The sequence below is a fragment of the Arachis hypogaea genome, chromosome 16 (assembly GCF_003086295.3).
Source record: "Arachis hypogaea cultivar Tifrunner chromosome 16, arahy.Tifrunner.gnm2.J5K5, whole genome shotgun sequence".
NCBI lineage: Eukaryota > Viridiplantae > Streptophyta > Magnoliopsida > Fabales > Fabaceae > Arachis > Arachis hypogaea.
The window spans coordinates 22,207,784-22,351,962 of NC_092051.1; the positions used below are offsets into that span (position 1 = coordinate 22,207,784).

Consider the following 144,179-nt stretch of genomic DNA (forward strand, 5'->3'; position numbering starts at 1 on the left):
ACTAGAATGAGATCCGCGCATTGCGCGGAATGGTAAATTAATTAATGATAGTATATAATAAATATTAAAAATTATTATATTTTGTAGAAATAAATTAAATATGTGTAAATTAAAGTTAAATTTAAAAGGTATTTTATTTAAAATAATTTATAGTACAAAAGATTTGAATGTTAGGAGTTGTACAAAGTGACATTTTTATTTGGTGGTTTGATTTTTACATTTATTTTAGTTGATGGACTTAGTCTTCTTATGTAGTGCTCATCTTCCTTTTTCTTTATTGGTTATTGTTAGAGTTGTTACTTTCTTCTTTCTGTCGTAGATTCTTGTGAAGGCATGTTCTTTATGAATTGTTGAGTTGGATGCACTTTTCTATTGTGTTGTTTGTTCCATCTTTGCATATATGTTCTTCTTCCGAAGATATGTCTTGAATTTGTATGGTTTTCTTTCTTCTTAATCTCTTGATGGAGTGGTACTTCAATGTCATTACTTTTCTAGAGTGTCATTAGATTCGAAGCAATTGTGTCCAATAATTTTTTTGCTTCGCCATCAAATAGTACAAAAGTTATTGTAGCACTTTAATCTGAAACATTTAATTGAATTCTGAATCTAAAATAAGTATTGGATTAGTAACTAATAATTTGATAGATAGAATTACGAGAAGTATATAGAGTTACTTTATTGTTGGATATTGTCAGGGACGGTTCCAAGTATATTGGTGTGGGGGTAAGCGCCCCCACTAAAATTTGGAATTCTTTTGAGTAGTATATGATAATAATATTTATTTGCCCCCATTAGATTATAAATTTGACACCACAATAATTTTTTACTCAACTTTTGGTACTTAATCGTCAATTTAAAAATTTTATATTAGATATTCGTTAGAATGATCAATTCTCAGATTTAAACGAAATTAGTGTTCTTTTTTAAAAATCAACTCAAAAGAATATTATTTATCTTCTTTTCAAATTAGCTTTAATTTTTGCGTAGCAATTATATTAATTGAAAGAACTTTTTTAATTATGAATATCAATAAGAATCGGCTTCTAATTGTGTTGGAAAGTGAATTTTTAAATAATTATTTATTAATATATATGGAAAGAGAGAAAATTTGATAGTAGTGTTAAGAAAAAAATTACTTAATTTTTTAAAAATATAAAACCTAAAATAATAGAACTTTAAATTATATATTATTATTTAAATTACTATTTTAGTGTTTTAATTTGTATATTAGATATTTTGAAGATTAATCATATTTTACAATAACAAAATATAATCATAACAATAATCATGCTATATGTACATAAAAAATAATTATCTATATATAATAAATATTAAAATATAAAATACACATTGAAAATAAGTTAAACAATATATGTATTTATACATAGATATATAGTTGTTAATAGATAATTTAATATTTAATTTTTTATATACACATATTATTTTAATTATAGAAATTATTTTCATGTTATATCAATTTTGCCCCACTATCAAAATTTTCTGGATCCGTCATTGGATATTGTGGTGTTTGATTACATGTGCCACAAATGTAGTTTTTTATATGCTGTTTTCGGACACTTTTCACATTCAACATAGTTTTATACAAATTTGTCATCAATTTCGTTTATAGTTGTTAAAATTGTGAAGATCTTTTCCTATTCCAATATTCAATTTATGTATTCATTAGGTATACGGTATTTGAGTAAGTATGAATGTATGATGCATGTTGTGAGTTTTTTTTTTCATACCTGATCATCATATTCTCGTTGCATGGCTATTAGATCTTGGATAGTTATTCGATTTTTAATCATTTTGCCTTGAAAGAATGATGCTCCATTGAATAAGTTTGAGATGTCTAATTCAGAAATAAATTTTTTGCGTTAAATTTGATGTTATTTGAAAGAATAGTGGTATGATACTTATATAAGTAGTTCAAATAGTATAGAATTTGAATACTTGTAACGTAAAATTTATTATAATTAATAATATTATTATGATATTTGTAATATGGATATTTATTACCTTTAGTAACTTATTTATAAAAATTAATAAATTAATTGTTGAGATTATAATTGTTTATAACGGTAAGATATAATAAATATAGGAATATGGATTTAATGTATTGGTACGTTACAAATTTATTGTATTGTATTTTTTAGTTTTCTTTTTTGTATATTTTATTTTTTGTTGATTTGGAAATAATAGTTGATTTGACAAGATTTGAGTGGTTGATTCTAACATTTTGTCAAGTAAGCAATATTGCTGACATGGCGTTAGTAAAAGAAGAAAAATAACTTCAAAGGAATGTTGGTAAACCTTATGTACCTACTTTTATATATTAAGAATAGATATCTTGAAACCACAACCTATACTTTGACCCACTACTTTAATTTGATATATCTCAAAGGAATACCTTCTGTGTAATAATGTATAGTAGTTACTACCTATGAAAATTACTTTTTAACCATCCGATCTACATGTATTATATACAATTTCTTCAGCTTTCTTATATTTGTCCATTAAGTCTATTTTAGCTAATAGCTTTAACAATTAATATAGTGGCTTCATTTTGCACTTTCTTATTTACCTTTCAACCTAACTATATATTAAATATAGGGTATAATTGACTCTTGCACATGTGCCTATTTTTTATACTTCTATCAACGTGAAAATACAAACTGATGCCACCTACTGAGAACACCACCACATTGGATTCAAAGTGGACACATATAAAAAGTTTAATTCTCATAATCATATATATAATATGTTGAAACCATAGTTTATATTTTCACCCACTAATTTATTTTGATATATCTCAATAGAATACCTTTTGTGTAATAACTCATAGTCATTACTATACCCAATAAAAATATTTTTTTTTATCATATGATCTACGCATATTATATACTATTGCTTTAGCTATCTAATACTTCTCTTTTAAGTATATTCAGATTAATCTTTATACATATTTTCACAACTGCTTGCATAATTATGATTTGACGTTATTGCACCAAAACATGTCTAATTACTGTTAAAGGGGTATTTAATTTCTATTCAACTAATAATACTACATAAAAGACCACTGTGAAACTAATAATTAAAGTCTTTATCTAGACTTCCTTAGCTTGGTTAACATCAAATCACTGTACACCTATGCCTGGTTGCTAAGATCGCCAAATATTGACCTAGGAAATAACTACTCATTAAAAAAGATATTTTTAACCAAAGTCTACCTGATGTGACTTTATGTCATATGGACCTTATCCTATAATCAGCTATGTTTGAACTTAATATTCAATAGAATAAACCAAAATTATTTGCTCTAAATCCCCCAATAGTTCTAGCATATGTCTAATTATTGTCCTTGTATGTTATATATATTAGTGCAAATACCTACTAATATATAGGTTAATTTTGCTAATATCTATAAAGATATTAGTATCTCCTTGCTTACAAATTGTGATATAAAGAAAAAAGGCACCACTGATCCTGCGTCGTATCCCAGCTCAATTGCTTTATTATTAGATTTTTTCCATGCTAGTTGTATTGGAAGATCTTTTCATTCTCCAGTTACGGGATCCTGTTGTTGGTGATGAAATTTAGTGATCAATCTACTGATAAAGAAGTTCCCTTAAGACTAAAACATGAACCACTATAGAAACGTCTAATAAATTCATAAATCGAAAAGAGGCTTCGTTTTGCACTTCTTTGTTTATCTTTCATCCTCCTTATATACTAAATAAGGTAGAAATGACTCTTAGACATGTGTCTATTATGTATATTTGTCTCAAGTATAAATATAAATTGATGCCACCTACTCAGAGCACTACATTAGATTGAAATTGGATACAACTAAAAAGATTAATCCCCATAATTATATGTAATATCTTAAAATCACAGTCTATACTTTGACCCACTATTTTAATTTGATATACCTCAATGGAAAACCTTCTGTATAATAATATATAGTAGTTACGATCCATGAAAATTACTTTTTCCCGTCCGATCTACGCATATCATTGACTATTTCTTCAGCTTTTTTATACTTGTCCATTATGTCTGTTCTGGCTAATAGCCTAAAGTGAAATAGAGTAGTTGCTTCATTTTGCACTTTCTTATTTATCACTCAATCTACTTATATATTAAATAAGATATAATTAATTGTTGCACAGGTGCTTATTTTGTATACTTGTTTCAAAAATACATAAAAACGGATGTGATATTAGCAAAATAATTATTTGAATCACTCCCCATTGGAAACTATTATTTTTGGTATTAGCCAAATAAATTTTTTATATAGCCATAAACTTCACTATACATAATAGATAATGTATGGAATCCTCCCATGATGCCCCTTTTTTTATGATAGGTTAATTTTAAAATAGGCAACAACAAATTACATTTTTTGATATGGCATTAGTTTTAGTTGGTACTCTTTCGAATAGTAACCTATCTTGCCATAACTTAATATCTATGTGATAAGCATGTTATAAGAGTTGGAAAACCTTGAATTTTGTTGAGTAGTAAGTCAACTTGTCTGATATTACTTGTCCTCTTGGTCACAACACATTTCTAGGAAACCTCATGAGATTTAGAATTAACTAATTCATGGAATGTATCTGATGGGCATACCTTTGAAGGAGATCTCCAATTCATTTTTATGTCAATAGGTCAACCTGTATCGTATCTTTTTATTGTATACTGGTCATACGAATATCAATAAATGATATTGACAACTAACCATTTAGTATAAAGAAACTTTTGAATTTACACTCATATGAATTGGTTTTTATTATTTTGTGCTATAAGTCAAAATAGCCCGCATATATTGATTGTTGATTGTGAACAATATCCATATCTCACATCAGTCCTTGTAAGTTATACAAATTAGTGTAAGCACCTACTGTTGTATAGGTTGTTATTGTATATGCTTTTTTAAGTTATAAACACCTGCTTGGTGACAAATAGTGTATCAATGAAAAATTGCAACCGTTGTCCATGCATGGCTGTTTCAACTCTTCTTTCATAGGATTTCTACCTTCCATGTTTCTTAGGAAAAATCTTTCAAACCCACAATTAAGGGATCCTGTTGTTGTTGATGTAAATTAGTCATCAATTATAGTAAGACATGAGTATCATCGATATAAAATCAATACTCATTATACTCCTCCTTGAATAACTATACCGCCAAATAATAACACTCACTCTATTAGTCAAATCAATAAAAATATAAAATTTTAGTTTTGGATATCAATCAACTAAACTTTAGAGATAGACAATATTTTTAACATACTTAATTTATAATTATGAATGGATTCCTTCTATGTTAAGTCTCGCTCTTATTTGTGATTGACTAAGCTATTTTTTAACATATATAATCTATATTAAAGAATGGATTTCTCCTATGATGATTCTCTTATTTGTGATTATTTATTTTTTTGATATTCACTTAACAGTTGGCATTTTATTAAATATATGATATATGAGGTGTATTATGTTTATATAATTTGTCCAGGTACTGCATCCACTACATTATACACCTACATGCAAGATATCGTCATTTAATTGCTCGGATAATTTCACAATGTTCTTGATACTCTATCATACTTATCAAGTCCATATATGACTTTGGGTTATTGTGAATCACATTATTTGTTAAATACAAACCTTTAAATGTATAGTGACAACAAATTTAAGAGGTGTGACTCCATGGTATTTATATAAATATTAAGTTCAGTAGTTATGCTTTATGTATTATTATGATTATACACAATTCAACTACATGTGTCAAACATCAATTACTCTGCTTCTTTTGAAAAGTCCAATATTGGTGTGTGCTAAAGCATGTGGATAGTTTGGATGTTGAATGTAAAGTACTTTCAACTTAATTTAGATTTTACTACCACCGGATAGAAATAGGCTACTATTAAAAAGTATTGCATTAATCCATCAATAAAGATTTTTTTCTATCAAACGTCTAATAGTTAGGTATATGCTGCCATCCTCCTAATATTAGCCCATTAAATTCATAACTAAATTATTCATCAAACTAAGACAAACCAAACAACTACTCATATCCAAAATATATAATCCTCAATACATTATCATGTTATCTCCGGACATGATTCACAATTCCTTTGATAAAAATAAAACAACTACCCAAATCTAAAACATATTAGCACAATTGCATTAGGGTCAATTTTCAGTCTCACTAATTTGATTCTTCTACCTCTTTCCATTCTTTCGAGTGAACTTGTTTGTTAAAAACCCCATTTCATCTTCATTATCATGGTTTATAGGCAGAGCTTGCTTTGTCCCGATAGAAGCTCTTTTTGCCGGGATTTTGCATTTTAAGCTTGTGACACTTTCTTCCACACCATCCTGTTCATATATATCGAAATTTTTTTGAATTAAACAATGTATCCAGTCAAGACAAATTTTTAAGGATAGTTACTTAAGTCTAAACTCACCAAAGAAAGCATAGAATTAGTATCATTCTTGCGGTTGACCACAACTGTCGACATGTCAATTGAATCACTATACCCAGTCTCCTACAAAGAGGCACATGTAAATCCTACTTAGAATTTACACGCCACCCAATAACATAACAATTACGTAGTTTCTTTGCACTAAATATAACCTAAACACATACAGTTATAGTAGCAGATGTGGCATTGTGCATTTCCTTAGAGTGATTCATCTCTACGATCTCTTCATCATCGCAGATTTTTATGACTGTATAAACCTGGTTATATTGCTTGATGTTGGCAGTTTTGATATTAACCTTGAAAAGTAGCTTCCTATCCATCATGCCATCTAGGGTTGGGGGGTAACTTTCCGATTCTTTAGCCTTAGCAAATCCCAGTTAAAAATCAATATCTTTTTTTATGTATATAGATAAACAGTTGTTAAACTAAAAATTAAAACACATTGGAACTTACTACTTCATTTTTGATCTGGTTAGCTTGCTTCCCACATAGTTGAACGTTTTCCTTATCCCACTTTAGCAAAGTTATACTTCCTGTTCCATCGTATGCCATTACCTCAACTTTATACCTGAAATACTTGGTAGGAAATCAATACAATTTAAACAAACTTACTCTAAAATATTTAGTATTTAAGAACACACCTAAGTGATGCACTTGCATGAGTGTGGCCACAATTTCCGCACTCATATCTATTACCAATTGGAGTTTCTAATTTTTTCGGATATTTTTTACATGATTTATAAAACCAATCATCATTGCCAGAGTTAATTGAGACAATAGTACCAGCAATTCATATAGGTCCTTCCTGATCATATGAGTTGAGTAGCATTGAGTTATTGTTTATGAGACAATTGTATCAAAACATAAATATATGATTCTGGTAATTGTTTAAATTGTTTCTTGAATATATTATACTTGCCTGAGTTGACTTCAATGCGTCTTCTACTATTTTGACCACCACGTCACCCTTTTTAAGCTCATCGATACCGGAACTCGGACCATGTGAGAAAACCTGAATAATTCTAGCTGAGCCAGATGGTTTTCCAGAAAGCCGCCTGCACATTAGCATGGTTTTTAGGTTAGACAGTGTCATCAAAATATTGTTGTAATTGCAAAATCGTACATGGTGAAAGTCACACCAACCTATTATGGAAGTCTTTAACCTCTTTAATTCAGGATTAATAAGTAGTCTTGATACATCAAAGTGACTCTGCACTGATGTTTTTTCTAGAATAAGCATAAAAATATTGTGAATCATATGTACTTTACCAAGTTAGGAACATAAAACTGCTCATATTTTAAAACCTTACCATTCTACCTTCTGGGTCTAAAGAACTGCGCAATTATTATCAGTGGTTCGACCCTTTCTTCTTCGAGATGTGGGAGAATCTGGTCTACCATTTCTTCAAACAACACACACCCAATACTGTTGTTTCTGAAAAACACGTAGCAAGATCAGTTTGTATCATAATGAGATAACAACAAAGCAAGACTGACATTTGATTACACATTTTTATGAACTTACTCAAGGTCTTCTATTAAAATAGTCAAACGCTTAGTTTCCTTTCCTTTGCTAGTTATCATTTTCCTTGAATCTTCCTTTCCAACCACTTCACCTATGACATCTACACCACATCAAGAGATAAAAAGAAGTATAAACGTTAAGCTAAACCCTTTTTTGGCTATTTTTTATTGAGAAATTTTCAGAAATTGAAGCCTAACCTATTAAGATTGAGTCATCAAGCTTGTCAGCAGCCAGAAACTCCGAAATAGGCTGAAAACAAAATGCTTCAAGTGGATAGCTTGGATGAACTATTGGAAAAACTCTGGTTCTATTTGAAAAGTTTATAGTCCATCTATTAGTTGTTGTATTGACTTTCTCCATTTTATCCACCACAATGAAGTTGCTCATGACATACATGTTGAATTGCACAATTTTTTCTCTCTAGTTCTTAACCAGATGTTTGGGGATTGAAGATTGGATCCTCCCACCCTAAACAATGAGAAAACATCATGCTTAGAAAGCTAAGTTTAAAACAACCATAAACTAAATAAAAAAAATTAACTACAACAAACTTGCCTTAATATATTGCAAAATCATATCTATGCCATTCATCTCATTTTCTTTAAACTTGTTTGGGAGTTCCCATAAATGGACAACATAAACCTCAAATGTCCATCCAAGTTTCCTTGGATTAATATCCATTAACATATCATAAACCTCAGCCATCTTTATGCAGGTATGGAAAGCTAAACAATCAGTTGAGAGGACTCCACTAACTTTTGTAAGGTAACCTTTCTCTTCTCAACACTTTCTGGTGTAACAAAAACTGATATGACAAAGGTTTGGGTACCTTTATATAGAGAAGTTTGAAATTAAAAGTTCCGGGGAGAATACTTTGTCACGCTACTTCAACGTTGTTTATTCACAAAATAGGCAGTAGTAATTTAGTGCCATGTGTCACTTGATGAAATGTACCACTTGTCGAATGTATACAGTTGTACGTGTCAAGCAACTAACCCATTACTACTCTCCTATTATATATTAATAGATTAGATAAAAAAATTTTTAGGTATATCTAATAATAATACTTAGAATAATAATGAAAACTAGAATTATATTTTACATGTTTTTTAATTTTATTAGTTATTGTTAGAAACTAAATTATATTTAGTGTTATTGGAGATTAATATTTAGCATTTTAAAATTATGTTATTATTAGTGGATATGAGACTTAGGATTTTCGGGCGCGGTTGTGGATTTTTTTCTAATACAGATTTAGCATTTTTGAGTAATTAATTATTGTAATAATATAGGGTAAAATACACTAATAAATTATTTCACCTTTAAAATTATGTAAATGTCCTATTTTAATTTTTGTTATAAGTATGTCCTTAATGATTTTATGTAAATCGGATAAATTAGATTTGATTTACATTTTTTCAATGTAAATCAAATTAATTAAACTCGATTTAGCATGTATATGTTGTATAAGTAGTAAATTAAATCTAATTGATTCGATTTACTAGTTGTACATATTATTGACATTTACTTCATTTAAGTTAATTATATTAACTTTAAATATAAATGTCAATATGAAAATACCTCCATTTGGATTCAAATAAAATATCAAAAAAATAAAACGACTAAGAATAGAAATCTAACTTTTATATTTTAGTTCAAATTCTAGAAAATCTACATTTTTATAAACTTATAAATTTAAGATGGAATAATAAACGATTTCTAAAAGTTCATTAAAAATCATCTTTTGACTCATTAGTATCTAAAAAATCATTACCGAGACTTTTGACATTAAAAAAGTATTCCGTTAATTATTTAACTTTGACCTCATAGTGGAACTACATTAAAGCTAAATAAAACTTTTATGCATTCAAATAGAACACTATAAACCTTAAGAACCAAAACATTATTACGCCAAAACGTAGGGAATCAATGTAGTACTTTACCCTAACTTTTTTAACATCAAAAGTCTTGATAATGATTCTTTAGATGCTAATGAGTCAAAGGATGATTTTTAATGAAATTTTAAAAATTATTTATTGTTCCATTTTAAATTCATAAAATTTATAAAAATGTAGATTTTATGAAATTTGAACTAAAATACAAAAGTTGGATTTCTATTTTTTTTTATTTTTTTATATTTTATTTGAATCCAAATGAGAATATTTTTTATTAATATTTATGTTTTAAAGTTAATTATCAATTAATTTAAAAGTAATAAATGTCAATAATCTGTACAAGTAGTAAATCGAATCAAGCTGGTTTAATTTACTATATATGTGTTGTTCAGTAATAAATCAAATCTAATATCGAATCAATTAATTGGATTTATATATATACTATATTAATAGTAAATTGAATCTAATTGATTTAATTTATTACTGGTACAACATATATATAATAAATTGAATCAATTATCCAATTAAAATTTATTCAATTTATATAGATATGCAAACAAGACATATATGTAAAAGTTATTTTGATTTAATTAGGATATTGATATAATATTAGAGACCATTTAATTTGTTTATGTCATTTACCCACAATATTAGTTATATGTGTTAACAAGAGTTAGATATTTATATTTTTATAATTTATTAATTATATTAATTTGTATGTGAATAAAAATTAGAATTCTTTTAGGGTAAAGCTATTAATTCTATCTGTTAGTATGTGATTGGAATTAAAATTTTATGTTTCGGTTAATGGTAATGAAGAAAAATTAGTATGTTAATGAAAAATATAATTATATTGTTTTAATTTTTTAAATGTTATTAGTTATTGTTAGAAATTAGAACTAATTATTTTGATAATTTTAATAATTAAAATTAGTATAAATTATAATTATTTAGGGTTTATGAATAATTTATTAATTGTTTTACTTTGTATGTGAATGTGAATGTGAATTAAAATTGTTTTGGGGTAAAATTATTAATTCTATTTGTTAGTATGTGATAGGAATTAGAATTTTATTTTTGGATAATGTTAATGATAATATTAATATGTTAATAAAAATTATAATTATATTTTTGGTATTTTTTAATGTTATTAGTTATTGTTAGAAATTATAGTTAATTATTTTATTACTTTGTATGTATGTATGTATGTATGTATGTATGTATGTATGTATTTCTTGGATAAAATTGTTTTTTAATTAATTATATTTGTTAGTATGTATCGTTAGAAATTTGTAACAATCCACCTTCTAGCACGTCATGACCAATGCTAGTCGTCAGACATTATTTCATGGCTTTTTAAGAGACTCTAGACTTTATATTAAATATATAGCGTTCAGTATAATTTTGGTCCCTAACGTAGAGGTCGAAAATTTATTTCGTCCCCAGCCTTTTTTTTGCTACAAAATGGTTCCGAAGGTTTCAATTTGTTTTAAAATGTCCTTTTGACCAAATTTTTTATTTTTATTACCAAATTACCCCTAACTAAAAAAATTATAAAATAAAATAAAATAAAATAAAAAGAAAAAAAAGGGACGGGGGAGAAAGAGAATCGGGGGGGGGGTTCCAAGGAAGAGGGGGAAGGGAAAAAGTCGCTGCTCTATGCCGCTGCCGCTGCTCCTTTCTTCCTAAGTACATACACTAACGACAAGAGAGGAGAGAGCAGAGGGAGAGAGAAAGTGAAGAGAGGAATAAAACCTTCCACAGTGCCGCCGACTACCACGGCGCCCTCCTCGTGGCGATTTGTAGCCCGCCAACACCGCAATGTCGTTCACCGCCGCAGCCCCTCCTCCCCTACCACCGTCGCAACCCTTCCCCTCCGTTTCAATTTTTTATTCCTTTTTTCTTTAATTTTTCGGATTTAAAGGATTCTATTGTTGTTGTTGTTGATGCTTCTGGTTGCTTCTGTTTATTCCTTTTATTCCGTTGTTGTTGTTGATGCTTTGGTTACTTCTGCTTCTGCCTGCTCTTGTTTTTGCTTCTGCTTCTGGTTGTATTTTTGTTGTCACTCTGATTTCATTATCTATTGTTATTGTTGTTGTTGTTCTGCTAATTGTTGTTGTTTGATTGTTGTTATTTTGCTTCTGGTTTCTGCTTTTGCCTGCTTTTGTTCCTGCGTTTGCGCTTCTGCTTTTGCTTCTGGTTATTGTTGAGGAAGAAGAGAGGAGGGAGGGGTATTTTCGTCCGAAGGACGATTTTAAAACTAAGTTAAACCTTTGGGACTATTTTGTAGCGAAAAAAGGTCAGGGACGAAATAAATTTTTGAACTCTACGTTAGGGACCAAAATTGTACTTAATCCAAATATATACATATGAGCCTGTAGTACTAGCCGATATTACATATTAGATATATAGATATAATGGAGTAGATAATAGTTAAACAAATAATATCTACATGAAGCATAGAAAACATAAAAAACATAACAATATCATACATATATGCCCGAAGGCTCATTTAATACATCATAGTTTACACCGGGTTACGTCGTTGCTTATTCATGTAAATATTTACAGATATCATATTTATACTAACAGGCCCCAACTCACAAGAGACACCCTAGTTTGGGACCTGTTCTAACTTATTTATATAGATATTTATAAAAGCACATAACCCTCTAAAGTCTATATAGAGCGAGGACGAAGACTACTACTACTACTATTGCTACTATTACTGCAACTGCTCATTGATATCTTAGTAGCTGAGAAAAAAATATTGTGCTCAAGCAAGGAGAAAGTCATCAGACACACTCATGATGTTGCTGCTCACCTATCCAAATGCGACGAACTCAAAGAAAATCACGTTGGTTCACATCTACGGAACGAGGGGAAGTAAGGGGGTGAGAACTTAAGGTTTCCAGTAGGGTACTACACGAAAAACCTAAGGGGTTCTGCAACCTAAGTCTAAGAGTTCACGCAGTTGTGTCGGTAAGTCATGCAAACAAATACAAGCATAAGTATATAACAGAATAGTAAGCAAGCACATAATACAGGAAACATAAATAAATCACAATCACAAAAAAATGCAGCTGATAAACCACTATTTTATGGTTTATCTTGTGCTAATTTGAGTGGTTTTTATCAAGTCTTTGCACACTTATTCATACAAATTGCATGATTTTACAATTCCTTCCCAATTTTGTTCTATGGTTGAAAACTTGCTTCCTAAGCCTTTAAATTGTGTATTTTAATCCCTCTTTATACCATTCAATGCCGTGATCTGTGTGCTAGGTGTTTTCAGGCTATATAGGGCAGGAATGGCTTAGAGGATGGAGAGGAAGCTTGCAAAAATGGAAGGAGCACAAGAAATAAAGGAGAAAACCAGCGAGATTTGGAGATTTTCACAGCGACGCGTGCGCGTACCTGACGCGTACGCGTGACACGCGAAGAAGACCATCGACGCGTATGCGTGACTGACATGTATGCGTGATGTGCGCCCCGTGCAGAAAACACAGAAGGCACTGGGGCGATTTTGGGCTGAGTTTGGACCCAGTTTTCGGCCCAGAAACACAGACTAGAGCCAGGAAACAAGCAGAGCCTCAAGACACATCCACTTTTACATAGTTTTCGTTTTAGTTTTTGAATCTAAGAGAGAAATACTACTTCCTCTAGGGTTCTTCACATTCATAGTTTTAGAATTTTATGCTTTTGATTTGGATATTGAGAAGAGTTACTACCTCCGTTGAAGTTTCCATCATTCTAGTTTGTCTCCGTATTCCCTTACTCTTTTAATCACCCATTAACCATGTTCAGATGTTACATATGGATATCTATGGTTTTGGAATTTATTAATGCAAAGAACTATTTTTACCTTTAATTAATTTTCAGTTATTATTTTATTTAATTTATCATCTCTTCTTTCTATTCCCTTTATATGCCTGTGAAAGTGGTATTCATGTCAATGGAGTAGACTCCCAACTTGACTTGGGAGTTGATTAAAAGGAGACCCTTGAGTTGGAATACTCAAGTGTAATTGGAAATTGGAAGTTGTTGGCTGACTCTCTAGTCACTAACGCTAATCCTTCCATAGGAGAGGATTAGGACTTGTGAATTAGAGTTGGCTCAATTACTTGACTTTTCTTTATTCGGTAAAGGTTAACTAAGTGAAAACAACAACCTCTTGCTATTACACTTGGGAAAATTCAACAAGGATAGAACTTCCAATTAATCCTCTCCTAGTCAAGGCTTTTTAATTCAAATATATAAAACCTCTTGTTAATTTTCATTGCTTTAATTAATAATTATTTTAATTTCCCGTTCTCCAACTCTAAAAATTCTTAGAAAATTCCTGACCAATAAATTGCACCCTTTTGTCAATTCGTTGGGAGACGACCTGGGAATTCTACTCCCAGTATTTTATTCTCAATTTGTGACAATTCTTTCTAAATTGATAAGCGAAATTTTCGTCGGTTAAGAACTGTACTTGCAACGCTATTTCCTCTATAAATTCTTAATCGGCAATTTTCCGCCCGTCAGCAGCAACCAAGTATGATGCATAACTAGTCTTATGCAGGTTATGAACTCATGCGTCAGTTGATGACTCGCAACCTGACGTTACTCAGGACTAAGCCCGAATATGGTTTTTCCAACTGCGTACGTGCTGCATACACGCCTAATGGACAAAGCCACGTCCATTCTGGCAACTGGCAATCGTCGCAGAGCTTGACGCCATAGTATGACAGTTGGAGAAACATGTTTCAACATAAAGTGGGCATCCCCACATCTTATGGTTTTGGTTCCATCGGAGCAGAAACTCTACCTCCCCAGATAATCTCTTAGCATGGTTATGGTTCCATTGGAGCAGACACTCTTCCTCTCCAGATAATCTCTTAGCACCTTAGGATTTATAGTTTTCTTTTTCTACGGCACTTTTCAAATAAACTTTATCTCTAAGGGACTTCTCTACCTTTTTCTTTTATAAAAACTTGTACCCGGTCTCTATCTTCTAAATCTTTTAGCCTTTTGTCATATTTACTATTTTGCCCTTGGTACTTTTATATTTTTAATTTTGCCCTTTTGCCATAACCTCTCTTTTTATCGCTTCCTTTAGGCTTTTAGTGACGCGTTTACCACTAATGTTATTACTTTACTATTTTATCCTCATATTTTTATTAAAATACCTTCCTATCCTTCATTAAGTTAACTAACCATTTTTACATTTACTTTATGTCCAAAATTACTATTTTATCCCTAAATGTTCTAATTTTTCCGTTTAACCTTATTTAGCGTTAAAATTTTACTGGATTGATCTTAATATTTTTATTAAATATCAACTTACCCCTAGGAAAATAAAATACCATTTTACCCTTTATTAATTTTATTTACCTATTTTAGTTATCACTTTTTACTGTTTTACTTCTAATTTTTACTAAAATTTTTATTTAAGTCTAAAACTTATTTTAAATTTAATTTTGATCCAAATAATTTATATAATTATTATTTTACACCTGATGATACTAATTCCATAATTTTACTGTTCTTTTAATTAAATCATATTTTTAACCATCTTTTTATCGAAAAATGACCATAATACCGCTTTATTCTTACCTACTTGTTCCATAGGATTAAAAATATTTTTCTAACTTTTTTAACTCTTTTTCACCCTAATTTTCGTGCTCTTAGTGGCTAAATTTTTTAAAGGTGCAATTTTTATATTTTTTCCTCCACTTTTAGTGACGTTTAATGCTTGAAACTTAAACCCCAAGTACTTCCATATTTTCGGTTGTTACCACACAAAATCCATATAGGCAAGTATACTTCATATTATACATATTTAGCAAGTAAAAACAGAGATAACTCACGGAATTTTCAGACTTACAAAACAAGCACAAATTCACCATAAAGTGGCTCATACGGACACCGAAAACAAGCACAAACATATTCTAACTAATCCTAACCCTTACCTCTTATTTAATTCAGTTCTTAGACCTTTCACACACTAGAAAAAGTGTATACAAAGGTAGAGGCATGGCTGGTGGTGGTGCAATTTCGTTTTTGGCTTAAAAGTATCATAAAAACGTCAAAATTCAACCACTTTAAACTCGAATTTATTTAGCTCCTTAGGTGTGATCCATATAGACTTTAAGAGAAATTTTTTATACACAGAGGAGAGCAAGAACTTATCATGAATACTATTGGAAAAAATAGAAAAGGAAGGAGAAGGAATAAGAGCTTACCTTGTCAAAATTTCGGTATAAACATAAGAATTAGCAAAAACAGGCAAAGGTTTGTGTTTGTATGGCTTAATTCCTTGAAAAATACTTGAAGAATAATGTAAGAATAGTAGAAATGAGGGCTGGGACGTAGAGAAGAGGTACATAATTTTATTTTTTTTTCTCTCTCTAAAACACGGTCAAAAATTCACAAAATGCATAAAGTGTTTTTGTAAATTTTATGATCAATATTTTCTTAAATAAAAATCTGAGTCTTGGCTGAATTAATTATAGTAAAAGAGGCTGAGAATTTTGTAGTCAAGGGATAGGTATTAATGAAGAAGGAGCTTGAAAGCGAGGAAGCTTGGTCAGCGCTTGCGTGCCAAGCTTATCTACAATTAACCGCAGTTAGTTATTCGGGGTTAAAAACACAGCAGAGAGGGGATGAGATAATCTCGGACCAAAGGTTGAGAGGGAGAGGAGAGTTACTTGGATGGCAAGTAAGAGAATTCAGGGTCTCTAGGAGCCGTTTGCGGAATATTAGTAAAAAATTCGGTTTGGGGTAACTTTTACAGTGTGGTAAAATAATTAATGGCTAAGGTTTATTCTTAAAGAAATAAATCATAAATGGATGGCTAATATTAAACTTGGATACAATTACCAAGATAGAAATTATTTTTACCACTGATTTTGAGTTTTTTTGTTACTAATTTTTTTTCTGGCGCACGCAAAACCGTCAATAAAAGTGAATTTCCGCCCCAAAAAGTCTCTAGTGAGAAAAATAAACCAATAGCAAGTAAGTGTTTATTTTTTACTAGTCAAATTTGACTTGGAGGAATTAATTTTCCACATAAATCAAGTTTGACCTATTAATTATTATTTTCTAATTTTTTTTATCATTGGGCTTGCCTCACTAATAGTTTTTGGGTCATAGTTCTAAATTTTGTGGAATAAATTACAAAATAAATAAAAAAAATTTATCAAAAATCAAATTCTTACAAAATTAGAATTAGATTTTTTGGGTATTCTTAATAATAAAATTAATTATTATGGTAAATAAGTTAAGATTATTTTATTGAGTGATTTTATTAATTATAGTAGTTAGTATGATGTTAAAGGAAATTATTTTTTGTGTAAATTTAATATTAATATTAGTATGTTAATGAAAATTATAATTATAATTTTTTTCAATTTATTATTCATTATTTTACTGTGATTACTTGTGTTAATATTTGTATACGTTGTAACACCTTACCACACTAAGCTTTACGCTTAAGTCATAAAACAAAGGTAGTGTGGTATTACGAGCTCTACAATATAATATATACATATAATAGCAGAAAGATTATAATATACTAGGAGCCTTGAAGAATGGTTGAAATAAAAATCGCGAAATAAAAATGCGACGTTCAAAAAACGAGTTAACTTGCGTGCTAAGAAAGCTGTATCTATCAAACATAAGATAATAAAAGTAGGAATAGCGTGCCAAAGATACAAAATGACAAGCTCCTAACTCAGGAGTCCAAACGCCTAACGAGATGCCTCTCGACCTGCATCTAAAAAACAACAACATAGTATGGGGTGAGAACCAGAGGTTCTCAGTATGGTAAATGTGCCATACACATAATATATAAGGTCTTGGGAATGTCAGAGGCAATCCTAGAACACCGACACTCAGATTATAAAGCTTAAAGTATTAGACAGAAGCCATAAAAGGTGGTTTTCTAAGAGTATCTAAGCCTAACTTAACTTAGTCTTAAATCTAAGTCTCATACTGTCATTTCTCCATACCTCCATCTCCGTCAGTATTCACAGATAAATAAACAAATAAAAGCAAACACAAGAAAGTTACAAGTATTGCAGGTAGCAAATATACACTTAACATAGTAAATGCACTTAGGCAAACCCAGTTAGAACACAAACAAGTAATTCAAGTAATATTCACATGATGCATACTTGTCCTATGGCTAATGAGCTCATCTATCGGTTATACAGCCAACTCGACAAGCTCGGTTTGCCAAACCATTGGACTGTCCCCTGATGTGCATCCCCATGAGTCTATGCATAGCTTTTTCTCATATATATATATATATATATATATATATATATATATATATATCAAATCGCTCAATGGGGGTACCATTCCCGGGAATTTATAAGTGTCCGGTCACCCTTACGTCGTAGGGTCAACAGAGTATCGAGTTTTCAACCTGGTACACGTGGTGGCAAGCCACGGTACTTTACCCAGGGAATCTTGTATCTCAGATTATTTAATCATTCAATCCAAGTATCATACATGATTATTCATTTGATTATCAAGCCAAATATCATACATGATCATCCATAACATTTCATAATCAATTCATCACTTTTCAGCTTTACTTCATCTCCAAGTTATCCCCACTTCCTAACTTCATCTGACTATCAGGTTTAATACTATTATTAATGACTAAAGAAATGAAAATAGAGGTTTAGAAGATTGAAATAGGGTTTAAAACTCAAAATCATATTTGCTGGAACTGGGGCCACGCGTACGCGTGGCTCACGCATGCGCGTGGGAGTGTGAAACTGCAGCTCGCGTGCGCGTCACTTTGTCATGCGTACGCGTGGACATGCGTACTAACCCCTTACGCATGCGCATGGGACCAATTGCGTACGCATCACCAAAATTCCATGCCATGCGTACGCGTGGGTATACGTTTTAAAAAAAAACAGATTCAGTACAAAGCTGCAGAATTGTATAAAAAAAACCAGTTTTGAGATCAAATCTTCCAACGCCCATAACTTCTTTGATTTGAAACATTTTTCACCCGTTCTTCGAATGGCATAAACATCACGAACCCAATTTTCATTTCAAAACAAGTTAGAATCAAATTGAGGGTCCAAAAGCCAAGTTATGCCTCGCCAAAGTTTGGCCAAAAATCAACTTTTGTAAACTCACAAAACCTCTTCCTCATTCAAAACAATTCCCATTTTCCAACACAATAACCTACATATGCTAGCACCAAGAAGTCCTTCTTCCTCAACACCATAACAACCATGAAAATCACACTTCACACTAATTACAAGTACATATACACATACCAAATCCAACAACAACAACTACATGTACACATGCCAAATTCCACAACCAAACCATAGTTCATAAATTACATACTTGTGCTCTCAAATCAATGATTAACAATTTATCAATCCTTCAACTAATCAGCACCACATCAATCCATATTTAATAACAAGACACTAAACCACAATATACACATTCGTTCCAACTTATCCTACGGTCATCTAGCCTAAGTTTTCACAGAACATTATATATTAAATGCAAGAAACCTAAACTATACCTTAGCCGATTTCTTTGTAATGATCAAGGCAATTTAATTAAAATTAAGACAGCCCCTCAAAAGCTCAATAAACTCTAGGCTCAGCTTCCTCTAAGTTTCATTATTCACAATTTCAAGCTCTAATTATTTATTCACAACCTAATACACATTCATAACACATATATACCCAATTTAATTCCCAAAACACAAATTCAGAATATTTAGATAGAATTATTATATTCTCACCTTACCTAAGCTTTACATAAGCAAGAGTGAACGTTTTCCTCAAGTTAATTGGATCCTAAAACATCAAAAAGTAAAGAAATTCAATACCCGTACAATACTTTCAAAAATTGGGAGAAAGAAGTGGCTGAGAGTAATTAATGGCTTACCTATGAAATTGTTCTGATAGAAATGTAGAGCTCGACGTGGTGGTCACGTGGCCGCAAACGGTGCGGCGATCGGAGCTCAGACGGAGGAGTTACGTGAGTTGGAATTCACCGTAGGGGTTATTGAAATATTTTCTTTCCTTTCCTCCCCTGTATGCTTCAACGTTGTTGCAGCTAAAATGGGGAAGAAAAGGAATGTGGGTTCATTTAAAGACTGACCCAGTTTGGAATCGGTTCGGCATTGGACTGAATCTTCGTAATTAGTGTCAAAATTCTTGTTTCGATAAGCTTTATCCTAATTTAATATAATATTCGCATTTCTAATCTTCGTTATTAAAAAATAATTTATTAACTAATTATTTACTAATTTAACGGAATTTACATATGTTTTGTAGGATTTATGATTGTTGTCGATGAATGACACTATGATCAAGTTTGATAATAAATTAAAAACATCTCTTGCATGTTTGCTTCATCGAAGATATATTTCGTTTAAAATTGAATAAAACCACCAAACACTGATGCCTATACAAAATATACGACACCCTCCTCAGTATTTGATGATCTATTTTTTTCGCAAATTATACCCTTTGGTTTGATATTATAAAAAAAAAAAAGAAAACAAGATTCGACAAATTTTTACGTACAAATCTCATCCCTCAAGCATTTATAATAAAATTTGATCATTATAGTATATTATTGGCGTAATTCTATTATCTATTTTTTTCACTTAATGTCAACTTTTTTTTTTTTATATATCAGAGAAAATAAGAAAGAAGAGAGATGAAGAAGATGAAGTAGGAGAATACTCAAATGAGTAAGGACCTTGTCAAAGAATTCAAGATCATGTAAATTGGATCCATTGATTTGCTTTCTAGAATTTTAATATTTCAATGCTAAATCAAATTTACTGTTTTTTTTTTTTTTAAATATAGTAGATGTTTTTCATGGATGAAAATAGACGATCCAGATTGGATTACAAACAAGGTAAAAAAAGTAAATTTCATTACAAATATGTAATGCTTTAATCAATGTGAGAATAAGAAGAAGAATAAAGTGACCATTAAGACCTGAGAATGTCGACTCTAGACAAATTAATCCTTAAAGAATAAAAATAACTAAATAAGTCCTCAAAAATTGTAAATATTGGACATATTACATCCTTACCTCAAGTAACATTGTGAAATGGAACTACTATGCTTAGTTGTTCCATTATATAGACTGACTTGTCCTGTTTTTGCAAGCTTAAAATTAGAATGAAAATTATTGGAGCTTTTTTTATATTGTGTGTTTTTTCATAACTCATCACATATCTCTTTTATCTACAAGCCCCGCTGCCTGAATTTAAAGACGGTGATACTAATGAGGAGGAAATCCTGGGAAGAAAAATAAGAAAGAAGGATCGAAAAAGAAAAGGTGTTGTTTAAAAAAAAATGTATAAATTACAAGGAGTAATGTTATTGGTAATAGCAACAAAGGTGAAAGGAGTACTGGAGTCAAAAATATTAGGACAAGGCCTAAGGTGCACCCAACACAACATGGCAACTCACCTCTTGGTGAGAAAGATAATGAGGCACAAATAAAGTTTGAGGGTGACCCTTTTGTTGGAGTATTTCATGAAGAAATTCCTGCTTACAACGAGTCTAATGAGAAAATTTTATTTAATTATGAATCTGAGTACCTTCACATTCCTATTATGCTACGATAAACTTTAACGGAAATGTTTGGTAACCAAAGAAAATTAGTTAAAAACAGTCATAATTTGCCTTATTTAACATTTATTAATTGTTATGATAATTAATTAATGCTAAATAAGACAAATTCTGACCTTTTTTTTTTTGTCTAAATGGCACTGACTTTGAAGATGCTCAAGTAGGAAATTTGGACAATTATGATTTGTGTATTTTTATAACTCAATCAAGTTAGAGGATTAAATTGTCTCCAACATTTAAAATAATTCCAATGTGGCATAGATAGACACGTCAATTAGAGTTAGGTTTAGTTTGATAAAGTTTTTATTTTTCAAAAGTTATAGTATCTATATTTGGTAAATTAAATTAAGAGATAAATACTAAATCGAAGATTCTAATGCTGACAAAATAGTACATGACTTTTATTATTTATAGTTCCTAAAAAATTTTAAAATTTGACAAGCGTGCCTCGGAACTCGCCGGAGAACATCTCCAACAAACACGATGCCGACATGACCACCATGTTTTGATGACCTGGCAAAAACTCTCCCCAACCCTAATCCCTCCCCTCCCTAACGCACTCTCCCCATTCCACCTCCCAAATGCACTCTCCACCTTCCGCACTCCCCCTTCCTAACACACTCTCCCCCATCCCCAACATAGCATCCATTCCTATCCGCGCAACTCAACTCTCTTCCCAGAGATCGTAGAATCTCTCTCTCTCTCTCTCTCTCTCTCTCTCTCTCTCTCTCTCTCTCTCTCTCTCTCTCTCTCTCTCTCTCTCTCTCTCTCTCTCTCTCTCTCTCTCTCTGAACTTCCATTTATAGACTCTCACAGTAGCACCAAGTTTCCTTCTCACTTTTATTTTGGGATTTTGTTGAAGCAATAATATTTAGAGCTTTGGATTTTTGAAACTACTCTTGATATTTTCCTTCCTCTCTCACTCCAACATGGTTCCTGAAGACAGTGGTGAAGGTCGCACTGGTGGTGGATGAATAGAGAAGACCACACCGAGGGACTGAGGGCAGCGGTTGAGCGGCTGGCAGTGAGAGCAGGGCGAGGGATTAAGGCAGCGTAGATAGCAGAGGCACGGTGTGGGCGATTGAGGTGTTGAAGGGATGACGCAGTTGAGAAGCTCAGAGAAGAAGAATAGTCATGAGCACTCCAATGAGCACTCCAACGGCGCCGATTGCTTCTCTGGATAACTAACCTTCCATCTTCGTCAGAGAACCGACCCGCCATCTTTGTTACTGTTGCTGGAAAAAGCAAGAGAATAAGAGTGTGATGGCAAGAGAGTCCATTGAGGAAGGGGCGGGGGGACTGCGTTGGGGAGGGAAGGGATTAGGGTTGGAGGTTTTGCCAGGTCATCAAAACACGGTGGCCACGTTAGCATCATGCTCGCCAGAGATGTGTTCCGACGAGCTCGAGGGCACGCTTGTCAAAATTTAAAATCTTTCAAGGACCATTTTGTCAATAACAAAAGTCAGGTACCACTTTATCAACGCCAGATCTTTCGGGTACCGATATGGTATTTACCTCTTAAATTAAAGATGGTTTCAACAAGCATAAGCAACAAGGTTTGGTTTGGTAAAGCTTTTCAAAAAGGTTTTGTATTTGATAAATTAAAAAACTCATGTAGTTGTGCTTGCAGCATTTAAAAGTTAACGTGCTTTTAAAAGCACTTAAGAAAAAAAATTTTAAAGTTAGCTTGTACTTATCAAAGTTAAAAAGTTTAATATAACATCATCCATTAATTAATATCGAAATTAAATTTTTACATTTTTGTGTATTTTTAAAATTTGAAAGCTATTTTACTAAACACACCTAAATTTTCAAAATAAGTCCTCGAAAGATTTAAAAATACGATAAAAAGAATTAGATATTAAATATTTATTCTATTATATAAAAATCGGATTACTACACTTAATGATGGAGCTGACGTGGCATGCTTCTAAGAGTGTTTTCCGATTTATTTCTTTTAATTCTGTAAAGCAAATCAATTATAACTAATTAATGATATTAATTAATTAATTTGATTAAACATTCAAATTTCACAATTAATTATACTAATTAATTAATTTATTTAATTGTGTTAATTATTTGATTTGATTTGATTGGAGTAAATAACAAATTATTTTAGTAAATGATAAATATGATAACGAAATACATGAATTAATTTAATTAGTTTATTTTTTCAATGTCATCTATTTATACGAAATCATAATGTGTTTTTTATTCATTCCTTCTCTTTTCTATCTTTCTTTCTCTCTTTCTTTCTCTCTCTCTTGTGTTTAGAGTATAATTTTTGTAATTTATTTAATTTTTATTTCTTTTATCACTACTTATACATTTTATTTTTTTATATTTTTTAAAGATTTTTGTCTATTTTAGTTGTTCATTATTAGGCACACATTTTTTTCCTTCTAACTTTTGATTAACAAAAGATATGTGTCTTTTTTACAGTATTTTTAAATAATCTTACTATAATTTTGTTTTGTAATATTCTCTTTTATCATGTGTACTTTATGTGTTTAAAGAGCTGACTTAAAGTTATAATATGATATATAAAATTATAGTATAATTTACAGTATGCTAAAATATTAGGACATTATCGTATAGATATTTTTGAATTTATCCATTAAATTCAATCATATAGGATCTTGAAAATTATGTAATTATTTAATTATTTATTTTTTCATATAATTATTGTATTAAATCATCTTAGTCATTTAAGTTTAATTCTATTGAATTACTTATTCGAAGTGTCATCGTTATTTCTATTTTTAAAGATTTTTTTTAATATTATTTAACAATTATAATAACATGATAATAGTTAAAAAAGGACAGAACAAAAATTTTTTTAATATAAAAATAGGGCAAAAAGAATACATTTATTTAATAACTTTAATTTTTTAGAATATATATATTTCTTCTTTATAGATAATTATTGTAAGACATCAAAAACTCTAACAATTATTAAGAATAAATGATTGTTATAAAAACAATGCCAATTTAAATGATATACAAATAAACCATGCCAAACATAACCTACAACTTAAAAGGGTTACTTATGAAAGAATATAGTTTATAACATTTATTTCTTTTTTACTATTTATTTCAAAAAAAAATCTTAATTACTTAACGATATTTATTTTTTAAATTCAATATATATATATATATATATGCAATTTTACTCTTTTTTTAATGATAAAATTCTACTTGTGATGTTAATTCTTCTAATGATGTAAATACGGATAATTATATTTTTACTTTTTGATATAATCGATATATTATTAATAATGAATAGTAATTAACCCCTCATATTTTTAATCAAAGCATTTTGACGATAGTTTTTATTTATTGATGTTAATGGTTGATTGTTTCTTTAAAATAAAATGCATTATAATTTTAGGTTATTTCATAATTAACAATAATGCTTGATTAATTTTTTAAAAATAAATTACATTATGATTTTAGGTTATTTTTTTTTTGGTGACTTGATTTTAGGTTATTTTACGATACATAATTAATGTTCATAATATTAAATTACTCTAAATTGTCTATTTTTTATGGTTAGTAGTTAATTCTAAATTGAAAAGATTTTGTTGAATTGTTGAATAGTCCAAGTATAATTGAGGTAGTTAATTTAGTTTATTTGTTTATTAATATATTTGATCGAAAGCATGAATAATAAATAAGACAAAAAAATAATTAAAAAAATAAAATGTTAGTAATTACTTAAAATAAATAAAAAAATAATTTATAGTATATTATTTTATTTAAATTATTAATAATTAGAAGAATAAAAGGTCAGTAATTATTTTAAATAGATATTGAATTTATTTTTATGGTACTAATTTATTTGAATTGTTAATAAATTTTATAATTTTTAGATTTATATCTATTCTATTTATGTATTTTATTTTATTTTACTTTAACAAAAAATTAAAACGTGCCCTTTTAATTATTTTTTTAGAAAGTATAGTAAAATGAGTTATATCAATTATAATTAATTATCTATAATTAAACTAATTGATTGTGTTAATTTGTAAGATGAATAACACATAATAAATGATGTGAAATCAATTATAATAAGTTAATAATTAATAAATAAAAAAATAAAAAAGACTCTTTTATTGTCTTTTGATAACTATACATTTTTATTCGTTCACTTTTTCTTTATCTCTTCCTTTCACATTTATTTCTCTTAATTTATTGAACCAAATCAAGTATACTAATTATTTGTATTAGCTAATTAAGTATTTTTTTATAGGCTCTGCTAACTGTGCCCTTAGAGCATAGGCTAAAAATATTATAAAAAAATATTTTATAAAAATTATTGAAAAATAAATATTTTTAAAATGTGTCCTTAAGAGACAACTTAGCTAAATTATTTTTTAATTTAATGTGTTTGATTCATTCAACTGTATTAATTATAACTAATTAATTATATTTAATTTGATTTTATAAAATAAAAAATATTTCATCATTTAATATTTTATTTGCTTCATTAAATTACATCAATCATAACTAATCAAATATTTAATTTAATTAGAATAGATATTAAATTATTTAAAATTTTGTTTGATTCATTAAACCACATAAATATTAAATGATTTAATAAAGAATATATAAGGCGATGAAATAAATGAATTTATTGTTTTTAGTAATTATTTTTAGATATCATTTCAATTTCTTTAATTTAATAATTCAATAATATATTTTAATTATATATAATTAGAATGTGCTTTCTATCCCTTTTTTCCTTTTTATTTTATGCTTCGAGTGTAATGTTTGTAGTTTTTTTTTCTATCTTAATTTTGCTAAATATTTTTATAATTTTGTTTTATATCAATTTTTTTATGTATTTTGATTAATAGAATTATTTTTTAAAGACGTTTTAAATTTGTTATAATATTTTTATAAAAGTTGATTAATAGGTTTTTCTTCAAAAATTTTTTCTTAAAATTTATTTAATGAGATCGTATTTTAATTTTTCTCCTTTATCTGTTATATTCATTGATTATATTAATCTTCTATTACAATACATTTTTTATTTATTTCACACATTATTTATTTTACCTTCTCTTACTTCTTTTAATTGTTTTCTTTATTTTATTTTTATTTTTTATTTTACTTTTAGTCCTCGTATATAAATTTATTATAATTCATTACATGCATGTTCTTTTTGAATTTAAGTAACTTTTTTAGGTTATATTTTACCATTGATGCTCTATATTATTTCGTGTGTTTTTTTAATATTTTAGTTATATGTAAATATATTTATAAAAATATGATTTTATTTTGTCCAGTATTTACTACCGTGTTTAGTAAATAAATAACAAAATTTTCATTTATTGTTACATTGATTGAGTTTGAAGATTTTATTTTTACTTTTATACATTTGCTTATATTGTATGATTTGTATTTGTGTTAGTGACATCACGACGGTTCATACATTTTAATATTTGTATAATAGATCTTATAAATTATTTTTACAAGTTATAATTTATTTTTATTTTATTTGAATATTCAATTTTTAATAATAATTTTTATTTATTTATAAATATATTATTTTCTATTTTTATTTAAAAAAATTATAAAATAGTAAATATAAATTTTTTAATTTTATCCTTAATATTTAGTTTTAGTTTTATTCTTGATATTTTAATATGTTTCAGTTATACTACTAAATAAATAACATTAAGAATAAATAATTAATTATACTAATTATTTGATTTGACCAAAATAAATATTAAATTGTTTAATAAATAATGAATAAGAAAATGAAATAAATGAATTTAATTTAAACTTTTTACCTATTATATATATATATATATAATTAGAATGTATTTTATACTTTTTTTTCTCTTTTTTTTTTTGTACTTCTGTTATAATTTTTTGATTTTGCCAAAATTTTCTATGATTTTATTTTATATATTTTTATGTATTTTGATTAATAGTTTTTAAGGGGTGTTACTATTTTATGAGAATGATATAGCTTGAACTTTGGTTATTTAGGAATTTACTAACTGGCTAGAGTAGTTTCACGCCAAAACAAACCAACAAATGTTAGCAATTGGAATGATAGAAAAACACTAGCCAATCGGGTACTAAATGGGGATCGATAAAATTTTTACAGGTAAAGACCTGTTCACGTGAAATTGACTGGGATAGGGTCACATAAGTACCCTCTTCAAGGGACCCATTGATGACAAGTCATCTTAGCCTAGTTTCACTAGTCTTTTCTTTTGTTTTCAATTGTTTTTATACACTTTCTTGAGCCATAAGTAAGTGGGTAGAATTTCATATTTCCTTTGATTCAATCAACCATGGATGAATTAATGCAATTTCATGAGATTTTGTGGTATAATTGTCATATATTATGAAAGAATAACAAACTCATGATTTTGAGCATAGCTTTGATGTGTTTGATTGATTGATGATAGGTGAAAAGAGCTTTGAAGAAGGTTGAAGAAAGAAGAAAGGGCAAGGAGCAAGAGAGAACAAAAAGCTTGAGCAAAAGCTTGCCTCAAACTTTAGCTCAAGCTTTTGGAAAAGTTGAAATCACCCAGGATGGAGCAAAAGCTTGCGCCAACGTTTGCCTCAAGCTTTTTGGCAAACGTTGGCGCCACACATGCATACACTGGAGGAGAAAAGCTTGCGCCAACGTTTGCCTCAAACTTTTTGGCAAACGTTGGCGCCACACATGCACACAAGGGGATCCACGTTTGGCTTAAAGTTTGACCTCAAACTTTAGCTCAAACGTGGATATCAGCAAAAGGGGGTGGCTGATATAAAAAGCTTGAGTAAAAGTTTGCCTCAAACTTTGACTCAAGCTTTTGTGCTTTATGTCCCGGTTCACAATGGGTTTCTCTCCAACTCCAAGTGCAATCAACAGAGGCTTTTGTCAACTCAATTCCATCAAGAGCAAAGGCCCAATTCAAGGCTTGAAGACCATTTGAAGAAAGTGCATAAATAGCTTAGGATTTAAGTTTTCGGGGAGCTTTTCCTTTAGAATTCTTAGAACACTTACAGAGAGCTCACCTTTACATTTTTGATTTGTTGCTTTAGAATTCTAGAGAATTAGGAAGGAGAATTGATCTCTCTTCTTCCTTGTTCTTGCTCGGCACTCTTTACTTTTCTTGCTTTGGATCTTGGGTGGAGAATTGAAGAACTTCTGTTTCAATCTCACCTTGAGATCTTGTTTAAATTTTCTGCATAATTGAATTTCCATTTCTGTTAATTGCTTCTTCCTCTACTCTTTCTACAATTTACATTTCTTTGAAATTGTCTTGCTGGATCTAGGAAGGCAGTGAGATCTAGACTCATCTATCTAGTCTCTTGAGTCTTGAGATCTACAGTTTTAAATTTCAATTTCCTTATTTCATTGCTACACCAAGCTCTTTCTCATTTCCGTTTTAGATCCGTTTTAATTCAAGTCATCTTCTACTTTTCTGTTTATTGCATCTTACTTTTCCTTGTTTAATTTCTGCAAATCCAATTCCCAATTCCCTTTACAATTCAAGCCATTTACATTTCTTGCACTTTAAGATTCTGCAATTTACATTTCTTGCAATCTAAGTTTCTGCAATTTATATTACTTGCACTTTAAGATTCAGCCTCTTTAATTTCTTCTGCACTTTAAATTCTTGCCAATTGTCCCTCTCCCTTTTAATTTCATGCAATTTAGCTTCTGTCGAATACAAACCACTCAAATCAACTCTTGATTCGCTAGACTAAGTCATCCACTAAACTAAAATTGCTCAATCCTTCAATCCCTGTGGGATCGACCTCACTCCCGTGAGTTTTATTACTTGATGCGACCCGGTGCACTTGCCGGTTAGTTTCGTGTTGGATCGTTTTCCACACATCAAGTTTTTGGCGCCGTTGCCGGGGATTGATTAGATTGACGATGATTAAGTGAAGTGGAAATCTAGATCAAGCATTTTTTCTTTTCTGTTTCTTTAATTTTTGACTAACCCACTAACTGTTTGAATTTTCGCTTAAGCTAACTCAAACTTCATTCTAGCAATGGATTGAAGTGTCACTGGTTTTTGTGTGTTTCTTGTGTTTTGCTTGTATGTCAGATACAAGAAGAGAGATCCCTACCTTTCATGAAACTGATGAAAGAATCCTCCGAAGGCTAAGAAGAGAAGCAAGAGAAAAAAATGTTGCTGGAGAGGAAGAATCAGATGAAGAATATCATGAATTAGAGGAACACTCAACAAATCCACCAGTGAGAATGGCCAACAACAATGGTCAACCCCAGAGGAGAGTCCTAGCTTCATATACACTTGCTAATCCAAGGCATTGTGGGAGTAGCATCCTTACCCCAAATGTCGATGCAAATAACTTTGAATTGAAGCCCCAACTCATCACCTTGGTGCAGAACAACTGTTCCTATGGAGGAGGCCCCTTGGAAGATCCAAACCAGCACCTATCCACCTTCCTGAGGATATGTAACACAGTGAAGACCAATGGTGTGCATCCTGACAGTTATAAATTGCTGCTATTTCCATTTTCCCTCAAAGACAAAGCCACTCAATGGTTGGAATCCTTCCCAAGAGACGGCATCAACAACTGGGATGATCTAGTAACCAAGTTCCTTGTCAAGTTTTACCCACCTCAAAGAGTTATTAGATTGAAGACTGAAGTACAAACATTCACACAAATGGATGCTGAACCCTTGTATGAGGCATGGGAACGATACAAAGCTCTAATCAGAAAGTGCCCTCCTGAGATGTTTAATGAATGGGATAAACTCCAAAATTTCTATGAAGGACTGACAATGAAAGCTCAAGAGGCACTTGACTATTCAGCAGGAGGCTCAATGCAACTCATGAAGACAGCTGAAGAGGCCCAAAACCTCATTGATATGGTGGCAAACAATCAATATTTCTTTGCTCATCAGAGACAACGCCAGCCATCACAAAGGAAAGGAGTGATGGAGTTGGAAGGAGTGGACTCAATTCTGGCTCAAAACAAAATGATGCAGCAGCAAATTCAACAACAATTTGATCAAATGGCCAAGAGGATTGATAGTCTGCAAGTTGCAGCAATCAACACAAGCCAATCATCAACCAAATGGGGGCAAAATGAAGAAAACCAAGAAGATCAGCAGCAGGAACAACCTCAATATGTGCACAACCAAAGCTGCGGCCAAAATAAAGTTTATGGTGACACCTACAATCCATCCTGGAAGAATCATCCAAATCTCAGATGGGGAGATAACCACACTCAAAACCAACAACCATGGCAAAGAAATTCAAACCAAAACAACTCAAGAAACAACCAGAACAACAACCAGCAAAACATAACCCACAATCCATATAGAAAACCCCAAAATAACCATCATCCACCTTCCACATCCACATTCCACCCACAAAATAATCCCACAAATAGTTCAAACAACTTCCAGCAACAACCATCTCATTTTACACAACCACAACCAAATCCAGACTCCCAAAGAATCTCTAGTCTAGAGATAATGATGGAGAAACTCATGAAAAATCAAGAGATGGCAAGACAAGATCAAGAAGCTTCAATCAGAAATCTTGAGAGGCATATAGAGCAAATGGCTAAACAAATTGTAGAGATGGGTGAGAAGCAATCAAATGCATCCCCTAGTGCCACTCAAGACCACCCAAGGGACAAAGGAAAAGCTACAAAGTGGGAGGAGTGCAAGGCAATCACAGTGGGAAGTGAGAAGACTGGAGGGAAAGAAGTCATCAATCAGGAAGAACACAACAAAGAAGTTCCACAAGAAGAGACAGAAGAGAGAAGAGAAAAGGATAGAAAGACCAAGAATGCAAAAAGCTCAAAGAGAGACAAGAACATCCTTAAGCCACAGCTACAAGAGAAGAAGGAAAGGGTGAAGCCATATATCCCCAAACTTCCATACCCTCAGAGGTTCAAAAAAGAGAATGAGGATAAGCAATACTCAAAGTTCCTGGACATATTCAAGACACTCAGCATCAATATTCCTTTCTTAGAAGCACTTGAACAGATGCCATTGTATGCCAAATTTATGAAGGAAATGCTGACAAAGAAAAAGTCCCTAAAAGAAGGACAAATTGTTGAGATGACAATGGAATGTAGTTCTATTCTCCAAAGAGAATTGCCAGAGAAGAAAGATGACCCTGGGAGTTTTTATATACCTTGCACCATAGGAAACATAACAATTGAGAAGTCATTCTGTGATCTTGGTGCAAGCATAAATTTGATGCCTTTGTCTCTAATGAGGAAACTCCAAATTGTCGAGCTGAAATCCACACGAATACTTCTTCAAATGGCTGATAAATTCATTCAGCAAGCACTTGGAGTTGTAGAGAATGTGCTGGTAAAAGTGGGAAAATCTCTTCTCCCAGCTGATTTTGTCATTTTGGATATGGAGGAGGACCCTAACACTCCCATCATCCTAGGGAGGCCTTTTCTTGCTACGGGCAGAGCATTGATAGATGTTGAAAAAGGGGAATTGTTGCTGAGAGTGGATGATGAGCACCTAGCATTCCATGTTTTTAAAACCCCACATGAGCCCACTTAAGAAGAAGATTGTATGAAGGATAAGTCCAAGGATCAAAGCTTAAAGGAGGCATTCAATGAGTTAACTCCAAGACTTCTACATCCATGCTTGAAAGAAGTAGAGATGGTGCAACAGACTAAAGAAATCAAGGAGGAACTAGATCCAAAACCCCCAGATGAGAACCTCAACATTCCAGATAAAGAACCACCAAGGCATGAATCATCTCCTAAGAAAGAAGAGAAGAAGAAGAGGCCAAAAGGGTGGAAAAACAAGAAAATCCCACTGAAGGCTTTTCACCAGGGGATAAAGTAGTGTTAAACACCCAACCAATGAAGGTGTCCCCATAATCATCTGAATGTTATACTGTGAACCGGATCCTTTCACTTGAACACCTAGAGATCATCAAAGAGGAGACCGGAAGAAAGTTCACAGTAAGAGGAGAAAAGCTGAGGCACTATGATTTTCAACCTCCATGATCAAAGAACAAGATGTCAAGCTAGTGACATTAAAAGAGCGCTTGTTGGGAGGCAACCCAACCTGAGGTAGTTTTCTTTTCATTGCTTTTTCAATAAAAATGTTGAATAATTAAGTATGTATTGCAAGGAGCTAAGTTTGGTGTTGCACACCAAAACAATTTAAGGGAGAATGAAGTATTCTAAGTTTGGTGTTCCACCAAAATCTCATTTAAAAGCATACTCTCACCTCCTGCATAATGCTAGCTCCAAGAAATCAAACAAATTATTCAACCATTTAATTGCTTTTTAGTTTTGGTTCCATAACCTTTAGCAAGGCCAAAAGAATTCATAAGTGGACAACCTGTTGCATTAGAGAAGTGGCAAGGAACTAAGTTTGGTGTTCCCACACCAAATTAAATCCAAAAGCCGCACTCAATTCATGCATACTAACCAGTCACCTAAGGGCTTGAGAAGCAAGCAACTTCTGAGAAGTATGCAGGGAACTAACCACCAATTGAAGACATTATGCACCATGACTCAAAAGGGGACCAACAGAAAGAAGGACAAAAGAACTGCAAACCAATAGGTTGTATCTATACTTAACTTCAGCTGTTGAGAGATGCTATGATTTATATCCTGCTAAAGTGTTCATCTAATACAAGTAGAATCAATTTTTTTTTGAAATAAATAAGCTAGTCGAAGTGTGTGCTTGTGTGTTTACTTTCACTTAACTAAATGCAAACTTTGTCCCCTGCATCTGTAATTCAATAAAAGAAATGTTTGGAATGAGAAGTCAGATAGTTCTCTGTTAGATAGAAGTACAATAATAGTGAGTGGTGGTATGAATGTATAATTGTATGATAGCTCACTTTTAAGGAATAAAAGGACTAGACTGTCTCCTTTCAAGTAGAAAATAGCCCACTGTCTATGAATCTCAACAAAATAAAAATCCTTGGTTAAAAAGAAAAACAAAAAGAGAAAAGAAATAGCAAAAAAAAAGTGGCAATAGAATAAAAGAAAAAAAAAAGAAGAAGAAGTAAAGCTAGACACCAATAGCTTGAACCTTAGGATATATGCCTATGGTGTCTTTGTACTAGGATCTGCTTGGATCATTAAGTTCTTTGGAGTGCATCAACACTTGGTGACTTGGGCTAACTAACCCGGGATCATCAGCTGAAAGTCCACTATCAAGAGCAACCTAATTACAAGGCATTTAGTAACCCAAAGAGGTGCTGGGCATCAATGTTCTAAGAAGGAATGTGAGCCAAGTGTCTATAGTGAATAATGTGTCAAGCATAAAGAAAGAAAAGAGCTTGTTACACATGACACTGAACTAAAGCTCATAGAAAAAAAATAATAGCCAAGGACAAAGTAATAAGTGAGAGGTCATAGCAGTGTGTTACTTGATGCTTGGAGGATACTTTCTAGGCCTAAATATCAATAAGAAGTGAGTGTTTACATATCTACATGAAACCCCATGAGCTACCAATAATACTCTGCTAGCATAAACATCCTCTTCCTTTTCATTCTTTCTTCTCAATAATTCCTTTCTTGCTTGGGGACAAGAAAGCTTTAAGTTTGGTGTTGTGATGACAAGTCATCTTAGCCTAGTTTCACTAGTCTTTTCTTTTGTTTTCAAATGTTTTTATGCACTTTCTTGAGCCATAAGTAAGCCAATTGGGTAGAATTTCATATTTCCTTTGATTCAATCAACCATGGATGAATTAATGCAATTTCATGAGATTTTGTGGTATAATTGTCATATATTATGAAAGAATAACAAACTCATGATTTTGAGCATAGCTTTGATGTGTTTGATTGATTGATGATAGGTGAAAAGAGCTTTGAAGAAGGTTGAAGAAAGAAGAAAGGGCAAGGAGCAAGAGAGAACAAAAAGCTTGAGCAAAAGCTTGCCTCAAACTTTAGCTCAAGCTTTTGGAAAAGTTGAAATCACCCAGGATGGAGCAAAAGCTTGCGCCAACGTTTGCCTCAAGCTTTTTGGCAAACGTTGGCGCCACACACCAACACCCTGGAGGAGAAAAGCTTGCGCCAACGTTTGCCTCAAGCTTTTTGGCAAACGTTGGCGCCACACATGCATACCCTGGAGGAGAAAAGCTTGCGCCAACGTTTGCCTCAAGCTTTTTGGCAAACGTTGGCGCCACACATGCACACAAGGGGATCCATGTTTGGCTAAAAGTTTGACCTCAAACTTTAGCTCAAACGTGGATATCAGCAAAAGGGGGTGGCTGATATAAAAAGCTTGAGCAAAAGTTTGCCTCAAACTTTGACTCAAGCTTTTGTGCTTTATGTCCCGGTTCACAATGGGTTTCTCTCCAACTCCAAGTGCAATCAACAGAGGCTTTTGTCAACCCAATTCCATCAAGAGCAAAGGCCCAATTCAAGGCTTGAAGACCATTTGAAGAAAGTGTATAAATAGCTTAGGATTTAAGTTTTCGGGGAGCTTTTCCTTTAGAATTCTTAGAACACTTACAGAGAGCTCACCTTTACATTTTTGATTTGTTGCTTTAGAATTCTAGAGAATTAGGAAGGAGAATTGATCTCTCTTCTTCCTTGTTCTTGCTCGGCACTCTTTACTTTTCTTGCTTTGGATCTTGGGTGGAGAATTGAAGAACTTCTGTTTCAATCTCACCTTGAGATCTTGTTTAAATTTTCTGCATAATTGAATTTCCATTTCTGTTAATTGCTTCTTCCTCTACTCTTTCTACAATTTACATTTCTTTATTTCCTTTGCAATTGTCTTGCTGGATCTAGGAAGGCAGTGAGATCTAGACTCAGCTATCTAGTCTCTTGAGTCCTGAGATCTACAGTTTTAAATTTCAATTTCCTTATTTCATTGCTACACCAAGCTCTTTCTCATTTCCGTTTTAGATCCGTTTTAATTCAAGTCATCTTCTACTTTTCTGTTTATTGCATCTTACTTTTCCTTGTTTAATTTCTGCAAATTCAATTCCCAATTCCCTTTACAATTCAAGCCATTTACATTTCTTGCACTTTAAGATTCTGCAATTTACATTTCTTGCAATCTAAGTTTCTGCAATTTATATTACTTGCACTTTAAGATTCAGCCTCTTTAATTTCTTCTGCACTTTAAATTCTTGCCAATTGTCCCTCTCCCTTTTAATTTCATGCAATTTAGCTTCTGTCGAATACAAACCACTCAAATCAACTCTTGATTCGCTAGACTAAGTCATCCACTAAACTAAAATTGCTCAATCCTTCAATCCCTGTGGGATCGACCTCACTCCCGTAAGTTTTATTACTTGATGCGACCCGGTGCACTTTCCGGTTAGTTTCGTGTTGGATCGTTTTCCACACATCACCCATTAAATCCACGTGAATATAAATTACTGATTTATCCTTATATATATATATATATATATATTCATTTTTTAAATTTGGTAATCCTAATTTTTGTCTCTAATTTAAACTCTTTTTTTCTTTCTAAACTTATCATTAGCCTTGATTTTGTATCTACTCTTCCTCTAACTCACTTTCTCCGCCTCTTAAGTTCGTCATTATGTCGCTCAGTCTCGCTCTAAAATATTATATTATGTTATTTTTTTGGAAGATGTTTTTATATTTTTTTAAATGTTACTTTTTATAATGAATATATTATGAGTTGTGTTCAATTATATTGAATTGATTATTTTATTATTGTTATATTATAGTTTTTTTGTTATTTTTTTTAAAAATTTTCAAAGAATATCCATAAATAATCATGGATATCTGCATTCGCTAAGGAGATAATTAAATAGGGGGACTTGCGACGAAAATGAAGAGCGAACGGGGGATATTTTTTTTAAATGGGAGCGAAGGACAGAAAAAGGGGTCTGCCGCTGGGCCCACACGAGTATCTATTACTATATCTAACTAACAACGAAAATTCAATTTAAGCCGATTTGAGATAGGACACGTGAACTTTATCTGCATCGAGTTTTAAGACAATGAACCTAATTCGAATTTAGGATCCTAACAATAGACCTAGGTTGATCTTACTCACTTGACTTAATATTTTGAGTCATTACTGTAATAAATACTATATACTATTAAATATGATTATATTTAGTATATATAAAAGTTAAGTATACTTATAATAGATTTTATTATAATCAAACTAAAAAAAAATCTAATTATCTTTTTTTTTTAATTTTAAATATTATTTATATTACTATCTTATTGAAAAAGTGAATAATAATAATCACTCATATAATTAAAATAGATAATCCTAATATACACATGACACTACATATATCAAGGATTATTATATGTGATAAATTATTTTTTTATTTTTCTAAAGATAATTTATGTGTAAATTAACTAATCTTTATAACATACGATATATTGCATAACTTTTCTCCTCTTAATATGGATAAATTGATTAATTTAATATATAAAATATAATTTATATTATTTAACATACGAAATAAGTAACTTAAGCCAATTATCTAAGACAATAAATATAATAGTACAAATACCTATATATTTATTAGTATTAAAAAAATATACAAATAATATAAACATGATTTTGTTTGTAGAAAAACAATAATAAAGGTTATTAATTAAGTTAATTACATAATAAAAAATTATAAATAATTTTTTAAATAATAATAAAAAATAAGATCACTATTTTCACATACTATAAAGTTTTTAAAAAAAATTAGACAATAAATCAATCATCAATAAATTATACATTAGTTCTGTTAAAAAAATTAAATGATATATTAGATATTACTATTTGTGTACTAATATATATACATACATATATATGTATGTATTATCGATTATTAAGTTATAATTAATTTCAAATTCAATTTTTAGTAATTAAAATTTAAATGATTAAAATTATTAAATGCTAAATATTTTGCAGTTAACTAATTTTGTTTTTGTTATTAAAATTTTAGAAAAGGTGAGTTGTTAATCAATTCTGAATTTAAATTTAAATTTAAATTTGTGTAAGAAAATATTTTGAATTTTTTTTCACTAACCAAAATTAATTTTAAAATAAAAAATTATTTTATACATCATATTATAAAATAGTATAGTCATTCATTTTTTTTAATGACAATTATTGTCAAATAAAATGATATAAAAATAGAAAAAAAAATATATTCCAATCTAGGAATAATAATTTATTTTTCAATAGAATAAATTATGTATTAAATAACAAAAGTTATTATAGTTTCTTTTTACATAATTTAATATACTCAACTACGGTGTTTTAGTAATATTACCAAAAAATATTAATCAATCTAATAGTTTTTTTAATGACATAAGTTTATAAGTTTAGAAACTTGAAAATCATGTCATAAAATATAAAGTTTTAACTGGTAATAACGTTGATCATATTGGTTGACTTCCTGAATGAATATGATACCAATAAATAAAACCGTCCCAGTTAAATTTCAACAAAGGCAAATCTCAATAAGTATTGCTATCATCAATGAGAATTGTTCTACTTTCAAGACAAATACTATTTTCTTTCACTATATTTTCCAACTCGGCGGGTCGAGAACTACTCCTCCAAGGATTGAAGCTCCATTTATTAAGGGTCTGTCGATATCCAATGAGTTGTTACATACACAAGGCGGAATTCAAAACTCTAATACTTACTTAGGTAGATGAGTGAGATGACCACTCAATCAATCCAAATTAGTTAAGACAAATACTAATTATTTTTAATATTTTTAACATTAAAAATAATTAAATTTTGATTTTAATTATAACTTTGTAAAATATTTATAGTAATAATTATTATATATATCTTTTGTTTAATTTCTTTTAATAAAAAATATATATTTTTATTAATTATCTCATACAGTGTATATGGAAACATACACTAGTATATTCTAAAAAACGACTTTAGATATCAAATTTTGATGCAAAATTTTGGAATCATTATTAGAAAAATAAGATATGTTCATATTTAAAATTTGATAATTTTTTGTCATGTGAATATTTATAAAAAAAGACTTTATTGTGAATGACCATATTTTATTGAAAAAAAAATTAGAGATCAAATTTTGTCCCGAATTTTTTTATGCATTATCTAAATATTTATTCAAATATTGTCACAAAAATTTAGATCTAACGAATAAAACGTTTACTAAATATAATTTTTTTTGTTACTTATAAAAAATATAATGTTTATTAGTTCTTTTTGTTGTATTTTCAAATCATTCAAAAATTGTTTTGTCCATAATTATAAAAACCAAATTGGACCAACCAATTCGAATGAAAAATCAGTAAACCAAATCTCAATCCGATTCGATTTATTCTTTGGACCGTTCAAGAATGAAGACCGATGTGAACCAATAAAAACCGATACAAATCGGTTAAAACTGATAGGAACCGATGAAAAGAACTGGTCTGTTATTTTGAAATTTTTTTCCAAAATGGTAATATGCTAAGGTTCAAACCAGGAACCTGAGGGCTAGTGCACTCTCCACTTGCCACTCGGCTATTATGTTTCCTACAATTAAATATGACAACAATTAATTATATAGTAAACATTAAATTAAATAATTTTATAAAAATTTAATTTAATTTTATTTTTTATTTTTTATTTTTCGAATTAATTATATTTTTTATGTATAATTATTAATATATTTGATTTATTTCAACGATAGTATTGTGATTAAAGTTATCTGTTTTGATATTTAATATTAAAATTTATTGATATTATAGTTAGATGATAGGCTTTGTAAATTAATTGTTACTGTTATTGTATCAAATTAAGATATTATTATAGTAATACTCACAAATTTTATGTTTATTTTTATATTTGTTATTTTTAGAATTTGAAGATATGATTTCAAATTTGTTATTAATTATACTATTATTGTGAATATATGTATTTCAAATTTTAATTTTAAATTTTTGACTATTTTATACTTTTTTTTTTACATAAGATCTATTTTATCGGTTCAACTAGTATTTTTTCGGTTGAACCAATAAACTAATGAACTAGTAACTTGACCAGTTCGATCACCGATTCGATTCTGACAACTATGGTTTTGACTATAACCCCAAGAAAAATCAATACATAGATCAATCCCCAATGTTTTACTCCGGCAGACAAATCAGTCCCATTTCATTTTCCGGTAGAGTAATTACCCAAATCAGTCCCCAATGATTTTAAAAGTGGACATTTTAGTTCAAAAAAAATTAATACACAGATCAATCCCTAACGTTTTTCTCTGTCAAACATAACAGTCCCTCGTCTATTTTACTTTTACTATATGTCAACCTTTATTATTATTAACTTAACTTTGTGCATGTGGACCATGACACTAGCATATTAATACACTCTTTTCGTTAGAAACAAGTAAGGTGAATAATGATGTTTGAAATCCAAATTAAAATATTTTCTTTTAATACAAACATATTTTTTAAAATAGGACATCTTTTGATTATATTAAATACAAAAATATCAAATAGTTTCAACCTTGAATTTCTTATAGAATAATCTCTAATAATTTGTGTATTATTATTATTATTATTATTGTTGTTGTTGTTGTTGTTGTTATTGAGTGATATATATATATATATATATATATATATATATATATATATATATATATATATATATATATATATATATATATAGGGTTAAGTACCAAAAACACCTCCAAATTATTTAAACATTGACAAAAATGTACCCAAATTTTACTATCGACAAAAATATCTTCAAATAATTTTAAAATGCGACAAAAATGCCTAACAGTAAATATATATTTTTTGTTAGAGATTGAATTTTGATGCAATTTTTTTACAAGTATAATTATAAAAATGAGATATTATTATCCTTATAATTTGGTGATTTTTTATTAAATATATATTTTTTTGTAATTTTTTTGTTAACAACCAATGATACTTTAAAAAATCACAAAAAATATATACTAAGCAAAAAATTACTAAATTTTAAGAATAATAATATATCATTTTTTTAATCATACTTGCAAAAAACTACATAAAAATTCAACCTCTAATATATTTTTTGAAAAATATATATTTAATGTTAGATTTTTTGCAAGATTATCTAACAATAAATATGTATTTCTCAAAAAATATATTAGAGATTGAATTTTAATGTGATTTTTTACAAGTATGATTATACAAATGAGATATTTTTATCCTTAAAATTTGGTAATTTTTTTTAAGTATATATTTTTTTTGTAATTTTTTTGTTAACAACCAATAATACTTTTAAAAAATCACAAAAAAATATATACTTAGCAAAAAAGTCACCAAATTTTAAGAATAATAATATCTAATTTTTTTAATCATGCTTAAATTGCATCAAAATTCAATTTTTAAGGCATTTTTTGAAAATACATATTTACTGTTGGGCATTTTTGTCACATTTTTTTAAATTATTTGAAGGCATTTTTGTCGATAGTAAAATTCAGGTATATTTTTGTCACCATTTAAATAATTCGGAGGCGTTTTTAGTGGTTAACCCACATATATATATATATATATATATATATATATAAGAATCTAATGAATAAATTTATCATTATTTTTGTCCAAAAAATTATGATACAGTATTATTGTGTAATTAATAATATATATATATATATATATATATATATATATATATATAAAAGAATCTAATGAATAAATTTATCATTTTTTTTGTCCAAAAATACAAAAAATTATGGTATAGTATTATTGTGCAATTAATAATAATAATAATAATAATAATAATTTTTTAGACGAAGGACTATTATGTTTGACAGAGAAAAACGTTGGGGATTGATTTGTGTATTAATTTTTTTGGGACCAAAATGTCTGTTTTTAAAATTTCGGAGACTGAACTCTACCAAAAAATGAACTGATGACTAATTTGTCTGTTGGAGTAAAACCTTGAAAATTAATCTATGTGTTAATTTTTCTTAGGAATAAAATATTCGCTTTAAAATTACTGAGGACCGGTAATTACTTTAATTTTTATATTAGAAATTGACAGAAGAACAAACGGGGTCTAACATTTGCAATCTTTGAGAACTTATTTGATAACTTTTATTCTTTAAGGACTTAATTGCACTTTACTCTAAAAAGAAATAAGGAGAGAAGCTTTCAGAGTCTTGGGCGTTCCTCTATGTCTTTTTTTTTTTTTTTGAAAGGAAGAGCTCAACACAACAAGTGGAACAAACGAAACAACAAACAGAAAAATCACTAGTTAAAAGAAGTAAGTTACTCAAAGAACACTAATAGATATTCCCTGTCATCTTCGGTATTGCCATCAACAACAGAAGAGATCCACACCTAACCACTCCTTATAGTTCATGAAGGATTGATGGATAACATCGTCAACCCCTTTTCCTTTATTCTGAAAAATTCTTCTATTCCTTTCTAGCCAAATATTCCAGATAATCGCATAGAAATATACCATCCACCTCTTGCACTCCTGCTTACTAATACTAGTTGATAGCTCAGTCCAGCTTTGAAAATGTTCCTTTAACGTCCTTGGGTACGACCATTGCCTTCCAACAAAAGACAGCCATGCACACCAAACTTACCAAGAAAAATCACAACCAAGGAACAAATGGTGACCATATTCAACACCTTGATTACATAACACACATACAACATCTTCCTGGTTAACCACTCCTAACCGACTCAGCCTCTCCTTCGTATTGACCTTTCCAGTCAAGACAAACCAGACAAACAATTCAATTCTTGGTGGGACTAGACCTTTCCAAACTGTCTTAGTAAAGCTGTAACTCGCTATATCTTCCAGAAGCATTTCCACCTGCAAAGCTTGCACAAAGGAGTTAGTAGAAAATACACCTTGTTTATCAAATTTCCGCACAACTCTATCCTCTTTGTCATATGCAAGTTTAACTAGTCTTAAAGTTTCATGTATCTGATTCACTAAGTCCAACTCCTATTGGAATAGCTCTCGCCTCTATTAGAAGTTTCATCTCCACTCTAACCCGTCCCAGAACTCACAATCTCCTATAACGGATCCTCTTTGGTTTGAAACTGAGAAGAGCTTTGGAAATAAATCTTTCAGATCCCCTCCACGCAACCATATATCCTCCCAAAACCGAGTTCTTCTCCCATCACCAATCTCCATGGACAACCCATTAATCATCTTCTGTCTATCTTGTTGATCCTTGAATTGTATTTGACAGATATCTTTCCATGCCCCCCTCTCCCCCTCCCCCCCGAGTAGGTAACACCTAGGATGACAGCATCACATTGGGTTTCAGATTGTTACAAGAGCACACCACCTTCTTTCATAAGGGACAATCCTCCTTCAAAAAATGCCACTACCACTTAAAAAGAAGGGCTGTGTTACGCACCATAGCATCCCCGACGCCTAATCCACCAAGTTTTTTGGGAGCCTGCACCACCTTCCACCTGACCATTATCATTCCATTCCTACCATCCTCCTTGCTCCAAAGAAACCTTCTCTCTAGATCAGTTTCTCTGCAACAGCCTTTGGCATTTTATACAAATTCAAATAATAGACAGGGAGGCTGTTCAATACAGATTTAATAAGCACCATCTTACCGGCTTTATTGAGAACCTTGGCTTTCCAAATGCTCAGCTTCTCCTCCAATTTTTCTATAATGGGCTTCCAAGTCTTCATCAACCTCGAGTTCGCTCCTAGTGAAATCCCCAAGTATTTCACCGAAAGAGAGGCTATCTTACAGCCCAGCATTCTACACATACGTTGTACCCACTGATCATCACAATTATTAAGAATCAAGCTAGACTTATCAAAATTAATACTCAGCCCCGACATAAGCTCAAAACAACGAAGGATCTTCCTGTAATTCTTAATGGTATCTTCCTCAGGGGGGCAGAACAGGACAGTATCGTCTGCAAACTGAAGATGTGATAGCTCGACATGATCTCTATCCACCAGTAACGACGACATTCGCCCATTTTTCACCACCACCCCAAACATTCTATGTAGAACGTCAACGATAAGTACAAACAGAAATGGAGACAGTGGATCACTCTGTTGCAAATTTCTCTCCATCTTAAATGGCTTAAATGGCGATCCGTTTATCAGCACTGAAATAAAACACGTACTTACACACTCTATAACCCAACTCCTCCATCTTCGTCCAAAGCCTATCTTTTGCAACACAGGTCTACAAAGCTCCACTTGATTCTATCATATGCTTTCTAGAAATCTAGTTTTATTATCACTGCTTCCTTCTTCCTCATTTTAATCCATTGAAAAGTTTCGCATGCGATAAGAACCCCGTCATGGATCTTTCGTCCCATGACAAAAGCACTCTGAGTCTCACCTACTAGTTATGGCATGATTGCTCGCATCCTCCTAACTAGCATTTTCGAAATGACTTTATACACACAACCTACCATATTGATCGGTCTCAGGTCTTTGATTTCCTTTGCACCAGTAAACTTAGGGGCCAATGCCACCCAAGTGAAATTCGCATCCGCCGGTAGCTTGGAAGTCAGGAAGAAATCCATCACCGCCACCGTAAATTCAGAGCCAATTTCAACCCAACACCACTTTATAAAGTTCATGTTGTACCCATCACTTTCTGAAGCCTTGGATGATTCGCAATCCCACACTGCTTCTTTAATCTCCTCAGGAGTCAGTTGCACCTCCAAAGCCAAAGCATCCTCTTCACCAATCATTTCCACCAAACCGTCCCTAAACCCCACCAAAGGAGGCTCTTCCTGATGATACAAATTCTTGTAAAAATCTCTAATCTCAATCTTAATCCTAGCTTGATTCTTTATCAACCTTTCATTAATGAGTAGCGCATCAATCCTATTGTTTCTCCTTCCCGCAGAGGCTAAGTTGTGGAAATGCATCGTGTTCTTATCAATGTCCTTCGCATGTCTAGAGTGCGACATCTGCTTCCAATGTAGTTCTTTTCTTACATACCATTTCTCACAGCAAGTCACAAGCGCCTTTCTTCTTGCCTCCACTGTTCCATCATAAACACCATCACCCACCATGTCATCAATCTTCTTTATCTCTTCCTCAAACTTCATGATTTTCTTGTCCATGTCACCAAAGTTATCTTTATGCCATCTTCCCAGAGGAACTGTCATAGCCTTCAATTTATCTGTGAATTGCGCCTCACCTAGGCCTCTCCATTCCTCCTTAACCATTCTCAGAAAATCTTCATGTATAAAATACGAATCAAGACTTCTAAACGGCCTCAGCCCATCGCTCTGCCTCCTATCTTCCACTATAATTGGACAATGGTCAGAAAAATCCCTAGGACCACCTCGTATCCGAGTCTCTGGAAACTTTTCCAGCCATTCCAGGCTAACCAGAACCCTATCAATACAGCTGCATGATCGACCTCTGAACCATGTAAACTTGTAGTCAGTAATCGGCAAGTCCACCACACCCATGTCATGTATCCAATTCTTGAAGTCTTTAGCTGACAAGGGAAAGCTATCAGTGTCCCGTCTTTCTTCCACCTATACAATCTCATTAAAGTTCCCTATGAAAGAACAGGGGACCTGGCATAACCCAGCTATGTAATTCAACTCCTCTTATACAACAAGCTTCTCATCTCTAACATGCGCACCATACACCAAAATTAAAGCACAATTAAAATTATACTTCAATAGCTCCCCTTCAACACACAACCATCTTTCCCCTTTGTGGCTATTTCTTATTTTAAAAAATTCATCATTCCATATTAACAGCAACCCACAAGATGCACCATTAGATTCAACAAAGTCCCACCCCGCACAACTATTTTCCCAAATTTTTGGTATATCAAATTTAGTCACTAACTATCTTTTAGTCCCCACCAAGCCTAACATGTTTAATCTAAATTTTCTTTTCAGGTCCTTTATCATCCTCAGCTTTCCGTCACCCCTCAACCCCCTGATATTCCAAGAACTAAAAATCATTTCAATAAATTATTGCACACATTTTTATGAGTTTTGGGTATGCTCCGCCTCACTTTTGCCTTTTGTTTCGCCAACCTTTTTTTAGAGCAATTTCTTTGTTCTACTGTTGAAGGATCACTATAATGTCATCTTCTTCGTTATACAACATTGCTCCTAACTCCGTTGCTAGTTCCCAAGTTCTTTTGTTTTCTGAAAGATGCTCCTCCAATGTGAAACCCTCATTGTCACTGGCTTCATCATCATTGGCATGTGCTACGTCCTCCAAGTTGTCCTAGTCTTCGTCATATCCATCTTCGTCATTAGGCACTGCTAAATTTCTATCAACACAAGCTTTCATACCCAGCCCATACTTCCTAAACTCTTCATCATCTTCACCATTGTGTTCATCAATATCACGTTTCCTTCCTTAGCATTGTCTTCTGCGCCCATAGCTCCTGGTAGCTCGTTAGCCCCTTTATCATGAATTGCTAAGCTGCCTCCTCCCGCCTCCACCACGCGTGTCCTTCTTCGAGTCTCATTATGCCCGCCAACCCGAGCCAATACCGGATCAACACAAAGGGAGATAGGGATGTCTTCTAGCTGGCACACATGCGCCGTCACCACCGCCGCGCTTCCCTGGCCAGTTCATCCTCCTTCTCTCCAGTTTACTCCAACCCCGGTCTCCCAACAACCGTCCCCATCTTGTGATCTGGTCGATGTATCATGCTGCTCCAACCCTAGAGACCGTAGCCCCCAACTCTCACAGATCCCCAGGCGTAGAGGCTTCCTTGGCTGGTGAAGCGAAACCCTGCTGGTGTACATTTTCCCAACCCGCTGGCTTCAACATCGGCCCGGCATAGACCCGACTCGAGCGCTCCAAGGCAGGCCCATGATGGACGTCCCCTCCTCTAGCGTGCTTAGTTGCTTCAGGCCTTTGCCTTTCAAGGCCCAATACTTTATTACAACAGCACCTATATTTGTTGAGGGGCCCCCTTGTAGGTTCAATTACATCATGCCTTATTTCTCCCCTGCCTAGCCCATTAGGTTTAAAACCATAATCTCAGGGAATCGTCAGCTTAGAAGCCACTTCATTACTTACCTCATATCCTACAAAATCTGCTATGCCTTCAATATCACCTTTATTAGATTGATAAGTTACCAATTTTAATTGATTGTGTCTTAAATTTTCATAACTCCACTCATTCAAAATTATTTCTGAATTTACCAATCTAGCCTCATCTTCATCCTCCTCTCGCAGCACCTCAATAACCACTTCCACTGCCTGATCTGCACTGCCTGTCGAATTTGTTGGCCTTGGTGATGTTATAGCTACAACAGCACAGAACTTTGTATATATGTTTCTCTGGTGTTCACAACTACCCTTACCATCCCTCATCATTTCTATCTTAACATTCCCTCCATATGCTTCACATCTTACCTCTTTTACCAATATATGAAGGCCACTATTGCCTATTGTGATATGGACCCATTCTTTGATCATGTCCATCACACAGGTATCAATTTGTACACGGCCAAAACTAAAGGAGATGCACGATTCTGTCACGTTATCATAGCCAACCACCTCAGCCTATTGACTTCCTATTAACCTGAAAGTATCCACAGACCATGCATGTAATGGAACCCCAAAGCACTCTAGGCACACCCTCCGAGTTTCACTTCTCTCCGACTCGTCCCACTTCCATACACTATGGAACAACTGCAGAAGGCTATTCATATTGAAGGTGTAAGCCTCTTCTGCATTCAAGAGATTGTCAAAGGTCAACAATGCTTTATACGCACCCATTTCGCGCACCTGGATAACTTGAGGAAAATTCTTCGCAACTGATTCCTTCAGCGCTCTGAAGTCAATAGCCTTCGTCGTTCCCCCAACCAGTCTTTTCTGCAGCCAGTCCAAGTTTTTTTTCACCACCGTTACTTCCACATTCTTCGTCCACCCATTGCCATGTGGATCTTGAACTGTTTTATCCTTCACCAAATCCTTGTTGGAAGTAACTGTGATTTTCTTAGTCTTTCCTCTATCTTCTGGCAATTGACAAACCATAGCACTTCGAGGGTCACCTCGTTGAGGAATCTTGTTCATGTCTTTCACCTCGAATACTCTTCTGTATTTAGCTTCCCCCACAAAGACAACTTGCCTCTCAATCTCATATGATTCTCTCTCTCTCTCTCTCTCTCTCTCTCTCTCTCTCTCTCTCTCTCACACACACACACACATCTTCTCCTGTCCTCCATGTCTCTTAGGGCAGGATTCTTCGACCTTGAAAGATGAAATCGTTTCGAGTTTTTCAAATCTAGCAAGTAATGTTTACTGCAAACAACCTTCTTTTCTCAATTTCTCTTCCAATTTCAACCACCATTTGGTTGATTTGAGGGTTAGCATATTTGTAGCTTGTCAAACCTCCTTTGACTCTACGCACTCCAGAAATAATGAAAGGTTGATTCCTTGCCTTAGTTACACTACCGGCAGCTTAGGCTAACTGTTCTGATCCGGGAGCTTATCTTCTCAAGAACAGGGAGTTCTTGGTGTATAATCTTTTTGTTATAATAAGAAGATAATATTAATTTTTAGGCCAAGAGCCAATTCAAACGAATGATAGCAAGTCGTGATAAAGAGAAAATGTTAATTCAAATTATTTGAACTAAAATGTTAATTCAAATTATTTGAACTAAAAATTCACATCTATCATGAAATTAACCTGGTTTATAGGGGGTGGCAACGAGGCAGGTAGGGGCGGGTTTTTGCTCTACCCAACCCCGCCCGCCTTACAATAACTCACATAAAACCCGCCTTGCTTCTACCCGCGGGTAGTAAATGGTTGAACCCTAACCCGTCCCTGCGGATACCCGCTCCGCCCCTATAATTATTAAAATCTAATAAATAAAATTAAATTTCAAAATTTATATAACCATCATCACATATATAGCATAAATTAAAGTAAAATTTTAAATATGATACAATATTATCAATTATTTTACTAATTATTTTACATATATTACACATATTATATATATATATATATATTGAGGCAGGTAAGGGCGGGTAGTACCTAAATTCGGCCCGGTCATACCTCGCTCAAGAACCTGTCCCACTAAAAATCCGCCCCAGTGCGGGGCAGGTAATTACCCATCCCGAACGGATAGAGACAGGATGGGTACCCGTAAGTTTGGATGATGTTGCCATCCCTACTAGTTTAAATCTTTTCAGTGACATTGGTATTTGTTATGTCTATTTTTTTTTCAAATTCTACAGAATTTTAGTTCTTTAATCTTTTAAATATAAGATTATCTGTTATTATTAAAGTTCTAATGATATGAATTGTTTGTTTTAAACATTGGGCCAAATTAAAAGTAGATAATGCACGAAGTTGGATCTATGGACCTAGCTGTTCATAGCATGATTTTTGCACATACACCATAGACTTAGCTAATAAAGGTTAGACGGTTAAACCATTAAAGAACATGATAAAAAGAAAAAAGAAAAAACAAAATGAGTAAGGAAGAAATTAAGATAAGTACTAAACGAGTAATGAGTTGGTAAGGTTGGATTAAAAGAGAGTAAAAAATACAACATATATAATCACATAAATTATGATTAGATAACATGTGCCAAATCTATTTTAATCACAATAAAGACATATACTAATCCAATTTAATTTAATAAATTTAAATATAATTCAATTATAAAAAGTCCGAGAAACATTATAGAATATGATTAAAAAATAAAATATTTAAAAAATAAAGCAAAAAGTAAAATGAGTAAAATAAAAAAGAGTGAACACTTAGATTATTTTATTTTATAGTAATTATATAACTGTTTTTGTTGTTCAGATGTATTTTTTTATTTAACTATTCAGTGTTGTGTTTATTGTTGTTGTTGATTGTTGCTGTTTGTTGTTGATGGTTTTGATTGGTGATGTTTGTTCACTGTTATATTTATTTTTATTGTTCTTTGATTGTTGCTATTTTTTTCTTGTGCTATTTGTTTTTTGAGTTGCTGTTTTTCATGTTTTTGCTATTTTTCATGTTATTTTTTAATGACTATTTGATTTTTGGTTTCTATATGTTTAGTATCTCTGAAGATGTTGATTGCTGGCATCTTGAAATCTTGAAGCAGGAAGTAATGTTTCCAGAATCTGATAGTTATGAGCCAACCATAGAAGGAGCTTTACCAACAAATAATATCTGTTCAATTTTTATTAATGGAACCTGCAGACTTGAGTTTATGAATATCTCTGATTTTAAATTTGAAAAATATTTTAAGATTTTAACTTATGCACTGCAAATCAATGTAGCCTGATCTGCTACTATTCACTCTTTTCTCTTTCAAAAATCACTCATCTATCACAATTTCTTCTTACCAGTTCAATTGTTTCCTCATTTCATTTCATGTAATCATATATTTATGTTCTTTTTTTCTTCCGTAATTAGTTGCTCTCTTTATTTATTAAAAAAATAATTTGTCTATTTAATTTAGTGTCTTGTTAATGCTAATGCTAATGCTTGGTTATTGGATTTTGAACTTTTGATATGTTGTATAATGTACTGATTTTGTTGTTTTTAGTGTCATCACTCATCACTGCCTTGCTAATGCTCTGTTTAATTTAGTGTCATCACTTCCTTGCTAATGCTAATCCTTGTTACTGAATGCTCTATTTTGAACTCTTGATATGTAATATAATATACTAATTTTGCTGTTTTTAGTGTTTAGTTTAGTGTCATCACTGTCTTGCTGAATGATGTTGCTAATGTACTGGTGTTGCTGTTTTAGTGTTTTGATAATGTATTGGTATTGCTGTTTTAGTGTTTTATAATGTGTTGCTGTTTCATTGTTGCTGTTTGATAATATACTGGTTCTGTTGTAGGGTTGCTGATGTACTTTTGATCTTTTAAGATTTATATTAGACTATAATTATATTTTAGGGTGTTTAATTATAATTTATTTATTATTTTATTTTGAAACGGTTTTTTTAGTTGAACTACTGGTTAAACTGGTTAAACTAACAAACTAATAAACCAGTTACTAGAACGGTTTGATAACTGGTCTGGTTCTCAGAACCTTAATTATAATAAGAATACGTAAGGAGTACATAAAATTAACTATAAAATATATTATTTTTAATTTTTTGTTTTTATTTATTTAAAATTTTTAAAATAAAAAAATCAATTTTTCTCTCTCTCTTAACTTTTACTTTTTCTTTTTTTTTCGCTTAACACAATTAATAGACATTCTAGATTTAAATTTGAAATCTTTAAACCAGTGTCTGTGAAAAATACGTAGAAAGAGGTGAAAAATCAGTCAATATTTACTAAAATGATCTCAACACTGAATTCGAATTCGTAGAATTAGCCCCTAAAAACATGTATGATAGTCCAAGTAAACTATTGCATATTAAAAATTTGACAAATAAACACGTGAGTTTAATAGTTCGGCGTACTACCAAGATAGTTGAAAATGTATTGAAAGAAGGTGCGCACTACAGTACAGATCTAAATTTACAGAAATTCCCGTAGGGAAGCTTTCCTTGCAACACGTGTGTTGTGGAGCAGCTTGCCACGGAGCGCTATCGCAGGAAATTGATGGCTTGGCTAGTTGGCTAGGCATAAACAACGGAAAATCATTATTCTTCAACCCTTCGCTGGTTTTTCTTTCTCAACGCAGCAGGGGAAGGGATACAACGAAAGAGTTTAAACCTGCAAACAGTGGAACAGGATTTTTTCTTTTCTTTTTAATAGTGTAGTCTAAACTTTAAAGAAAAATATTTTGATTATTTCAATTATAAAAGAAAACTAGAATTTAGAAATAGATAAAACACTAACATTTGAACTAATAAGTATGTTAAATAAGACTTGTCTTACATATGATATCTTCTATGATCATATGTAATTTTGAATATTTTTTTATCAAGATTTTTGTTTTTTTTTTAATTATTATACTTTTATTTAAAAAAAAAAACGTTACTTTATTTTAAGCAAGTAACATGTTTTTAAAAAAGTCAAATTCAAAAAAGTTTTAACAAAGAGAAAATAATGCTTCTCTCTTGTAAGATATTTAAATAATAAAAAATATTATTTATACACTAAAATCAGTCATTAAAATTAGTCATTATATATTTATATATAAATATATGTATTATTTAACTCATTTTTAATATGTATTTTATATTTCAACATATATTTTATATTGGTAACTAATTTTAATGTACATCTAACATGATTATTAAATAATATATTTTTTTCCTATAAAATTTAAATAATATTTATTTTAGTCTATTTGATTAAAATTCACTTTTATACCTAACATTTATATAATTAATAAAAGATTTCAAATAAAAAAAATTAACTATCCAATTTTATTTAAATTTTTTTAATTATTTTAAACTTTTTACCAATTATAAAAAATATAATTCAAAATGCACTATATTAACTATAATTTTAAACTATAAATATTTACTATCTTCAATAATGGTTAATACTAAAGTAGCGATTCAATTATTTAAAAATAAAACCCTGATAATGCCAAAATAAAGTCAAATAATTATTCCAAAAAATGTTATTATCTTCGTAATAAATATTTAACTACTAATTCAGTGCCAAATAAATGAAATTATGTATTTAAATATCACTTAAAACATTAATTTTTGTGTTTATATATATATATATATATTATAATTTTAATTAACTTTTTTTTTACTATCATTATTTAGATAAATCTTCCTTTATTGAAAATTTTATTTAAGGTCTAACAAAAAAAATTGTTTCATGCGTATTTAACTAAAAAACATTAAAATTAATTTTTTAATTTTAAAAATAAAAATTAATTTTTTTGCACTAATCTTCCAAGCAAAAATACTTCTTTTTTTTAAAATATCTTCAAATTAACTACATAATATACAATATTAAAGGTAAAAAACAAAAATAAGCCAAGGGAGAAAATAATTTACGTGAATAAGCCAAAACGAAAATTGCTTCATGAATCCACCAATGCACGTTTATATGTAATTCGAACCAGCTTGGTTCGAACTCCATTTATACATAATTCGAACCAGCTTGGTTCGAATTACACACACAATAATTCATGGTATAATTCGAATTATGCTGTTAAAAAATATATTTTATTATTTTTTAACAGTATAATTCGAATTATACCATGAATTATTGTGTGTGTAATTCGAACCAAACTGGTTCGAATTATGTGTGTGCGTGTGTTTGTGTGTAATTCGAACCAAGCTGGTTCGAATTATGTATAAATGGAGTTCGAACCAATCTGATTCGAATTACATATAAACGTGCATTGGTAGATTCATGAAGCAATTTTCGTTTTGGCTTATTCACATAAATTATTTTCTCCCTTAGCTTATTTTTATTTTTTACCCCAATATTAACGTACTTTGATTCTAGTACAACAACTCCAATTTCATATTTTTTATGAATTCATAGCAGTATTTTTTACTCTTGGCTATATTTAAATTTTACTCTTATATTATATATTAAAAAAAAGTATATAAATTTATATATATTATATATACCGGAACTTACCTAAATTCGATCCCGTCCTGTCTGTTAAAAATTCTCTCTTCTTTCTTGTATAAGGTGGATAATTATCCGTCTCCAATAGAGTAAGAACAGAATAAGTACTTGCAGATTTAGATAGTGTTGTCACCTTTAATTATACTTTTAAAATTTTTTTTGTTGTGATTCTATTTGAATTAATTTTTTATATAAAACAAAACAAAATTAAACAAATTAAAATATTATCTAACTCATAAATTATATTAATTATAGATTTTAAATTTTCCTATTTTATACCCGTAATTATTTTTTTATATATAAATTTATATTCTTGGATTAATTATAAATTTTAAACTTTCCTATTTTATACTTGTATTTATTTCCTATTTTAGCCTTGATGTTTATTTTACATGTTAGAATATATTTAATGATTATTTTCATACATGTTAGAATATATTTAATTCATATATATTCTATATTATTATAATTAAACAGCTTTGATTATTTTCTTATATATTATTATATTTTAATGTTATTATAGCACTGATTTCTATTTCCTTATATATATATATATATATATATATATATATATATATATATATATAAATCAATTAAACAATATAAAAATTATAATTAATGTAGTATAATTAATTAATTAATATAAAGTATAATAAATTATATTAATATTTAAATATTTAATCAAATTAATTAGTTAATATAATTAAGTCATTATAATAAATTATATTTAATGAGTTAAAATAATTAAATTAAAAAATATCTTCTAAAATATGTTATATCAACTCCATTGTTAAGTATAGAAATCAGATTTTTATATAATAGAATAAATTATAAATAAAATAATAGATGAGTAATAGAAATAATAAATAATAGGTACAAAAAGAAATTTTAACATTAAAACAATGACAAGATTTTTTTTGTGGATAGTGGATAGTGGGTACATTCTCCTAACAACGTTGTCTTGAATAGGCACCGCTTTCTTTTTGTTTTGTCAAGGCCTTTCAGGCCCAAATGGAAACCCAACGAAACAAACAGAATTGTTTTCCACCCACTAACGACGTGCTCTCATTCTTCTAACGGATCTTTCATGCGCTGCGTGACTCAACTGCAGAGCCATCTCCTTCTGCTTTGTGACTTAGAAAATCCATTCCTTGTCTTTTTTGCTACATGTCAACCTGAAGCTACCTCTGTATCATATAAATCACCTTAAAGAATACTACATCGTACAAAATTCTTGAAGGGCAAAATGACTTGTAATGGCTTTGGCAAGGTAAGTCGAAAGCCACATCTTTTGAAGGAAGTTGTAAATGGAAAAAATAAAACATCTGAAATTGATCCGTTATTTAATGGCAGGATTTCTGTTGAGTTTTTTTTTTTTTTTTAATTTGAATTTTGATCTTGTGACACATTTTTAAGTATTTTTTGGATGACAATGAATGTGAATCATGGTTGTCTACAAAACAAAATTAGTTTTTCTCATTTTAAAAGTTTTAAATGAATGAAAACTGAAAATAAAAAATATATATTTTATAATTAATTTTATGTACTTTTTACGTACTCTTTATATATTTTTATTATAATTAATTATTATCAACATTAAACTAATAAAAAATAATCTAAATAAAAAAATTTAGATAACAATAATAAATTTTAAAAAATCAACAATAACATAATAATAAAAATAAAAGTATAAGTTAGATAAATAAATAAATAAATTTTATTTTAAATATAAAATATTCACAAATAATAATAATAATACTTGAATTATATAAAAATATATAATAAATTAAACCTATTATAAATTATTTATACTTTGAGTGAAAAACTGATAACAACTTCATTTTTTATTTTTTTTAAAGAAAAAATATTAAACTTCAATAGTTCAATAAGAGTTGGTTATTATTTATTTAAATATAAAGTAAAAACATTAATAATTTATTTTTTTTTTAATAGAACACCTTAAAGTATACAGGTGCTGCTTAACGTAGACCCAGCTTCATGCAACCGCACATTTGGCCTTTGCTGCAACAAACAACACCAATTATAATAATCATTACTGCTATATTTATCATTATTTTATTTTGATCTTTACAGATGGTATGATTATGAACAGATATATGAATATGTGCCTGCATGTGCTGCAGGGTGGCAAATCAATACAAATATCAGAACTGTCATCCCATTAATCATATGATATGACGAAAATGTCACTTACAAAATTTCTATTTTCTAACAATAAAGGCATTTATGTTTTGCATGAAAAACTGATAACAAGCTTGACTTCATTTTTCAATTTTTTTAAAAGAAAAAAAATTAGACTTCAATGTTTATTAAGAGTTGGTTATTATTTATTTAAATATAAACTAAAAACGTTAATCATTTAATATTCTTTTTTTAATAGCATTCCACTCTTAATTAGTCAATGTTAATGCACTTCCAAAAAAAATAAGAAATATAATTTTCTTAAAGATTAATTTATTATTAAAAAAACATATTCTAAATTCTACATCCTAAATTTTGAATTTTAACTCCTACATTTTAAATATAAACTTTTGATATAAAAAATAATAAATAAAAAACTAAAATATTTTAATTAACAAAAAATACAACACTCTTTATTTAATAAGAAACGCTTAGGCATACACTCTTTTAATTTTCTATTTTAAGATTAGTTTTGTTAAGCCCTAAATTTGGTTGCAATTATACTAGTTAGAATAATTTAGAGTCCTATGATCAATTTACTAATTATTTAAAGAAAAAACTAATTATGTTTGAAAATGCTATATCATCTTTGTGAAGATTAAAGTACAATAATCCATGGCTTTTTAAAATTGAAATCAAATTCTTTTATACATAATTTGAGTTCATTCCTCTTCGATATTAAAATTTCAATTTTAGTATTACTTGTTAGATTAGACTTATTTTTAAATATTCTTTATTAATTAAATAAATTTTAATTCTTTATTTATTATATTTTATATTAATTATTCAAGTATAAAAATAATTTGTTAATAAGGTTAATTATTTTTTAATAAAATTATGAAAAAATAAAATCCAAAACCTACTATATCTGTTATTTCCAATAATATGTATTGTTTTATAAAAATATCATGTGCATATTAAAATTAGATACTAAAATTAATAATTATGTATTTATATAAATATATATTGTTAGAATATAATTAGGATCAATTAGAATTATTTAATATATTTAAATGTTTATTATAAAATATTGCGTTTTTATTATTATGATTCTCTTAGCATCTATAAATATTCTTTTATATTGTATCATTTTAGACAACTTGATTACACTTAATAATATAGAAATCCTTCCTCCAGTTTAGTCTCTTGTTTCTAATATAGTATCAGAGTCATGGTATTCTCCTCGAAGAAGATATGTTGTTTTTCTTCGGGTGAAATCACCGTACTTTTCATACTTTTCTTCCGTGCTATTTTTTTTCTTCTCTTTTGTCAATGCTTTGATACTTTCTCATCTAATCGATTAGCTCATTCACTACTTACTTATTCTCAGGGAGAAAACACAAAAGACTAAACTGGAGGAAGGATTTGTGTATTATTGAGTGTAATCAAGTTGTCTGAAATGATATAATAAAAAAGGGTATTTATAGGTGTTAAGAGAATCATAATAATAAAGACGTAATATTCTATAATAAATATTCAGATATACTAAATAATTCTAATTATCCTAATTATATTTGTTAGAAACAAGAGACTAAACTAGATGAAGGATTTGTATATTATTGAGTGTAATCAAGTTGTCTAAAATGATACAATATAAAATGGTATTTATAGGTGCTAAGAGAATCGTAATAATAAAGACGTAATATTTTATAATAAATATTCAGATATACTAAATAATTCTAATTTTTTTTGTGACTGAAATAAACTAAACAAAGAAAAACAAAACAAGTGATCTGCTTAAATAGAAGGACCGTCCTTTTTAAGACTACTCTTAAACTCCTCCCAAAGGAAGCTTTACATGAGAAAGTTGTAACTTCATCGCCATCTTTGCTATAGTATCTGCCACAGTGTTTGCATCTCTCATAATCAAACGAAAGTCAACACGCCAATTCCAATGCATGATATCTCTTATTTTGAGTACCAATGGATCAATAAACCCAAAACAATCTTGGTGATTAGTAACAAGATTAAATGCTTCCACACAATTCGTCACACAAATAACATCTCATTGACTCACATCCCAATTTAAGAGATATCCTCTCCAAATAGCAAACAATTCTCCTTGAAGAATACTATTACTCTCAATCATTTCCAAATACCCCCTTTGTCAACTCTCATTACAATCTCTAATAACATAAGTAAAACCAACACTATCACCCAAACCAAGATAACTAGCATCACAATTAATCTTGAAAGTACCAATAGATGGGGGATTCCAAAAACCATTTAGAGTAGAGGGAAGGGACATACGTTGTAATTCAAAAATATTCTTAAGCTCATTTTCTGAAGTTAATGCCAAACAAATCACTTTTTTCGGAGGCCAAGTATATATAATTTATCATTAAATAATTCTAATTGATCCTAATTATATTCTAACATATATAATTTAAATTTTTTTAATATATTTTAATATATATTTTATATTAATGACTAATTTTAATATTTGATTTTAGCGTATATCTAATACGGTTGTTGTTTTTAGAGTAAATGTCATTTCCCGCTCTAACCATTTGATCGATGGACTTCGTACCCCCTAATAAATATAAAAACCCAAATCGGTTCCTATCTACTTTAATATATGTACGTTCTAATTTCTGCAACTGATTTCGAACAGATCACTTGCTGATGTATCAGTAACTTGTCCTTACAATAATGAAGAAAATGGCCAAGGTCAGCAAGTGACCTACTCCTATTCGAAACCGATTACAAAAACTAAAACGTACATATATCAAAATAGATAGAAATCAATTTGAGTTTTTATATTTATTAAGGAGTGCAAAATCTATCAAATGATTAGGGATAAAAAAAGGGCATTTACTCTTGTTTTTAACATCCATGCTCACATTAAGTAGAAACAAATAAATAACCAAGCTCCAACTTTTGGAAAAATGAGAAGGGTAGTTTAGTCCATATAACATGTCGCACGTGAGGTGATTCTCCATGCTCATTTCTGCTCTCCTTCCTCCTACTCTTCTGTTTCTGTATATATTATGCAATAGAGATTCCATATTATAGTTATAAAATTATAGATACAGAGAGAAAGAGAGAAGGATCACCAAAAACAATTACGAAACCAATTATTTTCATTTTTCTTTGCTATATAAAAGAGCCGTAATTTTGAGTGTTTAATATATTAATAATGGTAATATAATAATAATAATAATAATAAGGCAAGATTTCCATCTGTAGCCACCATTGTGGGAGCTTCTACATCATACACTGCTTCCTTCCCTCTTTGGTATGTCATATACGCATATGCATATACATGCATACATACATTTTCTTATTCTTTAGCTTTTATAATTTTTTGTTATTTTTGTATAATGTTGCTTTGTTGGTTGTGTTTATGTTTGCGGTTCAGTTGCATGAATTGATTAACCATAAAAAAAGTGTCTAACATTGCTGAAATCAGGTTGCTTAAGGTTCCAGATCAGGTACTTATTATATCTACCCCCACACTTTCACTTTATTTGAAAGCTCTCATTCTCATTTTATATTGTATATCAATAATTTGCTTGCCATTTCAAGGTTTCAATCAAGTTCTCTTTCACAGCTTTAATTTTTATTCGAGTTTATTGTTTGGGTCTCTTTCATCGGTTCATGCATGTGTGCACATTCTCCTTAAGAGTAAAAAAAAACTGCCTTTATTCATTGTTAATGCTGCTAGCTTTCTTTTGGAAAAAATTGCTGCTCATTATTATTATTTTTAAATTATTATCTAATAAGGTCATATCATTTTCCTATTACTAAAGAAAAAATTGGCTAATATATATCAAATTTGCTCTGTACCGAATCTGTAGGAATTAGGAAACTAGGAATTGGTTTTCCAAATATTGCAAATAAGCATGCAAAAATTTTAGAATTAAAAAGTGCTTTACTAATAAGTAATAACTCGTTGCCATTTATTTTTGGGCACTTCTTGCGGCGTAAATTTTGCTTGATTCTTTGCCCGAACCCTGTAACTGATGACTGCATTGCATTTAAATGGTAACTTTTGTAGATACTTTCTAGTTTAAGCTTAAAAGTTAGTTTAATTAATAGTAACTTCTAAAACACTTTGTGATTTCCAAAAAGCAATTAAATAAAGTTAACCAAAAAATGAATAAAGCTCACACTATAATTGCTCTAACATAAGTTAACGGACTGTTTTTTAGTTGTTCGAAAAGAAGAATACTCAAGGGCCAACAAAATATGTTGTTTTTGGCTAAGTATTTTTAACTATCGTTCAATTGCTTTACTTCATCAATCTAACAGCATACTTTTAGTCCACACCTTTAAATATTGATGACTAACTATTGGCCAAAAACAATAAATTCTGACAATGTTCTAACATTTCTCGTCCAAAAATATTGTTGTAGTAATAATGTCCAACAAATATCAACTTGATGTCAAAATAATTTAAAAACTAAAAAAATGAAGGTGATAATATCAACACTTTTTTTCTCACTCCCATACTTACTCTCTTTTTTATTTCATTATTTTCTGATTGTTAATTAATATTACTTATTTTTTAAAAAGGGTGAAAGTTAACAAATTAGTTTGTTTATTTATTCATTTAATTTTGTTGAGAACTCAGCCTAACCCTAGAGGAATACGTTGTATTGTAAATATTACTTCGGAAATTTCGAGGCACCAATTCATCTGTAGTGCTTTTATTTTCATTGATATTTATGTAGTTTGGTGCTGTTTTATGGTAACTTTCTAGGTTGGAACGAGTCTTTTTCGCATTTCCCCCTCCTAACATGTCGGTCGAAACTTGAAAGTTAGATCTTTTTAATATATATGCGACAATTCCAAGAAAATGAATCCAGAATCTCAGACGTAACATTTACTAAATAAATTAACAAGCCATGTCCTTTCTCTTTCCAAAGAAAGAAACCAATTGTAGCATTTCTTGCTCCCTTTTTCTTTATCCCTCCTACTAATTACAATGCTTTTCTTTGTGTTCTTCTAATTCCATAAACTGCTCAGTTCTCATAACTGATACCTTTATAGCCACATGCGACACACACATAGGTAGTGAATTTTTCAATTCTTAATTTCGAATTTAACGAGCAAGCCATGTCTTTTACTTTGAATGCTTCATAAATTTGCAACAATCTCGAAATTAACTATGTAAACAATAAATGTCTCCTAGCATTGGCACTAGTATGCAATATTTGTCTATTCCTTAGTCTTTTAGTTGCGTTCATTGATTGAATTTTACTGTCGTTGGAAACAAGAAACTTGTTCTTTTTTTTTTCTTTTTGCACTTATAAAATCTATATACATGCATCAGACTTGTTCCAAGGACAAAAAATGAATTGTATAAAAAGATTTTGAGGTACTGATGAGTTGTAATTTGCAGAGAACCAAGTAGAGTGAGTGAAGAAGAAGGACCTTACTCACTGACATAAAGAAATAACCAAAAAGTCATGGCCTTTAGTGCAGTTGGCATGGCTACTTCTCCGGCTTCATCTGCCACAATGGACATAAGAACAACAAAGCATAACGGTCTTCGCCGATCAAGTTCCGGCATAGAACTTTCCACACGTTCCATTATGCAGAGGTCTTATTCTGATACCCACCTGTGTTGTGCTGTCAATCCCATACAAGCTACATCTCTGCAGCCAAAGCAAAAGAGCAACAAGTCAATGGGGATCTCGCCATTTCAATTTTCAGGCTCCATTTTACCGAATTCGCTGCGGTCTTTCTTGTTTGATCCGGAAACAAGCAAGGAAATGAATATGGGGGAGAAGGATCACAGCTCACATTTTGAGGAAAGTGCTGTGGAATGTGGTGAAGATGAGAAAATAAACAGGACTAATTGGATAGAGAGGCTTATGGAGATTAAGAAAAATTGGAGAAATAGAATACCAAAAGAGGAGATGGATCCGGATATGATATGTGACAATAATAGTAATGATGAATGTGACTGTGATGAAGGTTGTGTGGTGGATTATGTAGAAGATGGTCAAGAAGGGACTTATGATCACGACTCGTTCACAAAATTTCTGTCTCAAGTGTCATGGTCTGATACCAAATTATACTCTAAGCTTGCTTTCCTATGCAACATGGCTTATGTGATTCCAGAAATCAAGGTAAGCACAAGCTGTATGGTGATTTAGTAATAAGATTTTAGATCTGTTTCTTGCTCTTGATTTGCATGTATATGTGTAAATAAAGTTGAAGACAAATAAATGACACTTACTAAATGATTTGCAGGCTAAGGACTTGAGAAGATACTACAGCCTTCAATTCATAACATCTTCTTTAGAGAAGAAAGCTGAAGTGGAAAAGTTGAAAGAGAGATTGGATAAGGACTCGACTCGCATACCTATCAATGACTCTGTAGCCTCTCAAGATGGATCAGAAAAAGGAAAAGATAACAAAGAGAGGCATCAAATCCGGCTTGCTTATGATATTGCTACCTCGGCCGCCTCTTATGTCCAATTGCGCGCTAAGGACCTCTTGTCCCTTACTGCCAAGCGACAGCAGCCGCAGAGTGACATTCTGGATTCTAATGGAAGGGAAAATTCAGAAGGATTTGAGGCGGAAGGCGCTTCCCGGGCTTATACATCAGAGGTTGCAGCTTATGTTGCAGCATCAACAATGACGGCTGTGGTAGCTGCTTGTGAGAAGGAGAAGCAAGAAGCAGCCAAGGATCTTCAGTCACTTCATTCCTCACCTTGTGAATGGTTTATATGTGATGATTCCAACACTTACACTAGATACTTTGTAATTCAGGTAACAGTCACCTTAGTTATTCTTGATACACAAGTTATGTCATTATGCTACACAATCTTCAAATTTGAAGCCTAACTTTAAACATTTCTTTTCTTTAATTTATGTTGTAGGGTTCAGACTCGTTGGCATCTTGGCAAGCAAACCTTTTCTTTGAGCCAACCAAATTTGAGGTAAGAATAAGAGTCCTTAGTTTCAGATGTTATTTTGCAAGAAAAGTACCAAAGCACTCATAGTAAAGTACTACTCTTTTACACAGGACACAGATGTACTTGTTCATAGAGGAATTTATGAAGCAGCAAAAGGAATATATGAGCAATTTTTGCCAGAAATAAAGGCTCACTTGAAGAGACATGGAGATCGCGCTAAGCTTCAATTCACTGGACATTCCCTTGGGGGAAGTCTCTCTCTTCTGGTTCATTTGATGCTTTTGAGCAGGAAGGTTGTCAGTCCCTCAACTCTTCGACCGGTCGTGACTTTTGGGTCGCCTTTTGTATTCTGTGGAGGCCATAAATTGCTTGATCATCTAGGATTGGATGAGAGCCATATCCATTGTGTAATGATGCATAGAGATATAGTTCCCAGGGCCTTCTCATGCAACTATCCTAACCATGTAGCCCTTGTCCTTAAGCGCCTAAACAGCACGTTTCGCTCGCATCCTTGTCTCATAAAAAATGTAAGCATCAATCATAGACTCATGGTGAAAATTATGAAGGACTAAACTGTTCAATCATACTAACCATTTGTTTTCTCTGGAATTCTCAGAAGTTGTTGTACTCACCATTGGGTAAAATATTCATTCTCCAACCTGATGAGAGAACATCTCCTCCTCATCCTTTGCTACCTTCAGGAAGTGCCTTCTATGCCTTGGACAGTGCTAGATGTGGATACACTCCAAGTGTTCTTAGAACTTTTCTCAATCAACCACACCCCATTGAGACACTTAGTGATCCAACAGCATATGGTTCAGAAGGCACAATTCTAAGGGACCATGACTCCAGCAACTACCTCAAAGTTGTCAATGGAGTGTTGAGACAGCATTCGAAGAATATCGTCCGCCAAATGAGGAAGCAGAGGATTAATGAGCTTTGGCCATTGCTGACTACACCATCTCCACACTCATGGAACCATGAACAGAACTTGGAGAGGTGTAATTTGATGACAAAGGAGATAGTGACAGGGGTCTAATTTAAGATATCTACTAGTTATTGAATAAGTCATGGAAAATAATTAGTGTAGACATCATGGCGTGTTAATGTACATTTCTAGACATCTAACGAGATTCTGCTACAACATCTCTGACTAACACTGTGAACGGAAAATAATTCTCTGTAGAAAGTAAAATAAGATATTTCCGTTGATTTTTCTCATCTTTGGTGTATAAGAGCAAGAGAATAGTGGATGGCATGAAAACTATTCAATGATATGATATGATATAGAGAAACTCAGTCGACTAAATCCTAAATTCTAAATCGTAATATGTGCATCAAGGTCCCCTAATGGCCTTATCAGTCTCACTCATGCGAACCAAAAGCTTCTATTGGCAATATCAAACTGCTTGTCCTTTTAAAACATTCTCTCTAAGCTGTTATTCACAAAAAAAAATATAGTATTTCCGGCACTTGCATAGCTTCTTTATTTTTTTATGTTCAAAAGAACAAGATCTTTTAGATACGAACAATAGGATAATAGCTAAAATGTTAATTCATATTATATTAGACAGTTTAGTCAAAATATTTAACGATCAGCTCATATAACAACTACACAACCTTATTTGCTTGCTACCACATAAATCATAGAGAATATTTTGTGAAGAATATTTTGTGAAGACGACCAGAACTCATTTTTTTTTTCAGAATTTGGCCTTTTCTGTTAACTTAAATAATGCATGTATTTTTTTTAGGTCACACGATAAAATTCTTATTAGTGGAAGTTTTTAAAGGTCTTTTCTTTTGGTAATAAATGCAAAGCAAATGCATTAAAAACTTTTTTTTTTTTTTGATAAAAATTTTCTCAATTTGTAATCTTAACATAACTTAGTGTCGAACATTTGAATTTTCGTCTCGTAAAAGCAACAATCTATTAGTTGGAAATACCGTGGACTAAAAAAAAAAAAAACTTTAAGCACGAGTTAGTTAAACCTTCTTTTATATTGCAGCCGTTAATTAATTAGTTTAAATTGGAGAGAATTATAAACTAAACGTTTTTCTCGAAGTTAGCTCATCAGAACCAGTACTCAGTGAAGATATTGAGAAATGACGAAACTTAAAAAGACAGCGAACAAGATTCAGTCAAGGCAAACATGTTGAAATTTTATATCCATAGACCATGGATGAAATTAACCATATGAATAATATGATATTGGCAACACAAATGAAGAAGCACAACACGCAATTAAAGCACAATCAATCAATCAAACCTATGCCCTACGTAATTTCAGATATGTAGTTAATTAATAAACATATGCAGTAAATAGCTAGAAAATATAATAAAAGAAAATAATAGAAATGATAAATATAAATTTGCAGACTACATTATTGATGCTAAGTTTAACTGCAGTGTGAATGAGCGCACGCGTGGCTTGTGAACCGGCTTAGGATAGGACTCACGAGCTCTTCAACGTTGGAATATTCACCAAAAGATATCAGATATGTGTTATTGTCAAAACTACTTTTTTGAAATACACTTATTTAAATCCAACAAAATTTGAAGAAATATAAATTTAGTAGTACAATACAAGCAGTCATTTATTTCTCCTCTCTGAATCTGACTAGGATATCTAGAACGCAACGCGGTTGAAGAATCTCAATGCATGCAGGATTGGACTTGGACCACACAATGCCCATACCGTAGCAGTCGAAGTATTTTTTTTCCTCATTGTATCTCCTAATTCGACAGGAAAAAGACTAATATACACGGATCGAAACTCTATTTAAGAGTTAGTCACTGGTAATAGATTGCTACATGTAAAAAGTGAAATTCAAACTCTCAACATTTACTTAAGTAGACAAATGAATTAACCACTATACCAACTCAACTTGGGTTAGCAATCGTAGTATTTGATCGAGGCAAGTTGGTATTCTTTCTACATAAGCTTAAATTGGTGTATGGTATTCAGGGTATAAACAAGTAGTAATTTAATTAGCCATAATAGAGAGTAATTTATTAACTGACATATCTGAGGCGGAATAAACAAAGGTTGGTGAGTGGTGATGGTGTTTGTAAAGGCGACAGCTATAACCGACGCCTGAGGCCTTAATTTCACTTTCATTTTATTATAACGTCTCTCCGACTCCCACCGAAACGTAACCTTCACATCACTTTCTCAGTCAAATAAAATATCTTCTTCCTCCCGCCCACTCTCTTTGTTAGTTCAATTAACCTTTGCTTTGAACATCATTAACACTAATTAATTAGTGTTAGTAGTAATTCATCCACTGAAACTGATTTAACTGTAATTTCAGGAAGCGCAACTCTCCATTAGAATTGGAAATAGTATCTGTTAAACCTCCTCACTCACTTCCGTTCAGAATTTGTTAAGACAATCTCCGTGTTTTGTGAGAGAGGTGAATTGAATTTGAGATCTCTATTAACTCCAATTCTGTGGATTTCGTGAACTGAATTGCAGAGAATGCAAGAATTGCAATCCTCAACACATGCTTCTCACGACTTCCAAAGTGAACGACAACCGAACAATCACACAACTGATGATGCCGTTACGGATTCAGGATCAGCATCTGCTACAGCTAATGATAGCAAGAAAGTTTCACGCCAAGACATTGAGCTTGTAAGCAAATCCTACTAGCTTGTCAGGAAGCTAATTTGAAAAAATAGAATAAAATCTTGAACAAAATTTGTTTACAGGTTCAGAATTTGATAGAAAGGTGCCTACAATTATATATGAATAAAGATGAAGTTGTGAAAACACTTTTGACCAGAGCAAAGATAGATCCTGGATTTACAACTCTAGGTATCCATCTTGAAATTCTCTATCATCCAATTTATATTTTTCATCCTTTTAGTAATATAAATAGTTGATTGTATGAGTTATTCAAATTTTATTTGAACAGAATGGTTATCTGTTACCTAAGTTATTGATGTAATGTTCAAATTTTCTGTTTGATTTTTCCACCACGTATTCAGTATGGCAGAAGCTGGAAGAAGAGAATGCTGATTTCTTTAGGGCCTATTATATCAGGCTAAAATTGAAAAAGCAAATACTTATGTTCAATCATTTGCTTGAGCATCAATATCATCTGATGAAGTCTTCTTTACCTGCAAAGGCTCCATTGGCTCCTATACAAAATGGAGTCCATCCAATGTCCGGTAAATCTTGCGTCTTATGGATGTATTGATGTGTTAAGGGTGTTTTAGCTTTGAAATTAAGAATATTTTGATAATTTTCCAAGTACAATTGATTTTCTCAGTTCTTTTCTCGTCTCTTTCTCTTCGTTATTCGATCTTCAATGCCATTTGCGTGCAGTGCAGTCAACAACCTCCCTATGGGATACCCAGTACTACAGCAGCCTCCCCTTCCTGCAGCTGGCCAACCACATCTTGACTCCATGGGTGGTTCCATATCAGGTCATGTTGTTAATGGAGTCCCTGCACCAAGCAACTACCATCCAATTAGGACAAATTCTGTGAATGGGTGAGAACTCATTCAACTCCACGTGCTTCTTTTCTTATTTCATCAATCCATAAGGGTTTTTACTTTTTATTTGTACTCTATTTTATTGAAGATCAATAAATCACTGTTAGTCAATTTATACTGTGTTTGGTGGCTTGACTCATACCTTGTTTCTAAAGTTTTTGTTCTATATAATTGTCTTGCTGGCATTATAAGTTTTCTATTGTAGTATACCGCACAACATCCTGTGAAAAATTTCCTCCATCTAAATTTATTACTTATAAAGATATAAAACAAATCATATGCCTTTAGCTAATAGCTTGAGCTTTAAGGAAATTAGGCCAAATAAAAGCATAATGGCTCAATGACTTAGTTGTGGCTCTTTTAAATGTTTCTCCTCTTTGTGCATTATGCTTGGAGTATCATGGTCTTCTTGTGCTTAAATGGTAGTTAAATTGGTGGAAAATTGAGCAGCAGGTTCCTATTCCTCTATTTTAGTAATTTCCTTGATAGAATTTTTGCAAATGAGAGCTGTTTTTGTCCTTCTTAAGTATGGTGATGAACCACAGTACACCTGATATGGATATGCCTACTGCTATTGCACCGAATGGTGCTAGGTCGTCCATTTCAGAAATGCCACTGAGCCCGGCATCAGTAGCATCCAGTGGCCATTTCCCCTTCTCTGCAACAGACATATCAGGAATGTGCACAGATGCAGCTGCTCTTGATACGGCATTTACATCAGATGTGGCAAGTTCTGTAGGACTGCAACTTGCACCAGATAATGTCAATGGAGTTTCCAGATCTCTAGATCAAATTCAGTGGAATTTTAGCCTATCTGATTTAACAGCAGATTTGTCGAACTTGGGAGGTAATGGCTTATTTTACTATGTGATCAATTGTTAGATAGATATTACTATTGCTATCACGTCAAAGTTAAGCTTTTTAAATGTTAGTTTACGAGTTATAACAAGTATGGAACCTTTTTAAATTCTATTCTAAGGCTTTTCCAGGTTTACCTTTTGTGGATATCTTCATGCTTTTATGTATTGTCTTTGTTTCCAGATCTAGAAGCTCTAGGAAACTATCCTGGTTCACCATTTATGCAGTCTGATTCAGATATTCTGCTTGAATCTTCGGATCAAAAGGACATAGGTATTGGTAATGGCATAATGCATAAATGCTTCTCTTTTCCTTTATCTTTCGAGGTTTTGAAAAACATTACAATGAAGGGGATCTGCTAATTTCTGAACTGCCACATAATGTTGATAGTCATGAAGACTTCAGACTACATGTTTTTACTTGCAACCTAGATACAGAATATAGACTTCTGTGAAACCTGGTTCAAGAGGCAAACGTATAAATAAAACCAAACTATAAAACTAGAATATGAAATAATTTATAAAGGACTCAGTTTCAAGAATCAGGTAAATTAGAGGGCTGAAAAATCCATGAAGAATAGAATAACTTGTGAATATAATTTAAATATGAGGAATGCTAGGGGGCAGCAATTTTAGTGTTTTATAACCATCAATTGGCCATCAATAGTGTTTTTAATGGTGTGAGATTACATCTAATGGTGGGAGATCACTCACTTTTATTTTGATGGTTAAGTGCTGGCCTCTAGACTTTTTCTTTAAATAATTACCTAAAAATTTAACATATCAGAGATACATAAAAAAAAAAAAAGTAGTCAATGCAGTAAAAATGTGTATTGATGCATGTTTCTCTAACTTTGTTTTGCACCAATACATGGTCCAAAAACGGATATGATTGTATGAAGATTGTTTTTGATACCTACCATTCTTTTAAGTTGACAAATTCTGCTAGCATCTGGTTTCTGTTATATTACTTCACTCTTGAATCTTTATGGCAACAAATTGGATGGTTCCAGAATGTTTAGACATCTCATAACAAAATGGAAAAGTAACCAATATACTATCTGCCAATTTATTACTAACAATAATTAATTATTATATTTTAAACACATGTATAAAGAGACACATCTAGAAAATACATTTATAAAGACACTTTTATTAGATACAGCCATAAAAAAATATTTTTATTAGACACATCCACAAAGACACTTCTATTAAATACCATTATAAATTAGAGTTGGCAGAAGTTGGCAGAAGTTGGCAGAAATGCTGTTGGTAACGTAACGGAATTGAAACAAAATATATTTTTTAAATTTTTTAATAACGACTAAATAGTCCTTATTTAATTTTAATTACAAATTAGTTCTTTATATATTATTTAATTATAAAATCTATTTTTTATTTTATAAATTATTATTTTATCATTCATCTATTATGTTTATTGATAATAAAAAACTAAAACAATAACAAATTAGATCTTCCATCAATCGTATTAAATTTATTACGATTAATGAAAGATCTAATTTGTTATTGTTTTAATTTTTTATTATCAATAAACATAATAAATAAATGATAAAATAATAATTTATAAAATAAAAAATTAATTTTATAATTAAATAATATATATATAAAACTAATTTATAATTAAAATTAAATAAAGATTATTTAACAGTTGTTAAAAATTTTAAAAATATATTTTTATTATAAAATTATTTAATGGTCCAAACATTTTGGAACCATCCAATTGCCCTCTTTATCTTCTAAAGTTGTGGCTCATGTTTGATCAATTGATTATTATAACAGAAGTAGCTTTGTTTTTTTATTTCAGTGGATGAATTCTTTGTTACTTCTGAGCCCCAAGGCTCTCAGTCAGATGAGGAGAGAGCTTAAGAGAAGGCGAGGCCAGTTAGTGTTTCACATTAAAATGGTCAGGTTGCATTCAATTAGGATCAATCATTTGGATTCTTTGGGAAATTGCTATATGGAATAGTTTGGGACTATGTTTAGGATTTAGTTGTTGTATTTATACATACATATTGGTTGGATCGTTGTCAATGTTACGGTTGATTTGACTCGACAACTGATGAGAATGTACTGAACTTAAATAGTTTCTCTTTGTAGATAACTTCACTTTGTTGTAGATGCAGTTACAATAAAATATTAGAGGTTTTTGAATCACGAACTCCCTTTTCTATTTGTAGATGGTGGAAATTTCGAAGAATTTTTGTATGTCTGCATATAATATATTTGTGTATTGAACGTTTCAAAGTCTGCTGCTACCTTCAAATATCATAAAAAAAGACGCATGTTGAGACGTTGGGATATGGTAATTAAAAAAATATTTTTATTAATATAAAAATTGATGTGAAAGTCTTTATTATACATTAGATTTAACTTATCTTTGTTTTTTTAATGATACCTAGTAAGCATACTTGCTTAGTTGGCAAATTTTAGGACTCAACCAATCATATTTTAAAAAATTAAAAATTGAAAAAATTATAATTATAATTCTTATAATTAATTAATTTATTACATATTATTATTCAATAAAAATATAAAATATTAATTAAATACAATATACATTAAAAGTTTCATAATAATATTATTATAACAAATTTTAAGTTACAAATTATTTAAATTTCATACTATTTAACATACTTATATATCATACATAAGACTCTTATCGATATTATTTTATTTCACAATTTGTAGTTTGTCTACGAAAAATATTTACACCAACAAATGAAGAAGAGTCTATTTATTTAAAAATAATTCTATTAGATGATTAGGTACAAAATAAAAATATTTATTATATTTTTAAAATAAATTTATGAAAAAAATACTCTTATTACTTTTACTATTTATATTTTTTCATTATTTTGTAATACTTTACATATAATTATATCTTAAAATCTTTATAATTATACTTATTTAAATATGCTATTTAAATTAAAGAATCAATTTTGATCATTTTTAGTATTATTTTAAATTTGTATCACTAGAGACATTGTCTTACAGAATGAATTAAAAAAATATTAATAGATATTTTTATTTTATGCTATTTAAATTAATTTTATTAAAAATAACTTATTCAATATATATATACACACAGAGAGAATACATATTCTAAAAATTTTTAATTTTACTATTATAGATGTTATTAAAAAATTATATACATTAAGAAAAGAAGAATAAGTAGATGTCAAAGAAAAATCTACAAAAATACAAAAAATAAAAATTTTTGTGCTACAACATAAAATATTATTAACATATATTTTTATTTTATGCTATTTAAATTATTCTTATTAAAAATAGTTTATTCAATATATTATATCCACATACAATCCAATAAATATTTTACAAAATTTTATTCTTACTATTATAAATGTCATCAAAAAATTGTATGCACTAAGAGAAGAAAAATAAATAAATGTAAAAAAACCCACAAAAAATATAAAAAATAAAGTTTTTGTGCTACAACATAAGAAAATATTATAAATTTAAATTATAAAAAATTTCATCAAATTCTATCAAATTATACCTATTATAAAAAATTTCATCAAATTATAAATTATTAACTCAATAATTATTATATATTCAAAATTAAATTAAAGGTTTTATATCAAAATGCTACAATAACTTTGTGCTATTTGATAGAAAAGTAAAAAAATTATTAGGCACAATTATCTTAAATCCTAATTACACTCCAAATAGCAATGACATTCAAACACCATCTTAATTAAAAAATTTATGCAACTTTACACTTATATTTTAAGTCAAAGTAAATTATTTTAACTATGTTATTAACAATACACTATTACCAAGACATTTGTCCCAATAAAAAATACCGAAACTCAACTCCTATTACAACAAATAAAATAGGTAATAGGGGTAAGTACGATTTTGGTCCCTTAAGTTTAGTGTCAGAATCGAATTCGTCCCTCTTGTTATTTTTTCATTAAAGTCGTCCTTAATGTTTTTTTTCGTATTAAAATCGTCCTTTTTATTTTTTTTGGACAAAAATACCCTTACCACTACCAACATAATTACTTCCTCCACCACCACCACCAACACCAACACCACCGCCACAACCAGCACCACCAGCACCACCACCAACGCCGCCGCCGTCCCCCTCCCCGCTTTCTCCCTCCCCCTCCCCCCTGTCCCCTTCCCCCTCCCCCTCCCTGCCTCCCTGCACCCCCACCCCCACCCCCGCCCCGCGTTCCCTCCCCCTCCCCTCCCCGTTTTCCCTTCCCCGCACCCCCACCCCCACCCCTACCCCCACCCCGCGTCACCCCCCCTCGCCGTCTTTCCTTCCCAGCACCCCCACCCCACCCCGCGTCACCTCCCCCTCCCCGTTTTCCCTTCCCCGCACCCCCACTCCCACCCCGCGTCACCCCTCCTCCCCGTTTTCCCTTCCCAGCGCCCACACTCCCACCCCGCGTCACCTCCCCCTCCCCGTCTCCCCTTCCCCGCACCCACACTCCCACCAGGCGGCCCCACCCCTTCCCCGTCTCTCCTTCCCCCCACCCTCCACCTCCACCACCACCAGTGAAGCAGAAACAAAGCAGAAAATTAACAAATCCAACACAAATTTAACACAAGCAAAAATAGAAAGCAACAAATCAACAAAGAAGAAGAAGAAGGTGATGGTGGTGCGGTGCGGTGCCGGAGGGCGGCAAGACGGTGGCGGGACGGCGGCGGCGGGACGGCGACTTCCCTTCCCCCTTCATCGTCATCATCATCAGAGTTCTGGAGGAGGAGGAGGCGACGACAAGGTCACGGCGGCGATGACGGAGGCTCCTCGGCGCCGTCCCCGTCCCCCTCTTCCCCTCCCCTCCCCTCCCCTCCCCTCCCCCTTCGTTTCGTAACCCTTTTCTTCTCCCACCCCCAACGCGTTTTTACGCGTTTTCTTTTTTTTTTAATTTTATAATTTTTATTATTAAAATAGGATAGGGGTAGTTTAGGAATAAAACAAAAAATTTTATTGAAAAGGACGATTTTAATACGAAAAAAAACATTAAGGACGACTTTAATGGCAAAATAACAAGAGGGACGAATTCGATTCTGTCACTAAACTTAAGGGACCAAAATCGTACTTACCCCTAGGTAATATAACAAAAATTTTATTTATTCAAAACATCGTTTATATTGCTCATTTAAATTCTTCATTGATTATAGGAACCAACTTCACTATCACTAATATCATCAGACCTAGATGACATACAAGTCAAGAGATTAAGGAGAAAGAAAAATAAACGAATCTAAAACACATCTTTGATGAAGAGCATATATACAAAACTAGAACAAAAAAAAGATAATAAATCAAAAAATTTATACGAGTCAACAGTTCAGTAAAAACATGTCTCCACAAGAACATATGATAGGAAGAAAAAAGAAATAACTCCAACAATAATCGAAAATAAAAAAGAAAAAGAAACATCATATAAAAAGATTAAATCTGTCAATTAAAACAAATACAAAAATAAAAATAATAAATGAAGATATAACTCTGTATAACTTCAAATATAAAAAAGTTTTTGTATTATAAAATATTTTAAATAAAAAATACATCAAATTTTATATTAATTTATATATATTTTAATTAATTTTTAAATAATATAATACTTTTAAAGATATATTATATACTATTATTAATTTATCATCTGGCATATTGCGCAATTTCATTCTAGTTATAAAATAACTACCATTTAATTAGAATAAAATGATAGTTGTTTTGTGTTGACTTGACTCTTACCTCGGTCGGCCATAGTTCTAACTTCTAAGTTCTTTCTAAATAAAGAATGCCATAGGCCTTTAAAAAAATGCCACATTTATCGAATTCCTCCTTTAAAAAATGACACCCTCATTCCCCTTCCCTTCTAAATTGCCTTCATCTCTCTTTTCTTCTTTCTTTTCTTTTTTTTTATTCTATTTTATTTTGTTCGAAGACGAACAAACATTTAAATTTAGTATTATCGCTTCACTTGCTCTCTTTTTTATTTCATGGCACCGAAAAGCACTAAGATCTCAAAAAAGAGGAAAAAAAAAAGAACCGACCACTGATTTTTATTATTGAAGGAGATTTCGCTCCAAATTACATGAGAAATATTTTTATGAGGTCACTTCTAAGAAGACTATGATTCCGGAAGTAAAAATTGCACTTCAATCAAACGAGTATCTAGAATTTCAGTTCCAGATTCAGAGGCGATGGTGGTAATTTTTGTGCAACCCGCACACAGAAGTCGCACAATTGATGGTTCAGGAATTTTATGGCAACCTTTGGGTTTAGGGTTTAGTGAGATACCGAAACTATTCAAGGTTTCAGTGTTATTAATCTCACTTTGAGATAGGCAGGAACTTAATTGAACACTCAACTCTCATGCAAATTTACATCTAAAGTTTACATTATTCTCGGTTGCTTGAGGACAAGCAACAATTCAAGTTTGGTGTTGTGATGTGTGAGCATCTTTCTTATCTTTTCCTAGTGAATTTACATTTGAATTTGTTAAGTTTAATCAAGATTTAGGTATTTTAAGCCACTATAAATACTACTTTGAGTTGTGTGCAATTTAGTTTATTTCAGATAGCGTTCCGACGGGTTTGACAGAGTTTAGAAGGAAGAAACGGAGCCTGAACAATCCAAGAAGGTGGCGCCAAACTTGACAATCTCCAAGTTTGGCGCCATGATCATCACAAGGCCTCCATTCGTTGCTGGCATGGTAGTGCCAAACTTGGGAATTCCCAAGTTTGGCGCCAGGATCAATATATGGACACACTCATTCGCGGACAGGGTGGTGCCAAACTTAGTCCAACCCAAGTTTGGAGCCAGCTTCATTTAGGGTGGTCCCCACGTCTCAAGAGAAGCCAGCAACGTAATTCTTCAAGGATTTTTATTAAAATCTTTATTTCATTTACCATTAGAAAGGATATTATTGAGTTTTAGAAAATATATTTTACATTAATTAGGATTAGATATAAAAGGAGAAGAGATATTTGTCTAAGATTTCTTCTTCTCTGCTAGGGTTTACTTTCTCTATGAGCAACTAAACATCCACTGTTAAAGTTAGGAGTTCTGTTTATTCTATATATTAATACTATTGTCATTCTATTTTGATTAATGTATTGATTCCAATTTCAAGAATTCGTTTTCGTTCTTCATCTTAGGGATGAGGATAAATCGAAAGAATAACCCTTGTTCTAATTGAGTTATTGTTAAATCTTGGAAAAGTAATTTACTTGAACAATAGTTTGAAAATAATTTTTTCTAAACACTAATTATCTGGACTTAACAGGATGCGTGATTTATAATTCTCTTATATTTGGGTAATTAGGGTTTTGTGGTTAATAAACTAGAATTGGACTTAAACCTCTAATCGAAATTAAGTGACTAAGGAATTGGCGGTTAACTAAGTTAGAAAAGACTAAATTACAAAGGAATTAGGGTTTAGTCAAATATAGTTTGTCATGAATTGAATCTTGTATGATTAAAATAGTTAGTAAAAAATAGAAATTCAGAAAATAAACAATTCTAAAACCCTAACTGTTTTCTTTCGTAGCTTTCACACCAAGTTTACTGTTTGTCTTCTAATTCTTTGAATTTACTGTTTAATGCAATTAAACTCTGAAAACACCATTTTCTACTTGTCTAACTAAGTGAATCACTCAACCTTTGTTGCTTGGTTCATCAATCATCGTGAGATCAACCCTCACTCACCTAAAATATTACTTGGTACGACTCAATACACTTACCGGTTAGTTTATGGACTTTAAATTCAGCACCATCCAACCTTCATTCTCTTCCACTTGATATCTAGAAGCGGCGTCCCTAAGGCTGTGTTTGGTTTATGTCTTAAAATTATGAAGACATAGACACAAATACACAAGAGTACATAGACACAAGAAGACATTAATTTTGTATTATGTTTGATAATTAAGACATGGACAGAACACACCATTCACAATTTTATTAAAAAATCAATTTTACCCCATTCATTCCAGTATCACCAACACCACTTCTGCCTTTTCATACTCCTTCAAAATCATCACAATTTATCATGGCATCATCATCTTCAAGACCAACACAGATTTTTTCTAATTTTTGGTAATTCTTCATCCAAAATAAAATCAACCTCATAAGCACTGGCGGATCCAAGGGGGCCTAAGGTGGCCATGGTCCCCAATTTTTTTTAAAAATTAGCACTATTAATTTATTATTATTATATAATTAATATATATATTATAGATTAAATATATTTTTATATATTACATACTAAAAAAAATTTACAAGTTAGTAACTTAATATGTATAAATTATATTGTGTATTATAATATATTAGTAGTAATTAAAAAATAAATTTAAAAAATAATAAAAACGTATAAATATATAAATAATTGAAAAGTTATTGAAAATTTTAGGTTTAGATTAATGTAAAAAGTAATAATTATAAAAAAATTTGTTTAACAGGAACAATTGAATAGATTTTTTAAACAATAAAAATTATTAAAATAATATTTTAAAATAAGACGAAGGACGAACTTTTAGTAGATTATATGATTGTATAGGTTGAAAAAGAGAATGTTTTAAAATTTACTTTCAGTTGATAAATTGATAATTTTAGTTATATAAAATATCGCAGACCAAATTCAAAAATACCAAAATCTTAAAGTATGTATAGTTGAATGTTAATTCTTATATAATATAATTATTAATTTTGACCAATATACTATAAATTATATTTTGTTGATTTTTTATTACATTATATTTTAATTTATTTTATATTTAATTTGGCCCCCTCTTATAAAATTTCTGGATCCGCCACTGCGTCATAAGCATAAAAAATTTACCTAAAATTGCTAAAAATTAGCATAACAAACACAAATCTCTATCAATCCAAATACAGAATAAGTTATCACCTCATCCATGGCAAACAACACCACAAATAAAATTTAATCCAAAATTTAATATTTATAAAATAAACAAAAATACTTCAATAACATTCTAATTGAATAATACAAACATTCAAATATTTTATTAAAAAAAATTAAAACAAATACAAATTGAATCTGAGAGTAGAATAAGGCAACAGAATAAATGAAAAAAAAGAAAGAAGTGGAGAAGAATGAAAAGAAGATGAAAATGAGGAAAGATGGAAGGACATGACCAAAAAAAGAAAGAAGTGGAGAAGAATGAAAAGAAGATGAAGAGAAGAACGAAATACGAATGGGGGAGAGCGTCTTCGTTGTTACACAGTCGTTGTTGATGCTGATCGAATGGTGAGGCAGAGAGACTTTCTTATTTGCTGTGACGCTACCTGCAAGGAGAAGACAGAAGACAAACAGTGCCGCCAAAGAGAGGATGGAAGCGACGCCATTGAAACCCAAATCGGGCAACAACAATGGAGGCTGAGAGAGGAAACGAAGAATGGTTGAAGAAAAAAAAATAGGTTGAAGGAATAAAATGGTAAAAATATTCCGTGTCTCAACTTAAAAATGAGTGTCTCAGCTAATTGAAAAGACACAAAATACATATTTTTTGTGGATATCTCCGTGTCATCGTGTCTCTCTTAGTTTGTGTCTCACGTGCCAAACAAAAAACACGTCCCACCGTGTCTCTGTCTTTGGCATATACAGACATCAATCAAACGGTGCCTAAAAAAAACACAAGGAACATGATCTCTATGTTTTCTTATCCTAACCGAATCCCATTTAATTAACCCTCTCCAAATCCCTAATACTCTCCTTTTATATTTTAAATTTTAAAATTTAAATTTTAAATTTTTTAAAAAAATAAAAATAAAAATATTTTATGATAAAAAATTAGTTAATTAAAATTTTTCTGTAATTATTCTAAAAATAAACAAAATTAAAAAAAAATTAAAATTGCAGAAATTAATTAGTACTTAAATTCTAATAATATTAAAAAAATATTTTAATTAAAAAATAATAATATCATTCTTATTTTTTATAATATTATTTTACACATGAATGTTTTGCAATATATTTATATGAATTTATAGAAAAAAGGTGCCATTAATTAAAATAGAAGTGAAAATATCTTATATTTTTAATTATTAATTCTTCTTTTAATTCTAGTACTCATCATAAATTGCAGCAAAATATAAAAATTTTCAATGAATGATCCGAACTATAAATGTAAAGGAGTATTAGGGATTGATAAATTTTGTGATTTGTAGTCATCAATTAACTATTATTGATATTTTTAATGGTATGAGATTTCTTTTAATAGTGTGGGATTATTCATTCTTTTTATAGTTACGTGATGACCAAATTTTAATAAAGAAGAATGTTAGGGAGTCAGCAAGTTTTGTGATTTGTAACTATCAATTAATCATCATTGATATTTTTAATGGTGGAAGATTTTATCTAATAATGTGAAATTACTCGCTTTTCTTTTGATGGTTAAATGCTGGTTAGATTTTAATAAAAACTAGAATGAGACCCACGCGATGCGCGGTGTAACACCCCAACTTTCGACACGTCATGACCAATGTCAATTGTTTAGGTGTTACTTGTCGTAAGGACCTACTTAGCTCTAAACTCGGATTTTAATATAAGCCTTTACAAGTTTCGTGAATAAACTATTTATAATCAAACTTAGTTGTCAAATATAGCACCGAACCTGACTATAATTAAACTCAATAAACATTTATAATCAAACTCAGTAGTCATTTATAATCACATAAACATAAGTTAAGTTTGAGGATACATGCCAAGTATCAAAATAACGAGTACTACACCAAGTTATATTTACAAAGATAAAATTAAAGAAAAACAGTCCCAACCCTCACACGGGTTTCCTAAACTGGAACCGATCTACTAAGATATCCTACCCCTCTAAAAATACTATAAAAGCGAGGAAAAAGTAATACTAAGATCACCAAAAAGAGTAAAAAGTCAGCTAGGTCGATTCTCGGAATGGTCTTCAGCTAGAGTGAATACGTACGACATGCCGGGGTTGAAACGTGGGCGATGTACCGAAACCCGAAACTCAACGGACTTGTCTGCCGAATCCATCTAAGGAGGGGAAAAAGAAAGGAAAGAAGGGTGAGAACCTAGAGTTCTCAGCAAGGTAAAAGGGGAACCTATGGTCTTTGTCTCTAAGTTGTCGCGAAACAGAAAGAAAAGGGAAACAAACACAGAGACTTAAGGCACACACATGCATATAACAAGTAGATAGCATAGACAAAAAGGAAATAGCAGTAAATAATTTACAAGAAGTACATATGCGCAAACAAGATGATGCATGCCTATTCCTAGTGCAGGCCATGAGCTCATACGTCGGTTGTCTACCCGCAACCCGACGCTAGTCGGAGTGAACTTTGAATATGGTCCCTTTACTGTGTCAATTAGACACCTTGGCATCACGGTTACCTGTGTCAATTAGGCCTCATTATAATAACAGTTCAATGTGTATCACAGTAAGGAACAGTGCTATCAATTAGGCGAACATTCCCGCATTAGCAATCTCAGGCTATCCGTTAGGCGGGCACTTTCGCATTAGCAGTTCGGCACAAGGCCCATTCAATATAATTCTTAACTTTTATTCCATTCCTTGTTTCTCATTTTTTTCTTCACTTTATCTCTCAATATCATTATCTTTAACTTTAACCTTTCTTAGGGGCAACTTACATTTCTTTTCATTTCCTAAGTTTGTCTAATCTAAAACCATGTTGGTAAGGTAACTCTAGAGATCTAAATCTTTAATTTAGGTTAGGATTTACTGAATTTGGATTATAATTGAATTTTATACAAGCTTTAAAATTCTGCTATTGCATTTACAAAATTTCGGAAAAATAGACAGCAGCCATGTTTTTTATAAATTCCATAATAATTTCAATTCTAATCCGTTGCTTCTAAATTTTGGTGAGATTACAGTCAACATCCCTAAGTTTCAGAATCCATAAATTTTAGATTCATATCACTTCATTTGATTAATTAATTATCAATTGGAAGTGGATCCCTGTTTTCATAAACCAATTCAGAGTTTCCAGCAAACAACCGACCTTCCAAGTGACTTATCTAAGTCTACAAAATAGATATGAATATGAAACTTGTATTCACTTAAAATAGACTGATAGATATTTAAAATCCTTTTAAAATAAACTCAAAATTCTGTTTAAATTAAAAGTTATAGCGTCTGGAAGTTGGTACTGCAGAACCAGAAGACCAGAAAAATCTGCAGCAACCACTAAACTTCAAAAATTCATATCTTCCAAAACGCTTGGCCAAATTTTCTTAATTTTTTATGGAATATTAAAGACATACAGAAGTTTTACAGAAAAATAATTTCATCTAAAAATTAGGTCTGGACTGCTCCCAAAAAAATTGTTCGTTCTGCTGCTAATTATGCAGATTTTGCAGAATTCTGCACAATGTATTTCCAACAACCTCATGTATCAAATCTCATATTCAAGCCTAGAATTCATCTAAACCCATAATTTTACCTTTTTTTTACTAACTAAAGTTGCTAGCATGGTCAGCACAGCTTTAAAACTTTATTCTCATTAATTTACCCCTTTTTACAAACGCATATTCATAATTCTAATTCACTTTTATGCATTTCATCATAACAGAAAATTAATAAACACTTCTCATCAATCAAACACATGGTAAACCATCCATCATCACCAGTACACACAGCTACAAACAAGATATTCTATATATATCATCCCTTACCTCTCTCCGAGAATTTCACAAACCAAAGTCCGTCCTTTACGATATTAAATCAGAAAACCCTAACAAACATAATTAAAGAGATTTGTCAATTCACAGGGCTAATTGGCCGAGTTGCATGTGGAGCAAAAAAGAGTTCTTACTTTTGTGATGGGCTGAATTTGATTGGTTTGGTAATCAATTAAAAGAATTGAAGCTCATAAGGGTAGAATCTTTAATTTAGAGAAAAACAACAGAACACAGAGTTACTAGTTCTTACCCAATAAGAAGAACACTAAGAAAACCAGAAAGGGAAAGAGGTAGGGTTCCTTCTTTGGCTTCGGGTAACAGCTCTCTTAATGGCCCTTCTCTTTCTTCTTGGTGGTGACGTACGCAGATGATGATGATTTCTGCTGGGTCTTCCTCTTCCTCCTTCTTGGCCACTACTCTTGCTTCCTTTCTTCTCTTCGTGTGATTTTCAAGAAAATTGAGAGACTTGACTCATCTATATATATCTACAGAAGGTGGGAAGAGGTGAGCTGGTGTGGCAAGGCTTCGTGGCCTCTTCCTCTTGCAACACTATATTACAGCATTGATTACATGAAGAGGTAACCATAGTTTCTTTGAAACACGTTCGGTGGTGAGAGGAGAAGAGAAGATGAGTTTAATCAGAATTTTTTTGGGTTCGGTTTATTTAAGGAAAGCATGGTTTGGTTGAACCGGGAAAAGAGAAACCAATCTGGTTTAAGGATTTGGGTTATCAATCTAATATGGTTCAATGATTCATTCATTAGTCCTCTTCAAGAACAACCAAAGAGATTATTAAAATCTTCTGGGAGTACTTGTTCCATAAAATAATTGAATCGGAAAAAGGTTCGTCGCTTGGAAGTACTAAAAGAAAAGTTTTGCGCTATGTGTTCTAATTCTAATTCGTTATATATATATATATATATATATATATAAAGCTATGCATGTTAGCGAACACTGTAAAGAATAAGAAATCACAGGGCTCATGGGGTAGGGTGGTTATACGCGGGGCAGTAAATTAATGATAGTATATAATAAATATTAAAAATTATTATGTTTTGTATAAATAAATTAAATACGTGTAAATTAAAATTAAATTTAAAAGGTGTTTTATTTAAAATAATTTGTAGTATAAAAGATTTGGATGTTGGAGTTGATATTTTTATTTGGTGGTTTGATTTTTACATTTGTTTTAGTTGATGGACTTAGTCTTCTTATGTGGCACTCGTCCTCTTTTTTTTATTGGTTGTTGTTAGTTATGTTGCTTTCTTCTTTCTGTCGTAGGTTCTTGTGAAGGCATGTTCTTTATGAATTGTTGAGTTTGATGCACTTTCTATTGTGTTGTTTGTTCCATCTTTGTATGTATGTTCTTCTTCCGAAGATGTGTCTTAAATTTGTATGATTTTCTTTTTCCTTAATCCCTTGATGGAGTGGTGATTTAATGTCATTATTTTTTTGGAATATCATTAGATTTGAAGCAGTTGTGCTCAATAAGTTTTTTGCTTCGCCATCAAATAGTACAAAAATTGTTATAACACTTTGATCTAAAACCTTTAATTGAATTCTGAACCTAAAATAAGTATTAGGTTAGTAACTAATAATTTGATAGATGAGATTATGAAAAGTATATAGTTACTTTATTGTTGGATATTGTGGTGTTTGATTACATGTGCCACAGATGTAGTTGTTTCCTTTTTTTATGCTTTCTTCTGACACTTTTTACATTCAACATAGTTCCATCCAAATTTGTCATCAATTTCGTTTATAGTTGCTAAAATTATAAAGATCTTTTTCTATTCCAATATTCAATTTATGTTATTATTAGGTATATGATATTTGAGTAAGTATGAATGTATGATGCATGATGTGAGTTTTTTTTTTTGTCATACCTGATCATCAGATTCTCATTGCATGGCCATTAGATCTTTGATAGTTATTCGATTTCTAATCATTCTGCTATGAAAGAATGATACTCTATTGAGTAAGTTTGAGATGTGTAGTTCGAAAATAAATTTTTTGTGCTAAATTTGATGTTATTGGAAGGAATAGTGATAAGAGACTTATATAAGTAGTTTAAATAGTATGAAATTTGAATACTTATAACATAAAATTTATTATGATTAATAATATTATTATGACATTTGTAATATGGATGTTTATTACCTTTAGTGAGTTATTTATAAAAATTAATAAATTAATTGTTGTGGTTATAAATATATTGTATTGTTTATAACGGTAAGATATAATAAATATAGGAATATGAATTACAAATTTATTGTATTGTATTTTTTAGTTTTTTATTTGTATATTTTATTTTTTTGCTGATTTAGAAATAATAGTTGATTTGGCAAGAATTGAGTGGTTGATTCGAAAATTTTGTCAAGTAAGCGATATTACTAACATGGCATTAGTAAGAGGAAAAAAATATCTTAAAAGTAATGTGGGTAAACTTATGCATATACTTTTAATAAAAATACTAGCCCTCTAAACTTGGGAGTGAATCCTCTCCAGTAAAAAATTGGATGGTATTCAATATTTAATTTCACTTTTCATTGTTCTCTCTCTCCTCTTTAATTTTGATCCCACTTATAAAATTAATGATAAGAGATCACACTTTATTCTAGTGTTAAAAAAACTAAAGATGATCTATTTCCCTCTAAACTTTCTCTTTAATAAAAATGTTGACTCTTGACTTTTTTTTTAAAATGTATTTATAAATAGATATATCCGGAAGAAAAAAAAGCTAGCATCGTGATTCGTGAGTTAGTGGCAGGAAAGCACTTCCCCTATGTTCGAAAATCCGTACCGTGTAGAGACATGATTATGAACATTCTAAATTCCAAATTCTAAAGTGTGCTACTACCTTCAAATACCATAGTCCACAGGTCATAATATAATTAATTCCTTACTAATTTAACAATTTAATTAGAAAAAAGAAATAACATGGTTGTTTCGTGCTGAGTGCTGACTTGACTCTTCTTAATTACATGGTCGACTCAGTCATAGTTCCAAGCTTATACACCATTCTTCCCTCCCTCACCAACGCCAACAAAACTGAAACTCAAACTACTCTTCAACATTGAGTCTGCATGTAACGTTTTTTTATCTTCTTACTATATGGTTTTTCCGAACGGATAACGGAAACTTCAAACTTTGGCTTGGGAAACCATTTCTTCTTTTCTAACGGTTTTCGCATGTTTGAGAATTGAGGTTCGTGTTCGTTCCTTTTTCCGTCAACTCTTTGACAGAAATTTTTTTTCAACGATTTGATGCCTTGTGAATTTTTATCACCTTCCTCTTTCTTGGTTTCTCCGAAATCAAACACAGCCTTCGTGCCTGCAAGTTAATTCTGATTCTGCTTGGTTTTGGTTCGTAAGAGTGACTCGTTGATTCTATGTCAGTTCATTCATCAAATTCCTCATCAATACGGGGGATATTGATAATTTACATGTTGTCATACTCTGATATTTTGTTGATAGTTATGAACCCTTTGTTGGAGTTGGTTGGCGTGGCAAGAACGACTTTGGAGATTGAGTTGACTATGTTTTTGACTTTTTGTAACTGTTAGAGCTCGCATTTTCAAGCAACATTCTCAATACTCTCTATAAAGATAATAGATTTCTGCTGATTTTGCAGGCTCGAGAGTTGAATCTTATCTTTCACTGAAAAGAGTGTTTTCTGGGAAGCTAAGTTATGAATGCATGGGAACCAAAATTTGTTCGGTACGTTTGCTCAAAGCCCGGTGTTGCTATATGTATTTTTAACTTTTTATGGTTTTTTTTTTTCTATATTTCCAAGTTCATTACTCCCTTTATTGATCTTAGTTTTTCTAATTGGAACTATGAAATGGCATAGCTGCTAGTAATTAATGAGACTTGATCATGATTGATTTTGGTATATGTAATTATCATTTGAATAAAGAAATTCTAATATAAAAGGGCTGAACTTAGATATATACATACATGACAGGGTACTGTGGTGTCATTTGATATATGTAGTCCATCCTAGTAGTAGGTAAGGCTCAGTTGTTGTGTGATCGACAGATGTTTAATTTACAGGCTACATTTATATTTATCTTCAGGTTTGAAGACTGGAGGTCGACATCATCGGAGCAAGAGAGTTCTGTTAATAATGGATATAATGAAAGAAAAGGTATGCCAAGTGTAGGTGCTGTTTTGAAGAGTATTGGAAGAAAACTGGAGAGTGGTTCCGAAAAGTTCAAGAACTTGAGGAAACCTTCAACTGTTCATCCTGTAAGTGATAGACCAAAAGAGAAACTGGCTTCTAGAAGAAGCAACATTCTTGATCCACAAGGACGAACCCTTGAAAAATGGAACAAGATTTTTGTGATCACATGTGTGATGGCAATCTCTGTGGATCCGCTCTTCTTTTACATTCCAGTGATCAATGACAAAGAGAAATGTCTGAATTTGGATGGCACGTTGCGAATCACCACTAGTGTTCTTCGAACATTCTTTGATCTTTTCTACATTCTTCGCATAATCTTTCAGTTTCGAACAGGGTTTATTGCCCCGTCTACTCGTGTTTTTGGAAGGGGTGAGGTGAACAACAATCCGGTGGCTATAATGAAAAGATACTTAAGTTCATACTTCATCATTGACATCCTCTCAATTATTCCAATTCCTCAGGTATCATCACTGTCCATTTCCTTTTGTGTAGCCAAAATGAAAAGACTTTCCAGTTCACTTTGATATTGTTTTAACACTTCAGGTGCTGGTTTTAGCTGTAACTCCAAAGATGAAAAGCTCACCGTTTTTAGCAAAGGACTTGTTGAAGTATGTAATATTGGTCCAATATGTGCCAAGACTTCTGCGGATATGGCCATTATTCAGAGAAGTAACGAGAACTTCTGGTATATTGACCGAGACTGCATGGGCTGGAGCTGCTTTTAATCTTGGTCTTTATATGCTAGCAAGTCATGTAAGCTGCTTGGATAACCTATTATCTGCTAATTATGATATGCTAAGTTTTCTATGATCACCAAAATCAAAGTTGTTTCTATTACCAGGTTGTTGGAGCTAACTGGTATATGCTTTCAGTAGAATCAGAGGCAAGATGCTGGCGCAAAGTGATGGAAAATGATAGGGACTTTAAAGATTCATACCTGGGCTGTGGACCTAACAGAGAATTTGTCATACCACTTCTCAGAAAAAATACTACTTGCCCTTTCATTGACCCTGATCAAAACCAAGACCCAAATGCCTTTGATTTTGGAATATTCAATGATGCTTTAGAATCATCTGTGGTGAATTCCGAAACAGATTTTCTTAAGAAGTTCTTCTACTGCTTTTGGTGGGGTTTACGCAATTTGAGGTTTGTGAATAGTCTTATTTTTTGTGCTAATTGGATAACATCTTGTAATTGATTAGAACATGACCATGACAAAGCCAAAAGCAATAAACTCTCTCATTCTTTTTTACAGTTCTGTTGGACAAAACCTCAAGACAAGCACCTACATTGTGGAGATACTCTTTGCCATCTTCATAGCCATTGCTGGATTGGTTTTATTTGCATTACTTATTGGAAACATGCAGGTATGACTTGGTTAGGACTATTAAAATACATGGATCTCACAAGTCACAAAATTACATGTGTCATTATATGATATCGCTCTGTGGTCACTATTCTTACAGAAATATTTGCAATCAACAACTGTTAGAGTTGAGGAGATGAGAGTCAAGAGGCGCGACGCAGAAAGATGGATGTCTCATCGTATGCTTCCTGAGAGACTGAGGGACAGAGTTAGACGGTATGAACAATACAAATGGCAACAAAATAGGGGTGTTGAGGAGGAGGCATTAATTCGCACCCTCCCTAAAGATCTAAGGAGGGACATAAAGCGTCATCTCTGCTTGGCTTTAGTTAAAAAAGTGGGTATTATCCATAATTATGTCTCAATTATGCATCTTTAATCAACTAATGATGATGAACATGTTATGTTATTTTGTTTTGCTTTAGGTGCCAATATTTGAGAAAATGGATGAGCAGTTGTTGGATGCAATGTGTGATAGACTGAAGCCGGTCCTGTATACAGAAAAGAGCTACATTGTTCGCGAAGGAGATCCGGTTGATGAGATGCTCTTTGTCATGCGTGGAAACCTCGCTTCCATGACAACAAACGGTGGAAGAACTGGTTTCTTCAACTACACGGTTCTTGAGGCCGGTCAGTTCTGTGGCGAGGAGCTGTTAACATGGGCCCTGGATCCTCACTCCTCCACAAATCTTCCCACCTCAACCAGAACAGTAGAAACCATATCAGAAGTTGAAGCCTTTGCTCTCATGGCCGATGACTTGAAGTTTGTTGCTTCCCAATTTCGATGTCTTCAGAACAAACAACTTCAGCACACTTTCAGGTAGACTAACTTTAATTTCCCCTTTGGTTATGCATAATCAGTTACCTTACAGTGGCATAGTCTACTCCACAAGAAACTAGTATAGTTCAAAACCATAAACTTTGTTGTAGTAATTTGCTTGTTTATATATAGTCCCATCAGAGTATGAACTCATCAGCAATCATAACATAGCATATTCAACAATGTGTTGTAATTACCAGGTACTATTCGATGCAATGGAAGACATGGGCTGCCTGTTTCATACAAGTAGCATGGCGTCGATACTGGAAAAAGAAGGTTGAGAGGCAATTACGCGAAGCAGAAGACAGGCTACAAGGTGCCTTTGTAAATGAGGATGAATCCTCTCTAAGCCTTGGTGCAACCATATATGCATCACGGTTTGCTGCTAATGCATTGAGAAACTTGAGAGAAAACAGCGAACGCAACAAGAGAATGCCACAGAGACTACCTCTGCTTCCTCCAAAGCCCGCCGAGCCAGATTTCTCTACTCAGGAACACTAGAGCGCCGGGTTGTGCCTCGCAGTTCCAACCACTTGAATGCAGATACTATTTCTTATACATACAAATTACTTGCAAAAGAAAACTTGGTAAACATGTCCACATTACACAACATTTGTGTGTGAACATGTGTATATGCTGCTTTAATTTTGCAAGGCAAGTATAGTTCATTTGTTGTTCATGATGAAATAACAAATTCATGTAAAATTATGTCCGATAATGTCCCTGATCTGAAAAATAAATTGTAGCAGACATGTATACAAGGAAAAGAATGAAGAGAAATGTATTTTTTTGCAGTTGGCAAGGCAGAGGTTTCATATATATAGAACTCATTTTATTTATTTATTTATTTATTCATGGCTGAGATGTACAGTCCTGGCAATCTCATATTCATATCATATCATATAACTTTAAATTTCCTTCTCATACTTCCAGCTGCTGCATGACCCCAAAAAAAGGGGAAGAAATATATAGTTAGATTATGAGAAAGTATCATGTTAGAAGTTCTAAGTTGCAGTTAGAAGAATATGAATTAAAGAAAAAGACATTACTTGGAGCAGTTTGTTTTCAGGTCAATAGGAGGAATTGTGACAGACACTTCACACAGTTTGGGAAGCAGAGCTACACTTTTAGGATCATACTTGCCTATCTTGGCCAATTCTTGCTTGAGGCACTCACATATAACTGTTCTATCTTTTAGCGTTGCGGTGTCAATGTGTCATCACTCATTTTCTTGATGACGTCTCAGCATTCTTTGTACTGTTTCCTTCAAGATGGGACACGCAAGAGGCGATATCCAGATCACTGGGGGCATGAGATTATTAATGCCTCAAAACCATCAACTTCACAACTTGAAAGGAGAAAGAAAATGGAGACAAGAAGCAGCATGGCTACTCCATCATGAGTGCTTGCTGATTTTGGCATCTTCATTGTTCACAAAGTCCCAACTGAGTGACTATCAATTTTATAAAGAAGTGATTCTTGTAATTTATAATTGGTTAGCTATGAACACACCCAATGAAGAATCGCTACGGCCAATCATATGACTATATCTAGCTGGGATATTCTCTCTATTAAGGCATAGGGTTTGTTTGGGCGCCATTCTGAAAAAAGATTTTTTTTTTCACAAAAGTGAAAGTGATTTTATGTTTAGATACTTTAGTTAAAAGTACTTATTTAAAAGATGTTACTGTTTGAATATAAAAATACAAAAGTACTTTTATAATAATAAAATTACTTAAAAGGACATTCAATCATAAAAGAGTTTATTAATAATAATAAAAGAAAACTAATTATTTATACTAATTTATTTGATCCGATAATCGATCTCTTATATTGTCTCTTATTTCTTCCATTGCCCAAACATCTTATTGTCTCTTAAATGAATATGTTATGTTTTTATTTGTGAATCATTTCAGATTTTTTACTTTTTTATATTTTGATACTAGTATATTTTTTTTATATTTATATATGATTATATTTTATATCAAATCATTAAAGATTTTATCTCAAAATATTACATGATTCTTGCAATAGTGAATTCTTCAAAATATTATATAATAATGCTCCCAAAATATTAGATACAGAATCCTAAAAAATCCCAAACATCAAGCCAAGGTCAACACTGTATAAAATATAATTCCATCTATGAAAATAAAAACAAAAATAAAAGATATCACGTATAATTATAGCAAAAGAAAATAAAAGTTACATTAATTTTGTATGAATTAGTTAATTGACTTTTCATATATTTGAATTCCTAAGTATTGTTATTATCCCAACTTCTTAAAAGTAGATTTTATAAGTTTCCTTTGAGTTGCTAAGGTAACACCAAAGACTGAAACACTTGCTTCCCATTTTCCAGATTATTTGATGTTAATTGTTTGTTGCATACTGTTGCACAATATATGGTTTGGGAGGGGACTTTTGCAGCTAAAAGTTTCAGTCTATCAGCACCAACACATTGTTTCTATCGTAAAAATTAATGCTTTAATATCAAATATCATATGTCTTGAAAATCATAAACCAAAGCACAATGCAACCTGAGATTTGAAAAACTATGATGAAAGGTTCTCCAAACAATGTAATGCGAATAAGAGGAACTACGGTTTGAGTTGGAACCTAGTTCTGAGGTTCAAGGCATGAAGGAGACATTGAATGTATAGTACATTCATTCAGGAAAGAAAAGGGGTAAAAGATGTCTTTTTAAAATTTTAGTAAGGATATTTTTGTTTATCAATGATTACAAAACATCTTTTTTTTAAAAAAAAAAGATCTTTTAAAAAAAAAATGTAAATTGTAACTTTTTAAAAAAGATGTTTTTTTTTTATTTTTCTAATACTTTTACTTTTACTACTAAAAATTTGCCAAACACACTACAAAATAAAAAAAGATCTTTTTTCATTAAAAAAAGATCTTTTTTTTATCAAAATAATGGCACTCAAACATGCACATAAAGATATTGAGGATATTACTTGATTTGTTCCTATTTTATTTTATCTTATTAAATTTGGTTTAATATCAAAATTAAAAATAAATAAATTAATTAATTAACTCAATACAAAATAAATAATGATAGTTTATTTTCTAAAACTAACTAATTAGTTAATTATCAAATTGAAGTTTAATTTTCAAACAAAAAATTATTAATTTTTTATTTTAACTTCTAAGTAATTTTGTTTGTAACAGTTGGTTTTTATCAATAGATTTTTTGGCTATAAATGAAAAATTGTTTATAATTTAATTAAGTTCAACTCTTGAAAATAAAAATAAAAGATATTTTTATAAGTTATATACAGTGAAGAGTATTCTAAAAAAGTTATGGACAATTTCTTTTAATTTTCATATCCTCATCCTCATTATATATAATACACATAGAATAGAAGTATTAATATAGATATTGATGTCTAACAAAATTTATTTTAATATATTTTTATTCTTACTACTCAATTTTTTTACATCCGTTATTAATCCTAATTCTATTTAAAAGTTTAAACTTCTTATGTTTAAATATCTACTTGTTTACATTATGTATTAAAAATGTGAATTGGATGAAAGGATTAATCTAATTTTAAATTTAATTTTATTCATATTAAATGGGATTACCAATCAAACTTCAACCAAATTGAAATGGATTAGATATACATAAATACGGATGGTGGTGTCAATCTTATTCATAAGTGATATGAAAATCAGTAAAAAGACATGAAAATTTAAAAATATTAGATAAATAATTATTTTTATAACTAAATTTAATCACAAAACGATTTTTTTTGGTTTACAATGTCGGTAAAATTTGGATTTGGATCCATTTAAAATTCCGCGAGTTTCATCCTTTTAATTTAGTAGTCCGTTACTAGTTAAGACTTAAGAGTAGTTAAAATTGTTATTATTCTCTTCTTTCTGTCCCTCTCCCGGAAATCGAGATAGGTCCTTTTTCCGAACCCTAATTTCCGTTTGCCCCAAAACTTTTCTTTTTGCCTTTCCTCTTCAAGTTCCCAATTGCTTCTTCTGTCAATTCTGCAATGGAGATGATGGATCACAGAAACAACAGCGGTAACATGTACAATCTGTTCGTCAAGCACTTGGACGGGAAAACCTTAACCCTAATATTCCCTTCTCCAATCCTCTTCGCCAAAACCATAAAGGATCGCCTCTTCGACCTTACCGGCATCCCGCCGCACCACCAACGCCTCGTAACCGGTTTCCGCCACCTCAACGATGAAGGATCGGCCATCTGCTCGCCGGATGGCAGCAACATCTTCCCGACAGTGCGACTCCTTCTGCGGCTGAAGGGCGGCAAGGGAGGGTTCGGATCGCTGCTTCGAGGTGCGGCGACGAAGGCTGGGCAAAAGAAGACGAACAATTTTGACGCTTGCAGGGACATGAGTGGGAGAAGGCTGAGGCACGTGAACGCGGAGAAGAGGCTGGAGGAGTGGAAGGCGGCGGAGGAGGAGCGGCGGCTGGAGAAGGTTGCGGAGGATTTCCTGAAGAAGCAGATGAAGAAAGGTAAGAAGGGTGCTGGCGATGGAGAAGCTCACAAGTATGTTGCCAAGTATAGGGAAGAGTCTGAGCGCTGTGTCGCCGAGGTTGCAGAGTCTGTGAAGGAGGCTTTGAAGTCTCTCAATGGTAAGAGAAAGGGTTCTGAAGCTGCACTGGAGAAAGCTGATTCTAAGAAGTTGAAGATATGGTAAGTAAATTCCTACTTTCTTCTTTGGATCTTTTTTGTCTACTTGTTTATGTGTAGAATGATTGCGTGATAACTATGCTTGGATGTTTGAATTTGGATTTGGTTTTGGTTTTGTATTCTGGTGATTTGGAAAAGGAAATTATTTATTGATAATCTGATATTTATATTTATATTTATATTTATGGTTTTTTGAATTTTCTAGGATGGGGAAGAGAAAATTGAATGAAAGTGATAGTGACGATTCTGATGAGAGTGATGATGAAGGGGGGAATCAGAAATCCATTGTGTTGAATAGCCAGACTGAATCGGATACTAATAAGGCGGAAGGCAGTTCGGATTCAGTATCTTGTAAGAAACAGAGCGGAGACTCTTCTGGTGCAGGCTCTTGTGAAAGTGGATCTGAAGAGGAGAGAGAAACTGTACTAGAAGGCAAAGTAGAAGCTGTTGGATCCCCGAGTGGCGAGGCCACTGAGGCCAAACTCATTGATGCTGTTGAACCTGTTGTATATGAAGAGATGATGGGGGCTGCTACAATGCCTTGTTCAGAGTCAATAACTGTGATTAGTGTTGAAGATAATGGACATCAGGATTGCAATGCTGCTGTTGGTCAAGCCTCAGATAATCTAAGCTCAGAAAATTGGGCTGGTGCAAGCAAATCGAATGACATGGAGATTGATGAATCTCTTCAGCATAAAGCATTAGTCCATGAAGAAATCTCACCAAGCACTAGCATTCCCGCATTGGAGGAGCCTCTGAATTTTGAAGCTTTTAATTCAGCTGCAGAGCTTGAGGTATATTTTTAGAACATATGATCATCTTGATTTTGATTTTATGGATCTATTATTAATCATTTGATTTGGAAATGCTACTCGGAATTTTGATGTTGGGGAAGTAATACTCCTGATTTATTGAATGTAAGTCTTACGGTAAAACATGTACTTTCAGAATTGTGGTAAAGTTTACGTTACCTGATATCAGTGCTTCAGCTTGTAAATAGAGTTACCATTAGTGCAGTTTTGTTAATTAGAGTGTTAGCTGAGTTAGCAGAGTTAGTTATAGGAGCACTAACTTATCAATAGGTAGTAGTTAGTTACAGATATTTTGGGCAGCAGTAGGTTAGTTGACTTGCTATATAAGGAACATGAGCTAGGAGTCTCAAGTGTTGTTCACCATTCATTTGGCTAAGCATTATTAATTCCATTTGTTCTCTCTCTCTCTCTCTCTCTCTCTCTCTCTCTCTCTCTCTGCCGCATTTGCACCTTCAACAGTTTATAAACCTATAACTGGAATATAACTGTCCAATGTCCATTTCCTTCTGAAATCTGACGTATTCCTGTGTTATGGTATCAACAGGTTCTTGGCTTGGAAAGGTTAAAATCTGAATTGCAATCTCGTGGGCTGAAATGTGGAGGAACTTTGCAGGAGCGTGCTGCCAGGCTTTTTCTTTTGAAATCCACTCCACTGGAGAAAATTCCAAAGAAGCTGCTTGCGAAGAAATGAGCAGCGCTATATGCATCAACCTGAGAAGCTGATCTCTTTTTGTACAGTATCTTATAGCTATACTAGTTTTTCTTTGCAGGCAGAGGCGAGTGTATCTTGACTTGGGAACAGAATAATTCTCGTTTTTCTCCCCTGTTCCTTTTATGAATCACTCTGGCTGTATGTGTATTCAGTGTGAAACCAGTCTAATGCATCACAGTCACGGATAGTTCTAATTTACTCTTAAGAATTAAGATGACTCTAAATTTTCTAATATTTAAATGGCTGATGCTGGCCTTCAAGTTCAAGTACACTGAATGCAGGGCCTAATAAATGATTTGCATGCGAATTTATTCTTTTGGGTTCTTGATAATACTATTAGCAGAAGTATTTAAAATTTTTATTTTATATTAAATGTATTGGAAGTTTAATCGTTTTATTAAAAAAATTCAATCAGTAACCGTATTGTAGAATACAAATTAGCTAAATTTTAACTATGTATATACTGTATAGCTCTTTAAAAATATAAAATTGAATTTTTTAAATTTTTTTTTACTATGAAATATTTTAACTTGCATGAATTTTAATGTCCTTACAGTATAGAATATTTAACTGTAAAATATTTTAAATAATTGTCTAATTACCTTTGCTTTTTTGGACAATTATTTTATTTTTTTTAATTTTTACTAACGTATTATTACGTAATTAGATTGTGAAATATTTACACTAACATTGCATTAAAAAAAATTAAATTTTTGGTTAAAAATTAAAATACTTGTTTTTTTCTTTAATCCTTAATAATACATACCAGCTAAATATCTATTTTTTTAATATATAAAAGTAAATAAATAAGTTTATTCATGTTATTTTTCAGATATGTTTTTCCTCCTACTAATACTATGTCAATGACATTATTTACTTGACAAAATTTTAGAATCAACCACTCAATATTTGCCAAATCAAATATTATTTTCAAATCAGCAAAGAAAAAAATAAATAAAATACACAAAAAAAAAAAACTAAAAAACACCTATAATTAGAAATTAATAATGTCTAACCAAATTTGTAACCTACAAAGACATTGAATCCATATTCCTATATTTATTATATCTTACCGTTATAAACAATACAATAAATTTATGACCCTAATAATTAATTTTGATAAATAACTTATTAAATATAATAAATATTCATATTACAAATGTCATAATAATATTATTAATCATAATAAATTTTACGTTAAAAATATTCAAATTTCATACTATTTGACCTACTTATATAAGTCTCTTGTCACTATTCTTTTAAATAATATTAAATTTAGCACAAAAAAATTATTTCCGAAATACACAACATCTCAAATTTACTCAATAGAGCATCATTCTTTGGACAAACAAATAGACAATTAGTTTATTAAAGTTTGCGTGATTCGTCTATGGAAAACATTAACACCCACAATGAAGAGGAGCCTATTTGCTTAGAAATGATTATATTAGATGAAAATGATACAATTACATTTGTGGCACATGTAATCAAATACCACAATATCCAGCAATAAAGTAACTTTATATCCTTTTCATAATCTCATTTATTAAATTATTAGTTACTAACCCAATACTTATTTCATATTAAAGTGCTACAACAATTTTTGTACTATTTGATGGCGAAAAAAATAAATTGTTGGGTACAACTGCTTCAAATCTAATGATACTCCAAAAAAGCAACAGTATTGAAGCATCATCCCAATTGAAAAATTTGTGCAACCTCACACTTATATTTGAAGTCAAAGTAAATAATTTTAATATAAAAAAAGGTTATCAACAATACACTGTTACCATGACATTTGTTCCAACCAAAAACACTAAACCTCAACACCCATTACAACAAATAAAATAGGTAATACATCAAAAAAAATTTACTTATTCAAGACATCATTTTTATTTCTAATTTAAATTATTCATTGATTATAGGAACCAACTTCGCCAACACCAATATTATCAGACGAAGATCACATACCCATCAAGAGATTAAAGAGAAAGAAAACCACACAAATTCAAGACACATCTTCGAAAGAAGAACATACATGCAAAGATGGAACAAACAATCCAATAGAAAGTGCATGCAACTCAATAATTCATAAAGAACATGCCTTCACAAGAACCTACGACAACCAATAAAGAGAAAGGAGGACGAGCGCCACATAAGAAGATCAAGTCTATCAACTAAAACAAATGCAAAAATCAAATCACCAAATAAAAATGTCACTTTGTACAACTCCACCATCCAAATTTTTTGTACTACAAATTATTTTAAATAAAACACCTTTCAAATTTAACTTTAATTTACATCTAATTAATTTAATTCTATAAAACATAGCAATTTTTAATATTTATTATATATTATATTTAACTTACCATTCCGCGTGTCATGACTCGAACCAAGCCATGACTGGCGCTCAAGGGACAAGTCCCTCAGCAAGCCAAATGACCAAATTTTCAAAAAAACGGACAGAATCTCCTCTGTTTCTAGGACCTTACCCATATAAAAATTATCTTCCTGTATCAATAATAAACATCCATTTTCAGAGACAACAACAACAACATATACCAATCATATTCACAATCAAATAGATCCAAAATACGCATTATATATATATATATCAAGTTGATAACTAGAGTATATAGTTAAATCCATAAGTCTTACATAACCAAATTATAATTACCATCTAAATAGTTCGAGGTTCAAAATAACATAACCCACATGAGGAACCTGCCTGTGGCATATGGAGTATCGACATAATCTAAATTTTTAGCAAAGGTTCCATCACATAATTACTTAGCCCTTGTAAAGAAGAAGGGCTCACCGAAATGACTAAGATCTACTGAGGGGCAGGTGGAATGGAACCTGGAATAACTCCTGTATCTGAAAAACATGGGAATATAATAGGGTGAGTTTTGCAACTTAGTGAGTAAACATTATATCTATAACCTACACGAGACAATACAAGTTTTACCATGAAAATTATATTTCTTTCCAAAGATGAGGAATCCATATTAAGTAATTATGCAAATAAATAGATAACTAAGTAAGCAGAATGAATTGAAATGAGAGTTTTCATTCCAGAAATCAAATTAAATTGAATATTACACACTTAGGGCGGCTCCACCTCTAAGGGTAGCCCTTTCCTCTAGTGTGCCCGTACGGTATAACAGATCCAACATGTGGCCTACACGTTAGGCTAGCAATACTCTTGCTAGCTGAGGTCTGAGCTAGATACATTTAGGTTAACGTCATAACCGCCGTTAACTACGGTTTTCTAGTCAAAGTCTCCCAAACCAAACCAATCCAAGCCAACCCGCTTATAAAAATCTCTAATGCTTTAACATATTACTAAATTTTATAGTAAATCAAATATATATAAGAATGCATACTAAAATTTAATTAAAATTCAATAAAGTCAAATAAGAAAACAGATATGTTTTACAAAATATATAAATATCATCTCGTGCGTATTTTTATAAAATTATAGGTTTCACAAATCAATACTTATTTCAAAAAAATTTAAAAATCATAATAATCGAATATTTCCAAAGTAAAAAAAATAATGATCCAATTTAAATATTGAGAATAATACACTTAAAAACAATTATAGACATAATATCTACTCACAACTTGGTTCTAAAGAACCAGAAGCAACTCTGAGCGCGCCACCGAGCTACCAATTGATGTCCAATAATCTTACAACTCTAGAAATATGACAATAATAATATTTGTAAGCTAACAAGGTTGTCAATTAACAAAATCTTACTCAAATTGACAGAAGCCCCAATTTTCTAACCCTAATTCGGATTTATACATACCCATAAATATAGAGATGACAAAAATTAGGGATATGGCTAATTATTGAGTCAAAGGGTTACCTTGAAGTCTCAATAATAACCAGAACTCAAAGTTGAATGCTTCCTTCACTCATTAAGTTGAAATTCTATGATTTGGAGGTTTTGAGAAAATGAGATTTTGAACAAATAGAGATGGAATAGAAAAAGAAAAGGAAGCAAGATGATGAAGACGAGTTTGATAATGGTATGTAATTACAAGAAGAAGAGATGAGAAGATGGAAGATATTAGGAAGATAGGAGGGATGAGAAAGGAAAGAGATGAGATTGAGAAAGGAAGGAGAAAGGGTGGGGTTCGGGAGCCTTCCTCCAGGAAATAAAGGGGATTAATGGGGTCACGTGCTTTTCACGTGCCCTTCCTCCTTTCTTTTCGTTTCTTTTTTTTTTCCAGCTGTAACATTCTCTCCCCCTTAAGAAATTCGGTCTCCGAATTTCGAACTCATATACTATAATAGTTATGATAGTTACCTTCAGACTCAAACAAATACGGATATTTATTGCGCATGGCATCCTCCACTTCCCAAGTTGCTTCTTCTACCGAATGATTCTTCCAAACAACTTTCGCAGATGCTATCTCTTTAGAACGTAGTTTCTTTACTTGGCGATCAACTATAGCCACTGGTTCCTCTTCAAAAGATAAATCCTCCTTTAGCTCTATGGCTTGTGGTGCGAGCACATGAGATGGGTCAGGAAGGTATTTGTGCAACATTGATTCGTGAAAGACTGGATGAATCATAGACAACTCAGGCAGCAATGCCAAGCGGTAAGCAACTGTACCTATTCTATCCAGTATTTCAAATGGACCAATGTAGCGAGGACTAAGCTTGCCTCTTTTCCCAAACCTCATCATTCCCTTCATAGGTGACACTCTAAGAAATACCTGATCACCCACTGAAAACTCTAAGTTACGCCTTCTGTTATCAACATAAGCCTTTTGCCTACTCTGAGCTGCAAATAAATGTTCTCTTATTAAGTAAACCTTCTCAGCAGCATCTTGTACCAAATTTGGCCCCAAAAGCTTAACCTCACCAACTTCAAACCACCCAATAGGTGACCTGCATCTTCTCCCATAAAGAGCCTCAAAAGGTGCCATTTGAATGCTGGCTTGATAACTATTATTATAAAAAAACTCAATCAAGGTAGATAGCTATCCCAATTTCCACCAAAATTCAGAACACAACACCTTAACATGTCTTCCAATGTTTGAATCGTCCTTTCCAACTGTCCATTGATTTGAGGGTGAAAAGCAGTGCTAAGATCCAGATGAGTTCCTAACGCTTTCTGAAAAGATTTCCAAAAATGAGAGGTAAACTGAGGTCCGCGATATGAAATAATGGATACTGGAATCCCATGCAGTTTAACTATCTCATCAACATAAATTTGAGCATACCGAGCTGCACTAAAAGTTATTTTCACTGGAAGAAAGTGAGCTGACTTCGTCATTCTATCCACAATTACCCAAATTTAATCAAAACCTTTAAAACTACGAGGTAAACCTATTACAAAATCCATCGTAATCCTTTCCTATTTCCATTCAGGTATCTCAATCTGTTGCAATAACCCAGCAGGTCTTTGATGTTCAGCTTTAACCTGTTGGCAAGTTAAGCAATGAGAAACAAAAATTCCTATGTCTTTCTTCATGCCTTCCTACCAAAACAATTGTTTCAAATCTTGATACATCTTATTGGAGCCTGGATAAACTGTGTACTTAGAATTGTGAGTCTCCTCCAAAATAACTTTCTTCAAGTTGGGGTTATCTGGCACACATAAGCGTTGACCACAACGCAAAATATCTTGATCAAGAGAAAAGTCTGAGTTCCTCCCATTGCAAACATCTTCCATAAGCTTTCTTAGTTTCGGATCATCACTTAGTGCGACCTTGATCTGCTCTATTAGGGAGGATTGGGCTCGAACATGTGCTAAGAAAACTCCTGATTCTCCAAGGTCAAATTGAATTCCACTGGCCTCCAATTGATGGACTTCTTCAACAATTGGTCTCCTTGCAAGAGTGATATGGGCCAAGCTACCTGTTCCGAGGGTTACCTGAAATTGAAGGTCGATCTCGGATGAGATCTGCTGTGGTGGCCGGAGCTGTCGTGTCCGACTTGTTGGACTTGGTGGTGCTGCTGATCCTTCGTCATCGAAGGGTGGTGGTACCTGCAAGAGACTCCGATGCTTAAGTTAGCATGGGCTTTAAGCAGATTTTTTGTAGAATCAGAGCATGAGTTATATCTGGGTGCTCCAGTGTATTTATAGTAGTGTGGAGTAACCTTTCTAGATAAGATAAGTTAGTTATCTTATCTTATCTTATCTTTAAGTGAGGTCATCTTATCTCTTTAGGGGAACCGTCCTTATCTTTCTAAGGTTCAGCTGGCTTTAGATTGGGCTGTGTCCCTTCATTTGGGCCTTTTTGGGCCTCTAATGTCGATTTGGCCGAACTCTTTTAAGGAAGAGGTCGGGGATCCTGACCTGAAAGGGTCGGTTGCTTTGTCTTCGATCTCCCTAGGTCGAATAGCTCGACCCAGGGTATGAACAGTGCCCTTGCTTGAGCTCGATCTTTACTTTTTTTAGGGTCGCATCTTCAGACTTCGACTCTTTTAGGGAGAAGTCAAGCTCGAGCATTTTGCCTTTTGTCGATCTTTATAACTTCTGCTGGGCTCCTTTGAATGCGAAGCGTTTTCCTCCTTTTTAATTGTAGCGCACTTTGCACTTTCCTTGGAAACGTGCGAGGGTTTTAAAAGCTCATTAATACCCCTTCGCCATTTCCTTTTTCCCTCTTTGGTACCTCACTTTGAATTTTTTTCAAATCATTCACTTTATAGTTTCCTTTTCTTCTTCTTCTCCGTCTTCTTTGCTTGTTGTTTGCAAGACGTTTCGTTCCTCTACACCCTTCTGTTTTTGCATCTCTATGTTTCCCTTTCCTCGCTTTCGAAAGCAGCTGTTTGGAGTGGGCTTGTTTGCTGTTTTCTTCCTGATCCTCCTCTCGTGCTCGTTTCTTCTTCCTCTTCAGGTTGGCATTTTCTTTTTCTTTTATGCTTTTTGTCACTTTTTTGTGCGTTCTTAACTATTGCAAGTGATTTTTATTTTGCTTCTGAGAGTCTTGATTCCTTTGAGAAAAGATTGTACCTTTCTTTTCATCTTTTGTGCTTCTACGATTTTCTGAACAAGCTTGCACCTTTGTGATGATCTCTGCGCTCTTTGTGATGGTTGTGCCTGGTAGTTTCTGCTTCCTTAGGGTTTTATTCTCTTTTAGTTGCGTTTCCTTGATCAAAGTCTTGGCTCTTGCGGATTTGTTGGTATATTGGGGGTTTATGATTTTGAGAAGTTTTTGTGGCTTTGACGATAAACTGTCAGTAGGAAAGGTTGGAACTTTTGATGTTTCTTGTTGATAATGATGACTTTACTACTCTGTGTGTAGTGATGTTGCTAGAGAAGGATTTGTGTTTTGAGAGATGTTTTTAGGAGATAGCCTGTTGATTTCTTTCTTTCCGGGCTCTTACCTTGTTACTACCTCCAAAGGATGCCCCTGGACTTGAGTGTGAATCCTGTGGTTTCCTTTTTTGATGTTCGTATGTTTTTGTTCGAGTTGTTTCCTTATTTGACTAAGCTGCTTGGTAGTAACCCCATTTTTTTCTTTCTTACTGTAGGAATAGTTGGCCCACGTCTTCTTGCAAAAACACTGTTGAGATGTCTACTAAGATCCCGGACGGCATGTCAGATTGGCTGGATTCCATTGTTCTGATGTGTGTTACAGTTGCTGACTCAGAGTATCGTGTGCGGCTTAGGAGGCACCATAGGATTTATAGTGATATGGATCAAGAGAAAAATAATGAGTTAGTGTCCCCTGACCCTGAGGAGAGGGTTAGTTTTCCCTCTTTGACTCAAGGAGAACGTCTCTTCTTCTATGCTTACGACTATTTCTTTAGTCAATTGAATATTACCATTCCTTTTACCCCCTTTAAGACCGAGTTGTTGTGGTCCTGTAATGTAGCTCCTTCCCAGCTCCACCCGAACTCTTGGGGCTTCATCAAAATTTTCCAGTTGTTATGTCAAGAACTAGATATCCGACCTACCCAAACTCTCTTCCTTTATCTTTTTGTGCTGACGAAGCCTGGGGTAGTGAAATCACTCAACAAGCACGTCACAGCATCGAATGGTAATAGAAGAGAATCAAAATATAGCAATTTTAAGGCAAAAGAAGCATGTTTTTTATTATGAAGCAATATTAGGAAGAGAACACAAAACCATGCATTTCTTGTGAATAAGTGTAAGAAATATTGACAAAACTCTCCAAATTCTACATAATATCAACCACAAAATTAGGGTTTATCAGGTAGCGAAGAAGAAAGCCTCCTCGGTTTCTTTCCGAGCTACTCAAGGAAAAAAGGTTTTTTCTATGTATGACGAGTCCTTTAGGGACTTTAAAAACTATTATTTCAAGGTCCGAGCTGTTGAGGGAGCTCGGCCCTTCTTTTTGGATGAGAATGATGAGTCTACCTTCCCTTTGTGTTGGCAGAAGAACGTAGTAGTATCTAGGTATTCCTGGAAAAGTCTGGATGAGGTCGAGCAGGCCTTTGTAAATGTGTTGGAGGAAAACTAGGGGGAACCCCCTCATCTTGATACAAAGAAATTTCTTTCAGTTCCTTCCCTTCTTCGAACTGAATTGGGTAGTGGTTGACTTCTTGTTAATAGTTTTACTTTGTGATTGAATGTTTATCTTCATCTATTTGTAACTTGTTTCCTTGGTTTCTTTTTTGTAGAGATGGTGAAATCTACAGATTCTATGAAGCATTTTCGTAGGGCGAAGAAGGCGATAGCTGCTTCCAACATTTCGGCCAAGGCTGCGGAGGAAGAGTCTTCCCAGGTTCCTCCAAAGAAACCACTGTTAAGTGCTTCTGGTCCGAGGAAGGTTATTCCAACTCCTCAAGTCCGAGTTGTCCCCTCAGACCCAGTTAGACCTTCTTCTGGTGCTGCCTCCTCCCCGACTGCTGGTCCTCCTCCTAAAAAACAAAAAACTGTTGAACCTTATGATTTGGATGCCCCTGACTTTGATGCCGTGAGGTTTGTTAATAATCAAATTGCTCCTTATGGTCGACTTCCCATGGACGACGTGTCCATTCTTCATTTGAATTTATTACTAATAATAGCATTCGGATGGCTCATATGGGTGCGGCTTTGTTTCGAACTGTCCAGGGTTCCCCAGTTCATGCAACTAAGAAATTCTTGGAAGATGCAAAGTCAGAATTTGATAGAATCAAGGGGTTGAAGGATGGACTTGACGACAGGGTGATTAAGCTAGAGTTGGACTTGGAGAAGGAGAAGTCGCGGGCTGTTAGGGCTGAGGCAGCTGCGAATTTGGCGGAGGAGATGGCAAAAAAGCATAAGGAGAGTTATACCCACACTTATGCCGAAGTGTTGGAGCTGAGGGGGAGGCTTGAAACTGCCCACGTGGACTACTCCGATCTTCAGGGCCATTTGGTGGACACTGTTACAGGCGCTTATGAAAACTTGAAGGCGCAGGTCCAAGTTCTTACTCCTGAACTCGACCTGACTCTTTTTAGCCTAGACAATGTGGTGGAAGAGGGGAAGATAGTGCCTGCCCCGGATAATGAAGATGATGGGCCTCCTCCTGCACCCCCAACCAAAGCCTCTGTAGCCACAACTTCTTCAAATCCTTCAGCTGAGGTCGACCATGCCCAACCTGATCCAGATTGTGAGATTCTCAATCGTGAGGATGGGACCGTGGATGCCGTCCCTGTGAATATCATTTCTCCTCCTTCTGCCACTGACGCTGCTACTGGGAAAACTTTGCACCCCTTGTGATTTATGTGTTTTTATCTCCTCAGTTCGACTTGTGGGCTTTTGAACTCTATTTTTTGTAACTTTGTGGTGATTTGGTTCTCTTGACTGTTAGTTGCTTCTATGCAACTTAGTAGGAAAACAAAATGCTTTTGAACTCTTGAGGCCCTCTTTCAGGTTGCCTTCTGAGTCTTTTTAATGATTGTTGTGTTTCTTTTGATACGTTGGTCGTGAATTTGCAAATTTTATAGAGTGTTGGTACTCTACTGCCCGACCTCTTTTAGATCATTGTTTTGTTTGTCTTTTGGTTTGGGCGAGATGACCCTTGGGGCTAAACTGTTCGACAGTTTTTTAGTGTTCTGGTAGAACCCTTTTTGTTGGTCTTTGAATAATTTTGATAGCTTTGTTGTGGAGCCGTGGCTCTTTGCATGCTTTGGATGGTCGACTTTGTTGGTTTGAGATACCGCTTTCATTAGTCGACTTCTCTTTGTCGGTTCTTCTTGAGTTATTTTTAGTAATCCATTATGCCTCTTTCTATGGATTTACTTTTTATAACTTTGTCGCTTTGCTCGGTTCAATCCGACTTCTTCTTGTCGAACCCTCTTAAGTTATTTTTAGTAATCCATTTTTAGTAAGACCTCGTCAGACCACTTTTTATGGATTTACTTTTTATAACTTTTTGTTGATTGGATTGATCCGACTTCTTCTCGTCGAATATTCTTAAGTTATTTTTAGTAATCCATTTTTAGTAAGACCTCGTCAGGCCACTTTTTATGGATTTACTTTTTATAACTTTTTGTTGATTGGATTGATCTGACTTCTTCTCATCGAATCTTCTTAAGTTATTTTTAGTAATCCATTTTTAGTAAGACCTCGTCAGGCCACTTTTTATAGATTTACTTTTTATAACTTTTTGTTGATTGGATTGATCCGACTTCTTCTCGTCGAATCTTCTTAAGTTATTTTTAGTAATCCATTTTTAGTAAGACCTCGTCAGGCCACTTTTTATGGATTTACTTTTTGTTGATTGGATTGATCCGACTTCTTCTCGTCGAATCTTCTTAAGTTATTTTTAGTAATCCATTTTTAGTAAGACCTCGTCAGGTCACTTTTTATGGATCACTTTTTATAACTTCTTGCATTAATCTGTTTTTGTTGCTTTCACCTTGCCAATTTCTTTGTAATCGGGTGACGAGTTTGGTTCTCATCTTGCCGACCTTGTCGTACTCGGACGGTGAATTCTTGCACTCAGATTAATACGTCTTGGTAGATAACCTTTTTATGGAATCTGAAAGACTTTATTCAAGTAGAAAATAAAAAATATACAAGAGTATATACATATAAGTGCTTACCCTTCTAAATCGGGCAATTTTGTAAATCTTGGCTTGGTGCTTCATTAAAAAACATTTTCAGGAAAAAGAGTGCACCTTAACCTAAGATCTTTATTACTTTCTAACTATAGTACCTTCTCAGGTTACATGCATGCCATGACCTTGGTAGCTCTCGCCCTTCCAGATCGGACACCTTGTAGTAATCTTTTCCCAATACCTCTACAGCTCGGTAAGGTCCTTTCCAATTAGCTGCTAGCTTCCTTTCTCCTGATCGACCTGCTCCGATGTCCTTTCGGATTAAGATGAGATCATTGTTGGCGAAGCTTCACTGGACTACTCTCTGATTATACCTTGAAGCCATTCGATGCTTTAGCGCTTCCTCTCTAATCCGAACTCTTTCTCGGATTTCAGGAAGTAGGTCGAGCTCTTCCCTTTGATTTTGGGAATTGGTCTTCATTGTAGAAGATTATCCTGGGGGATCCTTCCTCTATCTCTACTGGGATCATTGCCTCCATTCCGTAAGTAAGTCGGAAGGGTGATTCTCCTGTAGTGGAGTGTGGAGTTGTCTGATATGCCCATAGGACTTGTGGGAGCTCTTCGGCCCAAGCTCCCTTTGTACCCCGTAGTCTTCGTTTTAACCCGGCTAGTATGACCTTCTTGGCAGCTTCTGCCTGTCCATTAGCGTGTGGGTGTTTTACGGATGTGAATTAGTGTTTTATTTTTAAGTCGGCTACCAAGTTTCTAAAACCTGTATCTGTAAATTGAGTGCCATTATCTGTAGTGATGGAGTAAGGGACTCCAAACCTTGTAATAATGTTCCTGTATAAAAATTTTCGACTTCTTTGGGCGGTGATATTGGCTAAGGGCTCTGCCTCAATCTATTTTGTGAAATAGTCTACCCCTATAATAAGGAACTTGACTTGTCCTGATCCTTGGGAAAAGGGTCCGAGGAGGTCTAATCCCCATTTTGCAAATGGCCAGGGTGACGTTACGCTGATGAGCTCTTCTGGTGGAGCGATGTGGAAATTAGCATGCTTCTGACATGGTGGGCATGTCTTGACGAATTCTGCCGCTTCTTTGTGTAAGTTTGGCCAGAAAAATCCAGCTCAGAGTTCCTTCTTGGAAAAAGCTCGTGCCCCCAAGTGGTTGCCACATATGCCACTGTGTACTTCTTCCAGGACTTCCTTCGTGTTAGAAGTCGGTACGCACTTTAGGAGAGGTGTTGAGATCCCTCTCCTATATAAGATGTCGCCCACCATAGTATAGTACTGTGATTCTCGTATTAACCTCTTTACCTCTTTCTTATCTGTGGGGGTGTTTCTGTCTTGAGGTATTTGATAATGGGGGTCATCCACCCTTGATCATGATCAGATATGGTTAGGACTTTTTCTTCCTCTGAAATTGATGGGCTTTGTAGTGTTTCCTGGATGAGGCTTCTATTATTGCCCCATGGTTTGGTGCTGGCTAGTTTTGAGAGTGCATCAGCTCGAGCATTCTGTTCCTGGGGTATATGTCGGACCTCATATTCCCCGAGTTGTCCGAGCTGTTCTTTGGTTTTGTCTAGGTACTTCTTCATGGTGGGATCTTTAGCTTGGTAATTCCCTTCTATTTGTGAGGTAACTATTTGAGAATCACTGAAGATGGTGAGCTTTTGAACTCCTACCTCCTTAGCCAGCCTCAAACCAGCCAGTAATACTTCGTATTTGGCTTGATTATTTGAAGCAGGGAATCTGAACTTTAGTGAGAGTTCGATTTGGGTTTTCTGATCACTTTCTATTATCACACCTGCCCTTTCTTGTACCTCGTTCAGAGATGTTGGATGCTTTTTTGATATGGAGTGACTAAAAGGTCCTTCTCGTAGGCCATTGATGAGACCAATGATGGCTGCTTCTGTTGGCAGACTTTGTATGTCGAGACACGCTTTGTTGAATCTTTCCATCTAGTTGCGAAGGCTTTCCCGATCTCCTTGCTTGATCCCTAACAGGCTCGGGGCATGTTTGGCTTTGTCCTTCTGGATGGAGAATCGGACCAGAAATTTTTTGGCTAAGTCGTCAAAACTGGTGATGGATCTAGGAGGCAAACTATCGAACCACTTAATTGCTATCTTTGTCAGGGTGGTCGGGAAAGCTTTGCATCAAACGGCGTCCGAGGCGTCAGTGAGATATATTCTGCTCCTAAAGTTGCTGAGATGATGGCTTGGATCCGAGGTGCCGTCGTATGAAGTCATGTCGGGGGCTTTAAAATCTTTTGGCACTTTGGCTTTCATAATCTCTTTGGTGAAGGGATCTTGGTCTTTGTGGGAGTTATCTTCGTCGTTGGGGCGAGCAGTTCTGGTCTTGAGGTCGGCTTCCAGTTTCGCGAGCTTATCTTCTAGTTCTCGGCAACGCCTAGTTTCTCTTCGGAGGTCTCTTTCAGCCTCTCGTTAATGTTCTGCCTCCTGTTCGAGCTGTTTGAGGAGATCTTGTTGCTCTCTAATGGATTCCAAGATTTCAGTGTTTATGTTGGAGGGTTGTTTATCCTCCTTGTTTTGAGGTGTGTCTTTGGAGGTGGCGTCCGTGTTTTTGTTTGGCGTTCTGTCCACCAAACCAGAGTTGTGATCATTGTCATGGTCGTCCGCCATGGTGATGGGATGACTTTCAGGTTTCCCAGAAACGGCGCCAATATTCCGAGGGTTACCTGAAACTGAAGGTCAATCTCGAATGAGATCTGCTGTGGTGGCCGGAGCTGTCGTGTCTGACTTGTTGGACTTGGTGGTGCTGCTGATCCTTCATCACCGGAGGGTGGTGGTACCTGCAAGAGACTCTGATGCTTAAGTTAGCATGGGCTTTAAGCAGGTTTTTTGTAGAATCAGAGTATGAGTTATACCTGGGTGCTCCAGTATATTTATAGTAGTATGGAGTGACCTTTCTAGATAAGATAAGTTAGTTATCTTATCTTATCTTTAAGTGAGGTCATCTTATCTCTTTAGGGGAACTGCCCTTATTTTTCTAGGGTTCAGCTGCCTTTAGATTGGGTTGTGTCCCTTCATTTGGGCCTTTTTGGGCCTCTAATGTCGATTTGGCCAAACTCTTTTAAGGAAGAAGTCGGGGATCCTGACCTGAAGAAGTCGATTGCTTTGTCTTCGATCTCCCTAGGTTGGTTACCTTGATCTGCTCTATTAGGGAGGATTGGGCTCGAACATGTGCTAAGAAAACTCCTAATTCTCCAAGGTCAAATTGAATTCCATCGGCCTCCAATTGATGGACTTCTTCAACAATTGGTCTCCTTGCAAGAGTGATATGGGCCAAGCTACCCATAAATTTTCTACTGAGGGCATCTGCTACAACATTTGCCTTTCCAAGATGATACAAAATGGTACAATTGTAATCTTTTAGCAACTCCATCCATCTCTGTTGCCTCATATTTAAATTTTTCTGTTGAAATATATACTTCAAACTCTTGTGATCCGTATAGATCTCACAGGTCTCACCATAAAGATAGTGTCTCCAAATCTTCAAAGCAAAAACGACTGCTACCATTTCCAGGTCATGAGTTGGATAATTCTGCTCATGCTTCTTGAGTTGTCGCGAGGCATAGGCAATAACGCGGCCATGTTGCATCAATACACAACCCAATCCTATCCGAGATGCATCACAAAAGATTGAGAATCCCCCAGGCCCAGAAGGTAAAACAAGAATAGGTGCTGAGGTTAGACAAGCCTTAAGCGTCTGAAAACTTTCCTCACAAGCTTCTGACCATTGAAACTTTATATTCTTCTGAGTTAACTTGGTTAATGGTGCAGAAATTCTCGAGAAGTCCTTGATGAATCGCCGATAGTAGCCGGCCAACCCTAGAAAGCTATGAATTTCCGTCACTGTAGTAGGCCTTGGCCACTTCTGAACGGCTTCAACCTTCTTTGGATCCACCATGATTCCGTCTTTTGATACTACATGCCCCAAAAATGTCACTTGATCAAGCCAAAACTCACATTTAGAAAACTTAGCATAAAGCTTGTGATCCCTTAAGGTTTGTAACACAATTCTCAAATGATACTCATGCTCCGTAGTACTTTTCGAATACACCAATATATCATCAATGAAGACGATAACAAATCGATCTAAGAAAGGTTTGAAGACTCGATTCATTAAGTCCATGAAAGCTGCAGGCGCATTCGTCAGACCAAATGACATTACTAGGAACTCATAGTGTGCATAGCGAGTACGAAAGGCAGTTTTTAGAATGTCTTCCTCTTTTATCTTTAATTGATAGTACCCTAAACGCATGTCAATTTTTGAGAAACAGGTAGCTCCTTGAAGTTGATCAAACAAATTATCAATCCTTGGCAATGGATACTTGTTGCGAATAGTTATCTTATTGAGCTGGCGATAGTCCACACATAGTCGCATCGTTCCATCATTCTTCTTTACGAACAGAACAGGAGCTCCCCACGGAAAAGTGCTAGGACGGATGAATCCTTTCTCCAGCATGTCCTCCAATTGAACCTTTAATTCTCGTAACTCAGTTGGAGCCATACGATAAGGAGGAAGGACACTGGTTGGACTCCTGGAGCTAATTCTATGGAAAATTCAACTTCGCGATCAGGTGGCATCTACGGTAGTTCATCAGGGAACACGTCAGGGAATTCTCTAACAATAGGAACCTGATCAAGACTAGGCACTTCGGCATCAACATCTCTAACAACTGTCAGCCTTGGTTTCCCTTATCCATCAATTGCATAGCACTCATAGATGAGATGATGCTAGCTAAGGTGGGATAATCATCACCCTTAAAAACAAAATGTGAGATACCCGGTATGTCAAACTTCACAGTTTTGGAGTAATAGCCCACATCAGCATGACAAGCTGCTAACCAGTCCATGCCTAAGATGACATCAATATCTTTTATTGGTTCTAAAAGGATCAAATCAGCTAAGGTTTCAACAGTATTAATTCTAACAACACAAGACCGAAACACGACTCGAACCACCGTGGAGACTCCAAGCGAAGTGCCAACATGAAATGGGTGGATAACAGTTCAGGTTCTTTATCGAAACGAGATGCAAGATGTGGAGATACATATGAATAATGAGAACCTGTATCAAATAACACTTGAGAATTGGTATGGGAAATCGTGATTCACACTTTTCACAACTCTGCACAACTAACCAGCAAGTGCACTGGGTCGTCCAAGTAATATCTTACGTGAGTAAGGGTCGATTCTACGGAGATTGTCGGCTTGAAGCAAGCTATGGTCATCCTTGTAAATCTCAGTCAGGCGGATTTAAATGATTATGAGGTTTTGATAATTAAAAGATAAATAAAACATAAAATAAAATAAAGTTACTTATGTAATTCATTGGTGGGAATTTCAGATAAGCGTTTGGAGATGCTTTGTTGCTTCTGAGCCTCTGCTTTCCTATTGCCTTCTTCCAATCATGCATGCTCCCTTCCGTGGCAAGCTGTATGATCCTCTCGGATGAAAAATACTAGGTACGATCTCTGCACGGCTAATCAACGGTCGGATTGCTCGTCTCGGATGAAAAATACCATGTACAGCTACCGCACGGCTAATCATCTGTCGGTTCCCACTAGCGTCGGAATAGGACCCTTGTCCTTTTGCACACTGTCACTCCCAACATTCGCAAGTTTGAAACTCGTCACAATCATCCCTTCCCGGATCCTACTCGGAATACCACAGACAAGGTTTAGACTTTCCGGATCCCAGGAATGCTGCCAATGATTCTAGCCTATACCACGAAGGTTCTAATCTCAGATTCAGATGCTCTGTTGTCAGGAGAGACGATGTGAATCGTTGATTAGAAACCCAAGAGAATATACTCTGGCTGTCGTCCAATGACTACGTTGAACATCATGTAGACCGCTTGTGGTTGTCAGGCACGCGGATCTTGGCTAAACGAGTAACAAAGATAGTGGGTGATTGTCACGGGTCACCTCTTCATTCTGACTTAACTGAATTAAGTACGAGAGTATATCTTGGAGAAGAAGTGGGCGTGAATTGAAAGAAAAACAATAGTACTTCCATTAATTCATGAAGAACAACAGAGCTCCACACCTTAATCTATGGGGTGTAGAAACTCCACCGTAGAAAATACAAAAGTGAAAATAGTCTAGGCATGGCCGTGAGGCCAGCCTCCAAAACGTGAACAATGGTCTATGATAGCATGCAAATACAATAGTAAAAAGTGCTATTTATACTAAACTAGTAACTTAGGTTTACAGAAAATGAGTAACTAAGTGCAGATAGTGCAAAAATCTACTTCCGGGGCTCACTTTGTGTGTGCTTGGGCTGAGCATTGAAGCTTTCACATGCATAGGTTGTTCTTGGAGTTAAACGCCAGCTTGGGTGCCAGTTTGGGCGTTTAACTCCAGTTTTGGTGCCAGTTCTGGCGTTTTACGCCAGAAAATTTTAGGCTGGCTTTGGACGCCAGTTTGGGCCATTAAATCTCGGGCAAACTATAAACTATTATATATTTCTGGAAAGCCCAAGATGTCTACTTTCCAATGCAATTGAGAGCGCGCCAATTGGACTTTTGTAGCTCTAGAAAATTCACTTCGAGTGCAAGAGGGTCAGAATCCAACAGCATCTGTAGTCCTTTTTCAGCCTCAGAATCAGATTTTTGCTCAGGTCCCTCAATTTCAGCCAGAAAATACCTGAAATCACAGAAAAACACACAAAGTCATAGTAAAGTCCAGAAATATGATTTTTGAATAAAAACTAATAAAAATATAATAAAAAGTGACTAAAACATACTAAAAACTATGTAAAAATAATGCCAAAAAGGGTATAAATTATCCGCTTATCAAACATCTAAAGAACAAACTTGTAAAGTACTTCCACCACAGCATTAAAAGCTTGAGCATCTTGACATGTTAAAGTGTACACACGTGCCTGACCTCTTTCTCTTTGGCTCCCTCCTCTGTTATAAGTCTGACCCCTGCCACCTACTCCTCTGCCACTAGGACCAGAAGAATTTCCAATAGAAATAGCTGAAGATGATGGAATTGGTGTTGTAGGACATGCAATACCTGGAGAAAAGCCTCCTCTAGCATTTGGAAAATCTCTCCTAAGATGACCAGATTGACCACAACCAAAATATGCTCCAGTAGCCTTGAAACATATACCAGAATGGTAACTCCCACACTGATGGCAATAGGGCTGAGCCGGTCTTGTCTGATTTGAACCCTGTGCACTAGATTGAGGGGTGGCCTTAACAAAAAGTCTGGGACTCGAAACACTCATGGGAGCAGATCCAGAAGAAGCAACCCCACCAAAAGATGTTTGAGGATGAACTTGATAACCCAAGTTACCCTGCTGATTAGTCTGACCATGATGAGACTGAAATCCTCTTGAACAAGATCCACCAAAAAACTGTCCCTTCATCTTGGGCTTCTTACCAACATCCTTATAAGCATTTCTCTCTGCTATCCCAACTTCAATTCTATAAGCAGAGTTTAGGATATCTTTAAAAGACATGCGTCCGACTTCAGGCATAAGAGTAGTGAACATAGGTTCTGCCAAACCATGAATGAAACGACGAACTTTCATCTCTTCTGAATTCACCAAGTACGGAGCACTCTTAGAAAGTCTAGTAAACTCCTTAGCATACTCAGTCACTGTCATATTTTCTTGCCTTAATCTTTCAAAGGCAATTGCATCTTCTGCTTGCTTGTTAGCTGGATAAAATCGAGCGAGAAACTCTTCAATGAACTCTTTCCAAGAAGGAGGAGGAAGTCCAGCTGCTTCTTTGCTCTCAAGAAGAGACTCATACCAATATCTTGCTGAACCACGCAAGTTGTAGGATACTAACTCAACAGCCCATTCCTTGGTGCACTTGAGAGCTCGAATAGCTTTCTTTGCATCCTCTAGATATTGTTGTGGATCTTCATCCAATGAATCTCTATTGAAAGTGGGCGAATTCAACTTCAAATGCTTCTCAATTGGCGGCTCTTGATCCCCAAACAATTGATGAACTCTATGAGGCTGAGGATTTGGCATATTAAGAATTCCTGCCCCGCTCCTATTTTGATTTGTTAGGACCTGTAATACCGCATTAAGGGTTTAATTCATTCCCCTTAATTCAGCTGCTAAGTCCGGTTGAGCCTCTTTTACTGCGGGGTTCTCTTGAACTCTCTCGCGGGGTATCTCTCCTTCGCACCTATCAGCCATCCTTTGGCTCCTTGGCCTTTGTCGAAGGGCTCCAAGTGGCGGAGAAACTGCCCTATTGGATTCAGCAGTATCAGGAGCATTAACAGCTCCACCACGCCTTTTCTTAGGTGGCATCTTCCACCTATTGAGTAAATAAAGCGATTTGATTACCAACGACATATGTATATGGAGTTCAAAGACAATAGGACAGATAGAAAGAATTATGAGACCAAAAGATTGAGGACAACTTCCTATAGACCTCTAGTAACATCACACCTTGTGAAAATGGGCCGACTTCTATTTGCACAATTGTGATCTTACTAAAGAACACTTGCTCCATATTATACAGGAAAACCTAAGGCTCTGATACCACTTTGTCATGATCCGAACCAAGCCATGACTGGCGCTCAAGGGACAAGTCCCTCAGCAAGCCAAACGACCAAATTTTTAGAAAAATGGACAGAATCTCCTCTGTTTCTAGGACCTTACTCATATAAAAATTATCTTCCTATATCAATAATAAACATCCATTTCCAGAGACAACAATAACAACATATACCAATCATATCCACAACCAAATAGATCCAAAATATGCATCACTTATATATATATATATATATATCAAATTGATAACTAGAGTATATAGTTAAATCCATAAGTCTTACATAACCAAATTATAATTACTATCTAAACAGTTTGAGGTTCAAAATAACATAACCCACACGAAGATCCTATCTGTGGCATATGAAGCATTGACATAATCTAAATTTTTAGCAAAGGTTCCATCACATAATTACTTAACCCTTGTAAAGAAGGGCTTACCGAAATGACTAAGATCTATTGAGGGGCAGGTGGAATGGAACCTGGAATAACTCCTGTATCTGAAAAATATGGGAATATAATAGGGTGAGTTTTGCAACTCAGTGAGCAAACATTATATTTATAACCCACACGAGACAACACAAGTTTTATCATGAAAATTATATTTCTTTTCAAAGATGAGGAATCCATATTAAGTAATTATGCAAATAAATAGATAACTAAGTAAGCAGAATGAATTGAAATGTGAGTTCTCATTCTAGAAGTTAAATTAAATTGAATATTACACACCTAGGGCGGCTCCACCTCTAAGGGTAGCCCTTTCCTCTAGTGTGCCTGTACGGTATAACAGGTCCAACGTGTGGCCTAAACGTTAGGCTAGCAACGCCCCTGCTAGCTGAGGTCTGAGCCAGATGCATCTAGGTTAACGTCATAATCACCGCTAACTACGGTTTTCTAGTCAGAGTCTCCCAAACCAAACCAATCCAAACCAACTCGCTTATAAAAATATCTAATGCTTTAACATATTACTAAATTCCAGTAAATCAAATATATATAAGAATGCATACTAAAATTTAATTAAAATTCAATAAAGTCAAATAAGAAAACAGATATGTTTTACAAAATATATAAATATCACTACATCCTTGATCGTGAAATATCGATTGCTTGTTGAACCCTGTGAATTGCGTGAAAGTAGGATACTCCAAATTCGTGAGTCCAAGAGTTTTATAAAACTCTCTTGATGGAAAAAAATGTGAATGAAAGATCCCGCTGAATTGAATTGGGTCCATGAATCTAAGAAATAGCGAGAATTCTTGATCTCTCGTGTGTATTTTTATAAAATTATAGGTTTCACAAATCAATACTCATTTTAAAAAATTTAAAAATCACAATAATCGAATATTTTCAAAGTCCAAAAATAATGATCCAATTTAAATATTGAGAATAATACACTTAAAAATAATTATAGACATAATATCTACTCACAACTTGGTTCTAAAGAACTAGAAGCAACTCTGAACGCGTCACCGAGCTACCAATTGATGTCCAATAATCTTACAACTCTAGAAATATGACAATAATAATATTTGTAAGCTAACAAGGTTGTCAATTAACAAAATCTTACTCAAATTGATAGAAGCTCCAATTTTCTAACCCTAATTCGAATTTATACATACCCATAAATATAGAGATGACAAAAAGTAGGGATATGGTTAATTATTGAGTCAGAGTTACCTTGAAGTTTCAATAATAAACGGAACTCATCATTAAATTGAAATTATATGATTTGGAGGTTTTGAGAAAATGAGATTTTGAACAAATAGAGATGGAGTAGAAAAAGAAAAGGAAACAAGATGATAGAGATGAGTTTAATAATGGTATGTAATTACAAGAAGAAAAGATGAGAAGATGGAAGAAATTAGGAAAATAGGAGAGATGAGAAAGGAGAGAGATGAGATTGAGAAAGGAAGGAGAAAGGGTGGGTTCGGGAGCTTTCTTCGAGAAAATAAAGGGGATTAAAGGAGATTGGATTTGGACCCTTTAAAATTTGAATTTCACTTTAGAGAGTAAAGTGTGATCTCTCACCATTAATTTCATAGGTGGAACCAAGAATAAATATGAAAGAAAAAATATTCAATGGTAGAAAATCAAACTTTACTTTCTAAAGTGAAATCAAACTTTAGAAGATCCAAATCCAAAGGAATTTATGGGATCACGTACTTTTCACGTGCCCCACCTTCTTTTTTTTTTTTTTTTTCAGCTGTAACACCGCGCGATGCGCGGATCTCATTTTAGTTTCTCTGTAAAGTGTAATTGTAAAAGTGCCTATATTGATCGTCCTCAATAGCCACGTGTCTGGATCTGACTCCCGCCGTAATTGTCAAATTTAACCAAAGGCTGTCTAAATAGATAAAGCAGAATCAATGCTTGCCCTGTTGACCACAACATCGCATTTTCCTTTGTACAAGTTAATAAATCAATATTGCTTTCCAATTGTCAGATGGATTGAATACAGTATACAAGAACAATGTGACAAATTACAAAAAGTGAATCCAGTTCATGGCTGATAAACTTTCCCCTTATTATTATTGTACAACACAACTATATAAACTACATTGAATTTGTGAAAAATAATTAAAAGAATTGCAAAATCGTAGAGGGTATTATTTCCTCCAAGGTAACTGCAATTGCTCCACATGCATGCACAAACAATCTGAAGTTAGTTCATAAACTTTCTACAATTGGGGGCTCCACATCGGCAGGGAACTTTGAGTTCATTCCTCTCATCTGGATCGAACAAGTAATCATACCTGTTTCAACATTCAGAGTTATAAAAAGAAAGAGTAAGAAAATAGCTGTAATTCATTCCGCACATTCAACAAAACAAACCGCACGTTAATTCTTCACCCGCAGAAAGATCGGTCTTGGCAATAAGAACAATCCGACTCTCTTGATCATTCAGACTCATTATCCTTGCATAGCAGTTCGGGTTGCACTGTATAATTCACATATAATACCCCACTAAACATAAGTTTTCATTGTTTCTTCTCTCTGTTGGCATCACAAGAATGTACAAGTAACTTACAGAATGGTTTATCAAACGTGCAATATTGCCCTTTTCAGTTGCGTCGATTACCACGTCCTCACTAATCTTGAACAGCTGCATATTTTCATTTCAGTTAAAATCAATCATTTAAATAACTAAGGCAAAAATTAGAAATGAACAACATATAAAGATATATCTTAGAAGGAGAAGAAAACTCACATAACAATCTTTGCCTTCTAAACGATACTTAGCTTCCCTCAGATCAGCAACACTGCGCCTAACATGCTCGCCACGGTACTCAACAACCTGAAAAAACACGTATAAAGAATGTTAGAGAAGAAACTTCGTGTAAACATATGTTATGCACTTAAATGGAGAGGCCCTATTTCTCCTGATAATTACCATTTCTCCTTCTTGTAATTCTCTTCGAGCAAAGAGGCCCCATCCATGGACACCCGATTTTCCTAAGCAAACTCTACTGCTTTCAGTTTTCTGAAACCACAAAGCATTCAAAAATCACAAGATAAGGCTCTGAAGTATGAATTAATAATTAGGATAAGGAAAAGTAGCTTGAACCCTAGCAAACGGAGAGGTTAACTAACCTGTAAATGGTGAAGACGTTCTTTTAGAGAAGAAAATGCTTCAGCATCCTATCATCCAAGAAGTTCAGACTTCAGATTTTCATTTTGCTCAAAATAAAAAGAAAGAAAGCTAGCACATTTTTAAATTTCAAGAGCAACCAATCTAATATGCTTGCAGATTACCTCGTTGCTGGCCAGTTTAGCTATAGCATCTAAAGAATGGAGATTTGGACCCCCAAGCAAGTGCATTACTGGGACAGTATTGCTCTGCCAATATCAAATAAATTATATAATGTAAAAAATATTGCATTACTTTTATGTATTATTTAGATAAGATGAATGGCATGCAAGACAATATTTATCATTAGATGTTAGTATTATGATAAGTCAAACATTATGTTCTGAATCATTACCTTCTTGGAAGACCTTACGTAGACACGACACCTGGCAGCAGAGAGTGGCTCAACCTCATAACTATGAGATTTTGAGGAATCAACAAGGAGTTCAATATTGTTGGATGAGGAAACGAGATTTGATCCCTTATAGCATCCCTCCTTATTTTGAGAGAATACTCCCTCATCTGTATGTACAACTAGTACTGCCTCTGGCTTTGGCACCCTGCAACAAAATCAAGGTAAAAAGCATTAGTATTTCAAAAACGAAAACTACATGTAGTAACAAATACTATGTGTAATTTAGTGGATAAATCTCAAACCTGTGAAATTTACAATAAATTAGCTTCTGTGTTTTTTGTTTTCCATTCTTCTCAACAGAATGCAACTGTCAATTTTAACAACATCAAGTTATTAACATATAGTATAATTCCATATCCCATTCTTGACAAATAAAAGAACCCTGAAACCTACTTCCATGCTATATCCCATTCTTGAGGCACACATAACATGAAAATATGTTGCACACTTGCAACAATTTGTACACGAACCATGACTTTGTTTACATATCACGCAAGTCTGCATCCAAAGAAGACAACAAGCACTTCAGTACTGAAAGTCTGATACTAAGAGCACGGAAAAATAAGAGAGTAAAATAATTCAAATATTCAATAACAACCTCTTTTACCCTATATTCCAATATTTTACCTTAAGAAAGGATTCAGGAGGAATTTTAAGGATTCCAACGGCTGGTTCCATCGCCTCGTGGTTTCTGAAAAGAACTTCCTGCTGAAACCAAGCACATGTTACGTGAACCCACAACATGTCCACATCGGTTGGCTTAAGAGCACCACCTGCAGAATGTTTCCAACAATATCATAAAAGCTTATTAGCGTTGGATGGCGAAGTTGATCATCACATATAAAATTTGCAAAGCAAAAATCTCATTATGGACACAATTTAAGACTTCATACACAATCATAATGAATATTACATGAAGCTTATAAGACAAAATGGAGAGCATCTCTTGGTGAATTTCAAATAGGAATGAAAATTGTCTGATTTTGGAAAGAAGAAAATGAAATGGTAATTGACATGCCTTTAACTGGACAGAGGCAACACTCTCTCTCAATGTCAGGAGTTTCACAGACTCTACAAACCCAAGAAGTAAAATCCTTAACATTCTTTGCCCCGTAGCATTCTTGATGGACAGCAATTTGACACCTGCACAATGAACACGTGAACAGAATAATTCAGTTTTCTTCCCTTCAATTCTCCTAAGTAAGAAAACAATCATGACAGTGCTGGTAAAGAATATCAACTATGATGAAAACACCTGTTACAGATAATAATTTTGTTGTCATCCCAGTCTTCAACCCATCTACAAATGGCACATCTTTCTGTAGTCCATTTTGCATAAACTGGCTCGTACTGCTCTGTGAAAATAAGGTAAAGTGAAGTAAATTTTTGTCTTTATTAAAGGCAATATACATGACCGTAACTAACCATGACACTTGAAGGCTTCATTATACAGAAGTCCGCATGAAATAAACATTTACCTTGCAAGAAGGAAATCAACTGCTGCTGATCCAGGCGAGCTCCAGCTCGTGAATTGTGTTTGGTGATCTGAAAAAACATTAAATGTCAACCACAAAAAAAAAAAAACCCAAAAAAAAGTAGCAAAACTGGTACAAACCCATTTTATTAGCGGTAGCATTGTGCTTTCCACTTTCACAGTATGTTTCCATTTTTTGGCTTTGCATCCTGAATGTCGTTCCCATTCAGGAAGATTATACTTTCTTGTACCGCAAGAGCTGCACTTGCACATAACCCTGCAATAAAAAACAATAACATGAAATTCAATGAAATTTGGAAGTCGCTTAGATTAGCTAAGATAAAAAACTGCTGGGGGCTTACAAATGAAGCTTTGGAAGGTAAATTCCTTTCATGTCATTGCATACCACCGCTAGCTCTTCAGGTATTTCAGGTTTTTTGCTACTCTCTGTTGATCTGTCCCAAATAACATTATTCCTAAAACACTGAATGACCATAAACAAATGGGTGAAGGGAGCAACAAATAATAATTACATACTTTACTTTTGACTTGTAGATTTGAGGTGATGTTAATTTATAATTGAACTTTCCCTTGCAGTCTGGGCAATAGTAATCCATATTTTCCAAATCCTGCATCCAGAAATCAATCATTTTATCTTCCAAATATTTGTGAACTAGGGAGTTGGGAAACCAACCAACCCGCAAGACAGAGGTGAAAGAGACAAAAGGCGCTAAGTTAACCATGATATGATACCTTGAGAAGTTTGCTGGAAATTTTGTCACATTCAGCATGCACCCAAACATTACAACCATCACAGCATACCTAATTGTCAAAATTTGGATTAATTATTGAAAATAAAATACTCTAATTCAAACAGAAGCAAAATTAGAAGGCAGATAATCTCACCCAATTCCCACCATCCGAGTGGTGCCAAATCTTCTTGCAAATGCCGCAATATTGTTTTGATTTTTGTAACTGTGAGGAGACAACCAAAAACATTGAAAATTAGTTGGCTGTCATAAATTAATATAGTCAAGAAAGTAAAAACATGTCAAATGAGCGAACGGAAAAACCTTATCACAGTGTTTACAATAAGGTAGAGGTGAATCCTTCATCTTCTTCTTGGGTTTAACCCGCAACATCAAACCGCACCCAGCACAGGATATCGCATCCTACAGAAACAGAACTACTAAGATTGATTTTGACTAATGCAGGGTAGACTCAGTCATCAATTATCACAATACTACTAAATGAAGCTTTGAAACATGGTCTCATAATTAGTCATGGAGATATGCAGCACAAAATGGAAGAAATGAATATCACCTGGCATTGGCTGTAATGGTCTTGCTCAGCATTGGAACCTGCACCTTTCATATGCTCGCCAATTTGCTCGGGTAGCAATTGTGTGTCCAGAATTCCATCTTCCGCCAACATGGCCTCCTCCATAGCCATTTGAAACTCACTTGTCTTGCTCTTGTACAACTGAGTCTGCCCCTGGAATCTAAATGCAGACAAATTTCAATGAGTAAATGGCGAATGTTTTTTACAAGAAACGAACTGCATCCAAATCCAACAATGGTTAACAAACACCAACACACCTATCCATGAACTCCAAGAAGGGGAATAACATTCCCTGCTTCGCCCATGCATAATCCTATACACATGACAATTGCTTTAGATCCGAAGGACTCAAATTCAGAATCACAGAGTAAGACACTAGGGAGAAACATTACCCGCTGCTTTCCGCTTTTGGAATAGCCAAAGAACATAACGCAAATCGCGCCGGGAATGCAGCGGCTGAGGACGGATTTGGGAGCTTGCAAGAGAGGATCAATAACGAGAGCAGGCCAAGGCGGGTAGCTCTTGCCGCATTTTGCCCAAACTATGTCACCCAACACAAATTCGTCGAGCTTGTACACGTCCTTCCTCTTTCTGCAGTTAATCTCAGTTTTGAGGAGAGTAGAACGGATTCCGTTAACGCTTGTTTTAACCGTCTTAACTGAATTGAGACAGTGGTGGTAGTCCGAATCACAGTGATGTGTCCAGGTGTCAAGAACAGAATCGCTGAACCTGGAGGGAAGAATCCTAGTGCGGCGTGGGGGTGAGCGCACTGGATCATGATTGAGCTCAGCAGGTGGCGTTGGAGTGGGTTGAGTGTAAACTTGATCGAGCTTGCGCTTCTTGGATTCTGCTAGCTTACTACAGCATTTGAGGGTATGGATTCCGGTTTTCAAATTGCGCTTTATTATCATCTTTGTTCAACCTTCAATTTGGAGAGAGAGAGAGAGAGAGAGAGAGATGTACAAAGAATGAATTAAAGGAAGGGAGGTTGACGAGTTTGGAAAGACGAAGACTCCAGTCCGATCTAATCCCAATTTTTGAGGAGACCGCCATTTGTAAATATTTTTGGCGCCACTTACAATCGGTATTCTCTCCCCCAATGCACTACTACACTTTACACCACCACGCTTTTCTTCTTTTTGTATTTTTCTCTTTCTCATTATTAATTACTAATTAAGGTATTTTTTTCTTAAAAAAAAACGGCGTCACCAGTTTCTGAATTCTGATTGCTATGACATTTGATGTGTTATCTGTTACCAGAAATATCAAATACAATAAATTATAAACTTCTGTGCCCAAATGATTTAACCAACCAAGTTATTATAACTTAATTCCCATTATCTCTAACAACCTTTTGACTTGATGCATGATTATATATAACTCTCTTTTCTACGTAGATTTCGTTTTTTCTTTTTATTATTGCAGTATTTTCTACATTTTTTGTGTTTTTTTCGTTCTTTGCATTCTCTTCGTTCACGATCAATGTTCTTTGATTTGATTTGAATATTTAGATTAATTTTTTTTAAAACAAGCTGTGAAATCAAATTTAAACAGATATTTTGTTTTCAAAGAGAATGAATTATGCAAGTTTATACTGTCAGTTGAACTAGGGCGAATTGGATTATTGTTTTGAAACGAATCAAGTGGATGAGGTTTTGTTCAAAGCTCGTTAATGTAGTTTATTAATTTTTGATACTCCTATAGTTAAATAATTTTGTTTTTGGTCGAGAAAATTGGCGTTCATGGTTGAAAGTTTGAATTTGAATGTAATGTATAATTTTGAATTTTTTTTTCATTGAATTTGTTTTTGTTCCTAGTTTCGGTACATTTGAAAAAATATTTTGGTTTAATCAAAAACAGTTTTTTTTTTAGTCACAAAAAAAAAATCAAAAACAGTTTTCGGTGTTTTTTTAATTTCTCTATGATATTGACAAGCAGTTTGTGCCAAACAATTTGGATGACTTTTAACACACTTAAAAAATAAGCTATGCTGCTTTTTCTTCTCCTCCTTTTTCCTCATTTTTTTCTTTCATTATTGTTATTGTCATCGTCATTGTCTTTTTTTTATATGTATAACAGTTCAAATAATCCATAATGTATCGAAATTCTTTAATGATGACGATATACAAATAAACTCAGTTTAAAACAAGTTCAACCTAAAAGTACATCTTATTTAAATTCAGAATGTACCACAATTACTTAGTAATAACGACATACAAACAAACTCAATTTAAAACAAATTCAGATAAAAAGTACACCTTATTTAAATCTAGAATGCACCAAAATTTAAATTCAGAATGCACCAAAATTAGTTAGACACACAAACAAACTCAATTCAAAACAAACAAGACCAAAAGTTTACCTCATTTAAATCCAAAATGCACAAAATTATTTAATAATAACTCAAAGCTCCTCCTCTTCCTTTTTCATCATTATCATCTTTTTCTTCTTTTCTTGTTCATTTTTTTCTTCTTATTTTACCTTTTCATTTACTTTATTAATAAGAATAAAAACAAAAAAAATAAACAAAGAAGAAAAAGAAACGTATAATGATGCAAAATCACTGGAAATAAGGGAAGAAAAAGAAAAAACGCAGCAACAACAATAAAAGAACGACGATGAGAAGGAAACACACAAAGAAGAAGAAGGAGGAGGAACACAAAGAAGAAGGAGAAGAAATGCGAAGAAGGAAAAAAAGAAGAATGAGAGGAGAGAAACGCAGGAACCGTTTCACGTAGTGAGCGTGTATTATGCTCCATTAATGAAACTGATTTTTGTTTGATTTGGACCAACTTAATTAGACTTGATTATCAAAAAGACTTGAATGTGTAGCATAATTGTACAAATATGACTTTGTTTCATTCAAATATTACACAAAATTAAGGTAATTAGTGATGGTTTAGATTGGTTTTTTTTAGTTAAAAAATATTTTTTTTAATAAAATATTTTTATTTAATTTTAAACTTATTTAAAGACATTTTTTTAAAAATACTTTTATTTAAAAAAATAAATTATTTGTTTTTTTTTTAACTAATCATACCTTGCTTAAAAAAAAACAGAAGTAAAAAATATTTTTAATACTTAAAATTTTTTAAAAGAAGTTTATCTAAATGTAAAATAGCTTTTGTCTATTAAAAACAAATATTTTTAAAAAATAAATAAATAAATACTTTTTAAAAAAACAAATTCAAACTGACCTTTTACGTAGTCACAAAAAAAAAACTAACCCTTTATTAATATCAATTTTCTTTATAAATACTAAAAGTTAATTATTAAATTAAGACTTTTTTACTTAAATAAAATAAAGAGAGGAAGAAATTATTGGATTTTCTTAAATCACATTTTGAAACATGAATACCCTGTTTTTACTATTATATAAATCGTCCTAAGGGGTTAGGGTTTATATAATATGTGAGTCTTGTCACCCTAGGACGATTTATGCATGCATGGGCACTTCAAATGAGGCATAAATCGTGCCAGGGCTCGTAGGGTTAGGTTTGGACTTAAATCGTCCTAGGCTAGTAAGAGTCACGTGTTGGCAGGGTTATCCTCACCAGGGAGGCATGATTACATGCAATAGAGACACCCCAGCACCCTGGAGCGATTTACACTTATTTTCACTAATCCTCAAAGCCTTGGCGCGATTAACGTTGAATATAGTAAGTAGTAACCTAACAAGGCTAGAACGATTTATGATGACAAATTCTCTATAAATAAACGAGTGTGGTGCCAACAGAAGCACATTGAAGTTGATTCATATTTGAGAGATGAGTGATACAATAACTTTGTTAGTTAATCACCGAGAGAAGATTGATGAAAACACAAGTGAGGGTGTCATGTTTTCTAGTAAAAAATAGATTGGTGTGTTCGTAAATTCATCAATAACATTGATGAAGTTACAAAGTAGTATATTACAAAAGGCAGAAAATATGGAAAGAAATGTTTAAAGCAATTATTTTTTCGAATTCCTATCTCACTGAGGCAAGGTTATGTCAAGTTTGGAAACTACGAGATACTTGGCAATGACGACATGCGAGTTATATTTCACAGCTAAGCAAGATTTTTCGTCTTGGGCGCTATGGAGTTATTTGCCAGAATGGTTGATGTAGAGGGTAGTTCCGGTAGATCTGCTCTGAATCCGCCGACTGGCGTGATGGAAGGGAGTTCCAACGCCATTCCAACCGGGCAACCGGTGGCTCCCTTTGTTTCATCTCCGTCATTTGCGGCTGATTTTCCCACCCAATCAGCTGACTTAGGTGAAGGGCGTACCTTTGGAGAGCTTGCAGTTGCAATAGGAGCAGCACCTGCAGTAGACGGTGCACCAGCATTCATGGAGGTAAGAGAGAGAGATCCATTTACGGAGGCTATAGGCGATGATAGGTCAAATTCGGAGCCAACGATTATTGGTGATGAAAGCAATGGCAAGGAAGACACAATACGTGCTGGGGATCCAGTAAACCAGTCAAGTAGCCAGACACAGTAGTACCCTCACCACTTCTCAATGTTGGATCTTGATGCAATGACCCAACCTGCATTTCCATATCAACAACACCCTACTATCCACGGAGACAGGCTAGTATGCTTGGGATGGATGAGTTTGAAATCAGGCAACGGTTCGTCACCAAAGAAGAAGCTGTATTGACAATCAAGAATTATAATATTTGTCGGGGTGTAGAGTATAAAGTGTTTGAGTCTGACCAATTGAAGTATCATGGAAAGTGTGTACAGTTCAGGAACGGATGTAACTGGCTGATACGTGTGACTATGCAGCAAAGGAAAGGGTACTGGAAAGTTAGAAAGTACAACGGACCGAACACATGTCTGCCAACAGAGATATCGACAGATCACAGGCAACTCGGTTATTATGTCATGTGTGCATCGATTCTATTGTTGGTCATGGCAGATGCATCAGTCTCGGTGAAGGTATTCCAGTTAGCAACCCTGCACAGACACTTGTACAACCAGGATAGAGTGAATGAGCCCTAGCTATACTTGCCAAGCTCGTCGAGATCTGCAACATACGGAAGCCACCGCAAATGAACCCTAGCACAGGACTTGTCCACAAAAAAGCATCGTCGACAACAACATCATAATGTAACTGCGTGCATAGATCTGTACTGTATGCTCCGATGCATTGGGGGGCAACGCTCTGAACTTGTTATGAAACCACGCAAATGAAACTGTGAAATCATCGATACAATCATCCGGTGGAAGTTCACCAAATAACTCTCCAAACCACACCCAAGCAGGCTTCCCCCTCCATCAACTGCTCGAAATCACTCAGACACCCACTCACTGCATGACCGTCAACAGGGAGGCCAAACTGGTATGTCACATCCTGTAGGTTGATTGTGCATTCCCCGAACGGCATATGAAACGTATGGGTCTCAAGACGCCACCACTCTACGAATGTACTAATTAGCAGCTTGTCAAGCTTAAACCAATAATCATTCAACCTTGCAACATGCAGCAAATTTGCACGATCTAAGTAGCGCAGTATACGATCATGCAATACCATCTTCTATTGCCTATGAACGCTCCTAACGCATCGAGTTGGCTGGTAAAAACATAAATTTTAAACCCACAATTAAATATATATATATATATATATATATATATATATATATATATATATATATATATATATATATATATATATACAAAAACAAAAAATATAAAAAGATTAACATCACAAGCATAACTTTATCACATGTCTAATATCAAAAACAAAAAATTGATTGTAAACAATTTTCCTCCAACATAAAAAAACTCGACGTCTAACATTTTGTGTACCAACTAAGACCCTATGAGATCACTATACCACACATCCTACAACATGTTGAGACCCAATGTTCTAACGTCTATATTCAAACTATATTTAACTCATCAACATACTAATGTAACTAAGAAAAGAACTATAACATCAACCAAGTCAACTAAATATGTGCTCCGATAACTAACCTCTTGGTCGATAAATCCGGTGATATGCGCAATGCCATTCAAGCGATACATATCTCCCTGGTTGGCGGCCATCCTTGCACACCTCGCCGCTCTTTGCCTTACTACGCCGGACAGTGGCTGCTCTGTCCTCCCCGCCACCACACCGCCGCCGGAGAATGCCCCAAACCTGAGCTCACTGCCACCCCTCCGCTGCTGGCTGTCTTCCTCACCCACCCTCTCTCCCAAAGCTTTCGGCAATGAAGCAAATGGAGACTGGTGGTCCACTTCATGAATTGCCGCAAGTTCTAAGGGGTCCAAACGAGCTTAAATCGTTGCAGCCTCCTTAGGATTAGCTCCTTGGTGCATTAATCATTGCAGGTTGTTCGGTGAACGTAAATCGTGCCAAGCTGAACGGGTTTCACTTTGCACGTAAATCGTGCCTCCCTGGTGGGTTTAAGCCTACTAACACGTGACTCACACTAGCCAGGGACAATTTATGTCCATACCTAACCCCCTGAGCCTTGGCACGATTTATGCTTCCTTCAAAAAGACCTTGCATGCATAAATCGTCCTAGTGTGGCAAGACTAACATATTATATAACCCCCAACCCCCTAAGACGATTTATATAATAGTAAAAATAGGGTAATCACGTTTCAGAATGTTATTTAGGGGAATCAAGTAATTTCTTCCTTCCTTTATTTTATTTAAGTAAAAAAGCTTTAAATTAATGATCAATATAAAATATATTTTAAAATAAAAATAATATATATTAAAATATATATAAATATATTAAAAATATTATATACATATTAAAATTAGTTATTATATTATTTATTATATATGTATAAAAATATTATATATACACTAAAAATTTATCACAAAATAAAAAATTATATATTTATGTATAAATATATATGTAATTTAATTTTTTTAAATGTGTATTCTACACTAATAACTATCTTAGTATACATTATGATTGATGTATATTTTACATTTATAGTTAATTTTGATGTACAGTTAACATAATTAACATATATTTATATATAATGTCACAATCCAAAATGAACCATGACTGGCGTTCAAGAAAATAGTCTCCTAGTAAGTCTAACAGATTGGAATATGTGATAAATAAGAAGGTTACAAGTATCTATCCTATATCTATCCTATTAATGATAAAGCTGACGTGACATATTTTTGAAAGTATTTCCTAATTTATTTCTTTTAACTCATTAAATATAATTCATTACGATGATTTAATTATATCAACTAAATGATTTTATTAGATATTTAAGTATCACACAATTTAATATTATGTATATCAATTAATTGAATATAATCGTTAGAGTATAATTAAGATCAATTAGCATTATTCAACATATCTGAATATTTATTATAGAATATTACGTCTTTATTATTTCAATTCTCTTATCACCTATAAATACCCTTCTATATTGTATCATTCTATACAACTTGAATACTCACAAACATTTTTTCTATTGCTCCCTCTCCCCTTTCTAACATAGTATCAGAGCCATGGTATTCTCTTGGAGGAGGATAAGTTGATTTTCTTCTGGTGAAATCACCATACTTTTCACACTTTTTTTCGTACCATTTTCCCTTCTCTTTTGTCAATGCTTTGATGCTTTTCTGACCTCACCGATTAGCTCATCCACTACTTACTTATTCTCATGAAAAAACCATATGTTTTTCGTCACCTTCCGATAGTTTGTCATCTTTTCGCACTTTGTCACTTTTCAACAGTTTTCCAGAAGTTCACTATCTTTTCAGCAGTTTTTCGACAGTTGGCCATTCTTGCGGCAGTTCCGTCTGCGTTCTCTTCTGGCAGTTTCGTCTGCGTTTCCTTCCGGTAGTTTCGTCTGCACTTCCTTCCGGCAGTTCCTTCTGTGTTTCCTTGTGGAAGTTTCGTCTGCATTTCTTTGTGGCAGTTCCGTTTGCGCTTCCTTCCGGCAGTTATGTTTGCACTTCTTTCCGATAGTTCTGTTTGCGCTTTCTTCAGTCAGTTCCGTCTGCACCCGTTCTATCAGTTTATGCATTTTTTTATTTAGTTGTTTCAAATAAGTTTCAAACTCAAGTTGTCACTTGAGTTTGAGGAGGGATGTTAGAGTATAATTAGAATCAATTAGACTAATTAGCATTATTTAACATATCTGAATATTTATTATAGGATATTACATCTTTATTATTTTGATTCTCTTAACACTTATAAATTCTCTTTTATATTGTATCATTCTACATAACTTGAATATATACAAACTTTTTCTCTACTGTTTTCTCTCTTACCTTTTCTAATAATAATAAATATAATTTAATTTAGTTAGAAATTCATTGTTTTACAGAATAACATTGTAAAAATAATTTTTTTATTACTTTGGATATTTTAACTTTTTTTCTGTTTACGTGTAATTTTGTTTTGTGTTAACTTTGTTTATTTAATGATGAAATATACTCATGTTAATTCTATCATATAATAGTTTGTTTTTTTCCTATGTATTTTGATTTGTATAGTTACTATTGATCTTGCTGTTTTTGTTTTCTTGAATTGTTCTTTATTTTTTTATGACTTGATAATTTAAATAAAAATATAAAGAAAAGAAAAAAAAAGATGACCAAAGGCGGAGAATAGAAGCCTAAAGCAGCAACATCATTTCTCAACATTATTATTATTAATACGAACTTTATTATTTCTTTTCTAACATTCTTTAATACGAGTTTCATTTCTTTTTCTTTATTATTATTAATGTTTTATTATTTTCTTCTCTAATTATAAATCTCTTTATAATAATTCTTTGATAGAATATTTTGTTAGTCTAATAGATTTTTTCTCCTATTTTTTGTCAAAATTAATTTATATTAGAAAAAAAAGAAGATACAAATTAAATTTTAAAACTCAAATTTAAATAAGATGTACAAAGGGTAACTATTGAATTTATTTTGTAGATTTAAACTCTTTGTATTATTGTCATTGAAAATTTTAAATACTATTATAAAATTTTAGATATTTTTTATCTTATTGTTCTTAAATTATACATTATACCGTGTATTTGAAGAGTTTCATCATTTTTGAAATAAGTGTGATATTATATAATTTTTTGGATACAAAGGGATAATGAAGTTGAAGTGAGTAACAAAATTGATTATATAATAAGCTACAAATTTTTAGAATTTTTAGCACAATTGACAAATTTTTAGTTTTAAAATAAATTTTTACTCTATTTTTTTGTCTTTTATTTTATTTTTTATAATTTTTCTTGATTTTTTTAATTAATTATGATTATAATAATTCATTATAAATTTGTATTTTGTAGAGAAAATTTATCAATCATAAAATACAGAAGATTTAACAAAAAAATTAAAAAATATTGATTAATCACAAAATAAAAAAATTTAAATTTACTTTAATTATATTGTAAAATACAAATTGGAGCTATTTAAAATTAATTTTTTACTATTAATGTTAACTTAAATTATAATAAAGTGAAAAGTAAAAATTATATATAATAATTAATGATAAAATATTAATGATATAAAGGCTAAAGCTATTTTCGCCTCTCTTTCCAACTACATTATTCAATGTTAAAATATCCAACCTCTCCTATTTTTGAGACAGTGTATCATTACTCCTCAAAGTCCTCTTCCACCTTTGCACGGTGCCTCTCTTTTCTGACTTTGGCATATGAAGGTTCCTTTTGAGCTAAGAAGTTTAAGGTATGCCCTCTCCTTTTGAAATTGTGATTGAAGTATATAGACAGATATATTTCAGCTCCTATCAAATATACATAAGAAACTTGACTTTTACTTATAATTTTGTACATAATATTTTTCTTGAATAAAATATTATATACATTTTCCTTCATACTACTTTTCTCATTTACATTTTCTATCACTGATGTTGGTCACTTCTTGATAATTTTGTAGGGCTACAGTAGAAATTGGCCATAATTTTTCTTTGTAAGGAGAAGTAGGGAACTCATCTTCATTATTTTCAGTATGTCTAATCATTAGGCGCTGGTCACTTCTTCTCCGCATCATTTTTCTTTGTATGTAGAAGCAAGTTACTCATCTTTATTATTTTAAGTTTCTTCAATATTGCAGGGGTTACACTATAAATTGTCCATTATTTTTCCTTTTATATAGAAGTAAGGTTGATCTCACTTTGAGTTTTACATTCATACTTTTGAGTTTTCCTAATCTAAAGGGATATTAAATGTTTAAATATATTGGTGGATACACAAGGATCTGTCAACCTTACTGATTTTGAACTGGCAAAGGTAAATATCTTGCTCAATTTATACATCAATGTAGAGTCGTTTGTTAGTTTCTCTGATATTTCAATTTTAGCTATGGATATCTAAATATTGCTCAACTGGTTAACATTTTAATTTTCTTATATTGCTTTATTATTTCAGGCAACCAAATTGAATGATGACATTAAATTATCCAAGGGGATTTGTTTTGCTGCCTTGCTTTCATATGCTTTGGCTTATTTTCATTAGGTGTTTTTGCTATTTGAAGCTCTGCTATTTTAGTTTTATATGTTGTTATCACAGTATTATGTTGTTGTTATTGGTGATTACATGTGATGTCTAATGCTTTTTTTTTATATCGTGCAGGAAGGTCAGGGTGTTGTCCCAATGGTTGCACCATGAGGTTGCTGTTTTGAAATTGAAAAAGGAGGTATTAACTGGCTTGGTTAAATTGTAACCTATGCTGCTGTTCGGTTTGGTGACTGATGAAGCTTGGTATGAAGAAGTTTTTTCATTCACTTTCTCTCTGGGTTAATTATTTATTATTTACATTATTTATTGTTCTGGAGTTTCATAGTTGCAATGGCAAGAAATAGCCATTTTATTTAGAGCTTACAAGGTGCTAGATTTACATATTTGTGTCATGCATTATATCCTTCAATAATTGTTTGCTTGCAATATGTTTCCTAAGCCGACTCACGAAACACTTGCATCAAAGCTTTATCAGAAAAAGGTACTCTTCAACTATCTTTTCAACAAATAATTATGACTTTCTTGATTTAGTTTGTAGTATTCTTTCATTTTGTTTCAAAATGTATTTCAACAATCAGTTTTGGTTTTCTGTTTGTAATAACATGTTGAAAGAAATGTTGATCATTTGATAGGAGACAACAAAAACAAGTTATTTTTCTGTTGGGTAAATATTGCTAAGTAGCAAGTGTGAAGGATAGTTAGTCTTATATTGAATGAGATAATGTATGAGAGACTGAGAGTTTATGAGATGAGAAATTCATCATATTACTGCCTTAAGCTTTTTAAGTTAGTGTGGTATATTCTCTCACTTGATTCCTATACAAGTGATTGACTATTTTTTTTTTGTATTGTAATATGATTGCAAAAATATTACTCTTTTATATATTTTTATTTTTTTTATACAAACAATAAATGTACTGTTTTGCTCCTCTCATAATCTCTGTCATGAGATGGATATATTTTTTTATTTGTTTTAATTTAAACATTTTTTCTGTGGCCATAGAAAAACAACTTGGTAACATTGATTATTGGAGTAAACCATGTTCTTCATGCTTTTGATCTATATTTATTTATATACAAAATGAGTATCATTGCAGCAAAATAAGTTTCAATATTTTCAAAGTAAACTCCAAGAAAATTGTGAAATTTAAGGATTTGAGAACGAATTGAAAGATGAAGGTGCAATTTTGATCAGCAAGGCACTGGAAGAGAGTCATGGCACTTGAAGTTGATTTCAGCACAAATTCAATTACTAGGTCCAGAATTTGAGTTTTGGCCGAACTAGTTGTGCAAAAACCTAGATTTAAGTTGCTAAACATTAATGCTAACTTCATATCTAATGAAGGGATAGAGAACTTGAAGGATATATTTAAAAATTCATTTGATATACCGGATATGTACTTTGGATGAGATCCTGAAGGAGAAGACATTGATAAGAATTCCTAAGAAGATGCTGACCCCAATGAACTGGAATCAAAATTCAAGGGCCTTGATATTTAGGAAGATTTATAGGATATAGGCATTTATCTTTTATATTAAATTGATTTGTAGTCATGATCTATTTATTTTAAAATTCTGAATTTCATATTTCCATGTCTCAAAATTTTTAAAGCTTTTGTCTGGCAAGACAAGAAATGGTATTAGCTTTAGAATTTTTTGGGCTCAATTATGCTTTTTTGTGGCTGTTCTTTATCTTTAATTGGTTGATCTATTCTCTTCCTTATATACTAATGTAATTGATGTATATGCAGATAATCTTAGAGCTATAGACTAGATAATTGCTATTTTGTTGGTGGCTTTGTTTAATAATCAAGTAGAATTTAAAATATCTAATATCTACTCCTTTGTTATCTTTTTTTTTTTTTTTAAATATCCTTCCCTTTGTTCTACATAACCATGGATTTGAATTTTTAAGGCCATGTAGTAAAAATGATTTCTCAAAGTATGCTAGACATTTCCTTTATGATGACTAATATGTTTGAGATTGTTTTGGTGTTATTCATTTTCATAGCAAAGAAATTGATTTTGTTGAGGGTGTAGATCATATATTTATAGATTTTTATGCGCATATTTTTGGGGTGGAGAAACGTGACTTTCTTCTCTTTTGCAATTCATTTTCTCCGATAAATGTTACACATTTTTTTTATGATTAAAAAGGAAAACAAAAAATATATAAATTACATAGGTACTACAAGTCTGTACTTTTTAAGACCTCTCTTTTCATTAATGAAAATAATAATTTATTTTGTTCTTAAAATATATTATGATAAATTCTATAGTACTTATAATTTGGTGCTTAACTTTTGTCTAATTTATTTTTCATGACAAATTTTAAATATTTAATAATTATTTATTTTTTTACTTTTAACGTTAAATATTAATTTTTAACTATTTTTAATAAGTTAGGCAAACACTTTTAATTAAATATTAATTTTAAAAACTTGCTATTTCATATTTTATATTTTATTCACAAATATCTAATACAAAAAGTAATTTATAAGAGTAATTTTTTTTCACTATTTCCTTTAGATATTGTATTATATGATTTTAAGAGTTTTGAATTAAATATAAATTACACATAAATAAAAATATAATTTTTTACGTTATTTGATGATTTTAAGATGTCAAATTATACATTTTAAAAAATTATAAAATAAGCCACGTAAGTCAAAGTAGACTATGATAAATTTCGTTTTGTCCATTGATTTATTTTTCTTATTGCTGTTGTCATGATCATCTTTGTTATTAATAAAGTTCTAATTCGTTTTTTTTTTTATGCTTCGAGTTTTTTGAGTTAAAATGATTTAGCCAATAATATCAATCAACAATGATACAGTTCGCTTATATATATTAGAAGAAAAAATTAAAAATAAATAAAATTTAAGGGTATTATACGTTTTTTTCTTTAAAGAAAAGGAGAAAACTATTAATAATATTAACATGTTATTTTTTACTCTTATGGTATATTATTAATAATTAAATATTCTAAAAAATAAATATCATTAGCGTTTACCGTAATTAATTAGTTTAGAGATAAAAATTTAAGAGTTTTATGTTGAGAACAAGAATTTGTTTTATTTTTTTATTACTTTATATATTTTTGGTCTTTTTTACTTTTATTATACTATTTTTTATTGTAATATATTTCTCACAAGTTATGATTTTAACTTTTAATTTTTTCTTAATCTTTTATTAGCATTTACAGTAGTTAATTTAGCAATTAAAATTTAAGAGTTCACCAATTGTCTAGCAAAAGTTTGCATCATTTTTTTTATTACTTCGTATATTATTTGTAGTCTTTTTCATACTCTTATACCACTTTTTACTATAAAGTGTTTTCTCAAGTTATAACTTTAATTTTTAGTTATTTTTAAATTCTTACTTAGCGCTTACAATAATTAGCTTAACAATAAAAACCTAAGAGTTCATTAATTGATCAACAAGGGTTTATTTCATTCTTATATTGCTTTGTATAGCAACTTATTAAGATATAAATATTTATTAAGGTATATAATTTATATATTAAGAAGCATTTCTCAAAAATATTTATTATGACACAATTATACGTATAATTTCATATTTAATTCTTCTACCATGAGAAGTTGAGAACTATACATTATTTTTTCAGTGATGTGAGATCATGAAGAGAAATTAATTCAACATTTTGCTACATTATTTAATTATTCTTCCACCAATTTGAAATTCCATTTCAAATACATTCTCATTCTCTTTCTCTCCTATTTTCTGAGTGGTTATAAATCTGAAGAGCGACCATTTCTTTGTGTTGTCCACTGCAGAAACAAAAAATTCACGACGAAGGATGCTTTGGAGTAACACTCCACACATAAGCATTTCACGTTCCTGTACATTTGTGCTGACTGTGGGAATGCCTTTAAGAGTGACGAATCAAGAACTCAGCATTCTTGTGAGGTATCATTTCTTTAGAGTTCTTTGGAGGTATGATTTCTTTTCCGTTCTAATTGGTTTTCCGTTGCAGTGTGATCACCGAGACCCCGGAAGGCGAATGGCCAAGATCGTTACCGCGGATGATGATCGTCTCGCTGCAATAATGCGAACTCGCATTTTGAACAACGACTATTTCGCTCTCCCTCCCTCGCAACAGTCCTCCACCTCCCCGTCCCTCGCCTCCACGCACCGCCTATATCCGCCGTGCACGTAGGGACGGAGCTTAGTTCAGACAAGGGAGGCCATGGCCCTCCAAACTTTTTATAAAAAAATTAGTAGTACTTTTTTAAAAGATAAAAAATAGTTCAATTGATTTAAATACTTTAGTATGACTTAAAGTATCCAATAAATTCAATAAGCAACACTCTTTCTATCTTTAAGTTTAAATATAAAAAATTAAATATTTTTTATTTATTTAATTTAATATTATTTTATATTTTACTGTTTATTTAATTTAATTTTTATATGATAAAAAATAATAGAATATTCAATAAGTATTAATATTATTGTATTTGTATAAATTGATAAAAAAAATTCAATAAATATTATAAATTTTAATATTTGTCCTTCTAACTTCTTCTTTACATATTTTACAGGGTATATATTCAAATTTTATATAAAATAATAATGAAAAATCAAAGAATTGATGCATTTTTTAAGAGGAAGGCTAATATTTAAGAAGGAGAACATATAACTTTTACAATATCAACACATGTAGATAGTTCTTCTACTTTGAATCACGAAAAAAAGTGAGATACAACCTTTAAAAGTTCAAAAAGTTACATCTGATGAGTTTGACCTTAATTTTTTGGAATGAGACCCTGAAAAACGGCTTTAAATTTGGCAATATCACCTAAACCAGAGAGATGAGATTAGACGAGCTTATCTTAAATGGGGTCCATATAAAAAATATCTTGACAATTATCCTCTGTTTGGCCCCCCCCCCCAAAATTTTGTTTCAAGTTCCGCCACTGCGTGCACGACATCCTCCGATTTGACTCCATGCTCCCTGTCTCCCACCACATTGAACCAGTGCCGATCGCAGTCGCTCTCTCCACCTTCCTCTCCTCCGTGCTACCTCACAAAATCCATCTCAAATTTCTCGATCTCGAAGATTCAGCTACTGTTCTGTCTCCACCTCGAGATTGAGATCGCTCCTTGTCATTCAGCTGCGGAAGCTATGAGAATCGGAATCCCCAGGTGAGTTGAGCCTCTCTGAAACTTAGAAGCTTGTTTATATTTTGATGAGCAATAGTGAATCATCTTGCGCCTTGTGTGGCTTATATCATTGGTGCCATAGTTTTTTCTCTCAAACTATATCTATGTGCAATTCTAAGTGATTGTGCTTTTTGAATGATTTGATTCAGCAAGAAGCTGAGGCGTCATTGATGGACACCAGAGCTGTAGAAATTTTTGCTCCAAAGTTGATACTGAATTTCCTAAGGTAGCTATGTAATTCTTGTTATGGCTAAAGTCTTAGGGTTATTTATTGTTCACAGGAGACCAAAAGAATTGATTGTAGTGATAAGGGCGCACCTGAGCTAGATGCACTATTGGTGAGAGATGTTTATTTTTAATATTTGTTGTTGTAACTTCTTATGAATTTCGGATTACATAATTATTTTGAAACCCCTAAAAATTGCCTGGTAACAACACTACGTGCAATACACTTACATAATTATTTTGTATTTTGAATTGTGAACATCTTCATGAAATTAAACAAGTTTGTAAGTTGTGTTTTGGAATATTTACGTTATTTTCTTTTTGTAAGCTTGATTTTACTGTACATACTCAGTTAAATTAAATAATATCCGATTCGTTTGGGTAAAAGTATTACCTCATTTGGTATGATTTTTATAGCACAACAGAAGCTTATAGTCCAATCTACCCGTTTAACAGGCCATAGACATTTAGGGAAAATGACATTCATTAGCAAAGACTTTAACTGTTCATATCCAAATCTTTGAAATTCATGGAGAATAACTTGTTCTGTTTTCTGAACAGAAAATGTTCAAGCTTGAGCCATCAATGCAGTTTCCTTACGAGGCTCTGGAAGCAATACCTCGTGTTGAAAATGCTATTTCAGAGTATCTGAAAGTGGAGGATGCATGTGTAACGAACAAAGGAGTAGTAGCAAAAAGGGAAAACAATATAGTGGGGGCAAAATGACCATAAAAGGGCAGAGTTAGTTAGAGAAAGTGGACACGTGAAGCATGATTCGAATGTATAGGGTGTGAGATGCAGTAGCAGAAGACGCACTATTAATAGGAAATGGGAGAATCATGGGCGGTAGATGATTGTGGTATTTGCCTCTCTCCTTTCTGAATTCTCGTCTCTCTTTTCTACCTTCTTTCCCTCTTATAGTCTCTCCTCTCTTCTTCTCGCAGGTTCTAGCAGGGCATCATGGTTGCTACCCCTTTTTATTTGCCTCAATAATTCCATTGTTATAGCTTCATAATAACTATCTTACTCTCTTCCCTCTCTTGCTTATATTCTGTCACTCAATCCCTTCACTTATTAATACAATTTCACTACAATTTTGAGGCATTTACCACTATTTATTGTCTATTGCATTTTGTTATAATTTCTACACCCTTCCATTTGGTGCTTTCATTGGCCATGGCAGAAAACACTCACATGAAGACGATGGAAGCTGAATTGAAGCGTTTGTCTCAAATGATAGAAACTGTGGCTGAGAAAAACAGAGCAGAATGTGCTCGAGCGCAAGAGGCGACGAATCTGAAATTCGAGGCAATTTAGTCGTCCCTCACTTAGCTACTTTCTGATCGGTCTCGAAAGTACTCCATCTCTCATGAGTCTCCGCTGGGTTTGAACTCTGGAGTTGACAATTACTCGCGTCCTTGGTCACAGCCTCGAAGGGTGAGCTTCGATATTCCTAAATTTGACGGTACTGATGCGTTGAGTTGGATTTTCTCTGCAGATCAGTATTTTGAATTCTTTAGAGTACCTTCGGAAGAGCAAATCGGCCTTGCTACCATGCACATGACTGGCTCCGCGATTTTGTGGTTTCAGATGTCATAATGCTCCGCTCAGTTTTGTTCATGGACGCAGATCAAGTGTGCTATTGAATTAGGATTTGGCCCCTCCTTATTCGAGTCTCACAGGGAGCTTCTGTTCAAGCTGCAACAACAGGGTTCCGTAAGCGACTTTTACGCTGAATTCATAGCTCTTGCTAATCGAACTCATATCGAACCTCCTGATGCGTTATGCGACTGTTTCATTAGCGGTCTCTGGGCCGATATTAGACGTGAGGTAAAAGCTCAATGTCCACCCTCACTGATGCGTGCCGTAAGCTTGGCTAGGCTCTATGAAGACAAGTTTTCGACATCTCCATGGCGCACTTCAGGCCCGGCAACCTCTAAGTCTCCATCGCACGGCTCCTCTACACCTGCGCGTACCTTTCAACAGAATAGCTTGCCTCGCCTGCTTCCTACACCATCTCAGAAGCCAACTCTCCCACCACCTAAGAACCCCATTCGCCATTTGTCTCTGGTAGAGATTCAGAGTAAATGAGAGAAAGGTCTTTGTTATTGGTGTGATGACAAATTCACAGCTGCTCATAAGTGCTCGAATCGGCAATTCATGCTTATGCAAGTTGAGAATGATGAGGAAAATGTAGTGAATAGTGGGGACATAGTTGTGTCTGAAGGAGAAAATTTACAACAGCTGGATGCAGAGGTGATAGACCATCATCTCTCTTACAATGCCATGTATGGCACGTCAGGTCACTCCACTATTAGAATCAGAGCTCACATTGGTGAGCTAGAAATCCAAGCACTCATTGATGGTGGGAGCTCCGATTGCTTCATCCAGCCACAGATTGCAAAATTTTTGAATCTCTCCATTGAGCCAGCTCCGGGAGTTCAAGTTGTAGTGGGAAATTTTGACATTATGCAGGTTGAAGGTCGAATCCCTTTGCTAGAAGTGACATTTCAGGGTTATAAAGTGCTGGTCCCTGATGTATTTGTTTTAAATGTTGCTGGTGGTGATCTCGTCATTGGAACCGCTTGGTTGAAACGATTGAGAGCCCATATTGTGGACTATGACGCAGCTTATATTCGATTCATGCATGAGGGTAGTTTGATTACGGTACATGGGGAGAAGACCAATGTTATAGCTCAGGTAGAATTCCACCACATCAGGAGACTTGTGCATACCAATTCTATTGTTGAGGCTTTCACATTGCAGCTGCAGCCTCAGGTTGAAGCTGCTCATTCTCCCTTGCCTTTGCCTGACGACATACACCTGGAATTGGCAAAACTGCTGCACTCATATGCCGAGATGTTTGTGTAGCTTTAGGCCTACCACCACAGTGCCGTCATGATCACTGTATTCCTCTAATCAAGGGTGCAGAACCTATTAAGGTTAGACCCTACCGCTACCTTCATAGTCAAAAAGCCCAGATAGAATTGATGGTCTACCAAATGCTTGACGACGGGATTATTCAACCAAGCCGGAGTCGCTTTTCCTCTCCAATATTACTAGTCAAAAAGAAAGATGGTACATGGTGCTTCTGTACAGAATATAGAGCCATAAACAATATCACCGTTAAAGATAGTTTTCCAATTCTTACGGTTGATGAATTACTTGATGAGCTGTTTGGCGCCTCCATTTTCTCCAAGCTTGATCTTCGTTCTGGTTACCACCAAATTCTGGTCAACCCTGAGGATAGATACAAAACAGCTTTTCCCATTCACCAAGGCCTTTACAAATGGCTAGTTATGCCATTCGGCCTCACTAATGCCCCAGCAACGTTTCAGAATTTGATGACTGATGTGTTTCGACCTTACTTGTGTATTTGTGTTGGTTTTTTTCAATGACATTCTTGTTTATAGCCCTTCCTTTACTTTACATTTACAACACTTAGAGACTGTGTTAAAGTTATTACAACAGGAATGCCTTTATGCTAAGCTCTCAAAGTGCTCTTTTAGAACCAATGAAATTGATTATTTAGGGCATACTATCTCAAACAGTGGTGTTCACATGGAGAAAGCTAAGGTTCAAGCTATTATGGAGTGGCCTCAACCAACCAATGTGATACAACTGAGAGGATTTTTGGGTTTAACCAGGTACTACCATCGATTCATTCGTCACTATGCCTCCATAGCTAGTCCTCTTACTGATTTACTGTGTAAAGATGCCTTTGCTTGGGATGATGGAGCCACAATAGCTTTTAACAAATTGAAGGCTGCCATTATATCCAAACCTATTTTAGCTCTTCCAAATTTTGAGCTACCCTTTGAAGTCGAGACTGACACCTCAGGGACAGGTGTTGGTGCTATATTGATTCAAGAAAAGCATCCTATAGCCTTCTTTTCAAAGAAGTTGTCTCCTTCTCTACAGAAACAATCAGCTTATGTTAGGGAGTTCTATGCAATTACGGAAGCTGTAGCAAAGTTTTGGCATTATTTGCTGGGAAAAAAATTCATAATTTGTACTGACTAGCAGAGTTTAAAGGCATTGGTAGATCAAACTCTACATACACCTGAGCAACAAAAGTGGCTCCACATGCTTCTGGGGTATGATTATGAGATACAGTACAAATTGGGGCAGGAAAATGTTGTTGCTGATGCTCTGTCACGATGTTTTTTTGCAGCTTGGTCTCGTCCCAATGCTGAATAGATGGAGACTCTTAAATAAAAAAATGAGGCAGATGCGCAATTACAAGAATTGTGGCAGCAATGCCTTCAAAATATGCAGGTTGAGCCACACTATACGGTCCGAAATGGTATTCTATTACGGAAGGATAGAGTCGTGCTCCCTGTAAACAACAGCCTCATTCCTCTTATCCTTCATGAGCACCATGATAGTCCGGGCGGGGGACATTCCGGTATCGCTAAAACTCTTGATCGGATCCGCTCCTCATTCTACTCGCCAAATATGCATAAGGACATTCGAAATTATATCCAGAATTGCTTGACATGTCAGCAAGCTAAGGCAGAAACTACCAAGCCAGCAGGACTGTTGCAGCCCCTCTCTATTCCCCACCAGGTATGGGATGACATCTGCATGGATTTTATTACATCCTTACCTCCTTCTCATGGATACTCGGTGATCATGGTTGTGATTGATAGACTCACCAAATTTGCCCATTTCATTGCTCTGTGTCGTGGTTTTGATAGCAAGATAGTTTCCGATGCCTTCATCAAGCACATTGTTAAACTCCATGGTTTTCCTAAGTCGATTGTCTCCGATTGTGATAAAGTGTTTATTAGTAAATTTTGGCAGCAATTGTTCCAAGCTCAACGAACCATTTTAGCGATGAGCTCAGCCTATCACTCGCAAACGGACGGCCAAAGTGAAGTCTTGAACAAGACTTTGGAAATGTACCTTCGTTGCTTTTGTTTTGACAATCCCAAACGCTGGCTTGACATGCTTCCATGGGCACAATTTTGGTACAATTCCACTTATCACAACAGCATAAAGATGGCCCCATTCAAAGCTTTATACGGACGTGACCCTCCTTCCTTAGTCAGATATGAAATTTCAGCAGGGGATGAACTTCCGTTACAGGAACTATTGTTAGCTCGGGATAAGTTGATTGAGCAACTTAAATCTACTTTATTACGCTCTCAATAATTCATGAAGACTCAAGCTGACAAGCATCGGCGATTCATCGAATTTTAAGAAGGAGACTTAGTATTGGTTAAGCTCCAGCCATACAAGCAGCACTCAGTTGCATTACGTTGTAGCCAAAAGTTGGGAATGCGTTATTTTGGACCCTTTCCTATCTGCAGAAAGTTGAGTTCAATAGCTTACCACCTAGAGTTACCAGCCGAGGCCAAAATCCACAATGTGTTTCATATTTCTTCCCTCAAGAAATTTAGGGGCGAGAAACATGAGCAATACTTGCCACTGCCACTCCGGTCGAGTGAAGAAGGCCCTATCCTCAATCCGCATACCATTGTGGACCGCCGAGTCATCTTGAAACATCGCCAAGAAGTGCAGCAATTGCAGATACAATGGGGACAAGGTACAGATGTAGAGAAGACATGGGAGGATGCAGCAGAATTCCTCGAAGCTAACCTAGATTTCAACCTTGAGGACAAGGTTGAAGTTGAAGAGACAAAAAAAAGTCTTTCCATATTGCTTAAAGGAAAGCAAAATTGGAACTTTACTCGCCGTCATGATGTACCAACTTCACTTTATTAATCCGCTATCGGTTGAATCTCATATCAATAGATTCTGAAAGAACTTGTTGAAAAGGAGGAATCCCAACGTTGAGTCAGAGCTAGAGTTAAAAACAAATCCCTTAACTGCAACTGTTATCGCTGGTTGAACCGACTCCTATTTCTGAGGGAATGATTTTTTAGCGGGGTAATGTAACGAACAAAGGAGCAGTAGCAAAAGGGAAAACAATATAGTGGGGGCAAAATGACCATAAGAGTTAGTTGGAGAAAGTGGACACGTGGAGCATGGTCTGAATGTACAGGGTGTGAGACGCAGTAGCAGAAGACGCACTGTTAATAGGAAATAGGAGAATCATGGGCGGTAGATGATTGTGGTATTTGCCTCTCTCCTTTCTGAATTCTCGTCTCTTTTTTCTACCTTCTTTCCCTCTTATAGTCTCTCCTCTCTTCCTCTCGCAGGTTCTAGTAAGGCATCATGGCTGCAACCCCTTTCTATTTGCCTCAATAATTCCATTGTTATAACTTCATAATAACTGTCATATTCTCTTCCCTCTCTTGCTTATGTTCTGTCACTCAATCCCTTCACATATTAATACAATTTCACTACAATTTTGAGGCATTTACCACTGTTTAATGTCTATTGCATTTTGTTATAATTTCTTCACCCTTCCAGCATGTTTTGTCGTCACCCTTCGCACTAAGTCCAAAACATGTCTCTAAATTCAGAAGTGGATGAAGAAAATTTGGGAATTCTAGAAAGTGATCTTATAAATATGTTGAAAACTAAACATTTTGGTGCCCTCGAGGCCAATATATAGATACTTGACCATAAACCTCCTAGTTATACATAGTTCATACTCTTTACCACTTTACCCTAGTTATGAATAAAACTTCTGCTGTATGATCAATTAGATGCCCTTGTTGATCAACTCTTCAAGGTTGCATTACATTCATATCTGATGCTGCTTCAGAGATCCAAAATGTGCATACTGTTAAAAGTGACTTATTATACATTTATACCTATAAAAATGTCCCATATTTTTAATATTTGTTGTTGTAACTTGTTATGAATTTCGGATTACATCCTTATTTTGAAACCCCTGAAAATTGCCTGGTAACAACACTAAGAGCAACACACTTACATAATCACTTTGTATTTTGAACTGTGAACATCTTCATGAAATTAAACAAGTCTGTAAGTTGTGTTTTGAAATATTTACGTTATTTCCTTCTTGTAAGCTTGAGTGTACTGTACATAATCAGTCAAATTAAATAATATCCGATTCATTTGGGTAAAAATATTGCCTCATTTGGTATGATTTTTATAGCACACGAGAAGCTTATAGTCCAATCTTCACCGTTTAACAGGCCATAGACATTTAGGGAAAAGAGCATTCATTAGCAAAGACTTTAACTGTTCATTTCCACATCTTTAAAATTCATAGAGAATAACTTGTTCTGTTTTCTAAACACGAAATGTTCAAGCCTGAACCATCAATGTAGTTTCCTTACGAGGCTTTGGAAGCAATAACTCGTGTTGAAAATGCTATTTTAGAGTATCTGAAAGTGGAGGAAGCATGTTCTGTCGTCACTCTACACACTCAGTCCAAAACTTGTCTTTGAATTCAGAAGAGGATGAAGAAAGTTTGGGAATTCTAGAAAGTGATCTTATAAATATGTTGAAAACTGAACATTTTAGTGCCCTGGAGGCCAATATATAGATACTTGACAATAAACCTTCTAGTTATGCATTGTTCTTATTCTTTACCACTTTACCCTAGTCATGAATAGAACTTCTGCTGTATGATCAATTAGATGCCCTTGTTGATCAACTCTTCAAGGTTGCATTACTTTTATATCTGATGCTGCCTCAGGGATCCAAAATGTGCATACCGTTAAAAATAACTTATTATACATTTATACCTATAAAAATGACCCATATTTTTAATATTTATTTTTGTAGCTTGTTATGAATTTTGGATTACATCCTTATTTTGAAACTCCTGAAAATTGCCTGGTAAAAACACTACGAGCAACATACTTACATAATCACCTTGTATTTTGAACTGTGAACATCTTCATTAAATTAAACAAGTCTGTAAGTTGCGTTTTGGAATATTTACGTTATTTCCTTCTTGTAAGCTTGAGTTTACTGTACATACTCAGTCAAATTAAATTATATCTGATTCGTTTGGGTAAATGTATTGCCTCATTTGGTATGATTTTTATAGCACAACAGAAGCTTATATTCCAGTCTTCACCGTTTAACAGGTTATAGGCATTTAGGGAAAAGGGCATTCATTAGCAAAGATTTTAACTGTTCATATCCACATCTTTGAAATTCACGGAGAATAACTTGTTCTGTTTTCTGAACAGGAAATGTTCAAGCCTGATCCATCAATGTAGTTTCCTTACGAGGCTCTAGAAGAAATACCTCACGTTGAAATTGCTATTTCAGAGTCTAAAGGTGGACGATGAATGTTCTGTCGTCACCCTTCGCACTCAGTCCAAAACATCTCTGAATTCAGAAGTAGATGAAGAAAGTTTGGGAATTCCAGAAATTAATCCTATAAATATGTTGGAAACTGAATATTTTGGTGTCCTTGAGGCCAATATATAGATACTTGGGAATAAATCTTCTAGTTATGCATAGTTCATACTCTTTACCACTTTACCCAAGTTATGAATAAAACTTTCTGCTGTATGATCAATTAGATGCCCTTGTTGATCAACTTTTCAAGATTGTATAACTTTCATATTTGATGTTGCTTCAGAGATCTAAAATGGGTATATTGTTAAAAATGATTTATTATACATTTATACCTATAAAAATGACCCTTATTCTTAATATTTGTTGTTGTGACCTGTTATGAATTTCGGATTACATCCTTATTTTGAAACTACTGAAAATTGCCTGGTAACAACACTACGTGCAACACACTTACATAATCAATTTGTATTTTGAACTGTGAACATCTTCATGAAATTAAACAAGTCTGTAAGTTGCGTTTTGGAATAATTACGTTATTTCCTTCTTGTAAGCTTGAGTTTAGTGTACATACTCAGTCAAATTAAATTATATCCAATTCGTTTGGGTAAATGTATTGCCTCATATGGTATGATTTTTATAGCACAACAAAAGCTTATATTCCAGTCTTCACCGTTTAACAGGCCATAGACATTTAGGGAAAAGGGCATTCATTAGCATAGACTTTAACTATTCATATCCACATCTTTGAAATTCACAGAGAATAACTTGTTCTATTTTCTAGACAGGAAATGTTCAAGCCTGAGCCATCAATGTAGTTTCCTTACGAGGCTTTGGAAGCAATACCTCATGTTGTAAATGCTATTTTAGAATATCTGAAAGTTGAGGAAGCATGTTTTGTCGTCACCCTACGCACTCAGTCCAAAACATGTCTCTGAATTCAGAAGATGATGAAGAAAGTTTGAGAATTCTAGAAAGTGATCTTATAAATATGTTGAAAACTAAACATTTTAGTGCACTGGAGGCCAATATATAGATACTTGACAATAAACCCCCTAGTTATGCATTGTTCAACCTCTTTACCACTTTACCCTAGTTATGAATAAAGCTTCTGCTGTAT

At 33.1% G+C, this 144,179-nt stretch overlaps 5 protein-coding genes and 1 long non-coding RNA gene across 19 annotated transcripts; 4 read left to right on the plus strand and 2 right to left on the minus strand.

The window, feature by feature from the left end:
- The first annotated feature begins 58,134 nt into the window (after positions 1-58,134).
- LOC112758439 (phospholipase A1 PLIP1, chloroplastic) lies at positions 58,135-63,210 on the plus strand. 4 transcript variants are annotated; one of them, XM_025807114.3, is made up of 7 exons: positions 58,135-58,355; positions 58,479-58,551; positions 60,465-61,197; positions 61,322-61,843; positions 61,954-62,013; positions 62,100-62,516; positions 62,606-63,210. In XM_025807114.3, the coding sequence occupies exons 3-7, from the start codon at positions 60,532-60,534 to the stop codon at positions 63,026-63,028; spliced, it is 2,088 nt and encodes a 695-aa protein (XP_025662899.1). In that variant the 5' UTR covers positions 58,135-58,355; positions 58,479-58,551; positions 60,465-60,531; the 3' UTR covers positions 63,029-63,210. The 4 variants fall into 4 exon arrangements, with proteins under 4 accessions (XP_025662899.1, XP_025662901.1, XP_072076125.1 ...); XM_025807116.3 differs by lacking the exon at positions 58,479-58,551; XM_072220024.1 differs by lacking the exon at positions 58,135-58,355 and having other exon boundaries at positions 58,379-58,551.
- Positions 63,211-64,927: 1,717 nt separating this feature from the next.
- LOC112758595 (uncharacterized) lies at positions 64,928-69,526 on the plus strand. Of its 9 annotated transcripts, none has more exons than XM_025807302.3 (8): positions 64,941-65,207; positions 65,305-65,627; positions 65,705-65,810; positions 65,984-66,166; positions 66,329-66,491; positions 67,022-67,341; positions 67,536-67,631; positions 69,177-69,526. In XM_025807302.3, the coding sequence occupies exons 2-8, from the start codon at positions 65,472-65,474 to the stop codon at positions 69,236-69,238; spliced, it is 1,086 nt and encodes a 361-aa protein (XP_025663087.1). In that variant the 5' UTR covers positions 64,941-65,207; positions 65,305-65,471; the 3' UTR covers positions 69,239-69,526. The 9 variants fall into 9 exon arrangements, with proteins under 9 accessions (XP_072076127.1, XP_025663089.1, XP_072076129.1 ...); XM_072220027.1 differs by having other exon boundaries at positions 65,021-65,207; positions 67,536-67,625; XM_072220031.1 differs by having other exon boundaries at positions 65,111-65,207; positions 67,088-67,341; positions 67,536-67,625.
- Positions 69,527-78,026: 8,500 nt separating this feature from the next.
- LOC112754138 (uncharacterized) lies at positions 78,027-80,669 on the minus strand. Its single transcript, XR_003178398.3, has 3 exons — positions 80,303-80,669; positions 80,047-80,105; positions 78,027-78,384 (listed from the first exon to the last, which is right to left on the minus strand). It is a non-coding gene; the product is annotated as an uncharacterized lncRNA (long non-coding RNA).
- Positions 80,670-82,794: 2,125 nt separating this feature from the next.
- On the plus strand, positions 82,795-87,225 carry LOC112758441 (cyclic nucleotide-gated ion channel 1). Of its 2 annotated transcripts, none has more exons than XM_072220032.1 (9): positions 82,795-82,934; positions 83,686-83,771; positions 84,131-84,698; positions 84,781-84,990; positions 85,079-85,383; positions 85,493-85,604; positions 85,704-85,940; positions 86,029-86,423; positions 86,624-87,225. In XM_072220032.1, the coding sequence occupies exons 2-9, from the start codon at positions 83,743-83,745 to the stop codon at positions 86,922-86,924; spliced, it is 2,157 nt and encodes a 718-aa protein (XP_072076133.1). In that variant the 5' UTR covers positions 82,795-82,934; positions 83,686-83,742; the 3' UTR covers positions 86,925-87,225. The 2 variants fall into 2 exon arrangements, with proteins under 2 accessions (XP_072076133.1, XP_025662904.1); XM_025807119.3 differs by lacking the exon at positions 82,795-82,934 and adding an exon at positions 82,945-83,259.
- A 2,924-nt stretch (positions 87,226-90,149) lies between these two features.
- Positions 90,150-92,938, plus strand: LOC112758443 (uncharacterized). Its single transcript, XM_025807120.2, has 3 exons — positions 90,150-91,110; positions 91,313-91,901; positions 92,464-92,938. Exons 1-3 carry the CDS (start codon positions 90,446-90,448, stop codon positions 92,608-92,610), a joined length of 1,401 nt encoding a protein of 466 aa, XP_025662905.1. The 5' UTR covers positions 90,150-90,445; the 3' UTR covers positions 92,611-92,938.
- Positions 92,939-114,516: 21,578 nt separating this feature from the next.
- Positions 114,517-120,069, minus strand: LOC112758866 (histone-lysine N-methyltransferase ATX3). Of its 2 annotated transcripts, none has more exons than XM_025807652.3 (23): positions 119,389-120,069; positions 119,254-119,309; positions 118,979-119,156; positions 118,729-118,827; positions 118,562-118,630; positions 118,409-118,477; positions 118,193-118,284; positions 118,018-118,110; positions 117,797-117,932; positions 117,660-117,726; positions 117,437-117,536; positions 117,200-117,324; positions 116,809-116,954; positions 116,575-116,679; positions 116,424-116,488; positions 116,122-116,326; positions 115,892-115,975; positions 115,730-115,777; positions 115,530-115,619; positions 115,347-115,433; positions 115,167-115,241; positions 114,989-115,076; positions 114,517-114,891 (listed from the first exon to the last, which is right to left on the minus strand). In XM_025807652.3, exons 1-23 carry the CDS (start codon positions 119,905-119,907, stop codon positions 114,806-114,808), a joined length of 2,682 nt encoding a protein of 893 aa, XP_025663437.1. In that variant the 5' UTR covers positions 119,908-120,069; the 3' UTR covers positions 114,517-114,805. The 2 variants fall into 2 exon arrangements, with proteins under 2 accessions (XP_025663437.1, XP_025663435.1); XM_025807650.3 differs by having other exon boundaries at positions 114,976-115,076.
- Positions 120,070-144,179: the final 24,110 nt, after the last annotated feature.

Excerpts from the sequence above, each read along its gene's own strand:
- LOC112758439 (XM_025807114.3), top strand. The coding sequence starts at position 60,532 with ATGGCCTTTAGTGCAGTTGGCATGGCTACTTCTCCGGCTTCATCTGCC. Across the intron at positions 61,844-61,953 it reads CTAGATACTTTGTAATTCAG|GGTTCAGACTCGTTGGCATC; the intron begins GTAACAGTCACC and ends TTTATGTTGTAG. Across the intron at positions 62,014-62,099 it reads TTGAGCCAACCAAATTTGAG|GACACAGATGTACTTGTTCA; the intron begins GTAAGAATAAGA and ends TCTTTTACACAG.
- LOC112758595 (XM_072220026.1), top strand. The coding sequence starts at position 65,472 with ATGCAAGAATTGCAATCCTCAACACATGCTTCTCACGACTTCCAAAGT. Across the intron at positions 66,492-67,021 it reads AGGACAAATTCTGTGAATGG|TATGGTGATGAACCACAGTA; the intron begins GTGAGAACTCAT and ends GTCCTTCTTAAG. Across the intron at positions 67,342-67,535 it reads AGATTTGTCGAACTTGGGAG|ATCTAGAAGCTCTAGGAAAC; the intron begins GTAATGGCTTAT and ends CTTTGTTTCCAG.
- LOC112758441 (XM_072220032.1), top strand. The coding sequence starts at position 83,743 with ATGAATGCATGGGAACCAAAATTTGTTCG. Across the intron at positions 84,991-85,078 it reads TTTATATGCTAGCAAGTCAT|GTTGTTGGAGCTAACTGGTA; the intron begins GTAAGCTGCTTG and ends TTCTATTACCAG. Across the intron at positions 86,424-86,623 it reads CAACTTCAGCACACTTTCAG|GTACTATTCGATGCAATGGA; the intron begins GTAGACTAACTT and ends TGTAATTACCAG.
- LOC112758443 (XM_025807120.2), top strand. The coding sequence starts at position 90,446 with ATGGAGATGATGGATCACAGAAACAACAGCGGTAACATGTACAATCTG. Across the intron at positions 91,111-91,312 it reads TCTAAGAAGTTGAAGATATG|GATGGGGAAGAGAAAATTGA; the intron begins GTAAGTAAATTC and ends TGAATTTTCTAG. Across the intron at positions 91,902-92,463 it reads ATTCAGCTGCAGAGCTTGAG|GTTCTTGGCTTGGAAAGGTT; the intron begins GTATATTTTTAG and ends TGGTATCAACAG.
- LOC112758866 (XM_025807650.3), bottom strand. The coding sequence starts at position 119,907 with ATGATAATAAAGCGCAATTTGAAAACCGGAATCCATACCCTCAAATGC. Across the intron at positions 118,111-118,192 it reads ATCTACAAGTCAAAAGTAAA|ATCAACAGAGAGTAGCAAAA; the intron begins GTATGTAATTAT and ends TATTTGGGACAG. Across the intron at positions 115,620-115,729 it reads AACGTCTTCACCATTTACAG|AAAACTGAAAGCAGTAGAGT; the intron begins GTTAGTTAACCT and ends TTGTGGTTTCAG.